General features: G+C 43.1%; 1 protein-coding gene and 1 pseudogene across 1 annotated transcript; both read right to left on the bottom strand.

Annotated features, from left to right (window-relative positions):
• Positions 1–23,892: 23,892 nt before the first annotated feature.
• On the bottom strand, positions 23,893–24,010 carry LOC134913047 (5S ribosomal RNA; annotated as a pseudogene).
• A 12,314-nt stretch (positions 24,011–36,324) lies between these two features.
• Positions 36,325–143,583, bottom strand: FAM83B (family with sequence similarity 83 member B). The gene is made up of 5 exons (XM_063919653.1): positions 143,528–143,583; positions 95,973–96,448; positions 50,026–50,190; positions 41,469–41,593; positions 36,325–38,880 (listed from the first exon to the last, which is right to left on the bottom strand). Exons 2-5 carry the CDS (start codon positions 96,426–96,428, stop codon positions 36,390–36,392), a joined length of 3,237 nt encoding a protein of 1,078 aa, XP_063775723.1. The 5' UTR covers positions 96,429–96,448; positions 143,528–143,583; the 3' UTR covers positions 36,325–36,389.
• Positions 143,584–144,179: the final 596 nt, after the last annotated feature.

Below are 144,179 nucleotides of genomic sequence, written 5' to 3'. Positions count from 1 at the left end.
TTTTTTTTTTGTCTCTAATACTGTACATCCAATGGAAGGATGCAAACAAGTTTCACATAAATCAGAGTAGATCTGCAGGAGCGATTCTTTACGCTAAATGCCACTACCCAGCGGCAATGAGTAGAAATGAGTGTATTCTGAGTGAGCAAAACAGTACTGTAGATTTTAAGCATTTGTGTATTGCACAGGACCTGATTTCCCTCCCTGTCCACTGCATGATCTGTGCAGGCTCCCAGGGGGGAAGGGCGATGGGGGTAGGGGGAGACGATGGGAAATACCGTGGCTTTGAAATGCAATTATATGAGTGTCCGAGTCCCCTAAGGCATAAACCAACACCAATGGGTAGGGGGCATAGCACTGTTTGCTGTACTTTTACACATGAAATTGGGAATCCTCTACGGGCGTCGTGGGCTAGCGATGAAGGCTCCCACCTCCCACGCTGGGGGTCCAGGGTTCGACACCGGATGTTTTTTTTTATATTGTAATAATATACTGTATTGTGTTATTTTCATTGTAAGACAGTCAATGGAAGGGTGCACACAAGTTACATATAAATCAGAGTACATCTGCAGGAGCGATTCTTTACGCTAAATGCAACTACACAGCGGCAATGAGTTGAGCAAAACAGTACTGTAGATTTTCAGCGTTTGTGTATTGCACAGGACCTGATTTCCCTCCCTGTCCACTGCATGATCTGTGCAGGCTCCCAGGAGGGAAGGGCGATGGGAGTAGGGGGAGACGATGGGAAATACCGTGGCTTTGAAATGCAATTATATGAGCGTCCGAGTCCCCTACGGCATAAACCATCACCAATGGGAAGGAAGTGCCAGCCTTTTTTTTTTTTGTTTATGTGTTCCCGTGACATTCACTTTAATATTTTTTTTTTGTCTCTAATACTGTACATCCAATGGAAGGATGCAAACAAGTTTCACATAAATCAGAGTAGATCTGCAGGAGCGATTCTTTACGCTAAATGCCACTACCCAGCGGCAATGAGTAGAAATGAGTGTATTCTGAGTGAGCAAAACAGTACTGTAGATTTTCAGCATTTGTGTATTGCACAGGACCTGATTCCCCTCCCTGTCCACTGCATGATCTGTGCAGGCTCCCAGGGGGGAAGGGCGATGGGGGTAGGGGGAGACGATGGGAAATACCGTGGCTTTGAAATGCAATTATATGAGCGTCCGAGTCCCCTAAGGCATAAACCAACACCAATGGGGAGGGAGCATAGCACTGTTTGCTGTACTTTCACACATGAAATTGGGAATCCTCATCGGGCGTCGTGGGCTAGCGATGAAGGCTCCCACCTCCCACGCTGGGGGTCCAGGGTTCGACACCGGATGTTTTTTTTTATATTGTAATAATATACTGTATTATGTTATTTTCATTGTAAGACAGTCAATGGAAGGGTGCACACAAGTTACATATAAATCAGAGTACATCTGCAGGAGCGATTCTTTACGCTAAATGCAACTACACAGCGGCAATGAGTTGAGCAAAACAGTACTGTAGATTTTCAGCGTTTGTGTATTGCACAGGACCTGATTTCCCTCCCTGTCCACTGCATGATCTGTGCAGACTCCCAGGGGGGAAGGGCGATGGGAGTAGGGGGAAACGATGGGAAATACCGTGGCTTTGAAATGCAATTATATGAGCGTCCGAGTCCCCTACGGCATAAACCATCACCAATGGGAAGGAAGTGCCAGCCTTTTTTTTTTGTTTATGTGTTCCCGTGACATTCACTTTAATATTTTTTTTTGTCTCTAATACTGTACATCCAATGGAAGGATGCAAACAAGTTTCACATAAATCAGAGTAGATCTGCAGGAGCGATTCTTTACGCTAAATGCCACTACCCAGCGGCAATGAGTAGAAATGAGTGTATTCTGAGTGAGCAAAACAGTACTGTAGATTTTCAGCATTTGTGTATTGCACAGGACCTGATTTCCCTCCCTGTCCACTGCATGATCTGTGCAGGCTCCCAGGGGGGAAGGGCGATGGGGGTAGGGGGAGACGATGGGAAATACCGTGGCTTTGAAATGCAATTATATGAGCGTCCGAGTCCCCTAAGGCATAAACCAACACCAATGGGGAGGGGGCATAGCACTGTTTGCTGTACTTTCACACATGAAATTGGGAATCCTCATCGGGCGTCGTGGGCTAGCGATGAAGGCTCCCACCTCCCACGCTGGGGGTCCAGGGTTCGACACCGGATGTTTTTTTTTATATTGTAATAATATACTGTATTATGTTATTTTCATTGTAAGACAGTCAATGGAAGGGTGCACACAAGTTACATATAAATCAGAGTACATCTGCAGGAGCGATTCTTTACGCTAAATGCAACTACACAGCGGCAATGAGTTGAGCAAAACAGTACTGTAGATTTTCAGCGTTTGTGTATTGCACAGGACCTGATTTCCCTCCCTGTCCACTGCATGATCTGTGCAGACTCCCAGGGGGGAAGGGCGATGGGAGTAGGGGGAAACGATGGGAAATACCGTGGCTTTGAAATGCAATTATATGAGCGTCCGAGTCCCCTACGGCATAAACCATCACCAATGGGAAGGAAGTGCCAGCCTTTTTTTTTTGTTTATGTGTTCCCGTGACATTCACTTTAATATTTTTTTTTGTCTCTAATACTGTACATCCAATGGAAGGATGCAAACAAGTTTCACATAAATCAGAGTAGATCTGCAGGAGCGATTCTTTACGCTAAATGCCACTACCCAGCGGCAATGAGTAGAAATGAGTGTATTCTGAGTGAGCAAAACAGTACTGTAGATTTTCAGCATTTGTGTATTGCACAGGACCTGATTTCCCTCCCTGTCCACTGCATGATCTGTGCAGGCTCCCAGGGGGGAAGGGCGATGGGGGTAGGGGGAGACGATGGGAAATACCGTGGCTTTGAAATGCAATTATATGAGCGTCCGAGTCCCCTAAGGCATAAACCAACACCAATGGGGAGGGGGCATAGCACTGTTTGCTGTACTTTCACACATGAAATTGGGAATCCTCATCGGGCGTCGTGGGCTAGCGATGAAGGCTCCCACCTCCCACGCTGGGGGTCCAGGGTTAGACACCGGATGTTTTTTTTTATATTGTAATAATATACTGTATTATGTTATTTTCATTGTAAGACAGTCAATGGAAGGGTGCACACAAGTTACATATAAATCAGAGTACATCTGCAGGAGCAATTCTTTACGCTAAATGCAACTACACAGCGGCAATGAGTTGAGCAAAACAGTACTGTAGATTTTCAGCGTTTGTGTATTGCACAGGACCTGATTTCCCTCCCTGTCCACTGCATGATCTGTGCAGGCTCCCAGGAGGGAAGGGCGATGGGAGTAGGGGGAGACGATGGGAAATACCGTGGCTTTGAAATGCAATTATATGAGCGTCCGAGTCCCCTACGGCATAAACCATCACCAATGGGAAGGAAGTGCCAGCCTTTTTTTTTTGTTTATGTGTTCCCGTGACATTCACTTTAATATTTTTTTTTTGTCTCTAATACTGTACATCCAATGGAAGGATGCACACAAGTTTCACATAAATCAGAGTAGATCTGCAGGAGCGATTCTTTACGCTAAATGCCACTACCCAGCGGCAATGAGTAGAAATGAGTGTATTCTGAGTGAGCAAAACAGTACTGTAGATTTTCAGCGTTTGTGTATTGCACAGGACCTGATTTCCCTCCCTGTCCACTGCATGATCTGTGCAGGCTCCCAGGGGGGAAGGGCGATGGGGGTAGGGGGAGATGATGGGAAATACCGTGGCTTTGAAATGCAATTACATGAGCGTCCGAGTCCCCTAAGGCATAAACCAACACCAATGGGGAGGGGGCAGGGCACTGTTTGCTGTACTTTCACACATGAAATTGGGAATCCTCATCGGGCATCATGGGCTAGCGATGAAGGCTCCCACCTCCCACGCTGGGGTCCAGGGTTCGAGACCGGATGTTTTTTTTTTTATATTGTAATAATATACTGTATTATGTTATTTTCATTGTAAGACAGTCAATGGAAGGGTGCACACAAGTTACATATAAATCAGAGTACATCTGCAGGAGCGATTCTTTACGCTAAATGCAACTACACAGCGGCAATGAGTTGAGCAAAACAGTACTGTAGATTTTCAGCGTTTGTGTATTGCACAGGACCTGATTTCCCTCCCTGTCCACTGCATGATCTGTGCAGGCTCCCAGGGGGGAAGGGCGATGGGGGTAGGGGGAGACGATGGGAAATACCGTGGCTTTGAAATGCAATTATATGAGCGTCCGAGTCCCCTACGGCATAAACCATCACCAATGGGAAGGAAGTGCCAGCCTTTTTTTTTTGTTTATGTGTTCCCGTGACATTCACTTTAATATTTTTTTTTTGTCTCTAATACTGTACATCCAATGGAAGGATGCAAACAAGTTTCACATAAATCAGAGTAGATCTGCAGGAGCGATTCTTTACGCTAAATGCCACTACCCAGCGGCAATGAGTAGAAATGAGTGTATTCTGAGTGAGCAAAACAGTACTGTAGATTTTCAGCATTTGTGTATTGCACAGGACCTGATTCCCCTCCCTGTCCACTGCATGATCTGTGCAGGCTCCCAGGGGGGAAGGGCGATGGGGGTAGGGGGAGACGATGGGAAATACCGTGGCTTTGAAATGCAATTATATGAGCGTCCGAGTCCCCTAAGGCATAAACCAACACCAATGGGGAGGGGGCATAGCACTGTTTGCTGTACTTTCACACATGAAATTGGGAATCCTCATCGGGCGTCGTGGGCTAGCGATGAAGGCTCCCACCTCCCACGCTGGGGGTCCAGGGTTCGACACCGGATGTTTTTTTTTATATTGTAATAATATACTGTATTATGTTATTTTCATTGTAAGACAGTCAATGGAAGGGTGCACACAAGTTACATATAAATCAGAGTACATCTGCAGGAGCGATTCTTTACGCTAAATGCAACTACACAGCGGCAATGAGTTGAGCAAAACAGTACTGTAGATTTTCAGCGTTTGTGTATTGCACAGGACCTGATTTCCCTCCCTGTCCACTGCATGATCTGTGCAGACTCCCAGGGGGGAAGGGCGATGGGAGTAGGGGGAAACGATGGGAAATACCGTGGCTTTGAAATGCAATTATATGAGCGTCCGAGTCCCCTACGGCATAAACCATCACCAATGGGAAGGAAGTGCCAGCCTTTTTTTTTTGTTTATGTGTTCCCGTGACATTCACTTTAATATTTTTTTTTGTCTCTAATACTGTACATCCAATGGAAGGATGCAAACAAGTTTCACATAAATCAGAGTAGATCTGCAGGAGCGATTCTTTACGCTAAATGCCACTACCCAGCGGCAATGAGTAGAAATTAGTGTATTCTGAGTGAGCAAAACAGTACTGTAGATTTTCAGCATTTGTGTATTGCACAGGACCTGATTTCCCTCCCTGTCCACTGCATGATCTGTGCAGGCTCCCAGGGGGGAAGGGCGATGGGGGTAGGGGGAGACGATGGGAAAGACTGTGCTTTACAAATGCGAGCGTCCGTGTCCCCTAAGGCATAAACCAACACCAATGGGGAGGGGGCAGGGCGCTGTTTGCTGTACTTTCACACATGAAATTGGGAATCCTCATTGGGCGTCGCTGAATGCGTGGAACACACGACGTCTGAGACGCACGACGTCTGAGACGCACGACGTCTTAGACGCACAACGTCTGAGACGTACAGTGCGCATAAGGACGGAGTCATGGCTGATGCAAGAGACCGTCCTTATGCGCTCGGTGAGCTGCGTCTCCTCGTGCGCTGGCGGGACAGAAGTCTCGCCAGCAACGAGGAGAAAGTGCGGGCCTACAGGAGGGCCAGCAGGGATATCCTCCGCAAATATAACCTAGAAGATCCGTGAGGTCGCTGCAGAGGAGGTGGAGCGACCTCGTCCGCCGGACTCCAAGGCGCCTGCAGGCCATAAGGGATTGTAAGTACAGTACATCACTGTAGATTACTGTACTTTAAGTTATTGTAGTTACAGGCACAGTACATTATAGCAGGTGGCTGCTGTAGCAGCAGGTATCTGGTCTATACAGCACTGTATCTGTGGTAAACAATGGTTAAACAAGGCCCAAACATTAACCAGGGTCAAAAGGTCAATTTCTATTTTTTTTACACTTTTTAAATTTTTCTTACATTTACTATCCATATCAAAAGTGACACCATCTAGGTCGACACCATGTCGACCTATATCTGGAAAAAGATTGACATGAGTTTTACAAAAACAATTATTATTTTTTTAACTTGTGTGTATATATAGTTCTTTACAATCCATGTGGTCTACGATTGTGCAGTGTGTCATGCAGTGTACAGTATATGCAGTGTATTGCAAAGTGGGTAGCGGGCGGTGACTGAGACGCTTTTTTATTCACATTCAAACAAAAGGAATTCTTCCCGCTGAAAGCATGCTCTGTGATTGGTGTAGGGATGAATGCGCCTATATTGGCACCAATCACAGAGCATACTTTCAACGGGAAGAATTCCTTTTGTTTGAATGTGAATAAAAAAGCGTCTCAGTCACCGCCCGCTACCCACTTTGCAAAGCTGTTTCCTCGTAATCAGACTTGCTGTGTGGATCGTCTCCGACCTTTGAGAAATCTCCTGATAATTTGCTCTCTGTTTCTGCAGTGAAAACTTCTGCTAGCCTCACGTGTTCCAGCTCATTGACACAGTTTCTTCATACAGTATTTGATCGGTAATTCTTTCATTTACTGTTAACAATTATATATATAAGCTTACATGAATATCCTTACTGTAATGTCCCTGTGCATTGCCCCTTGGCCTGTAAAACGTATATTCACTCCATATCCGAGCGCTGCCACGTGCTGGGGGTTCACGGTCGGCGGCCATTTTGTCAGGTTGCTAAGCGATCGAGCTCGGTGTAACGTAATGTGCATAGACCTCGCTTATCCCGGTGTATTTTAACTAGGGGATTGTGACGCTCCTTCAGCATTGCCCCCTGGCCTGTACAATTTATGCCATCTCTCACTCCATATCCGAGCGCTGCCACGTGCTGGGGGTTCACGGTCGGTGGCCATTTTGTCAGGTTGCTAAGCGGTCGAGCTCGGTGTAACGTAATGTGCATAGACCTCGCTTATCCCGGTGTACTTTAACTAGGGGATTGTGACGCTCCTTCAGCATTGCCCCCTGGCCTGTACAATTTATGCCATCTCTCACTCCATATCCGAGCGCTGCCACGTGCTGGGGGTTCACGGTCGGCGGCCATTTTGTCAGGTTGCTAAGCGATCGAGCTCGGTGTAACGTAATGTGCATAGACCTCGCTTATCCCGGTGTATTTTAACTAGGGGGTTGTGACGCTCCTTCAGCATTGCCCCTTGGCCTGTAAAATATATGCCATCTCTCACTCCATAGCCGAGCGCTGCCACGTGCTGGGGGTTCACGGTCGGCGGACATTTTTTATATGCATAGAACTCGCTTATCACCATAGGCCCCTGTGTTTTTTAACTACCATATTGAGATGCACATTTCTAGGCCTACAGTATTTAATATACAGTAAGCAGCATTGTTGTTAGGCAATAATTGAATTTACATGCAGTACTGACATGTACTGTATGTAATGCTTGTACATCATGTCAGTCGCCCCTTATGCTGTACACTACTGTAAGTCTCACAGGGCCCATGCACTTCCAAGGAGGGTTGTTTACTGTATCTGTTTTATACAGGAAACTAATTGCAGTCCATAACACTGTTGTGGTATTTTCAGTACTGTACAGTATACAGTACTAAACTTTGAACATCAGGTACTATATAGTAAACATGTACAGTATTAACTTTTATCATAACACTCTTATAAATTTTCAGATGTGTAAAGACTACAGTATTCACAAATGTTTTTTCTCCAGACAGGAATTACAGTTGGACAACATGCCAGTAACTATCAACAAAACGATGAGCAAGATAATCGCCAACATGAAAAAAGAAAATAAAACCATCAAAGAGATCCATGCATAGCTCAAGGAAAGTGGCATTACAGTCACTTTAGAAACGGTGCGCTATCATGCTTTCGAGAGAACAACGCCCAGATTTGTATTTCCTACAAAATGCACATGGTACGTACTGTACACTACTGTAATGTTTAAATGACTTGCTGTATACAATAGACAATTAAAAAAAAAAAAAACGTAATCTAACTGTGATTGTGCTGTTCATTAATTCATATTTTTCATACTGTATTGTACTGTAGGAGAGTGCAACAAATTGTGGAGGAACTAACTCTTGAGGATGATGAGCGTACTGCTTTGCAAATAAAACGAATTCTCCATTCCAAGTATGACCTGGACATATCGGCCACCAGCGTCAGAAGGATGCAACGGAAAATGGGATGGACCTTTGGCGCAACAAGGTAAACTGAAAGCAGTATAAACCATACAGTAGATGCACACTTATTCACTGTTAATAATCCCTTGATAAGTGATATAACAATGCCATAAATCATTATACAGAGTGTGTACTTTATACTATATACAGTATGTGTGTGTGTGTATGTATGTATATATATATATATATATATCCCAAAAGAGATACCTACTGTATAGGCACTCAGAGACAGCGATGAAGCATTGCCGGCTTATTGTGATGATTACATACTGTATACTGTGTTTGTGTGTGTGTGTGTGTGTATGTATGTATATATATATATATATATATATTACTCTGTGTATACTGTAATGTATGTACAGTTTAATGTATACAGTAGGTATATAATACAGTATACTGCACATACAGTCTACTGTATATACAGTAATCTGTAAATCAGTAATTTCATTACTGTATCTGATTTCATTATTTTTGGCTCTTCACAGGATATCTCCCATGATAAGAGATGTGAATAAAGAAAAGAGAGTGGAACAGGCACGGCGATGGATTGAGAGTGGCGAAACATGTCATGATGTCATTTTCACAGATGAATCGTCTGTTGCCCTTGAGCGGTTCTCCAGAATGTCATTCCGGAAACGTAACCATATCTCATTAAAACCACGCCCAAAGCATCCATTGAAAGTCCATGTATGGGGAGGCATAACACGATTAGGAGCTGGTCCCCTATTATTTTTCGAAGGTACAGTACTATACTTTATTCTGTGCTTGTGTTCTGTAAAAATACATGCTGTACTGTAGAGTACATGTAACTGCACAATAAAATGAGTTGCTTATTAATGAACAACATTTTTTTATTTCTGTAGGGATCATGGATAAGAAATTTTTCCAAGAAACAATAGTAGAGGGATGTATGGTGCCATTTGTGAATAAATATTACCCAACTCACCATAGGATATTCCAAGACAATGATCCTAAACACTCCGCCTCTGCCAAATTTATGGAAGAGAAAGGTATGAATTGGGAACGCACACCACCAGAGTGAGTATTCTTTCAACAGTGTACAAGTAAAATTTTGGGTAGCACTCTAGTACTGTAAATATATTTTTTGGTTTAATAAACAGTACAATACCGTATGTTTAATTTTCTCTATTTAATGTCATTAATTGACTAACTTTTTTTCTATACTCTTTTTATTTTATTTTTTTATAGATCACCAGACATGAATCCAATTGAATTAGTGTGGGCTCAATTGAAGAGGTACATTAGGAGTGTTGCGAAGCCAACAACAAAACAGCAGCTGTTGGATGGGATAAAGAAATTTTGGCTAGAAGTACTCACACCTGAGCATTGTAATAATTATATAAATCACCTGTATAAAGTATTACCTGTTATAGTCGAAAGAAATGGTCAAGCCATAAATATGTAGTTCTGTACTGTATTTTCTGTTTAAAATTTTTAATTGGTGCATTATTAAAAATGTTTATAAAATTCCTTTTGTCTGATTATTGCATAAACTAATGTTGAATATTATACAGTAGTAATGTTATTGATGTGTATGAACAGTTATTTTCTGTTTTATAAGTCCTGAATAAGAGTACTGTACATTTTGATCAGTACAGTACATGCAATCGGATGTTGTAATAAATACTTTTTTTTACATTAATATTGATTTTTTTTCCAATAAATATTACCTTATACAGTATGGGTCGGTACAGTACATGGGGGTAACTGTACAGTATGATGTGCCGTTATGGGGGAGAAATACTGTATCCACTAAATGTACAGTAAAATGTTTTTTTTTTTTTTTTTATTACAAAAACACAAATGCATCCCAGATGGAAATCTGCTATACACAGCAGACCGCTTATGGTGACAGAACTTACCTACTGTATCCCCACCCATAGTCGTGGTATATTTTAGATTGCCTAATGAGACACTCCTGCAGCATTGCCAATGATTCATGTAAAACCTGTGTGCAAACAGTATCTCTATTGAATGCAAAGTACAGTATTACCAGAGCCGTCCCTAACCAACATGATGCCCTAGGCTACATTTTGGCTGATGCCCTCTTGCACAGATGCTAGTTCCACCTCTAACCTTGCACCCCTTTCCCAGCACCATCACCCATTTTGGCGCTCCTACCCCCTATAATTTAAATACTGTAGGAACAATGTGCACATTTAGTGCCAGCCCAAAACAGTGCAAGTTCTTGCTGGGAAGGGGCATGGTAACACAATAATACCCCCAGATGAAATGACACAACACAGTACTGCAACTTTATTCACATTATATCATGCAGTAGTGTCTCTTATTCTTGTTACATCATATGATAGTACCACATTACTCCTAACAGTATTGCCCCTTATTCACATTACACCCCACCACATTGATCTTTATTTACATTAGACCACAGATTCTCAAACACAGTCCTCAGGACCCCACACAGTGCATGTTTTGCAGGTCTCACAGAATCACAAGTGAAATAATTTGCTCCACCTAATGTATGGACCTTTTAAAATGTGTCAGTGAGTAATTAATACAGTACACCTGTGAACTTGCTGGTTTACCTGCAAAACATGCACTGTGTGGGGTCCTGAGGACCGAGTTTGAGAACCACTGCATTAGACCATGCAGTAGTGCCCTTTCCTTATGTTACGCCAGAAAATATTGTAGCACACCTTATACACATAATGCTGCATATTAGTAATGCATTTCATATTTACATTTTCAGATTTCATTTCATAGAGCCGCAGTCACACACAGAATATAGGCATGTACTGTAGCATCTCATTTTATTCAGCAGAAGCTGATTATTCCTGTTTGGCTAGTTTGCCGCCTCTGTATATTACGATAGATAAAAATAATAGTGTCAGTGAAAAAAACACCTCATGACAGATACTGTACACAAGCTTATGTCACATGGTATATGCAATTGCGGTCGAATTCCGGCTGTGGGGGTTCAAGGGCGACGGCCATTTTGACAGTGTGCTATGCGATCAAGTCCGGTGTACCATAATGATAGAACTCGCTTATCCCTATCGCTTTGGCGAGGGGATTGTGACGCTTCTTCAGCATTGCCCCGTAGCCTTCAAGACTACTGCTATCTCTCACTCCACTACTATCTCTCACTCCATCTCTGAGCGCTGGCTGCCACGTAGTGGGGATTCAGGGGCGACGGCCATTTTGACAGTGTGCTATGCGATCAAGTCCGGTGTACCATAATGATAGACCTCGCTTATCCCTATCGCTTTGGCGAGGGGATTGTGACGCTTCATCAGCATTGCCCCGTAGCCTTCAAGACTACTGCTATCTCTCACTCCACTACTATCTCTCACTCCATCTCCGAGCGCTGGCTGCCACGTAGTGGGGGTTCAGGGGCGACGGCCATTTTGACAGTGTGCTACTGTATGCGATCAAGTCCAGTGTACCGTAATGTGCATAGACCTCACTTATTCCTATCGCCCCTATGTATTTTAGCAAGGGGATTGTGACGCACCTTCAGCACTGCCCCGTTGTCCGCAAAATCTATGTCATCACTTGCTCCATAGCTGAGAGCCTCCATGGAGTCACAGGCAGTAGCCATTTCAATTGAGTCTGCCCTGCTACAGAATTGTATGTGTACCGTATGGTGCATAGAACCTTAACAGTACATCTGCTGCAGCTTTGCCCTGGTTTATGTGATTTAAAAAAAAAATAAAGTGTCTGGAAAAAACTAACATGCGTTCGTACTGTACTTTAGGAATCGAACACGGGACTCTGAGTATACTGTAGGAAGCGGAACACTTCACCACTTCACCGCAGACAGATGAATAAATCCATTAGTTTTGATTAAGACAAATGGCTACGGGATTAGGATGCTAACATACTGTACAATATTCCTAATATCATTAGGCAATAATGAACTTCTAACACGTCCATTTGCGTCAGTGTACACTACTGGTTTTAGGTTGCTTTGGCTGCGGGATGCAGCGTAACGAGACGCACTAGTAAAGTAGTCCTTACTATACAGTACTGTACGTATTTCAGTATTATATTTTACGGGAGCCCACACGCATGCGCAGTGGTGATTGTAAAAAGCGACATCTGGTTGATGATCGCAGGTATTACACGTACAGGTAACGCCAAACGTCAAATGTCTGTCTCCGTGCGATTAGATAGCCTCTCTGTGACTAGGCGCGCCTCGCTACGCCCCAGTACGCTGCGTATGCTCGAACGGGACAAACGCCTCAGCCACTCAAGATAAAGGTGGCTACATCTGTATGTGTTAACATGCAATACTACACATATGGTATATACTAGGTGACTTATCACGCCCCACGGGCGCTCTTCACACCGTTGCAAGGGGCTATGCCCCCTTTACCCCTGCACGCCTTTCTGCGGACCACACCCGCAGATTGGGTCCAGATGGGTTGTGGGTGGGGGAGGGGCGGGGATGCCGTGGGTGATGGAGGAGTAGGTGTGGGGCTGTTTCAAATGGGGGAAGGGTTCTGGAGGTGCTGCGGGTGGGGTAGGGGCAGGTGCGGGGGTGCCGCGGGTGGTGTAGGGGGTCCTGACGCCATTTTATGCCCCACACACAATAATGCCCCTTACAAATGATGCCACATAGTAAGGCTTCTAATTACTTTTAAATTACCTGCCTGTTGTCAGGGATCTCATGCTCGTTGCCAGAGGTCTCCAGCATGCTGGCAGGGGTTCCATGCAAAATGTCAGGGATCTCCTGTGCATTGCCAGGGGTTTAATGTCTGTTGCCAGGGTTTTCATGCACGTTGCCAGGGGTTTCATGCACATTGGCAGGGGTTTAATATCTGTTTCCAGGGGTTTCATGCGCATTGCCAGCAATTTTATGTCCATTGCCAGGTGTTGCATGCACATTGCCAGGCTTTTAATGTCCGTTGCCAGGGGTTTAATGTCCGTTGCCAGGGGTTTCATGCGTGTTCACATATGGGAGTGGGGGATACTGCACTAAACCACTGATACTAGGCCTATCAGCCTAAAAAGGCCAAAATATACTAAATATTAAGGATAAATCCCAATAGATTTGTGTATTGGCGGTGCACCCTGAGTCAGTATTGAACCAATCAATTAAACACCAGAGAGCAAAAGAAGACTCTTGTGTGGGTGCACTCTGTAGTATTGAAATGTTAAAACATATAAATTTAATGATATATTAAAAAATAACAGTTGTAGTATCCAATGAAAACATACAATTAACAAACAATTAAATGAACAATTAACAATTAATAAAATCCGTCAACAAACTGGTCTCTTATTGATTGCTAATGCTAATAATACCCTTTATTGGGGGACCAGATGTGTTGCCCGCAAACTTTACCAGTCGGAAGGCCTACCGTGCGAGTAGTGTAAGTATGTGGAGATAATACCCTGTGAACATAGGTAAAGAAAATATATATACACTGCTCAAAAAAATAAAGGGAACACTAAAATAACACATCCTAGATCTGAATAAATGAAATATTCTTATTAAATACTTTGTTATTTACATAGCTGAATGTGCTGACAACAAAATCACACAAAAATTATCAATGGAAATCAAATTTATTAACCCATGGAGGTCTGGATTTGGAGTCATACTCAAAATTAAAGTGGAAAAACACACTACAGGCTGATCCAACTTTGATGTAATGTCCTTAAAACAAGTCAAAATGAGGCTCAGTAGTGTGTGTGGCCTCCACGTGCCTGTATGACCTCCCTACAACGCCTGGGCATGCTCCTGATGAGGTGGCGGATGGTCTCCTGAGGGATCTCCTCCAAGACCTGGACTAAAGCATCCGCCAACTCCTGGACAGTCTGTGGTGCAACGTGGCGTTGGTGGATGGAGCGAGACATGATGTCCCAGATGTGCTCAATTGGATTCAGGTCTTGGGAACGGGCGGGCCAGTCCATAGCATCAATGCCTTCGTCTTGCAGGAACTGCTAATACACTCCAGCCACATGAGGTCTAGCATTGTCTTGCATTAGGAGGAACCCAGGGCCAACCGCACCAGCATATGGTCTCACAAGGGGTCTGAGGATCTCATCTTGGTACCTAATGGCAGTCAGGCTACCTCTGATGAGCACATGGAGGGCTTTGCGGCCCCCCAAAGAAATGCCACCCCACACCATTACTGACCCACTGCCAAACCGGTCATGCTGGAGGATGTTGCAGGCAGCAGAACGTTCTCCTTGGTGTCTCCAGACTCTGTCACGTCTGTCACATGTGCTCAATGAGAACCTGCTTTCATCTGTGAAGAGCACAGGGCGCCAGTGGCAAATTTGCCAATCTTGGTGTACTCTGGCAAATGCTAAACGTCCTGCACGGTGTTGGGCTGTAAGCACATCCCCCACCTGTGGACGTCGGGCCCTCATACCACCCTCATGGAGTCTGTTTTGGTCATTTGAGTAGACACATGCACATTTGCGGCTTGCTGGAGGTCATTTTGCAGGGCTCTGGCAGTGCTCCTCCTGTTCCTCCTTGCACAAAGGCAGAGGTAGCGGTCCTGCTGCTGGGTTGTTGGCCTCCTCCACATCTCCTGATGTACTGGCCTGTCTCCTGGTAGTGCCTCCATGCTCTGGACACTACGCTGACAGACACAGCAAACCTTCTTGCCACAGCTCGCATTGATGTGCCATCCTGGATGAGCTGCACTACCTGAGCCACTTGTCTGGGTTGTAGACTCTGTCTCATGCTACCACTAGAGTGAAAGCACCGGCAGCTTTCAAAAGTGACCAAAACATCAGCCAGAAAGCATATGAGCAGAGAAGTGGTCTGTGGTCACCACCTGCAGAACAACTCCTTTTTTGGGGGTGTCTTGCTAATTGCCTATAATTTCCAGCTGTTGTCTATTCCATTTGCACAACAGCATGTGGAATTGATTGTCAATCAGTGTTGCTTCCTAAGTGGACAGTTTGATTTCACAGAAGTGTGATTGACTTGGAGTTACATTGTGTTGTTTAAGTGTTCCCTTTATTTTTTTGAGCAATGGTGGTGATGTAAAGTTAAATAAGCCTGTGGACTAGGAATGGAGGTGCTTGAAAGGAAAATGACTTAAGGATAAGAGGGTGAATCTGCTGTCAGTGTTAGGCTCAGAGCATTAAATGCCTCCGGCCTCTACTACACCCGGTCTTCCTGGGGAGTCGCCTAACCCAGTACTGACAAAGCCCATACTGATTCGCTTCCAAGATCAGACGGAGTTGGGCGTTTACAGTGTGATATTATAGAAGGGGTACAAATACCCTCGTTGCTCTGGTGTCACTGATGAGAGTACACATGGAAAACAGTATAGAAGTAAATAAAAGAAAAGAAAAGAAAAATATAGAAAAGTAATAAATAAGAAAGAGGTGGATCTGCTGCCAGCGTTAGGCAGAGACATACAGGTGAATGCCCATTGCCAATGGATCGCTGGTGAGAGTCCTGAATGTGAAAAAAAGAGAGGAATTAACACGGCATTAATATCTGTCAATTCGACAATAATTCTGTGTACCTTACTTAATGTTTCAATATCTGATTCAAGGTTACTCATAAAATAATAGAGCCCTCTTGTGGTCAGAATTTATGTATTGAGGTGTATATTCCATGCGAGACATTATTTTGTGATTATAGTTAGTTCACTTATATATTTGGATTTCCCAAGTGATTATCTTCATCTACGCTTTCTTAATATATTTTTTCCTCTTTTTTTTCACATTCAGGACTCTCACCAGCGATCCATTGGCAATGGGCATTCGCTTGTATGCCTCTGCCTAACCCTGGCAGCAGATCCACCTCTTTCTTATTTATTACTTTTCTATCATTTTTCTTTTATTTACTTCTATACTGTTTTCCATGTGAACTCTCATCAGTGACACCAGAGCAACGAGGGTATTTGTACCCCTACTATCATACCACACTGTAAACGCCCGAATCGTCTGATCTTGGAAGTGAATCAGTGTGGGCTTGGTCAGTACTGGGTTGGGCGACTCCCCAGGAAGACCGGGTGTAGTAAAGGCCGGAGGCATTTAATGCTCTGAGCCTAACACTGACAGCAGATTCACCATCTTATCCTTAAGTCCTTTTTCTTTCAAGCACCTCCATTCCTAGTCCACAGTCTTATTTAACTTTACTCACCATCAAGGGTACTATATATATTTTCTTTACCTATGTTCACAGGGTATTATCTCCACATACTTACACTACTCGCACTGTAGGCCTTCCGACTGGTGAACTTTAAGGGCAACACATCTGGTCCCCCGATAAAGGGTATTATTAGCATTAGCAATCAATAAGAGACCAGTTTGTGGACGGATTTTGTTAATTGTTAATTGTTCATTTAAATGTTTGTTAATTGTATGTTTTCATTGGATACTACAACTGTTATTTTTTTAATATATCATTAAATTTATGTTTTAACATTATTATACTACAGTCGTCTTTTGACTATTTCAAGAGTGCACCCACACAAGAGTCTTCTTTTTCTCTCTGGTGTTTTATTGATTGTTTCATGCGTGTTGCCATGGGTTAAATGTCCGTTGCCAGGGGTTTAATGTCCATTGTCAGGGGTTTATTGTCCATTGCCAGGGGTTTCATGCTCGTTGCCAGGGGTTTAATGTCCATTGTCAGGGGTTTCATTTGCATTGCCTGGGGTTAAATGTCCGTTCACAGGGGTTTAATGTGCGTTGCCAGGAGTCTCCTGGGCGCAGCCACAGTAAATTATGGGAGGGTGGGTGCGGGCATAATTAATTATTCTGCTAGCCTCCACAGCACCTGCAGTGGATTGAGATGCGCTGGGGGCTGCGTAAGCGCTTCCATACATTGGAGTGTAAAAACAAAAACCTTAAACTGGCCATAGCCAAGGAGACAGGCACTAGAGGTCAAATGTGACCTCTAGCGTCTGTCTTCTCCTTGGCGGTGGCCATTTTTGGTGGTTCTTTAAATACAGCAATGTACAGAAGCGCTTCCACAGCCCCCAACGTATCTAAACCTACTGCGAGGGCTGCGGTAGCTAGCGTTACTGGGTGGCTGGTTCCGTGAGTACTCCGCGTTGCCCGTGGGTGCTCTTGTCCGGGATCACCCACGGATATATTAACCCAGATCTGTGACTCTGACTACGCCCAGCATTGTGACTCTGCCCAGTGTTATACACTGAGTCACGGAGTCACAGATCTGGGCTAATATATAGATTAGAGATGAGCGGGTTTGGTTCTCAGAGAATCGAACCCCACACCTGAACAACCCGTTCTGAGCAAGAATCCGAGTCCGGCTCGGGACTTCCCACCAGACTCTAAAACCAGAATGAGGCAAAATGTCATCATCCCGCTGTCAGATTCTCGCGGGTTTTGGATTCCATATAAACAGCCGCACGTCGCCGCTATTTTCACTCCAGACTTGGAGAGGGAGGGAGACATACCTGTGGGTGGTGGCGTTGGGTGGGGTCAGTGTGTACACTGTAGGGGTGCTGTTCCTGTCACTGTGGTGTACCTGTGCTGTTAGGGGTGCTGTCCTGGCTGTCACTGGTGTTTCATGTGCTGTTAGGTGTGCTGCAGCTGTACATGGGTGTTGCTGTCCTGGCTGTCACTGTGTTGTACAGGGGGAAGGGGCACTGTCCTCCTGTATGCTGTGAAAATATAGGGGTGCTGGCTGTAAAAAATCTGGGGTGCAGTGAAAATAAATGTACACTGGCGCTGACTTGTATGCTGTAAATATTCTGGGGTGCAGTGGAAATAAATGTACACTGGCCCTGTATTGTATGCTGTAAAAATTCTGGGGTGCAGTAAAGATAATTGTACACTGGTCCTGTATTGTATGCTGTAAAAACTTCTGGGGTGCAGTGAAAATAAATGTACACTGGCTCTGTCTTGTAAGCTGTAAAAAGTCTGGGGTGCAGGATAAACAAATGTACACTGGTCCTATCTTGTATGCTGTAAAAAATCTAGGGTGCAGCGAAAATAAATGTACACTGGCCCTGTCTTGTATGCTGTAAAAAATCTGGGGTGCACTGAAAATAAATGTACACTGGCCCTGTCTTGTATGCTGTAAAAATTCTGGGGTGCACTGAAAATTAAAAGTTACACTGGCCTTGTCTTGTATGCTGTAAAAAATCTAGGGTGCAGTGAAAATAAATGTAAACACGGGCCCTGTCTTGTTTACTGTAAAATTCTGGGGTGCAGTGAAAATAAAACAACACTAGCCTTATCTTGTATGCTGTAAAAATCTGGGGGGCATAAAAATAAATGTACACTGGCCCTATCTTGTATGCAGCAAAAATTCTAGAGTGCAGTGAAAATAAATGTACACTTTCCCTGTCTTGTATAGTGTAAAAAATCTGGGGTGCACTGAAAATAAATGTACACTGGCCCTGTATGGCGTGCTGTAAAAATGCTGGGGTGCAGTGAAAATAAATGTACACTGGCCCTGTCTTGTATGCTGTAAAAAATCTTGGGGGCAGTGAAAATAAAAGTACAGTACACTGGCCCTGTATTGTATGCTGAAAAACATCTGGGGTGAGGTGAAAATAAATGTACACTGGCCCTGTCTTGTATGCTCTAAAAAGTCTAGGCAGCAGTGCAAATAAATGTACACTGGCCCTTTCTTGTATGCTGTAAAAAATCTGGGATGTAGTGAAAATAAATGTACACTGGCGCTGTCTTCTATGCTGTAAAAATTCTGGGGTGCAATGAAAATGAATGTACACTGGCCCTGTATTGTAAGCTGTAAAAATCCTGGGGTGCGGTAAAGATAAATGCACACTGGCTCTGTCTTGTATGGTGTAAAAATTCTGGGGTGCAGTGAAAATAAATGTACACTGGCCCTGTCTTGTGTGCTGTAAAAAATCTGGGGTGCATAAAAATAAATGTACACTGGCCCTGTCTTGTATGCTGTAAAAATTCTGGGCTTAAGAGAATATAAATGTACCCTGGCCCTGTCTTGTATGCTTAATAAATTCTGGGGTGCAGTAAAAATAAATATACACTGGTCCTGTCTTATATGCTGAAAAAAATCTGGGGTGCAGTGAAAATAAATGTACACTGGCCCTGTCTTGCGATATATATATAATATATATAGTACCCTTGATGGTGAGTAAAGTTAAATAAGACTGTGGACTAGGAATGGAGGTGCTTGAAAGAAAAAGGACTTAAGGATAAGAGGGTAAATCTGCTGTCAGTGTTAGGCTCAGAGCATTAAATGCCTCTGGCCTCTACTACACCCGGTCTTCCTGGGGAGTCGCCTAACCCAGTACTGACCAAGCCCACACTGATTCGCTTCCAAGATTAGATGGATTCGGGCATTTTCAGTGTGGTATTATTATAGTAGGGGTACAAATACCCTCGTTGCTCTGGTATCACTGATAAGCGTTCACATGGAAAACAGTATAGAAGTAAATAAAGTAAAAGAAAAATTAGAGAAAAGTAATAAATAAGAAAGAGGTGGATCTGCTGCCAGCGTTAGGCAGAGGCATACAGGTGAATGCCGATTGCCAATGGATCGCTGGTGAGAGTCCTGAATGTGAAAAAAAGAGAGGAATTAACACAGCATTAATATCTGTCAATTTGACAATAATTCTGTGTACCTTACTTAATGTTTCAATATCTGATTCAAGGTTACTCATAAAATAATAGAGCCCTCTTGTGGTCAGAATTTATGTATTGAGGTGTATATTCCATGCGAGACATTATTTTGTGAACAGAGTTAGTTCACTTATATATTTGGATTTCCCAAGTGATTATCTTCATCTACGCTTTCTTAATATATTTTTTCCTCTTTTTTTCACATTCAGGACTCTCACCAGCGATCCATTGGCAATGGGCATTCGCCTGTATGCCTCTACCTAACCCTGGCAGCAGATCCACCTCTTTCTTATTTATTACTTTTCTATCATTTTTCTTTTCTTTTATTTACTTCTATACTGTTTTCCATGTGAACTCTCATCAGTGACACCAGAGCAACGAGGGTATTTGTTCCCCTACTATCATAGCACACTGTAAACGCCCGAATCCGTCTGATCTTGGAAGCAAATCAGTGTGGGCTTGGTCAGTACTGGGTTGGACGACTCCCCAGGAAGACCGGGTGTAGTAAAGGCCGGAGGCATTTAATCCTCTGAGCCTAACACTGACAGCAGATTCACCCTCTTATCCTTAAGTCCTTTTTCTTTCAAGCACCTCCATTCCTAGTCCACAGTCTTATTTAACTTTACTCACCCTTAAGGGTACTATATATATTTTCTTTACCTATGTTCACAGAGTATTATCTCCACATACTTACACTACTCGCACTGTAGGCCTTCCGACTGGTGAACTTTAAGGGCAACACATCTGGTCCCCCGATAAAGGGTATTATTAGCATTAGCAATCAATAAGAGACCAGTTTGTGGACGGATTTTATTAATTGTTAATTGTTCATTTAATTGTTTGTTAATTGTATGTTTTCATTGGATACTACAACTGTTATTTTTTAATATATCATTAAATTTATGTTTTAACATTTCAATACTACAGTCGTCTTTTGACTATTTCAAGAGTGCACCCACACAAGAGTCTTCTTTTTCTCTCTGGTGTTTTATTGATTGTTTCATGCGTGTTGCCATGGGTTAAATGTCCGTTGCCAGGGGTTTAATGTCCATTGCCAGGAGTTTATTGTCCATTGCCAGGGGTTTCATGCTCGTTGCCAGGGGTTTAATGTCCATTGTCAGGGGTTTCATTTGCATTGCCTGGGGTTAAATGTCCGTTCACAGGGGTTTAATGTGCATTGCCAGGAGTCTCCTGGGTGCAGCCACAGTAAAGTATGGGAGGGTGGGTGCGGGCATAATGAATTATACTGCTAGCCTCCACAGCACCTGCAGTGGATTCAGATGCGCTGGGGGCTGCGTAAGTGCTTTCGTACATTGCAGTGTAAAAACAAAAACCTTAAACTGGCCGTCACCGAGGAGACAGGCACTAGAGGTCAAATGTGACCTCTAGCGTCTGTCTCCTCTTTGGCGGTGGCCATTTTTGGTGGTTCTTTAAACACAGCAATGTACAGAAGCGCTTCCACAGCCCCCAACGTATCTCAAACTACTGCGAGGGCTGCGGCAGCTAGCATTACTGGGTGGCTGGTTCCGTGAGTACTCTGCGTTCCCCGTGGGTGCTCTGGTCCGGGATCACCCATGGATATATTAGCCCAGATCTATGACTCTGACTACGCCCAGCATTGTGACTCTGCCCAGTGTTATACACTGAGTCACGGAGTCACAGATCTGGGCTAATATATAGATTAGAGATGAGCGGGTTTGGTTCTCAGAGAATCGAACCCCACACCTGAACAACCCGTTCTGAGCAAGAATCTGAGTCTGGCTCGGGACTTCCCACCAAACTCGGAAACCAGAATAAGGCAAAATGTCATCATCCCGCTGTCAGATTCTCGTGGGTTTTGGATTCCATATAAACAGCCGCACGTCGACGCTATTTTCACTCCAGACTTGGAGAGGGACTGAGTCAAACCTGTGGGTGGTGTTGGGTGGGGTCAGTGTGTACACCGTAGGGGTGCTGTTCCTGTCACTGTGGTGTACCTGTGCTGTTAGGGGTGCTGTCCTGGCTGTCACTGGTGTTTCATGTGCTGTTAGGTGTGCTGTAGCTGTACATGGGTGTTGCTGTCCTGGCTGTCACTGTGTTGTACAGGGGGAAAGGGCACTGTCCTCCTGTATGCTGTGAAAATATAGGGGTGCTGGCTGTAAAAATCTGGGGTGCAGTAAAAAAAATGTACACTGGCCCTGTCTTGTATAATGTAAAAATTCTGGAATGTAGTGAAAATAAATGTACACTGGCGCTGACTTGTATGCTGTAAAAATTCTGGGGTGCAGTGGAAATAAATGTACACTGGCCCTGTATTGTATGCTGTAAAAATTCTGGGTTGCAGTAAAGATAAATGTACACTGGTCCTGTATTGTATGCTGTAAAAACTGCTTGGGTGCCATGAAAATAAATGTACACTGGCTCTGTCTTGTAAGCTGTAAAAAGTCTGGGATGCAGGATAAACAAATGTACACTGGCCCTGTCTTGTACACTGTAAAAAATCTGGGGTGCACTGAAAATAAATGTACACTGGCGCTGACTTGTATGCTGTAAAAATTCTGGGGTGCAGTAGAAATAAATGTACACTGGCCCTGTATTGTATGCTGTAAAAATTCTGGGGTGCAGTAAAGATAATTGTACACTGGTCCTGTATTGTATGCTGTAAAAACTTCTGGGGTGCAGTGAAAATAAATGTACACTGGCTCTGTCTTGTAAGCTGTAAAAAGTCTGGGGTGCAGGATAAACAAATGTACACTGGTCCTATTTTGTATGCTGTAAAAATTCTAGGGTGCAGCAAAAATAAATGTACACTGGCCCTGTCTTGTATGCTGTAAAAATTCTGGGGTGCACTGAAAATTAAAAGTTACACTGGCCTTGTCTTGTATGCTGTAAAAAATCTGGGGTGCAGTGAAAATAAATGTACACGGGCCCTGTCTTGTTTACTGTAAAAATTCTGGGGTGCAGTGAAAATAAAACAACACTGGCCTTATCTTGTATGTTGTAAAAATCTGGGGGGCATAAAAATAAATGTACACTGGCCCTATCTTGTATGCAGCAAAAATTCTAGGGTGCAGTGAAAATAAATGTACACTTTCCCTGTCTTGTATAGTGTAAAAAATCTGGGGTGCACTGAAAATAAATGTACACTGGCCCTGTATGGCGTGCTGTAAAAATGCTGGGTAGCAGTGAAAATAAATGTACACTGGCCCTGTCTTGTATGCTGTAAAAAATCTTGGGGGCAGTGAAAATAAAAGTACAGTACACTGGCCCTGTATTGTATGCTGAAAAATATCTGGGGTGAGGTGAAAATAAATGTACACTGGCCCTGTCTTGTATGCTCTAAAAAATCTAGGCAGCAGTGCAAATAAATGTACACTGGCCCTTTCTTGTATGCTGTAAAAAATCTGGGATGTAGTGAAAATAAATGTACACTGGCGCTGTCTTCTATGCTGTAAAAATTCTGGGGTGCAATGAAAATGAATGTACACTGGCCCTGTATTGTAAGCTGTAAAAATCCTGGGGTGCGGTAAAGATAAATGCACACTGGCTCTGTCTTGTATGGTGTAAAAATTCTGGGGTACAGTGAAAATAAATGTACACTGGCCCTGTCTTGTGTGCTGTAAAAAATCTGGGGTGCATAAAAATAAATGTACACTGGCCCTGTCTTGTATGCTGTAAAAATTCTGGGCTGAAGAGAATATAAATGTACCCTGGCCCTGTCTTGTATGCTTAATAAATTCTGGGGTGCAGTAAAAATAAATATACACTGGTCCTGTCTTATATGCTGAAAAAAATCTGGGGTGCAGTGAAAATAAATGTACACTGGCCCTGTCTTGCGATATATATATAATATATATAGTACCCTTGATGGTGAGTAAAGTTAAATAAGACTGTGGACTAGGAATGGAGGTGCTTGAAAGAAAAAGGACTTAAGGATAAGAGGGTAAATCTGCTGTCAGTGTTAGGCTCAGAGCATTAAATGCCTCTGGCCTCTACTACACCCGGTCTTCCTGGGGAGTCGCCTAACCCAGTACTGACCAAGCCCACACTGATTCGCTTCCAAGATTAGATGGATTCGGGCATTTTCAGTGTGGTATTATAGTAGGGGTACAAATACCCTCGTTGCTCTGGTATCACTGATAAGCGTTCACATGGAAAACAGTATAGAAGTAAATAAAGTAAAAGAAAAATTAGAGAAAAGTAATAAATAAGAAAGAGGTGGATCTGCTGCCAGCGTTAGGCAGAGGCATACAGGTGAATGCCCATTGCCAATGGATCGCTGGTGAGAGTCCTGAATGTGAAAAAAAGAGAGGAATTAACACAGCATTAATATCTGTCAATTTGACAATAATTCTGTGTACCTTACTTAATGTTTCAATATCTGATTCAAGGTTACTCATAAAATAATAGAGCCCTCTTGTGGTCAGAATTTATGTATTGAGGTGTATATTCCATGCGAGACATTATTTTGTGAACAGAGTTAGTTCACTTATATATTTGGATTTCCCAAGTGATTATCTTCATCTACGCTTTCTTAATATATTTTTTCCTCTTTTTTTTCACATTCAGGACTCTCACCAGCGATCCATTGGCAATGGGCATTCGCCTGTATGCCTCTACCTAACCCTGGCAGCAGATCCACCTCTTTCTTATTTATTACTTTTCTATCATTTTTCTTTTCTTTTATTTACTTCTATACTGTTTTCCATGTGAACTCTCATCAGTGACACCAGAGCAACGAGGGTATTTGTTCCCCTACTATCATAGCACACTGTAAACGCCCGAATCCATCTGATCTTGGAAGCAAATCAGTGTGGGCTTGGTCAGTACTGGGTTGGGCGACTCCCAAGGAAGACCGGGTGTAGTAGAGGCCGGAGGCATTTAATGCTCTGAGCCTAACACTGACAGCAGATTCACCCTCTTATCCTTAAGTCCTTTTTCTTTCAAGCACCTCCATTCCTAGTCCACAGTCTTATTTAACTTTACTCACCATCAAGGGTACTATATATATTTTCTTTACCTATGTTCACAGAGTATTATCTCCACATACTTACACTACTCGCACTGTAGGCCTTCCGACTGGTGAACTTTAAGGGCAACACATCTGGTCCCCCGATAAAGGGTATTATTAGCATTAGCAATCAATAAGAGACCAGTTTGTGGACGGATTTTATTAATTGTTAATTGTTCATTTAATTGTTTGTTAATTGTATGTTTTCATTGGATACTACAACTGTTATTTTTTAATATATCATTAAATTTATGTTTTAACATTTCAATACTACAGTCGTCTTTTGACTATTTCAAGAGTGCACCCACACAAGAGTCTTCTTTTTCTCTCTGGTGTTTTATTGATTGTTTCATGCGTGTTGCCATGGGTTAAATGTCCATTGCCAGGGGTTTAATGTCCATTGCCAGGGGTTTATTGTCCATTGCCAGGGGTTTCATGCTCGTTGCCAGGGGTTTAATGTCCATTGTCGGGGGTTTCATTTGCATTGCCTGGGGTTAAATGTCCATTCACAGGGGTTTAATGTGCATTGCCAGGAGTCTCCTGGGTGCAGCCACAGTAAAGTATGGGAGGGTGGGTGCGGGCATAATTAATTATACTGCTAGCCTCCACAGCACCTGCAGTGGATTGAGATGCACTGGGGGCTGCGTAAGCACTTTCGTACATTGCAGTGTAAAAACAAAAACCTTAAACTGGCCATCACCGAGGAGACAGGCACTAGAAATGCGACCTCTAGCGTCTGTCTCCTCTTTGGCGGTGGCCATTTTTGGTGGTTCTTTAAACACAGCAATGTACAGAAGCGCTTCCACAGCCCCCAGCGTATCTCAAACTACTGCGAGGGCTGCGGCAGCTAGCATTACTGGGTGGCTGGTTCCGTCAGTACTCCGCGTTGCCCGTGGGTGCTCTGGTCCGAGATCACCCACGGATATATTAGCCCAGATCTGTGACTCTGACTACGCCCAGCATTGTGACTCTGCCCAGTGTTATACACTGAGTCACGGAGTCACAGATCTGGGCTAATATATAGATTAGAGATGAGCGGGTTTGGTTCTCAGAGAATCGAACCCCACACCTGAACAACCTGAACAACCCGTTCTGAGCAAGAATCCGAGTCCGGCTCGGGACTTCCCACCAGACTCGGAAACCAGAATAAGGAAAAATGTCATCATCCCGCTGTCAGATTCTCGCGGGTTTTGGATTCCATATAAACAGCCGCACGTCGCCGCTATTTTCACTCCAGACTTGGAGAGGGACTGAGTCAAACCTGTGGGTGGTGGTGTTGGGTGGGGTCAGTGTGTACACCGTAGGGGTGCTGTTCCTGTCACTGTGGTGTACCTGTGCTCTTAGGGGTGCTGTCCTGGCTGTCACTGGTGTTTCATGTGCTGTTAGGTGTGCTGTAGCTGTACATGGGTGTTGCTGTCCTGGCTGTCACTGTGTTGTACAGGGGGAAAGGGCACTGTCCTCCTGTATGCTGTGAAAATATAGAGGTGCTGGCTGTAAAAATCTGGGGTGCAGTGAAAAAAATGTACACTGGCCCTGTCTTGTATAATGTAAAAATTCTGGAATTTAGTGAAAATAAATGTACACTGGCGCTGACTTGTATGCTGTAAAAATTCTGGGGTGCAGTGGAAATAAATGTACACTGGCCCTGTATTGTATGCTGTAAAAATTCTGGGTTGCAGTAAAGATAAATGTACACTGGTCCTGTATTGTATGCTGTAAAAACTGCTGGGGTGCCATGAAAACAAATGTACACTGGCCCTGTCTTGTACACTGTAAAAAATCTGGGGCGCACTGAAAATAAATGTACACTGGCCTTGTCTTTTATGCTGTAAAAATTCTGGAGTGCACTGAAAATAAATGTACACTGGCCTTGTCTTTTATGCTGTAAAAATTCTGGAGTGCACTGAAAATAAATGTACACTGGCCTTGTCTTGTATGCTGTAAAAAATCTTGGGTGCAGTGAAAATAAATGTAGATGGGCCCTGTCTTGTATGCTGTAAAAATTCTGGGGTGCAGTGAAAATAAATCAACACTGGCCTTATCTTGTATGCTGTAAAAATCTGGGGGACATAAAAATAAATGTACACTGGCCCTATCTTGTATGCTTCAAAAATTATAGGGTGCAGAGAAAATAAATGTACACTGACCCTGTCTTGTATGGTGTAAAAAATCAGGGGTGCAGTGAAAATAAATGTACACTGGCCCTGTATGGTGTGCTGTAAAAATTCTGGGGTGCAGTGAAAATAAATGTACACTGGCCCTGTCTTGTATGCTGTAAAAAATCTTGGGTGCAGTGAAAATAAAAGTACAGTACACTGGCCCTGTCTTATATGCTGAAAAAAATCTGGGGTGCAGTGAAAATAAATGTACACTGGCCCTGTTTTGTATGCTCTAAAAAATCTGGGGAGCAGTGAAAATAAATGTACACTGGTCCTGTCTTGTATGCTGTAAAAATTATTGGGTGCAGTGAAAACAAATGTACACTAGCCTTGTCTTTTGTATGCTGTAAAAAAAATTGGGGTGCAGTTAAAACAAATGCACACTGGCCCTTTCTTGTATGCTGTAAAAAAAATGGGATGCAGTTAAAACAAATGCACACTAGCCCTTTCGTGTATGCTGTAAAAATTTTGGGGTGTAGTGAAAAGAAATGTACACTGGCCCTATCTTGTATGCTGTAAAATTCTAGGGTGCAGTGAAAACAAATGTACACTGGCCTTGTCTCGTATGCTGTAAAATTTCTGGGTTGCAGTGAAAATAAATGTACACTGGCCCTGTCTTATATGCTGAAATAAATCTGGGGTGCAGTGAAAATAAATGTACACTGGCCCTGACTTGTATGCTCTAAAAAATCTGGGGAGCAGTGAAAATAAATGTACACTGGTCCTGTCTTGTATGCTGTAAAAATTATTGGGTGCAGTGAAAACAAATGTACACTAGCCCTGTCTTTTGTATGCTGAAAAAAAGTGGGGTGCAGTTAAAACAAATGCACACTGGCCCTTTCTTGTATGCTGTAAAAAATTGGGATGCAGTTAAAACAAATGCACACTAGCCCTTTCGTGTATGCTGTAAAAATGTTGGGGTGCAGTTCAAATAAATGTACACTGGCCCTGTCTTGAATGCTGTAAGAAATCTGGGGTGCAGTGAAAACAAATGTACACTGGCCCTGTCTCGTATGCTGTAAAATTTCTGGGGTGCAGTGAAAATAAATGTACACTGGCCCTGTCTTGCATGATGTAAAAATCTGGGGTGCAGTGAAAATAAATGTACACTGCCCCTGTCTTGTATGCTGTAAAACTTCTGGGGTGCAGTGAAAATAAAAGTACTTTGGCCCTGCCTTGCATGATGTAAAAATCTGGGGTGCAGTGAAAATAAATGTACACTGGCCCTGTCTTGTATGCTGAAAAAAAATCTTGGACGCAGTGAAAATTAATGTACAATGGCCCTGTCTTGTGTGCTATAAAAATTCTGGGGTGCAGTGAAAATAAATGTACACTGGCCCTGTCTTGTGTGCTATAAAAATTCTGGGGTGCAGTGAAAATAAATGTAAACTGGCCCTTTCTTGTATGCTGTATAAAATCTTGGGTGCAGTGAAAATAAATGTACACTGGCCCTGTCTTGTATGCTCTAAAAAATCTGGGGAGCAGTGAAAATTAATGTACACTGGTCCTATCTTGTATGCTGTAAAAATTATTGGGTGCCGTTAAAACAAAATGTACACTAGCCCTGTCTTTTGTATGCTTTAACAAATTTGGGGTGCAGTTAAAACAAATGAACACTTGCCCTTTCTTGTATGCTGTAAAAATTTTGGGGTGCAGTGAAAAGAAATGTACACTGGCCCTGTCTTGTATGCTGTAAACATTCTGGGGTGCAGTGAAAATAAATGTACATTGATCCTGTCTTGTGTGCTGTAAAAATTCTGAGGTGCTTAAAAATAAATGTACACTGGCCCTGTCTTATATGCTGTAAAAATTCTGGGGTGCAGAGAATATAAATGTACACGGGCCATGTCTTGTATGCTGTAAAGAATCTGGGGTGCAATGAAAATAAATGCACACTGGCGCTGTTTTCTGTGCGTTAAAAATTATGGGGTGCAGTTCAAATAAATGTACACTGGCCCTGTCTTGCATGATGTAAAAATATGGGGTGCAGTGAAAATAAATGTACACTGGCCCTGTCTTGTATGCTGTAAAACTTCTGGGGTGCAGTGAAAATAAAAGTACTTTGGCCCTGCCTTGCATGATGTAAAAATCTGGGGTGCAGTGAAAATAAATGTACACTGGTCCTGTCTTGTATGCTGTAAAAATTATTGGGTGCAGTGAAAACAAATGTACACTAGCCCTGTCTTTTGTATGCTGTAAAAAAAGTGGGGTGCCATTAAAACAAATGCACACTGGCCCTTTCTTGTATGCTGTAAAAAAGTGGGAAGCAGTTAAAACAAATGCACACTAGCCCTTTCGTGTATGCTGTAAAAAGTTTGTGGTGCAGTTCAAATAAATGTACACTGGCCCTGTCTTGAATGCTGTAAGAAATCTGGGGTGCAGTGAAAACAAATGTACACTGGCCCTGTCTTGCATGATGTAAAAATCTGGGGTGCAGTGAAAATAAATGTACACTGGCCCTGTCTTGTATGCTGTAAAACTTCTGGGGTGCAGTGAAAATAAAAGTACTTTGGCCCTGTCTTGCATGATGTAAAAATCTGGGGTGCAGTGAACATAAATGTACACTGGCCCTGTCTTGTATGCTGAAAAAAAATCTTGGACGCAGTGAAAATTAATGTACACTGGCCCTGTCTTGTGTGCTATAAAAATTCTGGGGTGCAGTGAAAATAAATGTACACTGGCCCTGTCTTGTGTGCTATAAAAATTCTGGGGTGCAGTGAAAATAAATGTAAACTGGCCCTTTCTTGTATGCTGTATAAAATCTTGGGTGCAGTGAAAATAAATGTACACTGGCACTGTCTTGTATGCTCTAAAAAATCTGGGGAGCAGTGAAAATTAATGTACACTGGTCCTGTCTTGTATGCTGTAAAAATTATTGGGTGCAGTTAAAACAAAATTTACACTAGCCCTGTCTTTTGTATGCTTTAAAAAATTTGGGGTGCAGTTAAAACAAATGCACACTGGCCCTTTCTTGTATGCTGTAAAAATTTTGGGGTGCAGTGAAAAGAAATGTACACTGGCCCTGTCTTGTATGCTGTAAACATTCTGGGGTGCAGTGAAAATACATGTACATTGGTCCTGTCTTGTGTGCTGTAAAAATTCTGAGGTGCTTAAAAATAAATGTACACTGGCCCTGTCTTATATGCTGTAAAAATTCTGGGGTGCAGAGAATATAAATGTACACGGGCCATGTCTTGTATGCTGTAAAGAGTCTGGGGTGCAATGAAAATAAATGCACACTGGCGCTGTTTTCTATGCTGTAAAAATTATGGGGTGCAGTTCAAATAAATTTACACTGGCCCTGTCTTGAATGCTGTAAGAATTCTGGCGTGCAGTGAAAACAAATGTACACTGGCCCTGTCTCGTATGCTGTAAAATTTCTGGGGTGCAGTGAAAATAAATTTACACTGGCCCTGTCTTGCATGATGTAAAAATCTGGGGTGCAGTGAAAATAAATGTACACTGGCCCTGTCTTGTATGCTGTAAAACTTCTGGGGTGCAGTGAAAATAAAAGTACTTTGGCCCTGCCTTGCATGATGTAAAAATCTGGGGTGCAGTGAAAATAAATGTACACTGGCCCTGTCTTGTATGCTGAAAAAAAATCTTGGGTGCAGTGAAAATAAATGTACACTGGCCCTGTCTTGTGTGCTATACAAATTCTGGGGTGCAGTGAAAATAAATGTACACTGGCCCTGTCTTGTGTGCTATAAAAATTCTGGGGTGCAGTAAAAATAAATGTACACTGGCCCTGTCTTGTATGCTGTAAAAATTCTGGGGTGCAGTAAAAATAAATGTACACTGGCCCTGTCTTGTGTGCTATAAAAATTCTGGGTTGCAGTAAAAATAAATGTACACTGGCCCTGTCTTGTGTGCTATAAAAATTCTGGGTTGCAGTAAAAATAAATGTACACTGGCCCTGTCTTGTGTGCTATAAAAATTCTGGGGTGCAGTGAAAATAAATGTACAGTACCTACCTATAATTAATTCAATGGACAATAGATTTATCCAAGAAGTAGTGAAACTGAAAAATGTGGATTCTAGCTCACACTTGAGTGCTCCCACAAACCTGTCTTTTGACGGTTAACTTTCAATATGTTTATGTATCAATAGGTCGACCACTATTGATCAGCATTAACATAGTCAAACAAGCAATAGGTCAACACATTAAAATGGTCAACATGGGACAGGTCAACACATATAAAGGTCGACATGACATTTTTAAACTTTTTTGGTATTGTTTTTGCATAACATGACCAGGAAACCCAATTAGGCACCATGTCCCTTGCAAGTCTCATTTTGCTCGCCATGCAGCAGGCAAGGTGCCTCGTTCCACTACCACTGCACTCAGCACAGGTTACTATTCCCAATCGTAGTTCACGTGGATAGTAAAGTATAAAAAGTTAAAAATATTTTATTTTTAAATGGCATGTCAACGTTTTTCCTGTATCGACCTTGTAAATGCCGACCAAAAATGGTCAACATATTGACTGTTGACCAGGGGCACTTTAAGAGAGGAGGAGTCCCGGGTGCAGCCTCCTCTATTCGGCCCCCTCCTCTCTGCTAGTAGCACTGAGAGTCTGAGCACTAGAGCGCTCAGACTCTACTGCGCATGCGCAGATCTCTGGGAAAATGGTGCAGCGGGCATTTTCACAGTGATTTTTGTACTGCACATGCGCAGAACTCTGTGAAAATGGCCGCTGCGCCATTTTCACTGAGTTTTGACACCGCCGCGAATGATGGTGCGGGACTCCGGATGGGTGAGTATTTAGTAAATGGGTGCAGCATGTGCGGTGGGGGCCCCCTCTGGACTCAGGGGCCCATGTGCACCGCACACACTGCACCCATTATAGATACGCCAGTGCTGTCGACCTAATCCATGTCGACCTACCATTTGGATACCTTCAATACAACCATAGCAAGCAATTAGTGTTTATAAGTCTAGTGCAAATTAAGTAATGATACAAATTTTCATATTTGAGTAATGTGCTAAAACAATAGTCAATATGTTTAAAATGAGGCTTGGCATAGACCTATTTATAAAAGTTATGGACATGATTTGTAGTTGTACACTAATGGTGCCACAGATTTCTTACTCAGATAATGGCCCTCATTCCGAGTTGTTCGCTCGCTAGCTGCTTTTAGCAGCTGTGCAAACACTAGGCCGCCGCCATCTGGGAGTGTATCTTAGCTTAGCAGAAGTGCAAACGAAAGGATCGCAGCATTGCTACAAAAAAAGATTGTGCAGTTTCAGAGTAGCTGCAGACCTACTCCTACCTTGCGATCACTTCAGACTGTTTCGTTCCTGTTTTGACGTCACAAACACGCCCTGCGTTCGGCCAGCCACTCCCCCATTACCCCAGCCACTCCTGCATTTTTAACTGGCACGCCTGCGTTTTTACACACACTCCCCAAAAACGGCCAGTTACCACCCAGAAACACCCACTTTCTGTCAATCACTCTGCGGCCAGCAGTGCGACTGAAAAGCATCGCTAGACCTTGTGTGAAACTGCATCGGCTTTTGTGAAAGTACGTTGCGTGTGCGCACTGCGCACCATACGCATGCGCAGAAGTGCCGCTTTTTTACCTAATCGCTGCATTGCGAATTAAAGCAGCTAGCGATCAACTCGGAATGAGGGCCAATGTGTGAAAATATACTAATGTAACAGCCACTGGGATTTCTATAGCGTTACCCACAGGAGTCTTTGCAGCTGCCTTCAACTGTGTACACATTCACAGCATTGACGCAGATCCAGAAAGCATTGACTCCTTGAGTAAGTCTATAGTCACTCCAGTGGCAAACGTAGGATTCCTAGAGGGTGGTTCCAAATGCAATCCACAATCTCCCACTCTGTGGAACATGGAATACAGTATTTGTATTTAACACTATAGATGGTCTATAGTATAGGCTGTCTCAAACATTTAAATAATATAAATAAGTGGTCAGGAACAGGTTAAACAAAGTATAATAAATATAGACACAAACATAATAGCACCAGCACTGCACTTTCTAAGCTCACATTCTCCTACCTCATGGTAAGGCTCCTGTCTCTTCTTCCTGGTAGCTACTCTCTGTTCCAGTGCAGTGATTGTGGACTCAGAACCAAACACACAGCAAACTTGGCAGAAAAAGCTGCTACCACTGGGCATGTGCAGCAGCTCTGCTCTGTCCCTTAAACTGCATGATGTGGTGGCAGCTCTAGTAATCATAGATACAATTGCTATTATTGTCATAATTTGAGCCACTTGCCAAGAGGAGGGCCCGGATACCCCCTCTGCATTTGCCTATGCACTAAGTATGGCCACCATAACTGAGATACCAGAGATGTGATTCCTGCATACAAGATCGTAGTTGAAGGCTGACACATATTCTTAAGATGGTCCCGACATGCCCAAGTTTTCCTGGCACTTTCCACTTCCTTCCATATAATGGGTACTTCCAGTGGCGTAAGTTTGTCACAGTTGCCCAGAGGCAAGATAAATATTGGTGCCCCCCTATTTCCTATATTAAGATAAATATATGTATGTATGTATGTATGTATGTATGTATGTATGTGTGCGCGTGTGTATATATATATATGTGTGTGTGTGTGTGTGTGTGTGTGTGTGTGTGTGTGTGTATGGAGTGTTCTGAAAAAAATGTATATACTGTATTTATACATTTAATTGTCTTTTATTTAAAATCACACATTTCTTAGCAGTCATCCAGCATTAGAACCCATAACTTGTTACACTAACAGCAGACACTTTACTGATGGAGTTATTTACTCCTGTACAGGAAACATTAGAATTCTAACTATATGAAGTTGTGTGTAATTGTCAGAGAAGTTGCTTCATATAGTTAAAATTCTCATATTTCCTATACAGGAGCAAATAGCTTCATCAGTAAGGTGTCTGCTTCCAGTGTAATAGGATGTGGTTTCTAATCCTGGGTATGACACCTGTAAAATGTGTACCTACAGTATAATAAAAAGTATGTGATTTGTAAGGTGCAGGGACCAGTGAGGAAGTCGGCCACTGAAAAGACAGCGACAGCTATCAATTAACTTAATTCAATGGTGTCACAGAATGGGAGGAGAGGTGCCCCCCTTCAGAGCAGGAGCCCGGCGGCAGATGACTCCGTTGCCTCCCAGAGTTCTGCCTCTGGGTACTTCCTGTTAATCAGTTGCTAATGATTCCTCACTGCATACATAATCGCAAGTCAATCGCTGTGTGTGCACATTGCAGCAGTGACACATGCACCGTTTAACAACAATCGCTCAATTACAAAAACATCGGCATATCGAACAACTGTGAATCAGGCCCTATGTTTCTCTGTTCTGTATTTTATAATTGTCTCTAAGATGTTGTTCTCCAGCTTACATTACTAAAGATAATGAGACTTAAATACTGTGAATGGTGTAGACTCAAGTGTATGCAACCACGGGCATGCTGAGTCATACACATTTCAGATGCATTACCACTTGTGACTAAGTTGAAGTAACTAGCTGTAATGGGGTATTCTCATGTAGGGAAAAAGATAAAGTTGATAGAGCTAAAGTACAAATAATCAACTTCTGTCTTTTTTCAAACACAACCTGTTAAATGGCAGTTAGGCACTGATTGGTTAGTACTTTGGGGCAGATTTAACGAGTGATATTCTTGTTATAACTAATTTAAATTGTGCTCTAACCAATCATCTCCTTTCAGTTTTTAAACATAAAAGGAGCTGATTGGATGGAGCATCATAGAAGATTATTAACAAGTGAGAACAAGAATATCACTTGTTGCTAAAAAGCTGCCCCTTAATCTCTCACCAAGCTTTGATACATCTCCCCTGTAGTGTGTTGACAAAACTGCAGACTATGCAGAGGATTGTGGTTCAATAGATCTACAGTAAATAGATAAATGGTCAATATGTCTTGTCAACCCCACATGGTCGTCATGCAAAAGGTTGACAGGGTCAAAATATGGTCAACACAGAAAAGGCTGACACAAGATTTTTTTTATAGTTTTTAGAGTGTCATCTTGTATGTTTCACTGTGGGTGACCCTAGTTAGTGTACCATGTACCCTCACGGGGCTCACTTTGCGTGCCATGCTTCGGTCAAGTTACTATTCCCAGTCGTAGTCCATGTGGATAGTAAATGAAGTAAACGTTGGAGAGAAAAAAAAGTAAAAATTTGTCGATGCCATTATTATGTTGACCTTTTGAACCTGCCGATCTTTTGTACCTGCCCACCCTTAGATACAGTCGACCTTTTACCTAGTGACATTTTGACCATGTCAACAATATGGACTTAACCTATTGACTGTCTAACTAGACACTGTCTATCCAGTGTCTGGAACCCTATGCAGAGCTGGGCAGAAGCGTAAATATGAATGTTTTCAGGTGTATCATTTAGGCCAAGTATAGGCTGGTGTAAGTGTACTGATGTTAATGACTATGAAACTACAGCTAGGGGGCAGTCAGGCTGCAGACATATGCAAGCAAATATACACATTTTTATGTGCACAAAAGTGGGAGCATCAGCAGTAATGTTACGTTTAACTCAGCCTCACTATCCGGTACATAAAGGTCATCACTTTAAACATGTATTTTGATACGATAACTTGTATCCAGAGACACTAAGGGTGCATGCATTACAGCACAACTATGAACCAAAAATAATTCCAACATGCGTTTCAGGATCATTCATTTATCATGTGAGTTTCAGTTTTTTCTCAGAACAGAGAACATTATAGCACAAACACTACTACATGATTGCAAGTACAGTATGTGGTACAAGCCATTATTTTGGTTTGAAACCAATGTATCTGCTTGTTTTCAATTGATACCAACAATGCACTTAAAACATTTATAGTACTATTCCATTCTGGAGGCCTATAAAGTGATAATACTATTGTTGGTCCAAATTAGTACTATTAACTACGAAGACTATTTACTAAGTAGTTCAATACAAAATGTTTTTCATTTTAAATCCGGTTACATATATAAATTAAACTGCTGTTTTATTTTATGATATTGTTCATCTTGCTAAGCTATATTATTTACGCTAGCCTTTCATATAGCGTTTTCATGTACATTTTTTAGTACTGTATTAACTTACAGTTGGTTAAAAAAAATAAAAAGATCATTATGTCCAATCCATAGCATATTTTGTCATATCTATAGCACTTTTGTAGCAGAAATAAAGATTCAATTCAGCAATATCATTTTATTATGAAAACATATTTTATAAAAGAGATATACATTCCTATTGCACCAATTAAGTATCAAACAGTATCCTATTTACAGGTATGAGTTTTACAAGTTGTTTAGCTGAACGTTCTTTTGTTCTTTATTGTTTCTTGTGAATAAAGCTTCCAAATTTTTGCATGAATCTTCCAAATTTGTTTTCATTTGGTTGGACAGAGTTATAAACATTAGAATTGTAATTTAATGAATTGTGTGGTCTTGAATAATTGGTTGTAATACCCTTAGTTTTATTATCTAGAATCTGAGCATTGCTGTTTTGTGTGATGGAAGATGGGACTTTGTGTTCTACCTTACAAAACTGCTCAAAACGACTATATACCCTTCTGTCATTTGGCCGAGGGAGAGTGGAGCTGAAGCCCTCTTGGGGTTTTTGAAATTCTGTAATGGGTTGTACTGTATTCATATCTCTACGTAGTAACTCTTTTTGCTGCATATCTCTATGTTGTGAATGCCTTAAATGCATCTCCCTCTGCAACATGGTTGGCATGTCACTATGGTGCATTTCTCTCTGAGACAGTTCTCTGTGTATTGCATCTTTTGGATGTCTTAAAGATATTTCTCTCTGAATTGTAGGAGGTACAACTCTTCCATATTGTTTGTTTTGTGCCTGCACTTTTGAGTCTTGAAATTGGATTTGCTCTGTATTAAATCGTGGAGCAGATACATCACCCGTGTTTTCAATAAATTTATTTTCAACAAAACTTTGAGCAGGAGCTCGATTTGATTTGCTTTCATCAGATAGAGGAGTGTTGGTCCTCCCGGAGGTTACAGCAACATTCTCTTTACTTCTATTAAGACTTATTTGAGATATGGACAGTGTCTTTTCCCTTCGAGGAGAGCTATCATTTTTCGTGTCAGATATTTTGGGATTTTGTTCGTCATCATCTTCAGAAACTAAAGTGTCTGAACTGCTGCACATTCTATAGAAAGCAGGTGCTTTGTTTTTAGATAGCGTTTCTTTTTTCTCTGGAGCAAGACTGAGTAAAGATTTGAGCTTCTTTGAACCCTTTTTAAGGAAGTTGGGAGAACCTTTACTTTCTTTCTTTCCAGGGGAGTCTTTGCCATCATCTTCATCCAAAGTTTCTGTGGACAATGCTCCTTTAATAGGTTCCACTGGATCTTTGCTGACTCTTTCATTTACATTATGTAAGTTGCTTTCTAATTTCTCGGTGCTGTTACAATTTGTGGGATTTGGATTCACACGATTTTCTGGCTGTCTCTTTACTAAAGAATTATAAATATAGTTTGGTGGTATTATGTTGCTACTTTGACCTAGATTGACCTTGCGATGTTCAAAGAGTGGCAAACTACGTCTTTTTAGAATGTTGTCATTCGGTTTTCTAATACTGTCTGGTTGTGGTTGTCTGTTTGTGGAAAGAGTTGTGTACAGGTAACTTGATGGTGCTGGGTTTGTGTGGTAATTTAAACCATGAGTCATTATTTGTGAGTTGTCTGGAACCTGCAGACTATGCCGTTTCAGCACATCCTGATGATGGGATGAATGTGATGTATCATAGTTTGTGAAATTATTTACTTCTTTTGTCTCTGAAAATCTAAGATTTTGTGGTGAATTTGCCTTTGGAGTGAGACTTCCTTGAGAATCTACAATAGTGGAATTTGAGTGAGAAGAGTTTGTTGTGCAGCTACTGGCCTCTTTCTGCTCAGACAAAGCTGGCTTGTATAGAATTGAGGATCGGAGTCGTGAATGATTGTACACTTGATTCTCCATATAATTCTCACCTCCGTCATTGCCTTCTACTCTGTCCCCAATAGATTCACTTGAATCTGGGGGTATATCACAATGGTCATTCAAGTATGACTCTATTCTCCAGTTTCTTAGAAATGACTTGGTTGTGTGCTCTAACGTCGGCATTCTCTGCTGTACTGACCTTATGTGACTATCCGTTCCATGGAACGACCTCCGTACACTTGAACTTCTTTCAGAAACATTGGTTGTTAACCTCTGTGACAGACGATTAGCAAAGCTTTGTGTAGTAGATACATTATAATTACTTGAGTAACCCCCTCTGGATGATGATCCTAAAATGCCAGTATCTGGCTGTCTGGCCCAGGGCACTTGATGGTTATTAACCCTACTGTTCATAGCTCTGTTGAGAAGTAAATAAGGGGATGTCTCAGTCTTTTCCCCTGCTGCATAACTATGCCTTTTCCAGTTGTCATTCCGCTCAAACTGTTGAAAGTGATTGATTTTATTTTGAACATTGAATCCTCTATATGACACATTTCTCGTGTTGTACTTGTCTTCCTCGTTGTTTGCAAATCTGTTCTGTGATTTTAAGTAAGAGGAATCTAATGTGTGCATTTGGTCTTTTCTTCCAAACAGGCTCCTTTGACTTGAAGCAGAGAGTAAAGAAGACAGCGAATTTTGGTATGAGCCATTTTCCCATGGGATTTTTTTGTGTTTTCCAATTATGGACTCCTCTGGGCCAAATGCTGTGGGAATGCAGGAGCGAGCGTAGAGCGTCCGGAATTCTTCATCAAAGGACTCTACTAGTTTTCCAGTGATAACTTGGATCATACTTAAATTAACTTTTTCATATGACCACATGAAGCTTTAAAAAAACAAAAGAGAAAGAAAGTTAAGATATGATAAATAACTTTTATCAGATTTTTTTTCACCAAAAAAGTTTAAGCTTTGCGGTGGGAGGTGCGGGATGACAGACGATCTCAGGCTTTTTTTAAAGGAGCCATCACCTACAAGGCAAAACCATGCCTTGTAAGTGATTGCCACTTAAAAAAAAAAATCAGAAAGTGGCCTGCATCCTGCACCTTTGGCGATCTCGGACGCCATTACAGCCGCTGCTAGTGTTATAAAGTGTGTAAGAACATAGTCAGACATCCATAAAGTTCTGTCTCCTATACATTTAAACATTCTGGGCCAAATGTAATGAAGTGTGATTTTGCACAAATGTGCAAGTTTAGCGCTAAACTCGCACGTTTTGCAAACTCAAACAATGTAATGAGTAAAGTCGCACATTTCTGACCTTACTAAAAACTCGCACATGACAACTTGCATCCAGATGTTTTCCAATACAACAGATATATTTCAGGCAATGTAATGCAATGCGAGTTTGTAACTCACACACAAAACATTTCCAAAAACTCGCCAATAAATAGAGCAGCTTCTGGCTGGCGAGTTTGTCAGAAGCATGCACAGATCAGTTAGATCCGTGCATGCTTCTGTCTGTAAAAGTAAAGAAAGAGTTAAAAAAAACTATGTGTAGGTTCTCCCTAAAAGCATATCCAGCCCCGGTGCTGGTTGCTAAAATAATAGCCCGGTGCTGGTTGTTAAAATACAAGGCCAATTTTTTCCCTGTATTTGTGCAACCAGGACCGGCTCATAGAGCCCAGGGCTGGTTATGCTTTTGGGGGGCACCTGCATGTCTTTTTTTTTTAACTCTCTCTTTACTTTTACAGACAGAAGCATGCACGGACTTCACTGATCTGTGCATGCTTCTGTCAAAATTTGCACCTTGTAATGCATTACATTTGCGAGTTGCGCCACCAACTTGCATCTTTTAGAGTACGAGAAGGTGTGAGTTGGAATGTGTCTACAAACTCGCACCGCATTACATCCTGGCCTCATTTTTGTGTCTAACTGTTCAGTGAAGTATATAGGTAATGATATCATAATGTAATATTTAAAGCTTGAATCTTCTAACCAGGTAACATGTTCTAATACTGTATATTACTCTCAGAGAGCAAAACATAAAAAGAAACTAGGGATCACTGTTCCCCTGTCACACCAAGGTGAAACTGCTGTCAATGTTGTGTGCAGTATTTTGACAGCAGAATTTTGATACAGTGACAGAGAGAAATCCCTCCCCATTCTCTTTCCTGGTGTGAACACTGTACGGACCTACAGAGTACACGGGGTATATTCCTTTAAGTTTTATACAGTTTTAATGTTTAATTTTATTAGAAAGGTAAATGCCATATTGCAAACACATACAAGAAAGCTGTTCTTTGGGTGTGTTTCATGGGTGTGTAGCCAGAGTTACTTGCTATTCTGAGTCATGAATATGCAAATGGATCCATGGCTGTATTAAGACTTTTGGGGGCCCAGGGCATTCATGAGAGGGAGTGCCCCTCTAGACAGTGCCCCTCATGAGAGGGAGTCCTCCTCTAGACAGCACCCCTCCCCCCCAACTGATCATCTGACCCACCTCCACTTGTCATCCATCCAACCCCAACTCCTCCCTGGCGCAACCTGACTTGTTGCCGGCCCTGCCCCCACTAATAAACTTCACAATGCAGCAGTGTGTTCTGACTGTGAGAGCAAGAGAGAATGAGGCCCGGGACACCTCCACGCCCCCATAATCCAAAAAAGATTTACTACACTTAGTATGAGGTAGGTGCAGCAGCTGATGATAGTGTTAATGACTGCTCTCATAGATGAAGGATTGGGTTGGTGTTCCAGTGATCTGGTCTGTTTTGGCTCTTGTTGCTGGTGGATATTCATCTCTTTATATGTTTGGCAACACTCTCTGGATCGAGCCCAGAGATGTAGATTTGCCTTTCTCAGAAAATCATTCTAAAATAACCTTTTGATACTGCACTGAGGAAGAACAACATTCTAATCAGTACTGTTTGTGTTTAGAAAATAAACAAATAAATAAATAAATAAATAAATAAATAATGGTATTGATAAAAACAACCAAACAAACAAAAAAGAAACACTACTATGGGATTTGCCACCAGGAAGGTCTGTTTGGTAAACAGGCTTGAGTAGAGTTCGGGCTTTTAGTAAAAGTCAGATAATGGGTCCAGGGGTTTTGGGTGTTAGAGAAAAGGTAGGGCTCCATGCATAAGGCCCATTTTTTTGTTTTTTAGGCCTTCAGCCTGAGAGCAGGCTAAGTAGTGCCTGCACCTGTAAGAGACTGACATAAGCGGTCTCACTAACTGGAAAAACAGGCAGCGGCCCTGTCATTTACTAATTTTAAGTACTGTATATGCATCTGTGTTTGTGGTAGGGTCATTAGGTCCTACCACTCTGAGAGAGGGAATCTATAATTTTTAGTTAGCGCCCAGACAGGCTAGGATTAATTTTTAGGTTTCGTTTCTATACTACACAATAAAACTAGCCACTGTTAAATTGAATTAAAACCCTGGACAGGTGTGCAGTTTTCCTTATATTTACCTGTAAGTGCCATACATAACTTTCTCACAATCAACCAGTAGAAACTTCTGTTCCATTTTTCCGCAGAATTTAGCTCCTGATTTAGAAAAATAATCCTGGCCCTTCACTGTTCTCACTCTCATATTCTGCAGAAGGATAAACATATAGAATAAAAACACTTTTTAGATAAATTCCATGTGTAATTTTTTCATTTTAAATATTTCGAAAATTTGTTTTGCCTTTTTACAAAAGTTATGAAAGAGAATTCCGGTCACCATGAAATGGGCCTTATTTAGGTCGCATCTCTATCGCAATGCGACCTCAGTATGCCTGAGTAGTCACTAATGCACATGCGCAGGTCCCGACCTGATTGATGGGCAGAGTCGTTCGCGGGGCAGCAATACTGCATTGTGGGATGCTACGAATGAGGGCAGTTTAGCACAATTTTTGGGGCAGCTGCGTGATAAATAGATGGCGGTGGTGTGCCTGCTTTCGCAGCCAGGCTGCAAAGGCAGGGGGTCATCCACAGTTGCTGCGATCGCAATTAAATTGCAGTCACAGCCACTGGGCAGGATGGTCAGCATGCTGGGTGGCCTTGCCCTAAGCTGTGCGGCTCCCAGCATGCGATAGAAAGGATTGCAGATTCTCCTTTATAGCAGAATCTGCAGTCCAACCTGAATAGGGTCCAATGGGGCAGATGTATTAACCTGGAGAAGGCATAAGGAAGTGATAAACCAGTGATATGTGCAAGGTGATAAAGGCACCAGCCAATCAGATCCAATATGTAAATTAACAGTTAGGATCTGATTGGCTGCTGACTTTATCACCTTGCACATATCACTGGTTTATCACTTCCTTATGCCTTCTCCAGGTTAATACATCTGCCACAATATTTGTACTGAAACGTTTTCTCTAGTTGTTGCTTTGGATGCTCCAGGTTGGAAGGTCTGCCTCAGATAAAAGAAGACCACGGAGCTATACTAGTAAAACTAGATTTTTTAAGTAATTAGTGAAAAACAGTTAGATTACAACAAACACACAGTGAAACATACACAGGAGACATCACAAAAATACTGAACATGCTAATAAAAATGGAGGATAAATAGGAAACAGATTTGCAATCAATTATAAGATATACTTGATTTATAGTATGACAAACACTATTTGTTTAGAAAATATGTTTTAGCGGTTATAATAACAATTAAAATCACAACATAAGAGGAGCAAGTGTATCCAGTGGCATAAAAAAAGAACTGGTGTAATGATAAGAATTGTCTGCTAGAAAATGCTTAAGGGGTATTAATTTTGGTGCAGTAAATTACTCCGGTTAATTGATCTCCGGGGGTAATTCACTTGTTCCTGACAGCAGGCACCATCAGGGATTTTGTTTCATATGCCCAGAGGCAGGGGGAGCAAAATGCCCAATAAGTGTAGTTTTTTTATGACTGCAATGACTAAAACAAATGGATGTGGGAATGTATCACAGATCCTGTATGCTTTTGTAAGAAAAAAATGGGCCAACAAAAATGGACATTAATTGAATTGAATTACCAGTAAACAAATTGGACAAAAATCATGAAAAAGCATGTTTTTTGTGCAAAAAAATTGAGGCTAATTGAATGCCCCCTTAGTATTGATTATTATTTTTTGTATGCAATATAATTTCAAAGTAAATATTGTTTAAGATATATTACTAGGCATCCTTATTTGTATTCTCTGTTAATTTTAAGTTGTATGCCTGTATATAACAAGCCTGACATTGTTACCATATATCTTTTTATAGCATGCACTCTGATTACTTTTAAATCTGGTTTAGCTTGCTTGCACTTATATTTATTATTATAGTGTGTAGGTGTGTTCGGTATGTACTAGTGACTTCAATAAAGTGCTTCTGACAAATATTGATGGCAAAAGTCCAAACAATAGATACACGAATCGTAGCATATCCTCAACATTTGTACAAGTTTTTGACACATCAACTGATGTACTTTAGCATGAGACTATGGGGTATATTCAATTAGGGTCGAAAGCTGCCGTCTGTCGAAAAAAGATGGCAGTTTTTGACTTTTTAAGGTCGAATCGTAATTCGACCTATTCAGTCCCAGCTATTTTTTTTCGACAAGTTGGGGAATTTGACTTGTCGAATAGTACGTGATTCGGCGTTATAGCTCCTTAGAGGAGGAGACGGGGGAGAGCCACGGTCAGACAAGGGAGAGCAGCGCTACAGCACAGCGCTGCAGGAGGATGTGTGAGGTCACACTTGCTGGAGCCGGGAGGACACTGCCGTGAGGTCTGGCGGCTGTGGGACATCCTTCTGCAGCGCTGCTCTCCTCCATCTGCCCGCAGCTGTCCCCGCTGGTCGCCCCCCTCTCCTCCGCTCACAAGTCTCATCTCAATTCGACTTTTTTTAAAGTCGAATTGTGATGGGATTGAATAGGAGTTGTCGGATCCATTCCAACAAATGCATGTCGGAATGGATCTGACCCTAATTGAATATACCCCTATGCCTGCTTCTTAGAGCTTTCAGACTGGAATACTGTGCAGAAAAAATATAATCCCTCCTACGGCGCTTCACAATGTAGCAGCAGAAGACAGTACTAAATAGGTCACCAAACCTATAAATAGCATACAAAGGAAAAGGTCAAATCTCACTTTGCACTCCAAATGTCCAACAATTCAATTGATCCTCACAGTAGATTCAGGTGGTATTTCAACTGGTGATGGTCACCTGAAGAAAAAAAATACAAAAAAACATTGCCTAGTATAATACTGCGATATGGAATCAATTCCTGCCATAGGTGCATAGAAAAGATGGTTGTGCAAAAAAGTCCCGAAAAAGTCCCAGAATCCTCCTCCTTTTAAGAAGACACCCGGAAATGGTGATGGATATGAAAACCAACGTATTCTTACATGTATGCTTACTTGTAGCAAGATAATATGAAGCGCATCAAGGTTTCTTTGGGCTTCTATTTTATCTTCACTGAATATTAATAGGGATAAATGTCTCTCATTGAATATAAAGCCAAAAAAAGGAACCGCAATTAGGAACCACAGCTATCGATAGCTGTGGTTCCTAATTGTGGTTTCTTTTTTTGGCTTTATATTCAATGAGAGACATCTATCCCTATTAATATTCAGTGAAGATATAACAGAAGCCCAAAGAAACCTTGATGCGCTTCACAGTGGCGTCACAAGGCGGGTGCGGTGGGTGCAGCCCGCACCCGGGTGTGACGCCTAGAAGGGGTGACACCAATCTGTGGGCTCCTCCACAGTGACAGGAGCCAGGTGCTGCAGTGTGAAATTCTGCTACAGCACCTGACTCCTGTCATAACAGAGGAGCTGACAGCACTGCAGACAGTCTCCGGCGGTAGCCCAGTACAGCCCAGCATCTCCAGAGATGCTGGGCACGCCCCCAGATTGATAATCCACGAGGCCATGCCCCCTTTCTTTGCAACCACGCACCTTTTTTGCCACGAGTGCGCCTTCAGCGCGCTGGCATATGAAGGGTGCGCACCGGGTGTCACCACACCCGGTGACGCTTCTGGCACTTCATATTATCTTGCTGCAAGTAAGTATACATGCAAGAATACGTTGGTGTTCATATCCATCACCATTTCCGGGTGTCTTCTTAAAAGGAGGAGGATTCTGGAAGTTTGTCAGGACTTTTTTTTGCACAACCATCCTTTCTATACACCTATGGGAGGAATTGATTCCATATCGCAGTATTACACTATGCAATGTTTTTTTGTGTTTTTTTTTTCTTCATGTGATCATCACCAGTTGAAATACCACCTGAATCAACTGTGAGGATCAATTGAATTGTTGGACATTTGGAGCTCAAAGTGAGATTGTACCTTTTCCTTTGTGTGGAATACTGTGCAGTTATATACAGAAATGTATTATAAAAGGTAGCTGGGATCTTTATAAACTTAACTGATAAGTATTTCGGGCCTAGAATGATTCGTGAATGCTCCAGGTATAATTAGTTAGAAAGGACTGTGCATAAAATGTATATAAAAGTATGGAGACAGTGATAGAAAGTGTCGTATGTTACAAATGAAATATGAATAAATATAATATTGGAAGGCTTAAAAATAAGCAACATGCATTTATTTCATACATTGATAAAATATAATTAAATCCTTAAACTAGGACAATGATGTCACTAGTATTCAGGTGGATACATTTGGTATATGTGAATGTTAAAAAAGTCAATTGATTAAAAATATTATAGTCGTATGAAGTCCTGCATTCACAGTTCATGATGATTAGTATTGGTCACTCTGATGTAAAGATAACCACTCAAGGTCCAGTATTAAGTAGGATAAATGTTACCAGATTAGTGGAGAGATGGATCCATGCAGCATTAAGCAACAATTCTTGTTATTTGTACAGGACTGGTAGGAATATCCCCAGGGTAACTGATGTACTACAATAATCTGGTCCAGAACGGTGATAATAGGAGTCCAGAAGGTTATAAATAGGCTTGCCCATTTCACTGGGCAAGTGTGCCCCAGCATCAGAAGAGTGACTTTGTGACATTATTGTCCTTGCTTAAGGTTTTAATGAATCAATTTATGAAATAAATGTATGTTCTTTATTTGCAAGTCGTCAAATATTCCATTTATAAATATTTTGTACATTTGTCACTTTCTAGTGCTGATTCCTGAATGCTTTATATATGAGGATTTCAAAGCACTCCTCAAAGCAGGCAAATACTATAGACAAAGTTAATCACTTGAGCCCAATCTGACCTCTAAAACCCCTATATTGGGTGGTCAGCATATCATCACAATGGTTTGCACTGATGCCTTGTGGTGCTGGGACTTTAGCTTTCAGTCTGACAGTTTTTCAGTGTACAGTTTGTATGTTCTCCAAGTTTGTGTGAGTTTCGTCTCACATTCTACAAACAGGTTAAATCATTTCTACAAAATTGTTGTATGTTATTATAGCTCCCAATTAACCCTAGTGTTTTAGGGCACTATGATACTGAAGTTATATGATATGCTCTACTGGGGTAGGTACTGTTGTGAATGATTAGACTGCCAAAACCACCCTTTTGTGTTTTGGTTTTGGTTTTGGATCTGGATGATTCTTGAAAAAAACATAAAAACGTCTAAAATCACAGAATTTGGGGGTAATTTTGATCGTACAGTATAATTAAGCTCAATAACATTCATTTCACTCATTTCCAGTCTATTCTGAACATCTCACACCTCACAATATTGTTTTTAGCCCAAAAGATTGCACCGAGGTGGCTGTATGACTAAGCTAAGCGACACAAGTGTGCAGCACAAACACCTGGCCCATCTAGTAGTGGCACTGCAGTTGCAGACAGGATGGCACTTAGAAAAACTAGTCCCCAAACAGCACATGATGCAAACAAGAAAAAGAGGTGCACCGAGGTTGCTGTATGATTAAGCTAAGCGACACAAGTGTGCGGCACAAACACCTGGCCCATCTAGGAGTGGAACTGCAGTGTCAGACAGGAATGCAGATATAAAAAAAAGGCCCCAAACAGCACATCATGCAAAGATGTAAAAGAGGTGCAATGAGGTAGCTGTATGACTAAGCTAAGTGACACAAACAATTGGCCCATCTAGGAGTGGCACTGCAGTGTCAGACAGGAGGGCAGATATAAAAAAAGGTCCAAAACAGCAGATCATGCAAAGATGAAAAAGAGGTGCAATGAGGTAGCTGTATAACTAAGCTAAGCGACACAAACAATTGGCCCATCTAGGAGTGGCACTGCAGTGTCAGACAGGATGGCACTTTAAAAAAATAGTACCCAAACAGCACATCATGCAAAGAAGCAAAAGAAGGCAATGAGGTGGCCTCAGTAATCTGCTTTGCAACAGGGTATATATATATATATATATATATATATATATACGGCAGTATCACTGGAATTATACGGCAGGATCACTGAAATTATATGGCAGGATCACTGCAATTATACGTCAGGATCACTGGATTTATAAGCCAGTACCACTGAAATTATACAGCAGGATCACTCGAATCTGGGCTCGGGTAGTGAAGTTCGGGGGGTTCGGTTCTCCGAGATCTGAACCCGCTCATCTCTACTCTCAACTAGTGATAAGACTCATTGTGAATGATGAAACTCATTGCATATGATAAATGGTGCTCCAGCCAATCAGCTCCCAACTGTAATTTTTTCAAACACATGACAGTTAGGAGCTGAACATATGATATTTGGAGCTGATTAACTGGAGCACCATTTATCATACATAAAGAGATTATGATTCACAACAAGTTTCATCACTTGTTGATAAATGAGCCGCAAGTTTTGTTCATTGTATGTTTATCTGAAATATGGTCTGTGCACCATTATGATTGGAATCTAGCAGGGATGGAAGAGTATGAAAATTCTAAAGAGGGTGATTTATCCAGTGTCCAATGAGACAAGCTGGTTCAAATAATTTCTCACAGGCAGGTCACAGAGAGTATCGTCTGGATTATACTCATCACCACCAGTGCCATTGCCATGTGGTGTCCCACAAGATTCTATACTATCCCCCATGCTTTTTGCAGTATACATGCTCCCGCTGGGTGAAATAATCAGGCGCCATGGGCTAGTCTACCACTGCTGTGCAGGTGATACACAACTGTACTTGTCCTTTGCTCTGGCCACTGATAACCCAATAGCAACCCTAAATGGCTGTCTAGCTGAACTCCAAGAGTGGATGAATGCCAGTTGGCTGTGACTGAACCTGGATAAAACAGAGGTCCTTATGATAGGACCACAACATCAAAGGACAAGACTGCAGCATAGCCAACCAACTGGACTTACACTCAGGGATTCAGAATTACAAACCACTGATCATGTGCGGAATCTTGGCATTGTCCTGGATGGTGGCTTGACACTTAAGCATCAGTTATCAGCCACAATCAAATCCTCATTCTATCACCTGAGGAACATAGCCAGAATCAAGCACTTAATTCCCTCAGATGATCTACCAAAAGTCATCCATGCATTTGTATCATCTCGATTAGACTACTGTAATGCCCTCTACCTTGGTCTCCCAGCAAAATAATTGCATCTATTACAGCTGGTGCAAAACACAGCTGCCAGGCTGTTAACCAACCAGCCCCATTCTAGCCACATAACACCCATGCTCTACTCCCTTCACTGGCTGCCTGTAAGATGGCGAATCATCTTCAAGATTGGCTTACTGAGTTTCAAAGTACTACATGACCAGGGCCCAAGATACCTGATGCAGCTCCTGACCCCATACTGCCCCACTCGTTTACTGCGATCTGTAGATGAAGGACTTTTAGCAGTACCTAGAATCTACCGTAATTCATCTGGGGGTCGAGATTTTAGTCATGCGGCTCCGACTCTATGGAACTTACTTCCCTGCACAGTGCGAGAGGCCCCAACTATAGAATCCTTCAAATGTAGACTCAAGACTTTCCTTTTTACTCAAGCATACCCATAATTGTCCCTTTAGTGTCTCCATGCTTCTGTATTTTATGAAAAGCTGTTCTGTACTTCATTATTTTCTGTATTATATTAAGCTATGTATCTGTTAAGCGCCTTGAGTCCTATTGGAGAAAGAGCGCTATATAAATAAACTTATTATTATTATTATTCTTTACCAAGAATAACAGATCAAAGGGAGAGATGTACTAAGCCTTAGAAAGTGATAAAGAGGAGAGAGATAAAGTAAGAGCGAGTCAGTTCCTAACTATCATATTACAGGCTGTGTTTCAAAAATGACAGGAGCTGATTTGGTGGTAGTTCACCACTTTCCACTTTATCACTCTTCAAGGCTTAGTATATCTGCCCTATAGAGAAAGGAATCCAAGAGACTAGGGGTCAGGATTATAACATTTTTGTGAGCGATAATGTACCAACCAATCAGTTTTTACATGTCATTTTAAAGGCTGTGATTGAAAGATGAGCTAGGAGCTGATTAGTTGGAACAGGTACTTTATCTCTCTCCTCTTTATCTCTCTCTAAGCATTGATAAATCTCCCACTTTGACAGACCAGAAACAGAAAGCGGACAGATAATCAAATGTTATCCAGCGTTCAATGAGACAAGCTAGTCGTTAAATGCAGAAACTGCCATGTAATGGGTTAACAAGTAAAGATTAGAATAAAGATGAAGATTTGACTGATGACTGAACTCCCTAGAGGAAAACATGGACGTCATGCATAATATGTACTATACTTGTGACTATAAAGGACAATTTATCCTGGAAAGATCATATCTGTATATACAGTACCATAACTGTAACATGGAACTGTCACATTTCCTCAGATTTCTCTAATGGTGATCATACATCTGGCATCTAACTGGGCAATTCCCAGTTTTGCCAATGCCTGGGTTGGGTCATCAGCAAAATCCAACACGTTGGAAATCCTCAATTCACCAATTCAGACCCAACAATGTTAGGAATCATTGAATTGTGTATTTGTAAAATGTAGGAATTTACTGATCTGCACACAAATCACCAATCATCGGAGTTGGTTGCTCCATGGCAAGATGATCAGGTTGGCATCAGCAGAATGGGGAATGGCAGCTTAGATGTATGGCCCACGTAAAGCTTACCCTGAGCCTTTGAACTTGAAATCCCTGTTTCTCAGTCATCTTCAAGAAATGAGAGAAATTCACATCATCAAGTAGTAGGTAGACTGGAACTCCTCTTGTTGATGCCTCAACAAGTTCTTTGAAGATATCGATATCAGTAAACATATCCATGACAATGGCAATAACCTGCAATAAAAACGTATGATTTAGAAACTTTCAGGTGACAGAGTTTAACTGAGAGCTGCTGATTCACTGTTCCCACCTTCTCCCATTACTGACTATAATACAAGGAGTACAGTAATTCAATTACTTATTTCAATGAGGTTTGTTTGTAACATAAATAAAATGAATCCTGCTCCCTGTGCTTAATATGCTTAATACATGCCTTAATAAAAATTATATTTCAACAGTTTTTCTTTAAACAAACATATTTACTTGTATACGCCTTTTCTACAAAATAGATTCAAATTGGTATAAACCTATTAATTGTGCTATATTTTAATAACAGCATGACACATATAACTCAGAGCTAAATGAGTAACATTTACAAAATGAACAATATTAATTTAAATGTAAATTCAGTTCACAGCTGTCCTTCCAATTTGATTTAGAATTAGCAATACTGTAATTTCATATTTTTCAAACACTTGTATTGTGTTAATACAAACATAGCTGTAACTGTAATGGCTTCATTTTGTCTACTTTGGAAATATTTTTAATTTTTCATATAAAGTGTTAGAACAGTACTAAGCTACTCTACAAAACTGTAATTCAGTAAAGCAATTAAATTAAATTAACTGTTACACATTTGTTACTTTCTCATTATAGCGACAAGTATTTATGCTCAATTTATATAACATGTATTATATTATTTTTTACATAGCAACGCATTTCTTGCACTCTAAAAACTGATCAGTCTTTTTCACAGTGTAGTTTATAATGTCAATTTTATAATGGAAATTCCACACCAGGCCAGGTTAGGTAGAATCCAATGCATGCACCAGTCTGTTTTTGGATTGCACAAGGCAACAGGAGTGTACCACACAAACTTTGGAAGAATATATAACAGTTCAAAATTGAACCCAGATCGCAACACTGCGCCACCCAAATAAGGCTAAGCACACAACTCTACAATTGTTGGGCCATTCTTTCAATTCCCGACCCATTCATGAAATATTTTAAGAGTATGTATACACCTTCAATCATGTTTTATCGGAAGCAAACAGGTCAAATTTAAGATCAGGTTTTATGTGCAGTTTAATTTTCATCAAATTTGATGGTGCAATATCAAATAAAGGGCGGATACATTTCGCCACTTTTTGCTAGCATAACGGTGTTTACTAATGCCATATGTTTGAAAAAATCTGAAAAGACAGCTATCCTGATAAGAACTGTCCTTTATGATAGGACTTCTAGGTTTAGGACCCAGGAGTTCTTCTGCTTGTGCATCAAGAGATGCACGGGCCATGTGAGGTGCTGGGAAGGATCTGATTGGATCTCAATCAGGGGGTAAGTTGGAAAGAAGCCCTTAGGCTTCTATAGGGTAAAGCCACCATTGCCCACCATGCCCATGCTTGGTGTATATGAGAAAAGCTGTCAAACCTCCAAAAACTGAATATTCAGAGTTTTGGTCGTATGTTTAGTTTTGCTGCATTCCACCCAAAAAGTGAAGCATGATCAGCATTTCCGACCATTCTGGCCAACTGTTCTGCCAGCACTCCTCCAGCAGCAGTGCTGCCATTGTGGGCCTTCATAATTAAATCTGTGATGTGTCTTTCCCCATATTATCGTTAAAAATGTACCAACATTAGCACATGAAATAGAGCCACGTGTTTTTAAAGAAACAGGACACTCATAAGCTTTATTATGGCACTGTGGTTCTCCCATACATTTATGAGATTGTTGCTGTGCATGTACAAATAGTGTCATCAGTGTAGCCTGAAATCTGTAGAAGGTGGGCCCAATTGAGTTTGACTTGCAGGAGTGCAAAAATTGCTATTTGGCAATTTCCGCACTTCTACGCATGTGCGCACGCAGTTGCATGCTAGAGAAAGCAGTTGTAGTTTTGCAATTTTTCTCAGAACTACAACTCAAGCTGAATTGGGACCTGTGTATGGTGTCACAATCTTTTTTGCCGCCGATATTTTAGACATGTATCAGGAATCGCAAGTTAGATTGTAAAAGTGTGTGTGCATGGTGTGTAATTGGCACTTGGATCAGTGAATCAGTAAGTGGAATGGAAAGTAAAATCACATTGAAATTATGATTGTACAAGTATGTACCTAGATTAATAAAGCAACATACATATATAGTGGCAGATGCTCAATTACCTTAGTGATATAATTCAGGTGCTCAAAAGGGAGGGGTTCTCTAAGCAGGAAAAAAACACATTTTGTTTCCCCGAGCACCCTGAATAATAGCAGTAACTAGATTTAAATCCCACACAATATCTTAGAATTCAGAGATCTTGGTTATGTATATCTGCGCAAATGTATGTATAAGCCCCCAAGCCGCATTAAGGCCTCTCTGTATATAATGGGGGTCCCGAGCACTATATCTAGGTGCAGGGCATGGCACCCCAAAAATCAACATAAGCCAGAAAGCCCAGGGCAGCATACCAGTGAAATAACTATAATGTTAATAGATTAGTGTTAAGAAGCCTAAGCTATAAAGTGATAAAAAAAGATATAATGAAAATAAGAAAAAGTGTTAAAGAAATTAGTATGTGATAAGTGTTAATAAAGTGTAAGGGTATGCCACACTAAAGCCATCCAGCTCAGCCAATCCAGGGGCACCACATCCCGCACCTCCACAACCCCAGTTTGGGTCTATGATTAACAAGCAAGGAGCAACATGATAATGGTTCCTTGCTACAATATATCTAAGCTAAGAGCTACCTACCTTGGAGCAACCCCATAATGCTCCATATGGCATATCAGGACCTGCATCTCCTCCTAATTCAAAGTCCTTTCTGCCTCTCAAAATAAACTTATATAGTGGCAGATGCTCAATTAGCTTAGTGATATCATTCAGGTGCTCGAAAGGGAGGGGTTTCTCTTAGCAGGAAAAAAACACATTTTGTTTCCCCCAGCACCCTGAATAATAAAGCAACATACCTGCCCGTGATATATATAAATTAGCAAAGTTGCAATAATATTTTGTGAAATAAAGGTTTGGCGTTTCGGCAACACATTCTATGATGCATGTATCTTCAGGTGTGCTGGTGGTATGATGTATGTGCAGTTTTACAAAACCAAGACTTTGTCAAAATGTTTTAGAAATTTAGTCTCATAGGATTTCATTGTTATTTTTAATTATATTATTTTTAATTCTGTATTTTTCACATACAGAGCAAGCCTGTAACTGCAATTCTAGTACTTGTTATAAATATGGTACTGTACTGTATTAAGATCACTGGGTTCAGTATGATATCCTGGCAGATGGGATGCCGGCTGTTAGGATCCCGACAGCGGCATCCCACCAGGTATAATACCGGCAGCGAGTGCAGCAAGTCTCCTTGCAGGCTCGCTGTGCTCGCTACGCTTTGGGCCCAGTGATGAGCTTCATGGCATGGACCCACCACCCGAGTGGGCATACCGGAGATCGGTCAGTATTCTGACCACCGGCATTTTACTGGCTGTTGGGATTCTGGCATCGGGATCCCAACAGCCAGTATATTAACTACATTACAAGATCACTCAGTACAAAATGATATGCCGTTGGTCTTCTTGCTCTTTGTAACCTGTGTTGACTGTGTAAATTGTGTATCAGTTATTAATCTACTTAATCTTTACTAGAATATGAAAAAAAATATATAAATATATATTATGGGGGTTGGCACTGTGAGACCGGCAGTGGGGATACTGGAGGTCAACATACCGACCCCGGGATCCCGACCGCAGAATGTTAATGGCTGAGCAATATATCTATAGACCATTAATGAAGTCATTGGAAAATCTGAGGAGAGAGAATGCTAATGTACATAGGAAATCCTATCAGATAATAGTAAGTATTAATATTTAACTAGTCATTGTTTTCACATGAACATTTTCAATAAGTCATAGATTGCATGGTACAAAGTGCAGAAACTCCAGCACAATCCTTTAATTGCAGTACTGCATACTCTGAGCCATTTGTCATAGTCATTACTGCAAATTTATGCTAATATACTAATGCCGCAGCCAATAGGCTGCCTACTGAGATGCCCACTGGCTGCTGCTCCAACCTGCTGCTGTGCACAAAAGTTGCACCATTGGTCGCACAACATCAGACTTCTGAACAACTCTATGGTTGCTCCAAATTTCCAATGGTATATGACCGCAAGTGTCAGTGGAACTGCTTCTTTCAACGCAGTCCTTGACACTGACATGTATGTTGACACGCCCACTGACACGCCCACTGAGGTCAGTCATTGCCTCCGTCACAACCCAGGAATGCCTGTCGGAGTTGCATGAATCTCCATGCAATTTCCAATCTGCATCAGTAACCTTTGAGATGCATACCCATTGCTTCTTAGATACATGCAAAAAATTGCATCAAGAGCTTGTGTCCAGTGTTCTACATCCGTCTACTTCAGACCCTCTGTTTCCAAACTTTCCGTACTAACTAATGAAAGGAGTTTGTTCTATACATCAAATGTAAAGAACAGCAATTTGGGAAAATAACTGATTTTCTGCAATTTTTGACACAAGATTATAAGCAGCAATTATTCTCTGCACACTGGAGTCCCGGTTACGAAGAGGAATCTGTTCGGATCTCTCTGCAAATGTCCGGCTCCTTCCGTCAGAGGCCGAGCATGTGTGAGCCCACTGTTACATATGCACAGTAGCACCGCCAAAGGGTTCACTGGGACAGGTGACTTTTGGATCAGTTGTCATCAAGCTGGAGCAATGATGACTTGCTCTACACCCACCGTGAAAAGAAAACTTAATAATTGGGGGCAGTCCGTTCCCCAATAATTAGCATAATGAATTAGCCCCTGAATAATGAGAATCTCTTGTAAAATTAATGTTTGGAGAGTTTTAATATTAAAAAAACCTCTATACGAGTATATTGTAAATTGAAGTTCATACACAATCTTGTAATTTTACTACAGATGGGTCCACATTTATCTTGACCTTTAATAGGATTAACTGAGACTGGCCAGTTGGATTTAATCCCCTGCTGTATTGTTCTCTGTATTGTATTGCAGCTGAGAACAATAGATGAAGAGTTTATGCTAATAAGTCATGTTGTGCCTAGGTGCAGAAACTAGTCAAGATAACCGTGGACCCATCTGTATGTCACTTTCTACTTCCTTGTAAATAATAGACTCACTAATGTCTTCCCTCCTTCTCTCCTCCACATGCATCCATTTCCAAGTAAGGAATCAAATGAGAAAGAAACTTTGGTGAATGTATGTAACTCTGTTTGCAGAGACAGTGTACAGATCAATAGGGTCATTTTCATTGAATTATTAGTGGTTCCTTCCTGCATTGCTGGTCCAGAAGGTGTCAACCAAAACAGGTCCTCCATGCCACTGCATTTGGTCTATTGAAATAAGGCATTTTTCCATTCTTCTGACAAGAGCCACTTCATTGTCTAGAAGATTTATAGTTAAAAAATACCCCCAATTGGCTCCCAAAAAGCAGTGTAAGCAGTTGCTGTGTTGAATCTTCTTCAGTATGTTTTGAGCATAGGTCCTGATCTTACTGAAATATGCATATTTGTCTTTTATGTCAGTATAAAATGCTACTCAGATATATATCTACTTATTGTTTTCCAATGCTGCGAATTGCAGCTACAAATCAAGAGGGCAGGCAGGCCAATATGATGCAAGTTTATGAGAACAGTGTGTATTTTAGCCCCGCCCCTCTTCTAGGACCTGCAATATTCCACATTATGCCACGTTGGAGGGGGCGGGGCATCAGCAATCAGCTGCATCTCCCTTTGAGGCACTCTGTTGGCAAGTTTCCTTTACTGCTGTGTTAATTAATAAGCATTGTGAGAACAAGTGGTAGAGATGTTTAGATTAATACGTCATGTATCACAATTTTGATCACACATCTGATCATGCAATTCAATAGAATTCAATAGTAAGTAAATTTATTAGTTTATAATAACATACCTAATTACTCCCACACAAATGCCTTTTTATACACATCAACAATTACAGTGTACGTGTGTATATGTGTGTATATACTGCAAGATTCTAATTAAGGCTAGAGATTTTATTTATTTTTATTTTACTGTAGTAATGCAACATGTCCTGATTTAAAACAATATGTTATGTATGTTTGATGCTATGCTGAAAGTGATTTTGTTTTGTCCACATATTCATTTTAAGGGTATTGCTAAATCCTCAAAGATAACTGTGTACAGACAGGTCTGCTATTAGAAATTGTGGGGCCCGGGACTGACAAATTGGCAGTACACCCCCCCCCCCCAAAAAAAAAAAAAAATAATAATAATAATAATAATAAAATAATAATAATATTAATAATAATTAAAAATATATATATATATATATATATATATATATCACACCATATATATCACCATATTATGCCTAACACATCAATGCCCTGACAAAATATTATGCCCCCACAATAATGCCCTTGTCACCATAATATACAGTACGTGCTTGTTGTCATGTGTTCTGCTCGTTGTCAGTGGATTTCCACCCCCCTTCCTTCCACTGCAGCCACCAACGCTGCAGCCGCAGCAGACTGTTCTGCTGCTTCAAGTAAAAAAAAGATTGAAAAAGTCCCTCTTAAAATGGCCGCCGCCTGAGAGGCTACAGTAATTAAAGATACTTGAGACTCTTCTAGTATCTTTAATAACTGTCTCCTCTGAGGCGGCGGCCATCTTGAGAGGGACATTTTCAATAGAGCCTGTGGTTGGACAGGGACAGACAGCGGTGGCATGAGTGGCCCGGGCCCTCTCCTCTCTGTTAGAGAGGCCGGGCCCCAGACAGCTGTGCCCGGCGATACCAAGTCGCCGATGGGGGAGGGCAAAATGCTCTGTTCCTGGACTTCATTGCCAGTGGCAGTTACATAACAGTCCATTATTGAAATAGGGAAACCAAATCAACTGCCACCCCTAAACACTGTCAAACATCGCTGGGTGTGGCTCCCCTATGTGAATAATGGACTGCTCTGCTACAGCCACTGGCAAGGCAGTCCAGCCTTATGGTTCAGGAGACTTTGTGATGAGTCAGTGGTATTTGCCTTTTATATACATAGATTTCAGATATAAATAATTCAACCAACCTATTTCCAGTTAGGAGAGGATAGTGTCTCAATTATCAGAGGTCAACCTCTTCACTTGAACTAAATATTGCCGAACCTTTTAGAGAACAATAGGAGGAAAGGAGAGATTGATATTTTGACTCTTAAATGCATTAAATGAAAGCCTGATAGTCAGCAACTACTTATCTGCTGTGTAAAGTGTACCAACAGCTTGGCAGCGGCAGGCGGAGCATGTCCGGTTGTAAGACTAACCAGTTAACTTTAGGTATATCCCATTGTCCAGAAAACAAGACACAGAGACTACAGATCCCATAAAATAAAATCTTTGTGATTATACTTGAAATTCTGTAGCGAAGCAAGTATTCAATACAATCCAGCCAACACTGATCATTTAAATATCTGTACTTATCACAATATTTACACCGAGATGTGTTCAGTAATGCTATTTGTTAACATGGTGTACTTGACAAGTTTTTTATTTTGTTTTGCAATTTAGCACCATGCTAGTGTTTAAAGTTGGCTCAGGTTAAAAAATTACAATATATGTCAGTTTTGAATATTTCTGTTTTTAGAGATAATTGGTGTTTACTGAAAAAATGTACAAGAAGAAAAATAAAAACATTTAATATGTATTTTTAACTGGAAAATATTTTCTTCACGGAAAGCATACAGTACAAATATTGTTCTAAATGTGTAAATAACTCAGGTTAATCATAGGACCATGCCGATATTTACTGCTTATGCTATACCTACCTAAAAATAACTTTTTTTAACTTTTCCAAAACAAAAAAATGTAAATGTAACATTTCAATGAATTCTGTTATGTAGAGAAGAGTAAAAACATTTACAGCTTGCACATGCACATATCTGAAAATGAAATAACCTAAGACTGGCCATACACCTACTGTAAATATATATTGTCCAATCTGGCTGGTTGGAATGAAAATCTGGTAATTGATCAGAGCAAATGACAACTGGCTATTTGCTCTGAAATGACGGAAAACTGACAAAAATGGTCGCTCAGACAAAGTGGTTAAATCAAATGGATTTAACCATCTTATCTGACTGACTATTTTTGTCAGTTTTCTTGCATTTGGAGCAAATGTTCAATTGTCATTTGCTCCCATACTGTACATTACCAGATTTTCATTTCAGCTAGCCAGATTGGACAATAACTATTTAGGTATATGGCAAGCTTAACACATGCATAGTATGGCTGCCATATGGCTGAAATGTTCTAACATGTATATTAAATATGCTAGAAAAAAGTATTACCATTGTTATATTAATTTGTATAAAAAAATGACATATTACAGGTGAAACATATAGAAAACAAATACTATACTTTATGTAGGATAAAGCTTCCTATTCCACTAAAGTCTAACTCATTGAACTGAGAAAGAGAAATTGTCTGGTGCCAAGGAACAAATAATATGTAAATTATTACCAAACGCTCCACAGCTGAGCAGGTTTAGCTAGGAAATATAAATGTGATGAAACTGGCAGCCACCATCATTTTTTTAGTAAGAAATTGCAACAAAGACACTAACATCTGTAGAATATTTTTGAGAGTGTGTCAAAATGATTTAAAACACGATAAACTGCATATATAAATATATATATATATATATATATATATTTACTGTATATATATATATATATATATATATATAAATATCTATCTATCACATATTGTTGATATGATTACTCGTAGTTCCTAGTGACATCTTTGTCTGAGATACTATTTATAGTTACTGCTCTAGTAATGCAGTAGAAACTCTGGATGTTATTGCAAAATCCCAGGGGGTGAAGTGTCCCATTCAGCTACTAATGAATGAAGGAGTATTAGCTCAGTCCAGGTGTAGATCCTGTTACTTTACCTGAAATCCGAGCAAAGGGCACATTGTCTAGTTTACCACACTGGCCATATCAGACTTCAATACGTTGACCTACTAGTAGTGGTCTGATCATTTGTAGCCTCATTGGAGCTTGTAAATATTGTCATGAGATGACAGCACACACAGGCAGCTCATTTTACAACCACATTTACCATATAACGATGTCTCCTCAAACATCTAGGGGTAAATATACTAAGAATCTTAGTTTGACCTCAATTCACTGTGGAGCCCCCCTCCAAATCAATAACCAATTCCGGACCTCTCAGGCTAGGCTGGCATTGGAAAATAGGGGAAAAATTGAATGCAATTCCCCCTGTATTCCAAAAACCAACACCGGTATGCAGGGGCCTTTTAAGAGAGTAGGGGGCCCGTGTGCAGATTCCAAGTGTGCCCCCTCTTCTCAACGGTGCCATAGGCTCTGGCATTGTGCATGCACAGTTCTCTGGAAACATGGTATCCGCCATGGTCCAGAGACAAATTTCCTACTGTGCATGTGCAGCGGCCATTTTGGGTGTGATTTTTTGCGGCTTCAGCTCCCATCGCGGCACTCCAGAGAGGTAAGTATAAAACAACATGGGTGCAGTGTGTGCGGTGAGAGCCCCCCTGGAGCCAGGGGCCCATGTGCACCGCACACATTGCCCCCATGATAGAAAGGGCAATGCTGGGATAAATCATCCTGGGAGGATAACATTATAGCATTGAGACACACAGCATGGGATCCCCCTAACGTTAACTCCCAACGTTTACCAGCCCCAAACTTGTCAAGCCAGGACTTGAATCCCTCAGAAAGTTGGGACTCCTCCCCCCAAAAAAATGGAGTTCCACCCCCCCCTTGTGGGATCACCAGTCCTGCCACACTCTAAGCCAATCAGTGATTTTACACTCATGTCTATGGAATGACCATGAGTGTCCTGGTGACATTCACATTGGGACCCTGCAAAGGAAAGTTTGTCTGGATTTTTGTTATGCTCCAAGGATCTTGTGAGTATTAAAAGAGTAAAGGAGGGATTTGTCTGCTTTTTTAAAATAAATTACTAAAACATTTGGTGTGTGTTTGTGTGTTGTCTTTATTTTAATTTATATATTTTTTACAGGTGGACCACAAGCGACAGTAGGCCCTTTATGTCCAGGCTTGCTAGCACTTGTCATTCTACAAGTGCCGCCAAGCCAGGGCAGACTTGTATGCCACCTGTACATAACATTATTATTTAACTATTTAATTACCATTAACCACACACGCACTGCCTAGGGGTGCAGGGAATAGCCCTGGGCGCCTTGAGAGATGGGAGCACATTTTTGGGGGGAGGTCTTGACTTTCTTAGGGATTCCAGACGTAGTTTGAAAATGTTAAGGCTGGTTGACATTATCTCAGGAAGACATTGTGCCATGTGTCTCCCTGCTATAGCGTTACTCCCCTGGAAGATCAGCCCAGTGCTGTTGTTTGGGGTAAATACAGTAAGTTGAACCCCTTGCTTCTTTTCCTCCAATTTTTCGATGCCAGCCCAGGCTGAGAGGTCCAAGACTGATTATTGATTTGTTGGGGACCACAGACATTTTTTTGAAATTAACCTTTTCTAGTAAATACAAAACAGCCTGCACAGATTATACTGATTAGTACAGTGCTTCGGCGAAACATACCTGCCATAGCCAAGTCTATTGTCTTTTTACTATTGTGATGTGATGTATCTGCAGGTTCAATCAGGTTTACAAATCAAATGTTTAGTAAATTTAGAGCTTCTATTGCTGCTTGTTTAAAATAATCGGTTTGACCCAATGGACTATTGCTATCTATTTTTGCAAACCTTTAGTACATTTCCTATGTTCTAAATTGACAGAAAAGATGGAAAATACTCAAATCGATCATTAGTAAATTAACCCCTTAGCCTCAATGTGCTATATGGCGCAAAACACCTGTCCTGACTGAACTGCTCTGAGAGGCTTAGAGGATTGTCTTTTTCTTTCAATTTTACATCTTTTTGATATTGCTGATTCAGCAAAATACTACTCAAAATCAGGGTGTTCAAACACAAAATCAACCACGCCGGGCCCTGGTACTGGCATGAGGACATGGCCTAAAAGGGGACATACTTCCGATGAATAAATTATATTAAAAAACATTAATTGCAGGTCCACAAAGCGTCCTTGCATGCTTCCCAGGGGGGTGCCATTCAAAACCAGGGTGATGGGCAACTGCTTCAGGATGCTGGTCCCACCTCCTCAGCTGGTGCAATATTCCCAGTGATATGTGGGAGAATCTTTGCTGACAATGTGTGGCGCCATCTTCCAGAAGATGTTGCTGGGAAGCTGGTGCCATCCGTGGTGGAGGGACCCACTTCCCAGATGAAGGTAAGCATACTTGGGATGAGGGATGGCCTGACAAGTCCCAGTAGACCTGGGACTTGTCAGGCCCCTACAGCATGCCCGGCCCCAGGTAATTAGTACCTGTTCCCAGGTGCCAGTGCTGACCATGTACTACAGGCCCTGGGCAGTGACTTTAACCGCACAGGAATTTTTAACACATACAGTACAAAGTTGTAGATGAAGCATAACAGAACTTGGCTGACAAAAAGCAGTGGCCAATGTATCCTGGAATTTCATACACTCATTTCTCACACAGATGTACAAATGTCGCACATCAAATTGATTAAGTCAATGCAGCAAAGCAGCGTTGTCGTTTCCAGTTTATTTGTGCATTATAAGAACCACATTTTAAGGGTAAAAGATGCTCAGCACGCTATGACATCCGGAACCTGGCGTGCCATGAGGGCTGTTTGCCAAAACTGAAGCTACAGTGTATGGTCACATATCGGTATATTATATAAATGATCTTACCAAATTTTAACAGATCATTATTGGGTATTACTGTTGCTTTGGGTCAACAAACAGTCATTTGACTGCTATAGCTTGCTATGGGCGGGATGTACTAATGTACATCGCCGCCCTGTGCCACGATGCTGATCGCATATGTACTAACATATGCGATCAGCATTGCGGAGGACAGCTCTTCCGATAAGAGCTGACCTCCGCGATGCGCAGCGGCAGCCTGACTTCCGGGATTCGGCCCGGGAGTCAGTCTGCGCATGCGCGGGGTGACGGGGGCGGCTGCAGGGCATGCTGGGAGGGATCCGATCGGATCCCTAACACAGCGCCGCGGAGAGAAGCCCATAGGCTTCTATGGACTATCGCCAGCTAAAGCTGGCGTACTCCGCCGCGGCGCTGACCTGCCGGCCGGGGGATGGTACATCAGGAAAATGCAGTAAACAGGGAGTTTACCGCATTTTCCTCTTAGTACATCCGGCTCTATATGTCAGAGTGTGTGGACAGATCTAAATATAATTTAATACAGGTTGAGTATCCCATATCCAAATATTCCGAAATACGGAATATTCCGAAATACGGACTTTTTTGAGTGAGAGTGAGATAGTGAAAACTTTGTTTTTTGATGGCTCAATGGCCTTCATTCTGAGTTGTTCGCTCGCTTGCTGCTTTTAGCAGCATTGCACATGCTAAGCCACCGCCCTCTGGGAGTGTATCTTAGCGTAGCAGAATTGCAAACGAAAGATTTGCAGAATTGCGAATAGAAATATCTTAGCAGTTTCTGAGTAGCTCCAGAATTACTCCGTCATTGCGATCAGTTCAGTCAGTTTTGTTCCTGGTTTGACGTCACAAACACACCCAGCGTTCGCCTAGAGTAGACACTCCCCCGTTTCTTCAGACACGCCCGCGTTTTTCCCAGAAACGCCAGCGTTTTTTCGCACATGCCCAGAAAACGGCAAGTTTCCGCCCAGAAACACCCACTTCCTGTCAATCACAGTACGATCACCAGAACGATGAAAAATCCTTGTTATGCCGTGAGTAAAATACCTAACTTTTGTGTAAAATAACTAAGCGCATGCGCTCTGCGAACCTTGTAAGTAAGCGGCTAATCGCAATATAGCGAAAATCGGCAACGAGCGAACAACTCGGAATGACCCCCAATGTACACAAACTATGTTTAATACACAAAGTTATTAAAAATATTGTATTAAATGACCTTCAGGCTGTGTGTATAAGGTGTATATGGAACATAAATGAATTGTGTGAATGTAGACACACTTTGTTTAATGCACAAAGTTATAAAAAATATTGGCTACAATTACCTTCAGGCTGTGTGTATAAGGTGTATATGTAACATAAATGCATTCTGTGCTTAGACTTCTGTCCCATCGCCATGATATCTCATTATGGTATGCAATTATTCCAAACTACGGAAAAATCCCATATCCAAAATACCTCTGGTCCCAAGCATTTTGGATAAGGGATACTCAACCTGTAACTATCTCTGCTGAATACTAAACAAAAACATTTCCTAAAGACGGTGATTTAGTTCATTGACATGATTAGGCCTCTCAGCCATAGGAAATGCCTTTTGCATTACCTAGACAGCATGCATTTCAACTTTATGAGTACACGTGAAAGTAGCTAGCCAAACTTCTATTTACGTGTAGCATTGCTTTACTATATTTGTTTTGGATACTGCACAGGAAATAAAACCAGATCCCTGCAAGCTCCACCCACCACTTTATTTCCTGTTGCTTTTTAAAAATAAAACTGGTTGATTTTACTAAGATAAAAATACCATATGGGACTGTATCCAAGAGGCATGTTTATTATTAATCTACTCCTAATAATAAAGATTCATTCTTGTCTACATTCACAGCAGTGAGGATCTTTATTTAGCTCAATGTATAATTTCTGAGTCACATAATTGACTTCCTGATTCGGACCCCTGCTGCACTACTGCACATACTGTACATCGACGCCTGTTGGCACATGTAGCCTGTAGGTTACAAAGGTTAATGCTATCTGAACATGACATTAGCTGGCAGGACCAAGCTCCAAATACATTTACAATCGGTTTGGTCCTTGTTCTAGTTATATAAGAACTTGAAGGGGCTTCAGCTTTCATTTCCAAAGACCGAAAGTAAAGAATAAAGAGTGATATAGTTGTTATCACCAACCTTTGAGATTCTATTCTTGTTCACTATAGAGCAAGATTCAGTTCTTCTGTAGCAACAGTTTTATTGACTCTAGAGACATCTGCTTTTGTCTTCATTCTACCCTAATCCCTAATTAAACCTTTCAGTTTTACTGCTCATTGCAAAGACAAGATAAGTATACACAAATGAAGGTGAAAATCTTTTTATTGGCTTGCTTTCATCCTCACCCATTTAATAAGTTCTTAAGATGAGTAATTGAAGCATTATTGAGACATAGCTGTGACTTAACCCCAGTTATACTACTGTCAAAAATGTAACCTGGTAAAACTGAGATATAAAATAAGGTAAATAGAGTAAGTTGACCGCAGGTATCTGTTTCGTCGCTGGCTATCTAATTAGCCCCGATGTCGGCGTCCTCGTCCCCCCATACCAACACTTATCGGGTATTATGCTTCATGTACCTCAAGTATGCGAAGCATAATTCCTGAAAAGCAGATGCTGGAGCCGGGATAACACATGGTAATGGGAACTTATCCCATCCCATGTGTTATCGTGCGATCACGGGTCCATTTTAGGTTGATGACAACGACCGCTAATTGGATTCCACGATAATGACTATTGATCATACATCGCTCTATGATGCCTTTATATCAGCCAAAAACAGACCAAAAACAGCTAATAGGATACCCCCCTAAGTGCGGTATGTAATAGGAATTTCTCTCAGACATCCTGAACAGTGCATAACTTGCTAATATTTAGCAAACATATGATCAACTGTGAGGATTCCTCTTTTCTGCTGTGCACATTGGCCCTCATTCCGAGTTGTTCGCTCGGTATTTTTCATCGCATCGCAGTGAAAATCCGCTTAGTACGCATGCGCAATGTTCGCACTGCGACTGCGCCAAGTAACTTTACTATGAAGAAAGTATTTTTACTCACGGCTTTTTCTTCGCTCCGGCGATCGTAATGTGATTGACAGGAAATGGGTGTTACTGGGCGGAAACACGGCGTTTCAGGGGCGTGTGGCTGAAAACGCTACCGTTTCCGGAAAAAACGCAGGAGTGGCCGGAGAAACGGTGGGAGTGCCTGGGCGAACGCTGGGTGTGTTTGTGACGTCAACCAGGAACGACAAGCACTGAACTGATCGCACAGGCAGAGTAAGTCTGGAGCTACTCTGAAACTGCTAAGTAGTTAGTAATCGCAATATTGCGAATACATCGGTCGCAATTTTAAGAAGCTAAGATTCACTCCCAGTAGGCGGCGGCTTAGCGTGTGTAACTCTGCTAAATTCGCCTTGCGACCGATCAACTCGGAATGAGGGCCATTCTTCTTACTAAAACTGTACAGTTGTGGCATATGAAATATATTTTTAAATAAATGGTAATAACTACTAAAGATGTCCATTCAAGATTACATACAGATAATTGTTATATTAGACTCAATGGGCGGTATTCAAATGATTTATCATGCCCAATCTCCTTTCTAAAGGGATCCCCGTTAAAGCACATATTGCGCCCACAGTAATCAGGTTTAGCTGCATAATGGGTCGGATGCCCTCGCGATCGCAGGGGCAGCGAGCTGAAATGATTATACCACACCCATCAGCAGAAACAGAACGGGTGTGGAAGGGGGTGAAAAGAATTGAATACCACCCAATCTGTCCAGGTAATCAGCCTGGGTTGTTGCATGCTTCAGTAAGAATACCCAATAAATCTCCATTTTTAAATATATTTCTGTATTTTTCTGTGCAATAGACAGTGGTTCACTATCTCATCAGGTCCCAATGCCTGCATGCACTGGTGCTGGGAGGAGTGGGGGGTACTAATTACCCGGGCCCAGGTCTGATGGAGGGACCAAGAGGTGCCCAAGTCCCCCCCCCCCTCCTCCTTACCTGGCAGCAGCACTTGCAGCTCTTCTCCTTGTCCCAGTACATGCTGCCATGTGCTGGGCTGCAGTGTGGTCAGGGAGGCACAATTTAGTAAAGTTTCTAAAATAGAGAATTGGTGATGTTGCCCATAGCAACCAATCAGATGCGGTCTATCATTTTTTAAAAGGCAATAGAGAAATGATAAACAGCATCTGATTGGTTACTATGGGCAATTCTCTGTTTTAGAAGCTTTAGTAAATTTACCCCTTAAAGTACTATTTTTTTCTGTATTTTTTTCTAAGTATGCAGGGTCATGCCTCCCATGATTAGGCCATGCCCCTGTTAAAGTACCCAGGCCCGGCCAGGGTCTCTACTGCCCTACCTGCATGACTCTTGTCACACACATTATTATTATTATTATTATTATTATTAATAGCACCCAATTACAGAGTACATAAACAAATAAGCAAACTACATGCTGCATGGTGGTAACATCACATGCACCGCCAGCATTGGTTTATAGCAAGGATGGGGAAGCTTCGGCCCTCCAGCTGTTGTTAAACTACACATCCCAGCATGCCCTGCAACAGTTTTAGCATGGCCAAATAGCAAAACTGTAGCAAAGCATGCTGGTATGTGTAGTTCAAAAACAGTTGGAGAGCCGAAGGTTCCCCATCCCTGGTTTATAGCCAAGAATGATGCTGATTATAATTCCCAGCTCTTTAGACAGGTCATGTAGTGTTTATAGTGAGCTATGAAAGCAGAATTTAAAGCATGAAAGCTGTTCTATATGTAGGGCTGGAAGCTTCTTACACAATGGTATTTTTTAATACAACATAAAGTGTAGGTGACATTTAAAACAACGCAATGTTATGCTTACATCCCCATTGTTAGAAATATATATGTTTGGATAAGAATTAGAAATGAAGTGATTATTCAGTGTTTTCTAATCAACAAATCAATACGTGAATTCCAAATTTAAAAGACTTGACAATTAGTTTCTGAAAAAATTAAGAACCCATCAAAATCTAAGGTTCCATTACATGAGCTTGAATTTCAATAACCTGTTCTAATGATACCATTGTAAAGTATTGCAGTGAAAGAGAAGCAGTGTTCTTTTGCTATTTACAGGCTGGAATAAATATATGTAGTTATTAGGTTATTTGCCAACAGCGAGGAAAGTAATCATAAGAAACTGAGAGTGAGCTGACTGTTTTTCTAAGTACAGTATGTGATATATTGTATGTACTGAAATCTGGGCTTCTGGGCTTCTTGTTTAACTGCAAGCCAGGCCATGCATGCACACCTCTGGAAAGGCTGGCCTAGTCTCCCTTCATCTCTTAGTGGGCGGGATGTACTAATGTACATCGCCGCCCTGCGCCACGATGCTGATCGCATATGTACTTACATATGCGATCAGCATTGCGGAGGACAGCTCTTCCGATAAGAGCTGTCCTCCGCGATGCACAGCGGCAGCTTGACTTCCGGGATTCGGCCCCAGGAGTCAGTCTGCGCATGCGCAGGGTGACGGGGGTGGCCGCAAGGCATGCTGGGAGGGATCCTATTGGATCCCTCACACAGCGCCGCGGAGAGAAGCCCATAGGCTTCTATGGACTGTCGCCAGCTAAAGCTGGTGAACCCCGCCGCGGCGCTGACCTGCCGGCCGGGGGATGGCACCTCAGGAAAATGCGGTAAACAGGGGATTTACCACATTTTCCGCTTAGTACATCCCGCCCAGTATCTTTGGGCAGCTGACAGTTACTCACTTGCTTAGCAATCATTTTTTTGTTAACCGCAGTGGTTTTTTTTTTAATTAAAAAAAATGTGACTTATTGCTGTCATCTTGCTCTCAATTATATACTGTACACAGTGGAACCGAGAGAGGGGGGAGAGGGTACCAAGTACCCTGACTCAGGTCTTATGGAGGGGCCCAGTGCCCCCCCCCCCACCACCTCCATCCCCTTACCTGGCACCAGCAGCTCTTTTCCTCAGTCTAGCACATACTGCTGTGTGCGTTGCTGCAGTGTGGCCATGGGGGCGCATAAAGTACAATTTTTGCCATGCTACCTGTAATTAGGCTAGACACCCTGAAAGTACCTGGACCCAGCCAGGCTCTCCACTGCCCTGACTGTACATGTAGGTGAGTGATAGTGATTATTAGCATCTGAAAATTGTTTACGACTCAGCCACTGTTAACTTTATTCTTTTTCTGTGAATTATGTTATATGCAGGGCTATTTTTCATCTAGAATGCCGTTCCAGAAGGTGTTCTGAAAAATTACATCACCTGGAATAGCGTTCTGGAACATCCTGACTGCGCTAGCAAAGTTTTGGAGGGCAGCTGCGGGCTGTGAAAAAACATATACTACAAGCACCTGCAGGCCCCACAGTGGTTTGAGATGCGTCAGTGGCTGCGGAAGTGCCTCCGTCCATAGTAGTGTAAGAAAAACCTACCAAAAATGGGCACCACCAAGGAGGAGACAGACGCTAGAGGTCACATTTGGGCATTTTAAGAGGTTTTTACACTGCTATGGATGGAAATGCTTCCGCAGCCCCCAGTGCATCTCAATCTACCGTGGGGGCTTATGGTATATGCGGTTTCACAGCCCGCACCTGCCCTCACCCAGGAAACAAGCAGGAGTCCCCTGGAAACGTGTACAAAACCCCTGGCAACGCGCACAAAACCCCTGGCAATGCGCATGAAACCCCTGGCAACATGCTGGAAACCCCCTAAAATGCACATGAAACCCCTGGCAATGCGCATGAAAACCCCCAGCAACGCACATGAAACCCCTGGCAACAAGCATAGAACCCAGAGCATGAAACCCAAGTCAGCGTGCATGAAACCCTTGGCAACGAGCATGTGACCCCTGAAACAGGCAGGTAATTTAAAAGTAATTAGAATCCTTACTCTGTGGCTTAATTTGTAAGGGGCATTATTGTGTGGGCATGAAATGGTGTCAGGGCCATTACTGTGTGTAGCATAATATGTAATGGGCATTATGGTGTGTGGCATAACGCATAATGGGTGTTACAGTGTGCAGCATAACGTGTAATAGAGATTACGGTGTGTGGCATATTTAATGGGCATTACGGTGTGTGGTGTAATGGGCATTACGTGTGTGGCATATTGTGTAATGGGAATTACAGTGTGTGGCATAATGTGTAATGGGAATTATGGTGTGGCATAATGTGTGATGGGCATTACAGTGTGTGGCATAATGCGTAATGGGCATTACGGTATGTAGCATTTTGTGTAATGGGAATTACAGTTTGTGGCATATTGTGTAATGGGCTTAATGGTGTGTGGCATAATGTGTAATGGGCATTACGGTGTGTGGCATTTTGTTTAATGGAAATTACTGTCTTGCATAATGTGTAATGGGCATTACAGTGTGTGGCATAATGTGTAAGGGGCATTATTATAAGGAGGAAAAATTACAAATAATGTAAGGGACATAAATCAGGATTTTTCCCCCCCAGTGGATGACAATGTCTGGGCGTGTGGGTTGCAAAACTAGGGTACAAGGTAGACTTTTCCTGCAAGTTCATTCCCCTTGCAGAAAAGCCACGCCCCTTACAGTGAGGCCACACCCTTTTTGTTGGTGGATTTTGTATTCTTCCATAGGTATCCCACCCACTGTAGCTCCTCCCACATTACCACATTACCCACTACTCCACCCACCACTGCCCACCCACAGGAGTTGCTGAATCTATTTTTTTTTTATTACAAAAATAGCACTGGTTATATGTATAAATAAGACATGGACCAAGGATGGGTTTGCTGCAAGTCTGCACTGATAGTCATGACAGTAACTTTCTCAAGTGGATAGTTAGGGGTGGATTGGTTTCTGACTGTATATACGGGCACCTGTCAATATAGGCAGGGCCAGCTCTACCATTAGGCAGCTTTAGGCAGCTGCATAGGGGTGCAGGGCCCTGGAAGGTGCCACTAAATTCATCTAGCAAAAAACTGAAGGATGCCTCTGTATGCGACCTCCTCCTTTTACACTGGTCTGGCTGCTGCTGTGGGTCTAATCAGTGGCAGACGCCGCTCTCAGGCTGTACCACATAGTGCCTCAGCGCTTCCTCCTTCCCGACATGTGTAACATCAAGTCATGTTAAGGCACATAGGAGGCGAATGTAACTATGACTCCCGAAGGGCGCACTCCACGGCCGCTACTCACAGCCCTGATGCACCTCCTCTAGGCATTCAGAATACCGGCACTGGAATCCCGATAGCCTGAATATTAGTATGCTAGGGAGGGTTAGGGTTAGGCTTAGTCTGTGGGGAGGGAGGGTTAGGGGAAGGGCTAATTAATTTCATTCAATTTGTCGGGATTATGGTGGTTGGGATGCCACTGTCAGTATTCTGTCCACCCCAATTAAATATCCCAACCAGAACGAATATACAGTGTATGTATGTATGTATATATATATATATATATATATATATATACATACATTTATATATAAAAAGTTAAAATGGCCTCGGTGTCCTATATGATTCCTTACATCCTGGCTAGCATGTATACATAAAGAATAGATGGCACTCAATGACTTTTACAGTTAAAGTATACTAGATGATTCATCGCACCCTATGGGCGCTCTTCACACCGTCGCAAGGGGCTTCGCCCCCTTAACCCTTGCCCTTGTAGTGTGCAATATTTTTATTATATGGAGTATAACCTCCAATCATAATTGTGTGAGTGGTTAAGTATTGCACGGACAAAGGGCGTGCAATGGTTAAGGGGTTGTAGCCCCTTGCAACAGCGTGAACAGCGCATGTAGGGCCTGATGAATCACCTAGTAGGCACTGTGGTTGGGAGAGATGCAGGTGTGGGAGAGACGCGGATGGGCGAGGGGGTCTGGGGGTTCCCCAGGAGGGGTAGGGGCAGTTGTGGGGGTGCAGTGGGTGGGGCTGGAGCGGTGGTGCCGTGGGTGGGGGTCTGGAGCCACCGAGGGTGGGGGAGGAGCGGTTGTAGGGGTGCCACGGGTGGGGGAGAGGGTTCGAAGACACCGCGGGTGGTGGAGGGGGGGGGGGGGGCTGCTGCGGATGGGGCCTAGAGGTACTGAGAGTGGGGGAGGGGCGGGTAATGCTTTTCCTCCTGGAAGCAGCTATGCTGCTGTCCTCCATTTGGCAGTGGCTCTCCCAGAGACTCGCACAGCAGATAAGTAGCTAGTCACTATTGTTAGCACTGGTGCCCCAACGCGCCGCATTACAGGGAAGAAGATGCACTCAATAAACTACAGCTCCCAGCAGGCCTTAGCACCAGAATGCTTTGGCACTGAGGGCTGCTGGGGGCTGTAGTTTATTTAGTGCGTCTACTTCCCTGTAATGCGGCACGTTGGGGCACCAGTGCTAACAATAGTGACTGCCAAGAAGAACGTACTGACTGGCTGAATCAATGTAAAAGGTGAGAGTGCTGTGCAGTGTCAGTGACACTGCACACCCACTGCACTGCACAGCACGGTCACCTTTTACATTGATTCCAGACATTGCCCTCCGCGATATAATCCACTCTATCCATTACATTAGCCATCTTGGGGCTTCCAGGCTGCCAACCCAGGTGCTGCATTGCGGAGTCAGTGCCTCTGGGGATCTGGGCGCGGCTGTGGTGGGGAGGCACTGCTGTGACATCACGCGCAGAGGAGGATCCGGGGCTCAGAGAGTATGCGGTGCAGGGAGGGCTATGAAAGCCTTCTACCGCGCTGCTATCATACACATCTATGCTGTGCCGCGGCTAGGGAGTGGGGGTTATTGGTGTCGGAGGGGGCAGGCGGACTGGCAGCAGGACATAGGACGCTACAGTAAAAGGATTTTTCCCCCCTATCTATAGTGCAGAGACTTGAGGCAGATGCAGTGGCATATCCTCCAGCTGTACCTTTTTGGCAGGTACAGTACCTTTTTTTTTATGATCTGTGCTGATTTTTGGTTCTCCAAACTTCCACTGAAAGTATAGGAAAAGGGGCGTGGTCATGTCCCTTTACCCATGACCACGCCCACTTTCCGAATTTGTAGCAATTTTTATGTGTAAATTGTTGGAGGGTATGTTGCTGCAGATGCAGTGGGCCTATTTAGGGGTGTGGACTTGGAGCTGCAGCTCCATCAGCCCCATTGTTAATCCTGCTCTGGGAACACACAGCAGCCAAAGGGCAGAGCCTCCCATTGGATGTAACCTGTGCGGGATGGCATTTCTCGCCCAATCAGCTGTGGACTGGGTGTGATAGACCTGCTGTTAACCAAATGAGAGCGTCTAGCCACGCCCAGCGTTATCCACACAGTCATAGAGTGATAGATCTGGGCTATTATATAGGAGATTGTGAGCAAAGTCACAACATTTTTTTTTACTTTGTTTACAATATATTTTAAAAGTCCTTGATCTTAACGCCGCCTTCCCGCCCCCTCCCGCCCAGTGACCGTCTCTGCCTGTCAATCATGCAGAGGAGATCACTAGCTAAAGACAGCTGGCGGCTGTCTGGCATGCGCCGACGGCACTGCGGCGCCGGCACATGCGCAGTTCAGACCCGATCACTGCTGTGCGAGAACGCACAGCAGCGATTGGGTCTGGATGACGCCCATAGGCAGATGTTTTCTTTCTTACCAAGCATGCAGCTGCAACTAATTGTGTGCCACTCTGAAACAGGCCATTTGTCTAATACACATGGGGATGAATGTCTCCAATAGGAGGGGATGCATAAACAAACTGCCTTTTCCTCTTTATTAGAATTAAACAGAAAATGTACAATAATTAAAGATAACTTAGTTAATGTCATCTAGTTAGTTATATTTCATCCTCGGTAAAATAATGATGAGAGAATAAGACATGTCTCAGTGTAGGTTAAGAATTCAGGGGAAATGCATTAGGTGATCCCAGGTGATTGCTGCGTTTTCCTCTCTGGATTGCATTCTGCCAAATTATTAAGCTCAAAACTGTAAAAATAAAAACCACTGAAAAACCACGCTTTAGACTAGAAGACGCCATCCCAGTTACCCCGATTAATAGTATGGAAGTCACCAGCTTTGCTAAGTGGCTGGTTTAAGACTTGCTGCAAATCCACTGCACAAACACAGCAATCCTGCCAAGTGTAGGAAAAGAATGGAGCAGAAGTCACAAACAATCTTTAATCTAGTTCATTCTAATTGTAAGCAAACGTTCTACTCTATGGCTCCCATTCTTGTAAATTACCCCAAATCCCACAGTTCAGTTGGTTTGGTAAAAGCCTTATGCCATAAGTTATGGGGACATTTATTAGCTGATGTTTTGCCAATTTTGGTACGACTGAGGCATTTTCCCAGCGGGATTGCTTCTTGCTGATTTACCAAGCCCAAAACAGCATACAAAACTCAGAGAAATCACACTTTGGAACAGAATTTGCTGCCCCGATATTACTCCATTCAAATATAAAAAGCAACTGAGTTGCCTCTGAGAGGCATTTGAGCAAAGTGCTACATAGAGGGCCTGATTCACTACCATTTGCAAATGTGAGATTGCACGCAGTGAGCGATTATTGGAAGACTGCACATGTGCTGTGAATGCATTGCACGTGCGCGAAAAGGTAAAATGCGATTGCACAACATATGCAGCCTAATTGTAAAGAAAACGCATTTAAATGATGAAGTGACCAACTGTGGGTCTCTGGGGAGTGGTTGGGAAAGAGCAGACGTGTCATGGCCATTTTCGAGTAGCGTATCTGACGTCATCTGCGAAGGCTGTGTTCAAAAACATGGCGCCTATTGCGCCTGCCTTCTCATTGATTTGAGTATGCTGGGGTCAGTCGCATGTCGATGGTGCTAATCTTTTGCGTATACATTGCAATTCTGCTAATGCATACACAGATTTGTGAGTGCATCGGTGGGCGTCTTTTATCCTTTCTGGGCAGCTCTTCACATGGGATTTTTAGCAATAGCAGATTTGTGAAAATCGCTATTTCAGCCTTAGTAGTGATCTATAGTGAATTAGGCCCAGAGCGTGGGTTATATTTTATTTTGTTGTTGTTGCAAAAAGTTGCAAAAAAAATAATACATTTGCGTTCCCTTCAGATCTGCACACTGCATGCCCCTCCTGCCCTGGCTAGTAAAACCTACTGTACTGCTGCATATTGAAAAATAGTGAGTAACGCTTGGGTCTTGGTCCGCCCAGTTTTTGCCTTACCAGCCTAGGCTGACAAGCTAAGTGCTGGTTCTAATTTGAAGGAGGACTCCAAACACTTTTTTTTCTGTTCATTTTGTAACTTTTGCAACAGCAGGCATGGAGCAGTGCAGCTTTTTCAAAGATTTTTGTAGCAATATTGGTGGGGGGGATTGTGGTGGGATCGGGCTTTATAAACTGATGAACATTGATGGCAGTTTACAAAACAGCATCAGATCTGATGCTTAGAAAATACTGTGTTTGGGTATCCCACACCGCCAGTGATTCTCATCAATTTTAAAATTCTGGCCAACCCACAACTTAGTAAATGTATCCACTAATGTGTTTCAATGCTTACTTAAAGACTCTGGCTGGGGTGCGTACTTATAGACTCTGGTTGGGGTGCAGTGACAGTTTTCTCTTACATTCTTACATAGAGGTACTGACAAGCCAGAATCTCAGGAGCAGAACTACCTGAGACAATGGGGGAGGTCACCCTAAGAGGGTGCCCTCACCTACTCCTTTAGCTCTAGTGCTGATTTATGTGCCCTAGGGTCAGATTAGTCAAGTAGTACAGGGGGGCATGTGTCTCGATCCCGCTGCTGCGTAACCCCCCCCCCCCCTTACCCAGGTGTAAAAAAGCAGCGCTGCAAGGGAGTCCTATTTAATATGCAGTAGGACAGACACAGGTTGACAGTTTGAAGGATTCTCCCCTCACACAGATGGCTGTAGGACTTGCTATCTTTGCTGTGTCTCTGCTGAAGACCCTGATCAGCATCATCATCAACAGGTATTGCATGTGCGTGTGTGCGTGTGTGTGTGTATGTGTGTGTGTGTGTGTGTGTGTGTGTGTGTGTGCTGTGTACATGCTCCTTTTGTATTGGTAGTTAATGCAGGAGGGAGAAAGGAGTGTGTCTCAGTGGTGTTGGTAGTGAATAAGGGTTCACTACGATATGCCGGCGGTCGGGCTCCCGGCGACCAGCATACCGGCGCTGGGAGCCCGACCACCGGCTTACTGACAGTGTGGCGAGCGCAAATGGGCCCCTTGTGGGCTCGCTGCGCTCGCCACGCTATGGGCACGGTGGCACGCTACGCGCGCCACACTATTTTATTCTCTCTCCAGGGGGGTCGTGGACCCCCACGAGGGAGAATAAGTGTCGGTATGCCGGCTGTCGGGATCCCGGTGCCGGTATACTGTGCGCCGGGATCCCGTCAGTCGGCATACTGAAGAACACCCGTGAATTATGTGGGTGATTGTGTGTCTGGGTGCTGCGGGGATATTGGTAGTGAATGTCAGGGGAAATGTTAATGAATGCTGCTGTTTTGTTGGTATTGAATGCATTGAGGAGTATTGGGGATATCTAACTGGGCGCAAGGTTTTGACTGCAAAAAAAATTGTGTACCTCCTGCTCAATTTTAGATCACCACGGGTATTCGCACTTCTGAAACCAGCGGTATTCAAAAAAAAAAAAAAAACACATGGGATTTTCTGCTTTAAAACCTGTGGTGCGAGAAAGATAAAAAATCTGGTATTTACCAGTCCGGTGGGCTACGTTGCTCCCGGTCATCTCTCCACCATCTTTCCACTGGGGAGATGACTGCTGGTAGGCGAGGTGGCTGCTGGGAGATGTAGTTCTCCCTGCTGCTTTCTCTAGACACACATGTGGGGGTAATGGGGGTCTCACACACACAGCGGGAGTCACACACCTAGCAGGAGTCTCACACACTCTCACACATATGGTACTTGAAGTAGTTGTACCACTGCTGCAGAAGACCTGATCCCGACAATCTGGAGGATGAAGACATGGGGGATAATTCTAAATTGATCGCAGCAGGATTTTTGTTAGCAGTTGGGCAAAACCATGTGCACTGCAGGGGAGGCAGATATAACATATGCAGAGAGAGTTAGATTTGGGTGTGGTGTGTTCAATTTGCAATCTAAATTGCAGTGTAAAAATAAAGCAGCCAGTATTTACCCTGCACAGAAATAAAATAACCCACCCAAATCTAACTCTCTCTGCACATGTTATATCTGCCTCCCCTGCAGTGCACATGGGTTTGCCCAATTGCTAAAAAAAATCCTGCTGCGATCAACTTGGAATTACCCCCATCGCTTCGAAAGGTGAGTAAGTAGGGACTGATTAAGCTAATGGGAAACTTCCAAATGCTTAGTCATTGGAGGCAGGAAGTGACGCAGGTGTTCTAATGCAAGTCCAGATTATTTTTCTTATAAACAAAGATTTTATGAAAAAACAAGACTTGCTCTGGAGGTGCAGAAAAAAGACAAAGTGATTTCTATAGAAATGACTGCGGCTCATTTTCTCTTCTTCCTCCTTCTCTCATTTTCTCTCCCTGAGTTTTCAAAACTCTGTGTACATTGATCTGCCTATATGTGTCTGGTTGCTGCTGGTGCAGGTATTAAATGAATTGGGAAGTTTGTGTCTGGGTACTAGTGGGGTGGAGTTAGAGAATGTGTGGGGGGGGTGCTGTGTCTAGAATGCTGCTAGTAGATTGGGGATTTGGTAGTGTATGTGCGCAGGGTGAGGCACCAATAACTATTTCGTCTCAGAGCACTGGTCTAAACCTATGCTCCTGTGGACTCTTGTGGTCTCTCTATTCTAGTGGAAACTAGCTATGTTTGCATAGGACTGATTGAGCATTGGCGGGTGAAGAGCACATTGCCATCTTGTTTTCGGATATGGGTCATTGGGTCGACTCAACTTAGGTCGACAGTCATTGGGTCGACCATGGAAGGTCGTCATGCATTAGGTCGACAGGGTCACTAGGTCAACATGGTCACTGGGTCGACATGTACTAGATCGACAGGTCAAAAGGTCGACATGGGTTTTTGGACTTTTTTGGTGTCCATTTCTTCATAAAGTGACGGGGTGCCCCAATTAGTGCACCGTCTCCCCTCACATGGCTCGCTTCACTCGCCATGCTTCGGGCAATGTGCCTCGCTCCGCTACCGCTGTGCTCGGCACAGGTTACCGTTCCCAATTGTAGTCCTCGTGGATCGCCAAGTATGAAAAAGTCCAAAAAATTGGAAAAATTTTAAAAACTCATGTCGACCTTTTGAACATGTCGACCTAATGCATGTCGACCTTTAGTGGTCGACCTTATGACTGTCGACCTAAGCTGTGTCGACCTAATGACCGTATCCCCTTGTTTTCTTATTACGCAGGTGAGCATCTGTTATTTGTTCTGACTACACATGCTGCTGATAAATTAAAGATAGTTTAGACCCAATCATAGCAATTTGATTAACAAAGGCAAGTACACAGGTGCTGAGTACTTTTCATTTATCTGACAGAAGTAGGGAAATTATTTCATAGGATGTAGGTAGCGGTGCGGGAGGAAGGAAGAGTGTAGGTAGCGGTGCAGGACTCAGGAGGGAGGGTGTAGGTCGCGGCAGGCAGGGAGGGTTGGTAGCAGCGCGGAAGGGAGGAAGGCTGTATAGTGAGCACTGACTGTACGGAGGGAGAGAGGGTGGGTGTAAGTAATAGTACTTACTATTAGATGGGCGGCAACCATTAACACACTGAACGCGGCGGCATTTCAAATGAAGCGCCGGCCGCCAGCCAACCAGAGCTGGTGGACCGGCAGCCAATCAGGGAAGCGGCCGCAGCAGTCGCTCCTGATTGGCTGGAGCTTCCCTGATTGGCTGCCGGTCCGCCAGCTCTGATTGGCTGGCGGCCGGCGCTACAATTGAAATGCCGCCGCGTTCAACTTGTTCATGGCTGCCGCCCGCCTAATTTTAGTAAGTACTATTACTTACACAACCACCCTCCCGCCGCCGCGCATGCGCAGTATAATCCTGTGAATCCCGGGATTGGATGCTCCAATCCTGGGATTCAAATCCCGGCATTTTTGGGCCCAAATCCCGGGATCCTGCCGATCCCGATCCCGGGATTGGCCTCCCTACCCTTAAAATGTGTAATATTCACAGTTTTTCTTGTGTTTGCATAAATAAATGTAGCTGTACCTCTGTTATACCTCTGTTATACTGCTTTTGGGGAGTACAATGGATTCACTTCAAATGTATTGTTGAGGTAAAGGAAGGATCAGCAATTGAAATTGACTGTTTGTGCTCCTGCAGGAAATTCTTGTGCCCTCACTGAAATTGTGGACCAACAAGTGCAGCACGGGTGGGTCAGCGGTGCCATTGTTCATGCTCACAGTCATTTTACTTTGGCTTTAAGTCATTATATCTTCTGCCAGACAATCCTGACTGTGGCCAGATGGAAGGAAGATAAGCAATGTGATTGGTATGAGTTTTAGGCACAATAAAACATGGATAATAAATCATTAAGATTGCAACAGTCTTGCTCTGATATTTTTCTAAAGACCGCATCATCTGATTTTTACTGTATGCAGTTTCGCTAAGTTTCAGTATTGATATCTGTAAGATAAGCTTGTTTTAAACATTTTTAGATAATGTTTTATTGCCTATAGCAAGAGGCTACAAAACAACCATCTAAAACTATAAAACTTATAAAATGTAAACATATATTTATCAGAATTGAGCGGAACCGCCTCGAACTTATAGAATCTGTATCTACCCTAGACTCGTCTTGGGTGTTCCCGCCAGACTCGGATTCCAGATCGAGACCAGATGTCATCCTCCCAGTGTCAGATTCTCGTGATTTTTTTTAAATTCCATATAAGGGAGTCGCAGCTGGGACTCTGCACTATTTCATTCCAGTCATGCTGCTGTATGCTGCGCTGTGCTCTGCAGTGTTTTTCCAAGTGTCTGTGTGCAGAATACAAGTGCTGTCACTGTGTCCATAAGGGGCTGTGCTGCTGTCACTGTGCCCTTCTAAGTGGATGTGCTGTCACTGTGTCTATCTAATACCCCTTTCACATCGCACAAATAACCCGGTATCGACACGGCATATTGCCGTGTCGACACGGGTCAGTGTGCGATGTGAAAGCACTTTCTGAGAATTAGCGGGTCGCCTGACCCGGTAATTCAACCCGGTATAAAAGAAGGATTATACCCGGGTTGAATACCGGGTCAGGTGCAGTGTGAATGGGAGCCGTGTCGATACGACACGGTTCCCATTCACAGCATAGGGAGAGGCGGCGCAGGAGATGAGCTCATCTCCCAGCGCCGCCTCCACCCCCGCCCCTGCTGCTGCTGCGCCCCCCCGCTGCTATGGCAACCGACCCGGTATATTGCCGGGTCGGAAAGCCAGCAGAAGGGAGCAAATGCCGGATCCCACCCGGTAAGCACACGTTTCTTTTACCGGGTGGGATCCGGCATTAGCGATGTGAAAGCGGTATTAGGGGCTGTGTTGTCACTGTGTCCAGCTAAGTGGCTGTGCTGTGCTCCAGGAGTGAATTTAGGGGTGAGATGCCCCTAGGCACAACAGTACCGGCTGTACCCGCCTGCCTAATTTTATCATATTTGATTAATTATAAGTCCCCATTTGATGGTAGCTAATTTAATAGTATAATAATATTATTAATAATAATAATAATAATAATAATAAAAATTTAAAAACACTAACTATGACATTTTTAAATTTTTAGTTATGTATACATATTTACTAAGCGGGACAGCTTACAGGGGCAGTATGTACATTTCCTACCTGTTTACACTCCATTCAAGATGGTACAGTACAGTGGAAATATATTACAGTCACTGGTACTTTTTGGGCTGACGTTACCAACACAAGCATCCAAGTGCCGCCCCCAAACAAATGCCTTCCCTAGGCATGTGCCTCACGTGCCTAATGGAAAATTTGCTACTGGGTGTGTCCATCTACAAGTTGTGTCCAGTCCCCTTAGTCCCCACAGCGGTGCTGGACTGACTCCGCAGGCCCCACTCACTGGCCCCCGCCCATATTTGGCAGAAAAAAGTTAAAAAAAGAAAAGAAAAATTGTTGCATTTGTTTGTACTGTTCTGCGCAGTGCACCCCAGTACGCTGTACCATAGTGCAACTTTGTTCAAATACAATTCCATTTTGCACCACTTTTTTTTCTGCCACTGCTGTATGGCAATGTTTCTTAAATTTGCTATAAACTGCCATGTGATTGTCCCACTGCTTGTTGCTTAGTAACCAACCAGATCGCTGCATCCTTGGCTAAAAGCGAATGAAAACAATGTTGTGAGCTGTGAGGTGGTCAAAATTGACTGGGAATGAGTGAAAATGAATGTTATTGAGGTTATTAATACTCCAGGAACAAAAAAGGTCAAAATTACATGATTTGACTTTTTTGGTCAATTTTTAAAAAAAATCCCACACCAAAACAAGTCAAGACCAAAATCGAAAACCAAAACTGGATGACAAATTAAAACCAAAACCAGCAAAAATTGTTTGGTGCACATCTCTAATATTTATCGTTCAACTGTAACTCTGTGTATTAGAGTTTTACTTGCAGTGATACAAAGGCATCAATCTTCTATCTTACAGAGATAATGATTTTCACATATCATTGCTATACCAAGACTTTGGTTTCAATCTAAATTCAGTCAGGCATATCTACTTTCACAATATTTTTAAGATTACATTTTGACATTTTTTGAAAAGCAGTTTGTTTTATTAAGCATATTTGTGCATTACAAACAAAGATACCAATTTCTCACATTTGAATTTTTTTTAACAGGTAAACTGTAAGTACAAAGAGTACAGAAACTATGTATTGATTTTCACATTCATAAAACAAGAATTTTCAGTTGTTATTTCTACTGACTCGATCAAATGAGGCTTCATATTTTGTAAAATAATTCATACTGTAGATTATTGGAGCTATTCTCTCCATCACAGAAAAGTCTACTTATTATCCTTTTTCAAAACAAAAACTGTGTATGCCATTGTGAAAGATATATTAGCCATATAATCGTGACGGTGTGTTATATACAGTATAACAAGAGTATTAAACATCTTACGACAAGAGGGCACTGTATGTATTGCTGAATATACAACGCATGTGCAGAAGGTAAATAGCTCGTGCACAGAAGATGACAAAGGGGGAGATGTACTAATAAGTGAAAAGAGTGTAGAAGTGAGCCAATGGAGAAGTTGCCCATGGCAACCAATCAGCTGCTCTGTATAATGTTATAGTATGCAAATTATAAATGTTACTTCAATGCTGATTGGTTGCCATGGGCAACTTCTACACTGGCTCACTTCTCCACTCTTTTCACTGCTTAGAACATGTCCCCCAAAGTCTTTGACACAGGGGCCAGTGTGCCCCACACATCCTGCCACCATTATATATACTACCCTGGCCATAACGCACATATACATTAATAACTACTTAATGAAGGGTATCCGGGCAGATTGGCCTCAGTAACCATGTCAACATTAAGAATGTTGACACAGTTTGACATGTTGACAGGCACCACATTGAGATCCTTAGAATGTCGACATGTTCAAAATTTCACCATGTGAAATGCTGATAGGCTTAGGAGCTGGAGGGTTAGGGCTAGGCTGCAGGGGAAGGTGAAGATTAGGCTGCTGGGAGGGTTAATGTTAGGTACTATGTGGAGGGTTAGGGATTAAAGTTAGGGATAGGGGATAAATACTTGAACCACCTCCCATCACAGGTCTGTGTCAGACGTGCTGCACATATCACTTCCGGGACCTGGAAGACGGCGCTGGAGACACAGCTGCTGCAGGGAACAGGATAGTGACCCCTGGGCCACTTATGTAATGACTGGATGCAAATAATGGCCACTCGGAAGAAACAATGCATTCCAAGCACATCTTTGGAATGCAAGGTGGAACAGTGATTTTCTACTGGACATTAATCATAATGGTTTCTAACACAAAAGTGCATGTGACATCAAGACGAGAGCAAGACTCTGCTTTCAGTCGTGCAGGGCTGGTAGGCTGCAGTTTCTAAAATCACATAACTTTATCATTTCACTCATATTTTAGATTTCTTTGTTTGCTTTCCCGCATAATATTTCTAAAAACAATTACACTGTTGAGAAATTTCTAATTACTAATTAAGATGTTCGAATGAATAATGATTTTTTTAGACTTTAATTTGCTTGTGCAGTTAATGATTCACCTATGCGTTTACACATTGTAGAAAGATGACACTTATTACATTAGCATTTTTCTCATTTACTCAGTGTTTAGTCACCAGACCTGTTAGCCAAGTAACTGGCAGATTTTTATTCTAATAATTGTAGGGTATTTTTATTACTGAATTAAGTCAAGAATATAGATTCAAACTTATCCAAAATTATTTTATATAAAAAAAATAAGAATATTTAAAAAATATTGGTTCTTCAAACATCGGAACATTGCAACCATTACCATCAGACCATCAGAACACCATGACCATCGCAAATTTGATTTCCTCAGCAGCTGCTCATCTGAGCAGCCACTAGGTACACACTGGGTGGATGAGGGGGGTTAACTTACATTTCCTGAGTGGCTGCTCCTCTCTGCAGCTGCCAGGTGGAAGTCCTGCAATTCTGACCGATCAACAATAAGTGGCAGCACGGCAGACACTAGGGGAGAGTGAATGGATGCAGAGGGGCCAGGAGATCCCTATATGATTTGCAACTGCTAGAAGATTATCTTCCGTCAGCTGCCCACTCTGCATTTTATTGATTGCGACCAGGCCATGTAACGCACAGCCTAGTGTGGTTAAACATAGGCTCGAGAGTATGGATTGCCTTGTGTGTGATTTGTTTACTGCAATAGTAATATATCATATTTTAGTTTTAGAGTTAACATAAGATAATTTTTCAGTTGTCCACTGTAAATAATGACATCCTTATTAAGGTGTTTATTTGCTCATCTATTTAGTCTCTGGACCCTTATGGCAATCATACATTTTTAAAATAGTTTGTCCATTTTTGGGCAAGCTGCCTTAGTTTAGTCTGTCCCTTGGTATTGACTATGGGTGCATACGAGTGTACCAACCCTTACCTGAAGTCTGAGTCTACAATTGCTCACTAGCTGACTTTGCCGGACAACTAAATACATCAAGAGCTGCATCAGTATACTAAAGTTTGTGCTTTTTAAGATTCAGCACCCCATTTTCATCAACACATTGCCAAATTGGCTGTAACATATTAATCCTCTACTGTCTTTCTAGTTTCATATCATATACTATGAGAACTAATAATGATAACCTATCCTTTTCCTACATTCTTCCCCTTTCATGCTAGGTATTGGTACCTACAGAGAGAGTAAACGGAACACCACTCTCTAGGGATATACTATATTAGCAATATATTGAGTACTAAGCTTTTGGTCAGAATACATTTTAGAGCAAAAATGTTATATATTGAAGCTGTTTATAAACTGAAAAAATATGAAGGCCTTGCACTTATTTATGTACTGGAGAATGGACTAGTTTTTGTTGGTTGGCTGCATAGACACTTTGCACAGCATTTTGCAGACTTTTGGTCTGTAAAAGTTACAGTATGCACAAATTTAAACATGTCATCCCAATGTACAGGATATAGTAAATATCGACGCCTACATCACGCCCACTCAAAAACCAGACAGTTGGCATGTCCACTCACGGGTGTCCACAACACCCATAGAGTGGGAATAGAACCTATGGCAAGTGCAGCTAGCCCACAAGGTGCTTCCTTGTGCCCCCCCAGTGGCATTTTAATCCCCAGGATCCCGGCATCTTTATGGTGACCAGCGGGATACCAAGCGCCGGTCCCCATACCGAACCCAAATGTACTGCCTAGTAATTCATTTTGACCTTTCCTTTAATTTAAGCTTTTCATTTAATCTCATGTGTTATAGTTTGATTTAACCTCACTTATGTCATGTGTAACTCATAATAAGGGAATATTGTGGTTACCATTTTGTCAAATATATAAAGGAGTCACTGCCATGGAACACTCTGATTGCACATGAGGAAGCATTTTACCAGTACTTGTACCTTTGATTTGTTTCCCATGGCAATAGTTAAATCATACTTATCGCTGAAATCATGGACATATTTATAAATACTTAGCTTTTATAGAAAAGTGGTGGTGATGCACATAGCAGCCAATCAGATTCTGTCTTTCATGCAATAGAGAAACAATAGCTAGTATCTGATTGGTTGTTATAGACAACACCACCAGTTTTAATTTTTAAAAGCTTTAGTAAATCTTTCCTCAGGTCTTCACCATTCCAAGAACTCACTATTTATAGAATCTATGGAATTTAATCATACCTTAGTCTACTTTTAAACTCGTATTACCTTCATTTTCTATAGAGCAAAGTTTCAGCAATTCAGGCCTCAGAGGCAACCCGTTCCTTGGTGTAGAACTTCTATCAGTAACTGGAAATCTTACATTGAGAATGTTTGATGTTTTGATATCAGAGTTGAACAGACGGAAACATTTCTGTTTTAGCAGTTTACATTGCAGACATAGAAGTGCTTACTTTTATTCTGTAAACTGCAGAAATAGAAATGTTTCCTTCTATTCAACTCTGATATCAAAACATCAAACATTCCCGATGAAAGTTTTCCAGTGCCACAGCTATGTATTTCATGCCTGTTACATCAGAACTGAAACATTTAAACACTGGTCGCTAGATATGATACAGTTATATAAACCAAACCCTACCAAATAAATCTTCCCTCAGCCTGTCTCTTTCCCTCCCTACCCATTACCCACAAGCATTATTATTACCTTATTTATGCTTTTATAGATTATTGTTTACATTCTTAGTTTGATTCTATGTAAGAAAAAACTCAAATATAGGGTTAAATGCATGTCTAATACTCAGTAAAGAATCTTACATTTTGTTGTAATTGTATTTTATCCTTATATGGAAATAAAAGCAAACTAGAATAAAATTAAATAGAATACTTTCCTTCTTATACAGCTAGGATTTAATTTTGCATGTTCTGTTAATCATTTGAATTTAGACTAATAGTAAACATCAATGGAGGTAGACAATGAGGGTAATTCCAAGTTGATCGCAGCAGGAAATTTTTTAGCAGTTGGGCAAAACCATGTGCACTGCAGGGGAGGCAGATATAACATGTGCAGTGAGAGTTAGATTTGGGTGTGGTGTGTTCAATCTGCAATCTAAATTGCAGTGTAAAAATAAAGCAGCCAGTATTTACTCTGCACAGAAATAAAATAACCCACCCAAATCTAACTCTTTCTGCACATGTTATATCTGCCTCCCCTGCAGTGCACATGGTTTTGCCCAATTGCTATCAAAAATCCTGCTGCGATCAACTTGGAATTACCCCCAAAGGGTGTTTAACGGCTGCTACTGTACATTCTGTGTTATTAGTATATAGTTTCATGAGTGAATAACTGCCATACATGATATGACAGGCTCTTCTTACAGTATATTTTGGAAATGTTTGGGTTAATGCAGCCAGTGAAGGCAGCACAAAATTACTTCCTACTTTGATTTACAGCAGTAGTTGTCAAACTCACTCAGGACCCCAAACAGGTTGCATTTTCCAGGTCACCTGGCCGGTGCACAGGTGTACTCATTACTCACTGACACATTTTAAAAGCTCCAAAGGTGGAGCTAATTATTTCACTTGTGATTCTGTGAAGAGACCTGGAAAACATGAACTGTTTTGGGTCCTCAGAAATGGGTTTGAGAACCACTGATTTAGGGGGTATCCTATTATACACTGTAATTTGCTGCACAAAAAAAATGGGCTTTTGTAATGATAAAAGCCAGATGGTCATTACCGGGCTATCCAATTATAGCCCATTTTTTCCATTCAACAAATTACCATATATCGCAAGAAAACACAGAGTTTCCGAGAAAATCCGGGGACCTATGAGTTTTCAAGGCAGCTATCACAGAAAAAATGGTTATTTATTGGGGATTTGGTTTTGCCTGCTTGGGTCAGATTATACCAAATCCATGATAAGTGCCGACATCAGGGCAAATAGGCTAGTCCTGGGCGAGTCAACTAGCTAGAGTAAATGACCATAGCTAATTGGATATGCCAGGGGCATTTTAACAGCTGAGGGAGCCCATGTGCGCCTCCGGTGGGATCCCTCCTCTGCAAGGCGCAGTAGTCTCCAGCATTGTGCCGGAGTCTACTGCACATGCACAGGTCTTCGGAAACATAGCACACGTTATGTTCCGGAGACCAGTTTGACTATTGCGCATGCGTGGTGGCCATTTGTGACTGCAGCTCCCGACGCTGGACTCCCGAAAGGTAACTATTAAAATATCGGTGCGGTGGACCCAGGTGCACGTGTGCACCACACACATTGCACCCATTCCAGAAACACCAAAAAATACCGCCCTTTGAGTGTTCACTACACAATGTGGGGTATCCACAGTGTAAGCCTAATGTTGCATATAAATGCAAAGAAGTAACAAAAAATTTAATTGGATGTGCTGCAATCCTTGGACAAAGTCACAATATAGTTATATTTGTAATAAATAATGTGCATCTACAATGTTTGTACATCTTAAATGAGCCCCATTGTTATTTATAGGATTGTCACTTGATGGGTGTAATGGATGTAATAGTTTTATATTGCACTTTTACCTATTGCTCACAAAGTTAATTACAAAAGAAAAACAATTACTAATAAAAATAGGATTTTAGTACCTACCGGTAAATCCTTTTCTCTTAGTCCGTAGACGATGCTGGGGACTCCAAAAGGACCATGGGGTATAGACGGATCCGCAGGAGCTTGGGCACACTATAAAGACTTAAACTGGGTGTGAACTGGCTCCTCCCTCTATGCCCCTCCTCCAGACATCAGTTAGAAAACTGTGCCCAGGAGAGATGGACAATTTCGAGGAAAGAATTTATTGTTATAAACACGGTGAGTGTCATACCAGCTCACACCGCAAACACACCGTAGAACGTGGCATTCAGTAGAATACCAGCCAATGGCATGAACAAAACACAGCCACATGCTGAGAGAATATGTAACACAACCCGTGTGTCCACAGAAGCAAAAAAAGACCCTGCATGCCATGTCATGAACAACGGTAGCAACCGCCAGACAGAGAAAACACACCACCAGGGTGTAACCAAAAGCAATAACTGCAGACACCGTACACACTGGGACGGGCGCCCAGCATCCTCTACGGACTAAGAGAAAAGGATTTACCAGTAGGTACTAAAATCCTATTTTCTCATACGTCCTAGAGGATGCTGGGGACTCCAAAAGGACCATGGGGTTTATACCAAAGCTCCAAAACGGGCGGGAGAGTGCGGACGACACTGCAGCACCGAACGAGCAAACATAAGGTCCACAAAAATCAGGGTATCAAACTTGTAGAGCATAGCAAAAGCGTTTGATCCCGACCAAGAATCCGCTGCCCAAGAAAAGCCCATCTTCCCAAAAGAAGGAACCTCCACCGACTTCGGTGACGGCAAATCAGCCGTAGAACGAACATGCCAAACCGCATCACAGATTCAGCATGTAACAGACTGCATAACGCAGTCTCCCAAACCAAGCTGGGAACATACCAGACAAACAGGGCCTCTGTTTCTCCAAACTGAGCCAAATTGATGACCTACATACTCAAATCCCTGGCTAGTTCGAGGGAATTTGAACCAGCTACTGTAATGCCTAAGTAACCACCGGCATCAAAATAGACCGATTTCTGCGAAACCCAGAAACCACTCTTGGTAGAACTACCAACCGAGTACTCAATTCCTCTCTATCCACCTGAAAGATCAAACAAGGCTCTTGTGAGACCAAACCACCACTTCCGACACCAGCCTTGCGGACGTCGAAGTCAATAGCCTGACCACTTTCCAAGAGAGAAATTTCGTAAAGAAACTTATTAGGCTTGCCTCCACATCGGCTTGTAAAGCATGGATAAGCACGACCTAGCTGAAAGTCCTCCATAGGAGCCTTCCTGGATACACACCGAGACACATAATTACTCCAACAACGGTGGTAACGCTGTGCTCTTAGTTCTTTCCTAGCCTGAAGAATTGAAGAAACGACTTCACTGGGAACTCCCGTTCGGCTTAGGATATGGCATTCATCCGCCCCGCCATCAGACGCAGCCGCGGTAAGTCCTGACACACGCCCTGATCTTGTTGTAACATTACCTCACGTAAAGGAAGAGGGCAGTAATTTTCTATGAGTAAACCATGAAAAACTGGATAGCCAACCCTCGCTGGCTAGACTGGATTTAAGAGGATCATTGGAACCTTCGATCATCTTACGCTTACCACTGTCAGAAAAGTGAAAGCGGATAGGCCACATAGACCGACTAAAAACACCCACGGTGTCACGAGGATGTCCACTGCTATATCTTGAGTATTCCATGACCTTGAATAATCTCCTCGAGGCCTCTCATTGAGGCGAGACACCAACATGTCCAATTGCGACACTCCTCAAAGACTTGTCACGTCTGGGAAAGCTTCTCGACGATGAAAGATTTTTTCCCGGCTGGATATCGTGTCAGCAGAGGAAATCTATTTCTCCGTCATTTACCTCCGGAACGAAGACTGCTAATATAGCGTTTACCAGACTTCCCACTCAACTGCAAACTGTGCATCTTCTGCCATTGCCGCTTTGCTCCTTGTTCTGCCCTAGCGGCTTACTTACGCCATTGCTGACAAGTCGTCTGGCAGAATTAACACGGGCAGAACACGAAGAATACATTCGTCTAAAATAGCTCTTAATTCAAGAAAGCTTACAGCAGACAAGTTTCCCAACTTGACCTCATCCTCTGGAAATACTTCCCTTGCAAAGGACTGCTCCCCAGCTTCGGAGATGTGTATGCACGGACACCAGGATCTAAACCTGGATCCCTAACCTTCATTCCTCTAGAAGGAAAGAACCAAGCAGACACCACAGGAGCGATGTCCTGGCCGTTTTGATTATATTCCGGTGCATGCGCAGGTGAGACCCGGACCACATTTCCAACTGGTCCCATGAAAACCACTCTGGTATTAGACCTGCTCACCGAAAAAGGCCTCTTAGGCCGCACCCATCTGTCTTATTAACGGAACCTATTGATGAGGTGTCACCTCAAAGCCGATCCAACTCTGGATCCTCAGACCTCTTTCCACAGGAAAAACACCGAACCTTAACCGGTCAGTATCTACTCTGAAACCCACTTCTGACATCTGCGTCGTTGGGAACAACAGCCAATCCCTGCGCCGAAGAACAGTCAGAGATAAACAATGATATGCACCTTTATACAGGGACAACCAGACAATGTCCTGAACGTGACGCACCCCTGTATGGCGTCGCGTACTACCTTCCCTTCCATAGGGGATAAGCAAGATCTATTAGAAAAAGCAGTAAGGGGAAACAACCGTAACTCAGAATGTTCCCCTTTGGCTTCTATAAATAACTCACAGGTCCTAGTCTATTCCTGGACTAACTGAAAATTAGTAGACAAGTTGTCACCGGAGTGGTCACCAGCCAGATAGACTCAGCGACAAGTGGTGTATGTAGTGGAAACAGAAAACTACGTCCACTTCTGCGAACCTAACAAAGCTGCAGAACACTTACCTTTTCACCTTCCACTGTCTACACAGAAAAGGAAAAAAGAACGGTATCGAACCGGTTAAAAGGACTGCATCCCACAAAAGAATGCGTCACCAACCGTTGTGAAGGAGGCTAACTCACGAATTCAGACTTACCAGCGGAAACCGCCGAGATTGACTGAACAGAGGCCACACCAAACAGCTGTATACCTCCCACCAGCAACTCCCGGAGACCTCCTCCGCATTTTTCCAGTCACACCACCTGCTGTCACGTGGCAGCCTGCTGTAATGTTATAAGGAAAAATAAACATAGGCAAGCCTACCCACTCTGGGTAGGATAATTCTATCGGATGCCTACCCGACTACAACACTCCCTCAAGTGCATACAGTGCCAATAAGGGGTGGTAGTCATGTGACCACCGGTCGGCTGACCGACAGTCACATGACCTCCTCCGTGAGCCCGACGGCTCACTATCCCGATGGTCGGCATGCCGACCAACAGGGACTATTTCCACTCGTGGGTGTCCACGACACCCATAGAGTGGGAATAGAACCCGTGGCGACCGCAGGTCGCCACCGAGCTTGCAGCGTGGCGAGCGCAGCGAGCCCGCAAGGGGCTTGCTGCACTCGCCCCTCCCCGCCGGGATCCCGGCGTCGGTATGCTGCCGGGATCCCGGCGTCGGTAAGGTGACCGGCGGTCAGGAGACCGCCGGTCACCCGTACTACACCCCCAATAAGTATAGAATTAAAATTTCACTTAGCTGCCTGTGTATGATCCTTTGCGACCGGGCTCTGCGTAAACCAGGAGTTGACTGTCATAATTTTCTCTCCACGTTGTGAAGAGAATAATATTTGGACTCCCTGAGAGGAACGAAACCAACTCGTCACGGCCAATCTAGAGCTTAACAACAGAGCGATCAGCACATGAGTAGAATACCATTATTTTAGCATTCATGGATGTACATAATGTAATACACAATAAAACACCCATATCCTAACCATGCATATATAAAGTTATATCTACATATATATATATATAGATATAACCTATACGCAAGTGGATTGTCCAGACCCGTCAGGTCCCTAGTGACAGTGATGTGTTGTGAATGTGTATGACCATGTACTGACGTGCCCCCGATGTGGATCTACCAGGAACGTTACGGCCGACAGAAACTGAGTAAATGTCGACAGCACGGAATAGTAAGCGGGCAAAAATAATAATAATCTTGGAACCCCAAGGGGTCTGAGGGAAGCATACATATACAATTGTAATAACACTCCCCCCACATATACCTCTAAATATATATAAATATATATACAAATACAGGTACAAGGCAATAACAGCCTGTTAATTCTTTTACCCAGGAAATACCGTTGATGCCGACAGGGCATCGACAGTCAACCGTGTCTCCCCTAGCGTGTTTACTTGTTTTTAAGCACACAAAAGCAACCTCCTAATACTTAGTTGTTTGAATCAAGTACCGCCAAGCGTCGGCGAAACCGACAGTTATGCCCACAGGAGCTTTTGACAAAGCCCTCACACCTGTCGACACATGTCGACTAACCAATAGTGGGTAAATAAACAGGGAAACAGTGAATTTATGTAACACAACAAGGATTAAGCGTCCATTATTTAACATAATGCTATATTACACCCATATAGCATTACAAAACACTGTGTCCCCCTCCTTCTTACCATACAGTAAATCTTGGCGGGGACCTGAGGAAAATGGCGCCGACTCCTGTGTAAGGGCTAAGCTCCGCCCCCTCACGGCACGCTTAAGCCCGCCCAAACATATATCTTAAATTGAGCTGGGGACTTATATACAGGGATTAATCCCCTGCATATACCCCTATATATCCAAAACGCCGCCCATGCGCCCCCCCCCACCCCCGCGCCCCGCACCCACGGAAACCGTTGGTGTGTGGGAGCGATGGAGCGCAGCGCGCACGCTGCGGTGCCCTGGCGGGGTGAAGACACCCAGAGTACGGGTATGTTCCCCCGCCCAGGAAGATTCAAGAAATGCTGCCCAGGACGCTCCCCCCCAGCGCCCTGCACCCATGGAGCCGGTGGCGGTGGAGTGATGGCGCACAGTGCGCTATAACATGCTGGCGGGGTCCGGGACACGGAGCCCCGGCACCGCCAGCTTAACTCTGCAAGTTGTAATATGCTGCCCAGGGCGCTACCCCCCCAGCGCCCTGCACCCATGAGAGCCGGCGGCGGGGAAGAAATGGTGCCTAGTGCACTACACATACTGGCGGGTGTCCGGGACATGGAGCCCCGACACCGCCAGAGTCACACAGAGACCTTTAAAACGTCTGCCCAGGGCGCTCCCCCCCCAGCGCCCTGCACCCGTGGAAGTCGGCAGCGGGGGAGTAATGGCGCGCGGCGCGCAGTATATGCTGGCCGGGGTATGAGACACGGTGCTCAGGCACCCAAATGCTTTTCTGCCAGCCACAAAAAGAAATCAGCAACCTGCTGCCCTGGGCGCTCCCCCCCCCCCCCCCCCCAGCGCCCTGCTCCCTATGAGTGCGTTGGTGTGTGGGAGCATGGAGCGCAGCACGACCGCTGTACCTCCGTTACTGAAGTCTTCTGCCGTCACTGAAGTCTTCTGTTCTTCACATACTCACCCGGCTTCTTTCTTCTGGCTTCTGTGAGGGGGGTGACGGCGTGGCTCCGGGAACAAGCAGCTAGGCGCACCAAGTGATCGAACCCTCTGGAGCTAATGGTGTCCAGTAGCCGAGAAGCAGAGCCCTTGAACTAAGAAGAAGTAGGTCCTGCTTCTCTCCCCTCAGTCCCACGATGCAGGGAGCCTGTAGCCAGCAGGTCTCCCTGAAAATAAAAAACCTAACATAAAGTCTTTTAGAGAAACTCAGTAGAGCTCCCCTAGTGTGTGACCCATCACTCCTGGGCACAAAGTCTAACTGAGGTCTCGAGGAGGGGCATAGAGGGAGGAGCCAGTTCACACCCAGTTTAAGTCTTTATAGTGTGCCCAAGCTCCTGCGGATCCGTCTATACCCCGTGGTCCTTTTGGAGTCCCCAGCATCCTCTAGGACGTATGAGAAATATAAGTTTCTTAGAGGGTGTGAGTGCTATTGGTTTATAGATGTAACAAGTGCAAACATAATCTGCTACTTTGTTGGCAGACATCACCAGATACATATGTGATACTATGGGATAAAATGTAAACTGCACAAGCCTGCTGTAACATGCCTGCTTTATCTTCATCTTGTAAAGGTCTCCTAAATAGGGAAAAAGATCATCTCATTGTTTTTGTCCCTTTTTTTTTTCAATCTCATTCATTATTTAGGCAAGTTTGGTATAAGACATTACAATCTTTAGATAAATTACATTATTTAGGTTACAGTTTTAGATATTACTGTGCAAACAGTTGTTCCTGTCAGCCTGATAATTGCTTTATGACTCTTCGTGTAATGTATGATGTTACAGTATTCATTACAGTATCATAAAGATAAGTGACTTTTCTCTCGATATACTGTAAACAACATTTTTTACAAATCTACTTGTTTCATTATGTCTGTTTTAACTTTGTCCTTAAGTGCTCCCAGTTTTACCCTAAGCTCACCATACACAATAACTCTGTCCTTTGTTGCTCCCAGTTTTACCCCAAGCTCACCATATATCAGAACTTGTCCTTAAGTGCTCCCAGTTTTACCCCAAGCACACCATGCACAATACCTTTGTCCTTTATTGATTGTAGTTTTGCCCCAAGGACACTATACACAAACGGCAGGATGTAATAACGTCCAAGATCGCCAGAGGTACAGTATGTCAGCCGATCCCGGAATCTTTTTCAAAGGGGCAATCACTTACAAGGAAAATTCATGCCCTGTAAGTGATTGCCCCTTTAAAAAAAATGCCAGAGATCAACCGGCATCCCGCATCACCGGCAATCTACGAATTTATTACATCCCACCAAATAAGTTTGTCCTTAAGTGATCCCAGTTTTACCCCAAACACACCATACACAATAACTTTGTCCTTAAGTGATCCCAGTTTTACCACAAGAACACCATACACAATAACTTTGTCCTTAAGTGATCCCAGTATTACACAAAGCTCACCACACACAAGAACAAAATGAGTGTTCTAGATCAAATTTATTTGTAGACTAAACCAACTTTAAGGGGTACATTTACTAAACAGTGATAAGAGTGGAGAAGTGAGCCAGTGGAGAAATTTCCCCATCAACCAATCATCAGCTCTGTATCATTTTATAGTATGCAAATTATAGATGTTACTTCAGTGCTGATTGGTTGATGTGGAAATTTCTCCACTGGCTCACTTCTCCACTCTTATCACTGCTTAGTAAATGTACATCTAAATCCTAATTTAAACATTTGTGAAGCAAGAGCAGATCTCCAAAATTTTACCATCAAACTTTGCATCTTGCATTACTGTACAGTACCTCAAAACTCTTCTAAACTGTAAGCTGTAATAACTAGAGGTTCTGTACCATTATTATTTGTAGATTACACCCTGTCTTCTGAGATTTCACAATGGGCTTGATTCTGAATTGCAAGCAGCTCGATATTCAATCACATTCAGAATGTGAATGTTTTACCAACAGAGGCCTATATTTATCAAGCCTTGGAGAGTGATAAATAGCCCAGTGATTAAGTACCAGCCAACAAGCTCCTCACTGTAATTTTTCAAACACAGCCTGTGACATGGAAGTTAGGAGCTGATTGGTTGGTACTTTATCACAATGCTATTTATCACTCTCTATGGCTTGATAAATGGGGGCCATTATATGCTAATTCAACTATAAGTATAGCTTCATGCATACTTATAATGCCAGCCCACTATTTCTATTGGCAGATGCAGACATCATACCTAGTATCAGGACTTATAGTCATGTAAACAGCTGATCTGTCCTGTAATCAGTCCTGTTAACTTTTTATTTTCTTCAGTGATCAGCCTATTATTTAGACACACAATGCTGATTACATATCGCTGACTTTGAGCTCTGTCTGAGCAGATCAGGAGTAGGGGAACTAGGAGGGAGCCTGTATAATGCAATCTGAATATGGCATTATTACCACAGGGCTCCCTTTGTTTTTTGTTTTTTTATCATATAATTTTAGAAAGTTTCACATTATTTTAGTAAAAATAATATTGATAAATATGCCCCATGGTGCGAAACAGGAAAGATCCGTACAATTCAAAATTGCCTGGAAATACACAAAGATGTGTATGTTCACTAAGGCACATGCGCATTTTTCTAAAATTAGGACTTAGACCCTGGTCAGCCATCTTGGCTCTGCAGAGACTACGCAATTGTCATATGAGGATTATACTATAGAGTACAAAACGCAATAATACCAGGCAGTCACTTCATATACGGGAGCTATGACTTAAGTCATGTCACCGCATCTACAGTATTCTTGGAGGATTCACCTAAAAAAGAACTGTTGGTTTGTATATTGCCTCTCAAGGACTCCCCTGCTACAGGTGTAATCAATCACAGGTCTCCTACAGAAATTCCTCTTATTATATGAAGGCCTGCAGGTTTATCACTAATGCACAGGTTCTCAAACTCGGTCCTCAGGACCCCACACAGTGCATGTTTTGCAGGTAACCCAGCAGGTGCACAGGTGTATTAATTACTCACTAACACATATTAAAAGGTCCACAGATGGAGCTAATTATTTCAATTGTGATTCTGTGAGGAGACCTGCAAAACATGCACCATGTGGGGTCCTGAGGACCGAGTTTGAGAACCTCTGCACTAATGTATCCCTGTTTCACGTGTGCAAGCTGTATTAACTATTATATCTGAATCCATTACTCAGTATGTTTAGACTTACATGTAGTGCAGCCTCTTTTTCGTTTTTCTTCCTGAGGTTTGCTACATGCTGCTACATGCGGAGCGTCCTTTCTAATATAGTCTTGTACAACTATACTTACAAAAAAAGAATATATCTATCTTTATCCTGTTCTCGGCCCTATAGAGTTTTTCGGTCCAGTTTGGTATTACAAAATTATTTATTGTACTGTAAATAGAAATAGTTTAATGTACTGGATTGATAGACCGTCCACTTATATGATATAATCATTCAAATGTGCAAATTATACATAACTGTCAAAAGAAGTAATCAATATAATGTCCCTTGTAAGTGTGTAGTGTATTAACTGACGAATCTGTTAGACCTGTACACTTAGCTTGGCTAGCCTCACTGGTTTCTAGAGAATAAATAGGCTGCTTCTCATGTACCAGCAACCTCCACTGTATGTATATAGGTGACCAATGCACTTTTGGTACCCACAATGAATTAGATAGGAAATACTCAGTAGTCAGAAAGAATGGGAATGTTGCCTACTTTATACAACTTCTTATATTTGCAGCAACATCACATATACATTTTAACTCCAACTTAACGTATGTATTTTATTCTAGAATGGCCATAGAAATGTATCATTTTGGTACATACTGTAAGTACATTTAATCTTACCTTTCTTGCTTCTTTGATCATCTTCCTGACCATTTCTTTAATCGTGAGTGGATGTCCTCTTGGAGGATGAAAATACAGATTTATGTCAGTAGCGCCTATATGTCCTGGTGCCACATAGGGCCACCCTAGGTCAAGATTGGGTGCCTCCACATCAGATTCTATTGGCCAATAAGTCCCAGATGATGAATTATCGTCTGTTATTTCACCCTGTGTATTGTCCACATTTTCTACTGGCTTTTGGATGTGATTTGTAATATAGTTGATTTCATCTGCTGCAAGAAATTCTGTAACTCTTTCTTTAGCAAGAAATTCCTGATATGAAGTAATGCCTCCATCTATTAGCGCATCAATGGCGACCCGGTACCATTCTTTGTAGTGAGGTTCTATATAATTTTCAGATTTCACTTCATCATGCAAAGATGAAAGCAATGACAGCGTCTCCACCATTGCAGACATTTTGAGAAATCCAATTAAACCTAAGAAAAACATAGAAATAGGTACAATTAGATTGTGAACATTTTAAAATAGTGACACAAAAAGTTAATGCAGTGACTTTGTTATTTTATTAATCAGTATAATATGCACTGCAGCTGCCTCTCATCCACATCATCTCAGGAATGCAAGCAAGCTCGTTGTGTCCTATTTGTAAGTGCGTGGCTGTAGGAACAAAAGCTAGACTGGATGTTTGTTTAGTATATCCTTTAGTATATTTGTTTTACTATTACGTTGAGTTGTGTTCAGTAATTATACATGTGTATTTGTAATCACTTCCAATATGAAATGTGATCCCAAAGTGTTTCCCTATTACTTGGCAGACAGGAAACTTCAGGTCACGATTACTTGAACTTGGCTACTTCAGCAAATTCTCAACAGTAATGAGACAATGGGCTAGCATATGGTTAATAGGAAAAGGCGGACACATGGGTAATACCTTTTTATGCTCACAAAGGAAGTGAGTGGGAGTTATATAGGCATTCCTGCTGTTGATCACACCCAGTATTTTATCAAACTGTTATCATATACAGTAAATCAACGATAGCAGCTGCAGTATGTACTACACCAAAATAAGGTATTGATTGGCCCAGATGGTCAGCGCTGGTGCAACAGTTGCTATGGTTTTGTAACATAGGATAACAACATTATCTGAAGACTTGTTAGCTATGTAATAACTATATTATGTGCACAGGTAATATACTGTATTTCATTTGCAGACACACTGATAAAAATTAAAAGCATACAATAGGTATTATGAAGCTGTAGGCTAGGGTGAGGCCCTCTAAATAACATAATGTCAGGAACCTGTTAGACATGCTTTAAAAGGAATATCATTATTAAATAAACTGACAGGGCCAGAGATGGGTTTTCCCAAGACACAGTGGGGGGGCATTTAGTTTTAGTTAGATGTCACTGAGGTGCCAACATTCTGCCCATTTTACTGGCACCTCATGTCTTCCAACATCACAGAGTTTTCCATGCAATCCCAGATGTGCACAGCAAAATCTGTGATATTGGTGTTCTGTTATTATTGTGTTTGTGCTCCGGACAACGCCCATCTTCATACTTGTTACAGGAAAAGGCCAATCGGCAAAAATATACACTAATAAATAAAAAATTAACTGTTAAATATAGAATTAACGTAACGCCATCTCCTTGCCACTCTCTATTAACAAATTACATTTAAAAATTAATTTAGGGCCTTATTCAGCTTCAGTTGTAGTTTTGCTAAAATAGTGGTGATGCATTAGTGAGATGCGATCGCATCTCACTGTGTGCGCATGTACAGTATGGCTCCTGCGCGTGTGCACTGGGCATAAATTCTTCAGTATGTTATCTCATCGCTGATGTGATCCATACTGAGAATAAGGCCCTTAATTAGCATGTAGTTTATTAAACTATTGTCAGAAAAACAAATGCCAAATTAGTGTAATATAAAGTTAGGTTTGATTTGCAATGCATATGGTATTTTTTTTTTAAATTAGATTGTAACTCTTATGACTAGTACCTCCCCACCCTTTTCCTCATATTATCACCTTTTCATTAACTGTGTATTTCTTCTCTACTGTTCCTTATACAGAAATAATGTATGCTTGTTTTCAGCCACAGTCTGACACTGTAGAGTCAGACTGTGCGTTGCCGCCATTTTCACTCTGGCATTGGAGAGTGTAGGGAGAGAACGTGTCTCTGTTCTCTGAGTGTCCGTGTCTTGGGCTGTATTTGTCCAGTCACAATGGTTGTGTCCTCTTGCTGCCATATGTCCAGTGCAGCTGTATAAGTCCGGTCCAGTGGCGCTGTGTTGTGCTGCATCAGTTCAGTGGTGGTGTCTTGTGCTGCATCAGCCCAGTGGTAGGGTCCAGTGCATCAGCCATCAGTCATTCCAGTGACCAGGCAGTCACAGTGGTATACTCTGCTGCCATATGTCCAGTGCTGCCGTATAATAATAAATTATAATAACAAGTCCCTTACAGTGTTGCTGTGTTGTCCTGCATCAGACTAGTGGTAGTGTCCTGTGCATCAGCCATCAGTCATTCCAGTGACCAGGCAGTCATAGTGGTATACTCTGCAGTCATATGTCCACTGCTACCATATAATAATAAATTATAATAACAACAAGTCCCTTACAGTGTTGCTGTGTTGTCCTGCATCAGACCAGTGGTAGTGTCCTGTGCATCAGTCAGTCCAGTGACAATTCACAGTGGTGGTGTCCTATGCTGCCATGTGTCCAGTGCTGCTGTGTAAATCCAGTCCATTGCAGTGGTGCTGTGTTGTCCTGCATCAGTCCAGTGGTGCTGCCATATAAGTTCAGTGGTGATGTCCTGTGCTGTATATTATTTACTCCAAATAAAGGGGTTATTAATATTTAATCCAAATAATTTTTACAGGGTTTGCCCTGTGAGGTGTAGGGGTACACTCTCCTGTGCCGCATATTGTGTTATATAACTCCAGAAAAATAATGGAGAACAAAAATTTGGAGGATAAAATAGGGAAAGATCAAGAACCACTTCCTACTAGTGCTGTAGCTGCTGCCACTAGTCATGACGATAAAATGCCATCAACGTCATCTGCCAAGGCCGATGCCCAATGTGATAATAGAGGGCATGTAAAATCCAAAAAGCCAAAGTTCAGTAAAAAGACCCAAAAAAGAAATTTAAATGGTCTGAGGAGAAACGTAAACTTGCCAATATGCCATTTACGACACTGAGTAGCAAGGAACGGCTAAGGCCCTGGCCTATGTTCATGACTGGTGGTTCAGCTTCAAATGACGATGGAAGCCCTTAACCTACATTTTACCATTTAATTCCAGTGATTTTGCAGTATAATTCCAGTGATTTTGCAGTATAATTCCAGTGATTTTTGCCATTTAATTCCAGTGATTTGAACGTATAATTCCAGTGGGAATTGTTTCTGTCGCTTGGATTAGTCATACAGCTACCTCATTGCACCTCTTTGACATCTTTGCATGAGGTGCTGTTTGGGGCCTAGTTTTTGAAAAGTGCCATTCTGTCTGATACTGCAGTCCCACTCCTAGATGGGCCAATTGTTTGGGTTGATTGACTTAGTCATACAGCTACCTCATTGCACCTATTCTACATCTTTGCATGAGGTGCTGTTTGGGGCCTAGTTTTTGAAAAGTGCCATCCTGTTTGACACTGCAGTGCCACTCCTAGATGGACCAGGTGTTTGTGTCACACACCTGTGTCGCTTGGCTTGTCATACAGCAGCCTCGGTGCACCTCTTTTTCTTCTTTGCATCATGTGCTGTTTGGGGCCTTTTTTTATATTTGCCCTCATGTCTGACACTGCAGTGCCACTCCTACATGGGCCAGGTGTTTGTGCCGCACACTTGTGTCGTTTAGCTTAGTCATACAGCCACCTCGGTGCAACCTTTTGGCCTAAAAACAATATTGTGAGGTGTGAGGTGTTCAGAACAGACTGGAAATGAGTGGAAATGAATGTTATTGAGGTTAATAATACCGTAGGATCAAAATTACCCCCAAATTCTGTGATTTTAGCCATTTTTTGTTTTTTTTCAAAAATCATCCAGATCCAAAACCAAAACCAAAACTCAAAAGGGTGGTTTTGGCAAAACCAAGCCAAAACCAAAACATGAAAATGGAATTAGAACCAAAACCAAAACACAAAACATGAAAAGTGCCAGCCGCACATCTCTAGCTTGATATGTGTGTGGTTTAGAAGAGCAACTAAAATGGTGCATAGTCTATACCACAAAACATACCAGAAAAGACTAAACAATGTTAATATGTATAGTTTGAAACAGAGATAGGAAAGGGAGGACATGATATAAACTTTCAAATCTATCAAGGGTTATAATAAAGTACAGGAAGGAGACATTCTTCAAAAGGAAGAGAAGTACTAGAACACAAAGACATGCACTGAAACTGGAGGGAATTAGGTTCAGGGAAAATTTGAAGAAAATTACTTTTCAGATAACAATAATGGTAACAAGAAGCTTATAAAGGGGGCAGACTAGATGGGACAAGTGGTTCTTATCTGCCGTCAAACTCTCTGTTTCTATGCATATCCTCAATGGTTAATTGCCATTGGTGAAAAACCATCCCCCATCCGCCATCAATAGCAGAACCATTGTCATCACTTTTATAAGCATTAGCTGTAAATACCAACATGACCCAGATAATTTTTACATCTGTATTAGTAAATGTTATAAAGTGACAGTCTTTCTCAGATCTAAATAGAGTGTATTTTAGAAAAGGTTAAACTCATGCATTATGGAGGTGAATTAGAATTTGAATTAATGACGAATGTTGACAAGTTCAAAAAGATAACTTCCCCCGCCCCTAATCTCGCTCTGATGCAGCATCATACGCTCTCAGACACTGCGCTTTCAAAGCATCATTTTAATAACCATGGCACTTACAATACTAACTCATAAATGATCAAAGTAGCTTAGAAATGCTAATGACAAATGGTTCGTTTAAATATCCTGTGTTTCAAAGCAAGTAAGATAACATTGCAGCTACAGTATCATGATTAGAGATGAGCGGGTTCGGTTTCTTTGAATCCGAACCCGCACGAACTTCACTTTTTTTTTCACGGGTCCGAGCGACTCGGATCTTCCCGCCTTGCTCGGTTAACCCGAGCGCGCCCGAACGTCATCATGACGCTGTCGGATTCTCGCGAGACTCGGATTCTATATAAGGAGCCGCGCGTCGCCGCCATTTTCACACGTGCATTGAGATTGATAGGGAGAGGACGTGGCTGGCGTCCTCTCCATTTAGATTAGATTTAGAAGAGAGAGAGAGAGAGAGATTGCTGTGATACTGTAGATTAGAAGAGAGTGCAGACAGAGTTTAGTGACTGACGACCACAGTGACCAGTGACCACCAGAGACAGTGCAGTTGTTTGTTTTATTTAATATATCCGTTCTCTGCCTGAAAAAAACGATACACAGTCACACAGTGACTCAGTCTGTGTGCACTGCTCAGCCCAGTGTGCTGCACATCAATGTATTGTATATAAAGCTTATAATTGTGGGGGAGACTGGGGAGCACTGCAGGTTGTTATAGCAGGAGCCAGGAGTACATGATAAATAATATTATATTAAAATTAAACAGTGCACACTTTTGCTGCAGGAGTGCCACTGCCAGTGTGACTAGTGGTGACCAGTGCCTGACCACCAGTATATTAGTAGTATTGTATACTATCTCTTTATCAACCAGTCTATATTAGCAGCAGACACAGTACAGTGCGGTAGTTCACGGCTGTGGCTACCTCTGTGTCGGCACTCGGCAGGCAGTCCGTCCATCCATAATTGTATTATAATATATACCACCTAACCGTGGTTTTTTTTTCATTCTTTATACCGTCGTCATACTAGTTGTTACGAGTATACTACTATCTCTTTATCAACCAGTGTACAGTGCGGTAGTTCACGGCTGTGGCTACCTCTGTGTCGGCACTCGGCAGGCAGTCCGTCCAACCATGATTGTATTATATACCACCTAACCGTTGTTTTTTTTTCATTCTTTATACCGTCGTCATACTAGTTGTTACGAGTATACTACTATCTCTTTATCAACCAGTGTACAGTGCGGTAGTTCACGGCTGTGGCTACCTCTGTGTCGGCACTCGGCAGGCAGTCCGTCCATCCATAATTGTATTATAATATATACCACCTAACCGTGGTTTTTTTTTCATTCTTTATACCGTCGTCATACTAGTTGTTACGAGTATACTACTATCTCTTTATCAACCAGTGTACAGTGCGGTAGTTCACGGCTGTGGCTACCTCTGTGTCGGCACTCGGCAGGCAGTCCGTCCAACCATAATTGTATTATAATATATACCACCTAACCGTGGTTTTTTTTTCATTCTTTATACCGTCGTCATACTAGTTGTTACGAGTATACTACTATCTCTTTATCAACCAGTGTACAGTGCGGTAGTTCACGGCTGTGGCTACCTCTGTGTCGGCACTCGGCAGGCAGTCCGTCCAACCATAATTGTATTATATACCACCTAACCGTGGTTTTTTTTTCATTCTTTATACCGTCGTCATACTAGTTGTTACGAGTATACTACTATCTCTTTATCAACCAGTGTACAGTGCGGTAGTTCACGGCTGTGGCTACCTCTGTGTCGGCACTCGGCAGGTAGTCCGTCCAACCATAATTGTATTATAATATATACCACCTAACCGTGGTTTTTTTTTCATTCTTTATACCGTCGTCATACTAGTTGTTACGAGTATACTACTATCTCTTTATCAACCAGTGTACAGTGCGGTAGTTCACGGCTGTGGCTACCTCTGTGTCGGCACTCGGCAGGCAGTCCGTCCATCCATAATTGTATTATAATATATACCACCTAACCGTGGTTTTTTTTTCATTCTTTATACCGTCGTCATACTAGTTGTTACGAGTATACTACTATCTCTTTATCAACCAGTGTACAGTGCGGTAGTTCACGGCTGTGGCTACCTCTGTGTCGGCACTCGGCAGGCAGTCCGTCCAACCATAATTGTATTATAATATATACCACCTAACCGTGGTTTTTTTTTCATTCTTTATACCGTCGTCATACTAGTTGTTACGAGTATACTACTATCTCTTTATCAACCAGTGTACAGTGCGGTAGTTCACGGCTGTGGCTACCTCTGTGTCGGCACTCGGCAGGCAGTCCGTCCAACCATAATTGTTTTATAATATATACCACCTAACCGTGGTTTTTTTTTCATTCTTTATACCGTCGTCATACTAGTTGTTACGAGTATACTACTATCTCTTTATCAACCAGTGTACAGTGCGGTAGTTCACGGCTGTGGCTACCTCTGTGTCGGCACTCGGCAGGCAGTCCGTCCATCCATAATTGTATTATATACCACCTAACCGTGGTTTTTTTATACCACCTAACCGTGGCAGTCCGTCCATAATTGTATACTAGTATCCAATCCATCCATCTCCATTGTTTACCTGAGGTGCCTTTTAGTTCTGCCTATAAAATATGGAGAACAAAAAAGTTGAGGTTCCAAAATTAGGGAAAGATCAAGATCCACTTCCACCTCGTGCTGAAGCTGCTGCCACTAGTCATGGCCGAGACGATGAAATGCCAGCAACGTCGTCTGCCAAGGCCGATGCCCAATGTCATAGTACAGAGCATGTCAAATCCAAAACACCAAATATCAGGAAAAAAAGGACTCCAAAACCTAAAATAAAATTGTCGGAGGAGAAGCGTAAACTTGCCAATATGCCATTTACCACACGGAGTGGCAAGGAACGGCTGAGGCCCTGGCCTATGTTCATGGCTAGTGGTTCAGCTTCACATGAGGATGGAAGCACTCAGCCTCTCGCTAGAAAACTGAAAAGACTCAAGCTGGCAAAAGCACCGCAAAGAACTGTGCGTTCTTTGAAATCCCAAATCCACAAGGAGAGTCCAATTGTGTCGTTTGCGATGCCTGACCTTCCCAACACTGGACGTGAAGAGCATGCGCCTTCCACTATTTGCATGCCCCCTGCAAGTGCTGGAAGGAGCACCCGCAGTCCAGTTCCTGATAGTCAGATTGAAGATGTCAGTGTTGAAGTACACCAGGATGAGGAGGATATGGGTGTTGCTGGCGCTGGGGAGGAAATTGACCAGGAGGATTCTGATGGTGAGGTGGTTTGTTTAAGTCAGGCACCCGGGGAGACACCTGTTGTCCGTGGGAGGAATATGGCCGTTGACATGCCTGGTGAAAATACCAAAAAAAATCAGCTCTTCGGTGTGGAGGTATTTCACCAGAAATGCGGACAACAGGTGTCAAGCCGTGTGTTCCCTTTGTCAAGCTGTAATAAGTAGGGGTAAGGACGTTAACCACCTTGGAACATCCTCCCTTATACGTCACCTGCAGCGCATTCATAATAAGTCAGTGACAAGTTCAAAAACTTTGGGTGACAGCGGAAGCAGTCCACTGACCAGTAAATCCCTTCCTCTTGTAACCAAGCTCACGCAAACCACCCCACCAACTCCCTCAGTGTCAATTTCCTCCTTCCCCAGGAATGCCAATAGTCCTGCAGGCCATGTCACTGGCAAGTCTGACGAGTCCTCTCCTGCCTGGGATTCCTCCGATGCATCCTTGCGTGTAACGCCTACTGCTGCTGGCGCTGCTGTTGTTGCCGCTGGGAGTCGATAGTCATCCCAGAGGGGAAGTCGTAAGCCCACTTGTACTACTTCCAGTAAGCAATTGACTGTTCAACAGTCCTTTGCGAGGAAGATGAAATATCACAGCAGTCATCCTACTGCAAAGCGGATAACTGAGTCCTTGACAACTATGTTGGTGTTAGACGTGCGTCCGGTATCCGCCGTTAGTTCACAGGGAACTAGACAATTTATTGAGGCAGTGTGCCCCCGTTACCAAATACCATCTAGGTTCCACTTCTCTAGGCAGGCGATACCGAGAATGTACACGGACGTCAGAAAAAGACTCACCAGTGTCCTAAAAAATGCAGTTGTACCCAATGTCCACTTAACCACGGACATGTGGACAAGTGGAGCAGGGCAGGGTCATGACTATATGACTGTGACAGCCCACTGGGTAGATGTATGGACTCCCGCCGCAAGAACAGCAGCGGCGGCACCAGTAGCAGCATCTCGCAAACGCCAACTCTTTCCTAGGCAGGCTACGCTTTGTATCACCGCTTTCCAGAATACGCACACAGCTGAAAACCTCTTACGGCAACTGAGGAAGATCATCGCGGAATGGCTTACCCCAATTGGACTCTCCTGTGGATTTGTGGCATCGGACAACGCCAGCAATATTGTGTGTGCATTAAATATGGGCAAATTCCAGCACGTCCCATGTTTTGCACATACCTTGAATTTGGTGGTGCAGAATTTTTTAAAAAACGACAGGGGCGTGCAAGAGATGCTGTCGGTGGCCAGAAAAATTGCGGGACACTTTCGGCGTACAGGCACCACGTACAGAAGACTGGAGCACCACCAAAAACTACTGAACCTGCCCTGCCATCATCTGAAGCAAGAAGTGGTAACGAGGTGGAATTCAACCCTCTATATGCTTCAGAGGTTGGAGGAGCAGCAAAAGGCCATTCAAGCCTATACAATTGAGCACGATATAGGAGATGGAATGCACCTGTCTCAAGTGCAGTGGAGAATGATTTCAACGTTGTGCAAGGTTCTGATGCCCTTTGAACTTGCCACACGTGAAGTCAGTTCAGACACTGCCAGCCTGAGTCAGGTCATTCCCCTCATCAGGCTTTTGCAGAAGAAGCTGGAGGCATTGAAGAAGGAGCTAACACGGAGCGATTCCGCTAGGCATGTGGGACTTGTGGATGCAGCCCTTAATTCGCTTAACAAGGATTCACGGGTGGTCAATCTTTGGAAATCAGAGCACTACATTTTGGCCACCGTGCTCGATCCTAGATTTAAAGCCTACCTTGGATCTCTCTTTCCGGCAGACACAGGTCTGCTGGGGTTGAAAGACCTGCTGGTGACAAAATTGTCAAGTCAAGCGGAACGCGACCTGTCAACATCTCCTCCTTCACATTCTCCCGCAACTGGGGGTGCGAGGAAAAGGCTCAGAATTCCGAGCCCACCCGCTGGCGGTGATGCAGGGCAGTCTGGAGCGACTGCTGATGCTGACATCTGGTCCGGACTGAAGGACCTGACAACGATTACGGACATGTCGTCTACTGTCACTGCATATGATTCTCTCAACATTGATAGAATGGTGGAGGATTATATGAGTGACCGCATCCAAGTAGGCACGTCACACAGTCCGTACTTATACTGGCAGGAAAAAGAGGCAATTTGGAGGCCCTTGCACAAACTGGCTTTATTCTACCTAAGTTGCCCTCCCACAAGTGTGTACTCCGAAAGAGTGTTTAGTGCCGCCGCTCACCTTGTCAGCAATCGGCGTACGAGGTTACATCCAGAAAATGTGGAGAAGATGATGTTCATTAAAATGAATTATAATCAATTCCTCCGCGGAGACATTGACCAGCAGCAATTGCCTCCACAAAGTACACAGGGAGCTGAGATGGTGGATTCCAGTGGGGACGAATTGATAATCTGTGAGGAGGGGGATGTACACGGTGATATATCGGAGGGTGAAGATGAGGTGGACATCTTGCCTCTGTAGAGCCAGTTTGTGCAAGGAGAGATTAATTGCTTCTTTTTTGGGGGGGGTCCAAACCAACCCGTCATATCAGTCACAGTCGTGTGGCAGACCCTGTCACTGAAATGATGGGTTGGTTAAAGTGTGCATGTCCTGTTTTGTTTATACAACATAAGGGTGGGTGGGAGGGCCCAAGGATAATTCCATCTTGCACCTCTTTTTTCTTTTCTTTTTCTTTGCATCATGTGCTGATTGGGGAGGGTTTTTTGGAAGGGACATCCTGCGTGACACTGCAGTGCCACTCCTAGATGGGCCCGGTGTTTGTGTCGGCCACTAGGGTCGCTAATCTTACTCACACAGCTACCTCATTGCGCCTCTTTTTTTCTTTGCGTCATGTGCTGTTTGGGGAGGGTTTTTTGGAAGGGACATCCTGCGTGACACTGCAGTGCCACTCCTAGATGTGCCCGGTGTTTGTGTCGGCCACTAGGGTCGCTAATCTTACTCACACAGCTACCTCATTGCACCTCTTTTTTTCTTTGCGTCATGTGCTGTTTGGGGAGGGTTTTTTGGAAGGGACATCCTGCGTGACACTGCAGTGCCACTCCTAGATGTGCCCGGTGTTTGTGTCGGCCACTAGGGTCGCTAATCTTACTCACACAGTCAGCTACCTCATTGCGCCTCTTTTTTTCTTTGCGTCATGTGCTGTTTGGGGAGGGTTTTTTGGAAGGGCCATCCTGCGTGACACTGCAGTGCCACTCCTAGATGGGCCCGGTGTTTGTGTCGGCCACTAGGGTCGCTAATCTTACTCACACAGTCAGCTACCTCACTGCGCCTCTTTTTTTCTTTGCGTCATGTGCTGTTTGGGGAGGGTTTTTTGGAAGGGACATCCTGCGTGACACTGCAGTGCCACTCCTAGATGGGCCCGGTGTTTGTGTCGGCCACTAGGGTCGCTTATCTTACTCACACAGCGACCTCGGTGCAAATTTTAGGACTAAAAATAATATTGTGAGGTGTGAGGTATTCAGAATAGACTGAAAATGAGTGTAAATTATGGTTTTTGAGGTTAATAATACTTTGGGATCAAAATGACCCCCAAATTCTATGATTTAAGCTGTTTTTTAGTGTTTTTGGAAAAAAACACCCGAATCCAAAACACACCCGAATCCGACAAAAATAATTCGGTGAGGTTTTGCCAAAACGCGTTCGAACCCAAAACACGGCCGCGGAACCGAACCCAAAACCAAAACACAAAACCCGTAAAATTTCAGGCGCTCATCTCTAATCATGATATTTCAGTTTTGTGCTGTAACTTAGTCACAGTTATGCCCATATACAGTAAATCTCAAATAAACATGTTTAAAGTCACTGTATTTAAACTTTAATGTTTGAGACAAACATAATACCTACAGTATGAAAGTAGATTCTCCATTTATCTCACATCTGAATTTATTGTCTGCATGTCTGAAAAGTCAAGGCTTTCTATGTATGCATTCATGTGCCCAGACTGTTGTTAAGAATTGACAAGGGTGAATCATGTACCATACACGTCAGTGAACCATGGCTTGTTATGTTTTGGAATAATATTGTTTTAGAGATGAATATTGATGCCTCACTAAAAGGTACATATTTTTCAATTCCATGCTTGACTTCATAAAAATCATAGAGGAAGGTCACATTCATTTTCATGAGACACAGCATCATTTCTAAAGTAGATCTGTTCAATGTGGATGGGAAGGCCATGTATTAACTGTCTACTACAGAATCTTGCATAAAATAACTCCTTTCTCGCAAGTATCAAATCAAGTGCATGCAGCGTATTACAATTGGATATGTTATTCAAGCCACATAATCTGTTTATTCAGGAATTTTGGAGACAAAAATATTTCAAGATATATTGAATGAACTGTATCAGTGACACAAGAAAGAAAAGTACTGCTTCCTTTGTACCCTTACCCCATTATTACATTTACATTTTCTTGATTTGCAAGGCTCACCGGGCTGTGCTTATTCTAAGGATATTTTTGGAGTTTGCAACTTTACACTCTTATTACTCAACCATTGTTTACAGAATGTGTACTCAGAGTATATATTTTCCCCTTTTCAAGAAAATCACTTTGTTGGATGCAACCTCATAAATCCTTGTTCAATGGGGGTCATTCCGAGTTGTTCACTCGTTGTTTTTTTTTTGCAACGGAGCGATTAGTCGCTACTGCGCATGCGCAATGTCTGCAGTGCGACTGCGCCAAGTAAATTTGCTATGCAGTTAGGAATTTTACTCACGGCATTACAAGGTTTTTTCTTCGTTCTGGTGTTCGTAATGTGATTGACAGGAAGTGGGTGTTTCTGGGCGGAAACAGGCCGTTTTATGGGTGTGTGCGAAAAAACGCTACCGTTTCTGGGAAAAACGCGGGAGTGGCTGAAGAAACGGAGGAGTGTCTGGGCGAACGCTGGGTGTGTTTGTGACGTCAAACCAGGAACGACAAGCACTGAACTGATCGCAGATGCCGAGTAAGTCTGGAGCTACTCAGAAACTGCTAAGAGGTGTGTGGTCGCAATTTTGAGAATCTTTCGTTCGCAATTTTGATAAGCTAGGATTCACTCCCAGTAGGCGGCGGCTTAGCGTGTGCAAAGCTGCTAAAAGCAGCTTGCGAGCGAACAACTCGGAATGAGGGCCAATATACTATAGGGAAAGCACAATGTAGGAAAAGCACAATGAAGAGAAAACACAATGTAGGGAAAGCACAATGTAGAAAAGCACAATGTAGGGAAAGCACAATGTAGGAAAAGTAGGGAAAGCACAATGTAGGAACACACAATGTAGGAAAAGCACAATAAAGGGAAAGCACAATGTAGGGAAAACACAATGTAGGAACACACAATGTAGGAAAAGCACAATGTAGGGAAAGCACAATGTAGGAAAAGCACAATGTAGGGAAAGCACAATGTAGGGAAACCATAATGTAGGGAAAGCACAATGTAGGGAAAGCACAATGTAGGGAAAACATAATGTAGGGAAAGCACAATGTAGGGACAACACAATGTAGGGAAAGCACAATGTTTGAAAGCACAATGTAGGAAAAGCACAATGTAGGGAAAGCACAATGTAGGGAAGACATAATGTAGGGAAAGCACAATGTAGGGAAAACACAATGTAGGAACACACAATGTAGGAAAAGCACAATGTAGGGAAAGCACAATGTAGGAAAAGCACAATGTAGGGAAAGCACAATGTAGGGAAAACATAATGTAGGGAAAGCACAATGTAGGAAAAACACAATGTAGGGAAAGCACAATGGGCCTGAATCAGAGGTGGACGCAGTACCGATGTTTGCACAACTGAGTGTTCTTTTCTTCTGCACATGTGTGAAAAGTCTATAAAACTCTCATTGTGCACAAGTGAACCAAAGTGGGTGATAGTGTACGCATTTATGACATCACTATTACTTGAAATCCATGGGTTACTCAGGGTGGAGACTGAGAGGTGACCTAAGGACTTTGCAAAAAGAGGATGTGTCATGGGAGTGTTATGGGAGTGGCATTGGTGTGTTATGGGAGTGGCATGGGTATGTTATGGGAGTGGCATGGGTGTGTTATGGGAGTGGCATGGGCATGTTTTTGCATGTGGCCGCAACTTGTCTCAGAGCACAGGAGCAACAGTGGCCATATCTTAAGAACGTTACAAGGGAGTCTCTGCACCAGGCAAGGGCTGCTTATTGTTTGTCAACACAGTTATTGGATCTACTAGTGCACTTGAGCATTGCCAAAGGGTGTGCGAAGTCCGTCGCACACTAGTACAGAAGGGGAATGCTTAAATTCCTATTTTCATATCCATGAGAAATTGCAGCCGCACATGATCTGCCTGCACCTTTATGTCAGGCCCAATGTCACAAAACAGAAAATATTATGTTTTGGTTCAGATAGCACTGTATAGCTACGTTCTTCTAGCTTTTTTTTTGTCTGTGATGAGCATGATATGAAAACTGCGAGCTTAAAAAGTAATTCTTCACCCTTTATTTATACTAGGGTGAAGTATCACATTGTTATAATCTACATTACTTAAATATCACATTCTAAATAAACACTTAGAGGTAAATTTACTAAGAATCAGATTTGGTCGAGTTAGCATTCTCATGCAGGTTTAGCCGGTTTCTGAAACTCAAAAATTTACTAAAGCCAAACATGGGTATAAACACTTGATCCAATAGTAATAAATAACCAAACATGCAAACAAAAATCAACAGACCATCGAACCAACTCCCCAGTACTTTCCACAGACAAGAATACAACACACGTATTTACTAAGTATCGTGTTTCAAAACACGGAGCAAACTCAGACTGAAATAAGAGATTTAAAGAGACCTGCTGTGAGCAGCATGTTGCATGTTCTGTGTGTTACTGTGTAAATAAATTGTTAAAAAATAGAAAGAAAAAAAGAGTAGGGTCCTCCAAAAATAGCTTCACGGGTCTCCTGGCAAAACACTAACATCGAACAAGCCAGGGATGCCTTGGGAAATAGGTACCCCACCAACAAATGAGTCCTCACTACCCAGTATACCCCAGACCTGGGCTATCTCCCGCACTACTGGGCGGTGGGAGTAAAGTTAATTTTCTAAAAATAAAATTCAATATTGTCTACTACAGTGGAACCATAGGTCCCAGCAAGGCTGCCCACATGCCGACATTTGGAGAATCACAAATGCCAGCATGTCTGGGCAGTAAAGAACCAACTGGCACCTGCAACCCAACTGTAGAGGAAATATGAAAAAATTAAGAGACACACACATCATAAAGTTTAACCCTTTAATACACACTCACAATACATGCTCACCTCCTCCATGGTGTTGATCAGTCCCCTTGTCCAGTAAGCATCCACTGTCTTGGCAAAATAAAAAAAATGCTTACCTGATCCAACGAGCATGAAAGCACTGTATATACTGTACATACTGTATATACAGACTTCCCCTATATTGAAGTTTCCGATGTAGTTTCCTGCACCTACATGCTGATTGGCTAAAAGTGACTCCTCTCTCAGCCAATCAGTGGTTGCAAGATAGTAGCCAAGTTGCCAACGAATAACACCCATTTCATGGATGGAGAGATCCTGCCACACATGTGGCCTGATTTTCATGTAATGTCAGTGTCAGACGCAGTTGAGCGATATTTTCACAGTCACAGTTGCAATTAAGATGCGCCGGCTCTGAATATATTCTAAATGTAATGGGCATTTTTTGGGTGGGGACTGGGAGTTGCGAAGGAGGTAGTTAAGTGAATGCTGGTAGATGGCCCGTCTTTTATTGGCATGTTATTGGAGGCATGTCGCTGAAGTGGTTGCAAACTCAGGCACTTCATCACTCATATAGGAGGCCATACTCTGACAGACACTCTCCACCTAGCATGGGGCTGGTGTAAGTTTCAACAGTGCGACTGATGGCTGCATCTAAAGATGCACCAAGCAGTATTTCAGTGTCTAAAGAAGGCTCAAGTAGGTATCTCAGTCCTTGCATATGAAGATGCATGGATGTACTACAGGGAAATACTTGTAGTTGTCTTAGTGTAAAGTCATAGAAGCAATACTGGCAAAAGACGCACATGACTCAGAATCAGTCCCATGGAGTGGACCGTCTTCTCTTGTTTCCGCCATGAAGCTATAGTATGTATGCATGTACAGCTGTAGCCATGCTTATCTTACTGCGATGTGGCATGTTCCATCACGGCATACTGCATGGCATTCCAGGCTGCGACTATTTGCAGCCTGGCACACCATGCAACAAGCCGTGTTGCAGCATGCTGCATCACAGCAAAAATTAGCATGGCTACATCTGTATACTTTACAATTAAAATGTTTGAAAAATAGCTGGAGGGCAATTGTTTTAAAGGAAAATAGTAGTTAAGCTGAGATAACATTGGCACAAACAGTGAGATTTCCTCTTCAGTGTACATTTTCGGTGTACAGTGCCACTGTTCTAGAGGAAAAACAGGTTTGCTACCTACTTCCTTTCTTTCTAGGATGTGATTAGATTTAGCGCTACATCCAATATACTTCTAAAGCCTAAAGGAAGAAAAATTAAACATTTTATTAAAGTTTTAAAGTTATGTGTACACTATGTGTAATTGTAATGACCAGATATTCTGCATTGTTTCACCCCAATTCTTTCTGAATATCCTGAATTACAGTGTCTTCTGGTCCTGATTCTGCTGCTTGGAAATTAATCTGCATTTTATAAATCTCTTTTCCTGTTTGTCGTTTTTCCTTGAAAAATAAATTCTTGTTTTTTTTTTTACATGTGTCTGAAACTAGCACAATATGTATCTACTGTAGCACGGGATGCAGTCAATTTACTGACAATCAAAATATGCCAATGGACAAAATCCCGACAGTAATTGACCGAAGGTCAAAATCCTGACAAGGTCAAAATCCCGACATGGACAAAATACCGACATTTAAAATACCGACAAGGTCAAAATACTGACATTTAAAATGTCGACAGTTCAAAAAGCTGACACGAGTTTTTCATGATTTTTTCATTGAAACCGACTTGTTCATACTTTACCATCCCAGTGGACCTGGAGGGGGAATTAAATGCGAGGCACCGTGCTTGAAGCATGGCGAGTGCAGCGAGCCATGCAAGGGGATGCGGTACACTTATATGGTGTCCATGTCGACCTATGTCGACATACACACACACAAAAATGAAGAACTTGTGTCAGCTTTTTGACCTGTCGACATTTTAAATGTCGGTATTTTGACCATGTCGGTATTTTAAATGTCTGTATTTTGTCCATGTCAAGATTTTGACATTGTTGGGATTTTGACCATCTGTCAGTTGCTGTCAGGATTTTGACCATCGGGATTTTGATTGGAGGTATTTCATACTGATCCCTGTAGCACAGAGCACCCTCAGTCCGCTCAGCTCTACCATCTTGCCCTAAAACCCATGCACTTTTATGAAAAAACTAGGAAGGTACAAGTTATTCACAAAGAGGATTTTGTTCTGTTCCTCCGCAGACTGCTGCATCATAAAGCCTTAATAGTCTAGAAGTTACTGTATCTCCAATAATAAATAATTTTAATATATAGTGTTATGTAATATACTTTCTGCTTATCATTGGAGTTCCTTTGTTCAAAATGAATGTGTTTTTATACATATGGAACAATACATTTTAGCACACTTATATTTCACACTTATCTGTCTTATGGGGGTATAAATTTAAAGGTTACTCGTTTCTGATTTATTTTTGAGGGATAACTGACAGCACTTTTTGGTTACAATTGCACCTTCAGAACTGAACACACATTCAAACAAAGTACACTAGAATTTGGGAAAGACAGAATTTCAGTACAAAATGTTAATAATTCTCATCACTGGCCAAGCTTCTGCCAATATTCTAGAAGATGATAGTCAAGGAGAAAGTCTAAAGGTCATGTTTTCACCAGTCTTTAAATTTCAGAATTTGGTGGCACTTATTTTGCTAAATCTTTTGTATCATCCCTTTCAAAACAGGGTGGAAAGGGTGGGGGAAGGGCTGTTATTATACTAGATTGTTTTCTTCACTGGAAGTAGTGTGAGTGACTCAACTGAATGAGTGCCTTACACAGACAGCCGCTTTACACAGGTAAAGAAAAGTATAAGAAGCAATATTTCTGCTGGCGATTAAACTGTACCTCCTATAGAATATATAAGTACTTTATAATAAATAGATGATACTACTACTACTACTACTACTATTACAACAACTAAGAAATAATGAAAATAATAATAAACATCATCATCATCATAAAAATGCTTCTAAATACCTATATTTTTAAAATACCTGTGCAAGCAGAGAATAATATACAAGTAAAGGAGTGGTGCTATATAAGGGATCCTGCTCCTGTGCAGTTGCCTCGAAAATTCTAAGTAGTAACATTTCTGAATGGTGATATGTTTTAAAACACATGGGGCCTAATTCAGAGTTGATCGCAGCAGCAAATTTGTTAGCAGTTGGGCAAAACCATAGGGCTAATTCAGACCTGATCGCTGCTGTGCATGTTCGCACAGCAGCGATCAGGTCTGAGAGTGTGCCGGTGCAAGCCAGATATCCGACGGTTGTCTTAGCCCTGCGATTGCCTCTGCCTGGTTGACAGGTATTTGCGGTCGCTGGGCGGGAGGGGGGCGTTTGGCCACCATTTAGAGGGTGCAGTCCGGGCAACGCAGGTGTGACCGGACCGTTGGGGGGGGCGGGCCATGGCAGCTACGTGACATCACACGCAGCTGCTGCGACCTGAGCAGTAACAAGTAGCTCCCTGCTAGCGCGCAGCAGCTGCGCTGGTGGGGAGCTACTCCAAAAGTACAAAAGCATCGCCGCTGTATGATGCTTTTGTACTTGTGCAACGGGGCAGGTCCTGACATGCGGGGCGATCTAGCCCTGTGCTGGGCGTCCCCCCGCATGTCAGGGAAGCTGATCGTAGATGTGCTAAATTTAGCACAGCTACGATCAGGTCTAAATCACCCCCTATGTGCACTGCAGGGGAGGCAGATATAACATGTGCAGAGAGAGTTAGATTTGGGTGGGGTGTGTTCAAATTGAAATTTAAATTGCAGTGTAAAAATAAAGCAGCCAGTATTTACCCTGCACAGAAACAATATAACCCACCCGAATCTAACTCTCTCTGCAAATGTTATATCTGCCCCCCCCTGCAGTGCACATAGTTTTGCCCAACTGCTAACAAATTTGTTGCTGCGATTAACTCTGAATTACCGTATATTCTTGAGTATAAGCCCACTTTTTCAGCACTTTTTTTTTGCTGAAAAAGCCCCCTCGGCTTATACTCGAGTCAGTGCAGGGTGAGCAGTGTGACAGGGAGAGCAGTGTGAAGGAGGAACACGGAGCACACAGCGCGCGCCTCTCCTGTGTCCCTCCTGCATCTCCGGCAGCAGCGGCGGGTCTATTAAAGGAAGTACCCGTTCGTGAGCTCTGATTGGCTCACAAACCGGCACTTCCTTTAATAGACCCGCTGCAGCCACGGGAGATGCAGGAGGGACGCAGGAAAGGCGCGCGCTGTGCGCTCCGTGTCCCTCCTTCAGAAGACAGCGCGGGAGCGATGGAGGGTAAATAACAGGCACTGGGGGAGCATATTTGGCACTTGGGGGGGGGCGACATATGTGGCACTGAAGGGACTTATCTGGCACTATGAGGGGGCATATCTGGCATTATGAGGGGGCATATCTGGCAGCATGAGGGCATATCTGGCACATCTGGCTCTGTGGGCATATTTGGCAGCATGAGGGCATATCTGGCACATCAGGCACTGTGGGGCATATCTGGCACATCTGGCACTGTGGGGCATATCTGGCAGCATGAGGGCATATCTGGCACATATGGCACTGTGGGGCATACCTGGCAGCATGAGGGCATATCTGGCACATCAGGCACTGTGGGGCATATCTGGCAGTATGAGGGCATATCTGGCACTGTGGGGGCATATCTGGCAGTATGAGGGCATATCTGGCACTGCGGGGCATATCTGGCAGTATGAGGGCATATCTGGCACTGTGGGGCATATATGGCAGCATGAGGGCATATCTGGCACATCTGGCACTGTGGGGCATATCTGGCAGCATGAGGGCATATCTGGCACTGTGGGGGCATATCTGGCAGTATGAGGGCATATCTGGCACTGCGGGGCATATCTGGCAGTATGAGGGCATATCTGCACTGTGGGGGAATATCTGGCAGTATGAGAGCTGCATTTCCCACCCTAGGCTTATACTCGAGTCAATAAGTTTCCCAGGTTTTTGTGGTAAAATTAGGTGCCTCGGCTTATATTCGGGTCGACTTATACTCGAGTATATACGGTACCCCCATGGTACATACTTTAATTGTTGCAATATTACTGTAGTATATTACCAGACCTAGCATTGGAAATGATGTGCTAAGAGAGAGCCCAAGGCCACACTCTCCCATATCACATCATTGCACTTTTTTTTTATTCATTTAAATGTATTTCATTATGTATAAATTGCCCACATCTACCCAATGAATGAATCAGTGCTGAAAGATTTTCATTGCTTTATTTTCTATAGATTAGATGCAGTAAGAGTTAGTGACATGAAGAGATAGAGAACAGAGAGTCATGATGCTGCAGGCCAGGGCAGAAAGAAGTATGAATAGGTTGGGTAAGAATTCCCGGCATCCCGCATATCAAAATCTCAACGGACCCCAGTAAGTGTTTTAACCCTAACCCAACCCTCCCACAGCCATGTGTGAGTTATGTTCATAAACACTTCTCACTGACAGATGCATGAACAGGTGTGATAAGTAATGAATTGGGACTACATGGATTCCTTACCTAATATAGAATGAACATACTGAACGCAATAGAAATAAAACAATTTTTGTCCAAGCTACTTGTAATTTTAATAGATTAGTAGGTTGGAAAGTGAGTTCAATTTTCATTTTACAGACACATATTTCAAGTCTGTCAAGTCAGACAGTATTGCTACATCAGACAGGGAGTTGTCCATAACAGCCACTATTAATCTTGAAAATTACACTTATTGGCAAGTGGTAACAAAGAGCAGCAACACTTCCCTTACTCATCATCCTCGAAATCACTCCATTGTCTCCTTTCAACACAGTTTTTTTTTTAATCCTAAAAAGAACAAACACTAAATTACAAAGGCATGTCTAATAGTGCCTAAGTCAATTAAAACTTCCAACTACAATCCTGGCAAATAATATCTGACATGTCTGAAGAGAACTGATGTCATTCCGAAAGTATTTCAAATAAGTTATACTTTCAGTTTTGATGCTGTCCTCTGCCCTTTATTTTTAAATCTGCCAACCTAATGCAGAACTAATGACAGTCTGCCTATGGAGAATGTCTGTGTCCTTACAGTGTGCTGTGTTGGTTTAGATAAATGACCTCTTTTCTGCCCAATTGGTAGGAAGTGGAACGGGATTGTCTGTGTGATGTTAATGAAGAAAGCTGTAACATGCTTATACGCTGGCGGCTCCAGGGCACTTGCAATTGGCTAAAGTTTATTCTATGAGCCTCTATAGATTATGTTGGGTGACATTTCTTAGTAGCATTTGGCCCTTTCACTCACAGCTGTAACAGAAGTGTGTCCCTATTTATGACATGCATTGACAACACCTACTGTTGTGTAAGAGAGGCAGGTGATTTACTTACTGTAAAATCTGCAGACCTGCGATATTTGTCAGCCTAATGCATTGCAAGGTGCACATCCTTTCATTGTTTTTTGGGAAACACACAATTTTTGTTTGCCCACAGTCATTTTGTGGCAGCGGGTACACTTTTCCCAATTTGGAGTGTGAACAACATTGGGAGATATGTAGAGATGAGCGGGTTCGGTTCCTCGGAATCCGAACCCGCCCGAACTTCATGTTTTTTTCATGGGTCCGAGCGACTCGGATCTTCCCGCCTTGCTCGGTTAACCCGAGCGCGCCCGAACGTCATCATGACGCTGTCGGATTCTCGCGAGACTCGGATTCTATATAAGGAGCCGCGCGTCGCCGCCATTTTCACACGTGCATTGAGATTGATAGGGAGAGGACGTGGCTGGCGTCCTCTCCATTTAGATTAGAAGAGAGAGAGTGAGATTGATTTGAGACAGAGACACTTGATTTACTGGAGCTTAGGAGTACTGTAGAGAGTGCAGAGTTTAGTAGTGACTGACCACAGTGACCACCAGACAGTGCAGTTTTATTTAATATATCCGTTCTCTGCCTGAAAAAAACGATACACAGTGACTCAGTCACATACCATATCTGTGTGCACTGCTCAGCCCAGTGTGCTGCATCATCTATGTATATATCTGACTGTGCTCACACAGCTTATAATTGTGGGGGAGACTGGGGAGCAGTGCCAGTTATAGGTTATAGCAGGAGCCAGGAGTACATATTATTAAAATTAAACAGTGCACACTTTTGCTGCAGGAGTGCCACTGCCAGTGTGACTGACCAGTGACCTGACCACACTGACCACCAGTATAGTTAGTAGTATACTATATTGTGATTGCCTGAAAAAGTTAAACACTCGTCGTGTGACTTGTGTGGTGTTTTTTTTTTTATTCTATAAAAAATTCATTCTGCTGACAGACAGTGTCCAGCAGGTCCGTCATTATATAATATATACCTGTCCGGCTGCAGTAGTGATATATATATATTTTTTATATCATTATTTATCATCCAGTCGCAGCAGACACAGTACGGTAGTTCACGGCTGTAGCTACCTCTGTGTCGGCACTCGGCAGTCCATCCATAATTGTATACCACCTACCCGTGGTTTTTTTTTCTTTCTTCTTTATACATACATACTACATCTCTTTATCAACCAGTCTATATTAGCAGCAGACACAGTACAGTACGGTAGTCCACGGCTGTAGCTACCTCTGTGTCGGCACTCGGCAGTCCGTCCATAATTGTATACCACCTACCCGTGGTTTTTTTTTCTTTCTTCTTTATACATACATACTACATCTCTTTATCAACCAGTCTATATTAGCAGCAGACACAGTACAGTAGTCCACGGCTGTAGCTACCTCTGTGTCGGCACTCGGCAGTCCATCCATAATTGTATACCACCTACCCGTGTTTTTTTTTTCTTTCTTCTTTATACATACATACTACATCTCTTTATCAACCAGTCTATATTAGCAGCAGACACAGTACAGTACGGTAGTCCACGGCTGTAGCTACCTCTGTGTCGGCACTCGGCAGTCCGTCCATAATTGTATACCACCTACCCGTGGTTTTTTTTTCTTTCTTCTTTATACATACATACTACATCTCTTTATCAACCAGTCTATATTAGCAGCAGACACAGTACAGTAGTCCACGGCTGTAGCTACCTCTGTGTCGGCACTCGGCAGTCCATCCATAATTGTATACCACCTACCCGTGGTTTTTTTTTTCTTTCTTCTTTATACATACTACATCTCATTATCAACCAGTCTATATTAGCAGCAGACACAGTACGGTAGTCCATGGCTGTAGCTACCTCTGTGTCGGCACTCGGCAGTCCGTCCATAATTGTATACCACCTACCCGTGGTTTTTTTTTCTTTCTTCTTTATACATACTACATCTCATTATCAACCAGTCTATATTAGCAGCAGACACAGTACGGTAGTCCACGGCTGTAGCTACCTCTGTGTCGGCACTCGGCAGTCCATCCATAATTGTATACCACCTACCCGTGGTTTTTTTTTCTTTCTTCTTTATACATACTACATCTCATTATCATCCAGTCTATATTAGCAGCAGACACAGTACAGTAGTCCACGGCTGTAGCTACCTCTGTGTCGGCACTCGGCAGTCCATCCATAATTGTATACCACCTACCCGTGGTTTTTTTTTCTTTCTTCTTTATACATACATACTACATCTCATTATCATCCAGTCTATATTAGCAGCAGACACAGTACAGTACAATAGTCCACGGCTGTAGCTACCTCTGTGTCGGCACTCGGCAGTCCATCCATAATTGTATACTAGTATCCATCCATCTCCATTGTTTACCTGAGGTGCCTTTTAGTTGTGCCTATTAAAATATGGAGAACAAAAATGTTGAGGTTCCAAAATTAGGGAAAAATCAAGATCCACTTCCACCTCGTGCTGAAGCTGCTGCCACTAGTCATGGCCGAGACGATGAAATGCCAGCAACGTCGTCTGCCAAGGCCGATGCCCAATGTCATAGTACAGAGCATGTCAAATCCAAAACACCAAATATCAGTAAAAAAAGGACTCCAAAACCTAAAATAAAATTGTCGGAGGAGAAGCGTAAACTTGCCAATATGCCATTTACCACACGGAGTGGCAAGGAACGGCTGAGGCCCTGGCCTATGTTCATGGCTAGTGGTTCAGCTTCACATGAGGATGGAAGCACTCAGCCTCTCGCTAGAAAACTGAAAAGACTCAAGCTGGCAAAAGCACCACAAAGAACTGTGCGTTCTTCGAAATCCCAAATCCACAAGGAGAGTCCAATTGTGTCGGTTGCGATGCCTGACCTTCCCAACACTGGACGTGAAGAGCATGCGCCTTCCACCATTTGCATGCCCCCTGCAAGTGCTGGAAGGAGCACCCGCAGTCCAGTTCCTGATAGTCAGATTGAAGATGTCAGTGTTGAAGTACACCAGGATGAGGAGGATATGGGTGTTGCTGGCGCTGGGGAGGAAATTGACCAGGAGGATTCTGATGGTGAGGTGGTTTGTTTAAGTCAGGCACCCGGGGAGACACCTGTTGTCCGTGGGAGGAATATGGCCGTTGACATGCCTGGTGAAAATACCAAAAAAATCAGCTCTTCGGTGTGGAAGTATTTCACCAGAAATGCGGACAACATTTGTCAAGCCGTGTGTTCCCTTTGTCAAGCTGTAATAAGTAGGGGTAAGGACGTTAACCACCTCGGAACATCCTCCCTTATACGTCACCTGCAGCGCATTCATAATAAGTCAGTGACAAGTTCAAAAACTTTGGGCGACAGCGGAAGCAGTCCACTGACCAGTAAATCCCTTCCTCTTGTAACCAAGCTCACGCAAACCACCCCACCAACTCCCTCAGTGTCAATTTCCTCCTTCCCCAGGAATGCCAATAGTCCTGCAGGCCATGTCTCTGGCAATTCTGACGAGTCCTCTCCTGCCTGGGATTCCTCCGATGCATCCTTGCGTGTAACGCCTACTGCTGCTGGCGCTGCTGTTGTTGCTGCTGGGAGTCGATGGTCATCCCAGAGGGGAAGTCGTAAGCCCACTTGTACTACTTCCAGTAAGCAATTGACTGTCCAACAGTCCTTTGCGAGGAAGATGAAATATCACAGCAGTCATCCTGCTGCAAAGCGGATAACTGAGGCCTTGACAACTATGTTGGTGTTAGACGTGCGTCCGGTATCCGCCGTTAGTTCACAGGGAACTAGACAATTTATTGAGGCAGTGTGCCCCCGTTACCAAATACCATCTAGGTTCCACTTCTGTAGGCAGGCGATACCGAGAATGTACACGGACGTCAGAAAAAGACTCACCAGTGTCCTAAAAAATGCAGTTGTACCCAATGTCCACTTAACCACGGACATGTGGACAAGTGGAGCAGGGCAGGGTCAGGACTATATGACTGTGACAGCCCACTGGGTAGATGTATGGACTCCCGCCGCAAGAACAGCAGCGGCGGCACCAGTAGCAGCATCTCGCAAACGCCAACTCTTTCCTAGGCAGGCTACGCTTTGTATCACCGCTTTCCAGAATAAGCACACAGCTAAAAACCTCTTACGGCAACTGAGGAAGATCATCACAGAATGGCTTACCCCAATTGGACTCTCCTGTGGATTTGTGGCATCGGACAACGCCAGCAATATTGTGTGTGCATTAAATATGGGCAAATTCCAGCACGTCCCATGTTTTGCACATACCTTGAATTTGGTGGTGCAGAATTTTTTAAAAAACGACAGGGGCGTGCAAGAGATGCTGTCGGTGGCCAGAAGAATTGCGGGACACTTTCGGCGTACAGGCACCACGTACAGAAGACTGGAGCACCACCAAAAACTACTGAACCTGCCCTGCCATCATCTGAAGCAAGAAGTGGTAACGAGGTGGAATTCAACCCTCTATATGCTTCAGAGGTTGGAGGAGCAGCAAAAGGCCATTCAAGCCTATACAATTGAGCACGATATAGGAGGTGGAATGCACCTGTCTCAAGTGCAGTGGAGAATGATTTCAACGTTGTGCAAGGTTCTGATGCCCTTTGAACTTGCCACACGTGAAGTCAGTTCAGACACTGCCAGCCTGAGTCAGGTCATTCCCCTCATCAGGCTTTTGCAGAAGAAGCTGGAGACATTGAAGGAGGAGCTAACACGGAGCGATTCCGCTAGGCATGTGGGACTTGTGGATGGAGCCCTTAATTCGCTTAACAAGGATTCACGGGTGGTCAATCTGTGGAAATCAGAGCACTACATTTTGGCCACCGTGCTCGATCCTAGATTTAAAACCTACCTTGGATCTCTCTTTCCGGCAGACACAGGTCTGCTGGGGTTGAAAGACCTGCTGGTGAGAAAATTGTCAAGTCAAGCGGAACGCGACCTGTCAACATCTCCTCCTTCACATTCTCCCGCAACTGGGGGTGCGAGGAAAAGGCTACGAATTCCGAGCCCACCCGCTGGCGGTGATGCAGGGCAGTCTGGAGCGACTGCTGATGCTGACATCTGGTCCGGACTGAAGGACCTGACAACGATTACGGACATGTCGTCTACTGTCACTGCATATGATTCTCTCAACATTGAAAGAATGGTGGAGGATTATATGAGTGACCGCATCCAAGTAGGCACGTCACACAGTCCGTACTTATACTGGCAGGAAAAAGAGGCAATTTGGAGGCCCTTGCACAAACTGGCTTTATTCTACCTAAGTTGCCCTCCCACAAGTGTGTACTCCGAAAGAGTGTTTAGTGCCGCCGCTCACCTTGTCAGCAATCGGCGTACGAGGTTACATCCAGAAAATGTGGAGAAGATGATGTTCATTAAAATGAATTATAATCAATTCCTCCGCGGAGACATTGACCAGCAGCAATTGCCTCCACAAAGTACACAGGGAGCTGAGATGGTGGATTCCAGTGGGGACGAATTGATAATCTGTGAGGAGGGGGATGTACACGGTGATATATCGGAGGATGATGATGAGGTGGACATCTTGCCTCTGTAGAGCCAGTTTGTGCAAGGAGAGATTAATTGCTTCTTTTTTGGGGGGGGTCCAAACCAACCCGTCATATCAGTCACAGTCGTGTGGCAGACCCTGTCACTGAAATGATGGGTTGGTTAAAGTGTGCATGTCCTGTTTATACAACATAAGGGTGGGTGGGAGGGCCCAAGGACAATTCCATCTTGCACCTCTTTTTTCTTTTATTTTTCTTTGCGTCATGTGCTGTTTGGGGAGGGTTTTTTGGAAGGGCCATCCTGCGTGACACTGCAGTGCCACTCCTAGATGGGCCCGGTGTTTGTGTCGGCCACTAGGGTCGCTTATCTTACTCACACAGTCAGCTACCTCATTGCGCCTCTTTTTTTCTTTGCGTCATGTGCTGTTTGGGGAGGGTTTTTTGGAAGGGCCATCCTGCGTGACACTGCAGTGCCACTCCTAGATGGGCCCGGTGTTTGTGTCGGCCACTAGGGTCACTTATCTTACTCACACAGTCAGCTACCTCATTGCGCCTCTTTTTTTCTTTGCGTCATGTGCTGTTTGGGGAGGGTTTTTTGGAAGGGCCATCCTGCGTGACACTGCAGTGCCACTCCTAGATGGGCCCGGTGTTTGTGTCGGCCACTAGGGTCGCTTATCTTACTCACACAGTCAGCTACCTCATTGCGCCTCTTTTTTTCTTTGCGTCATGTGCTGTTTGGGGAGGGTTTTTTGGAAGGGCCATCCTGCGTGACACTGCAGTGCCACTCCTAGATGGGCCCGGTGTTTGTGTCGGCCACTAGGGTCGCTTATCTTACTCACACAGTCAGCTACCTCATTGCGCCTCTTTTTTTCTTTGCGTCATGTGCTGTTTGGGGAGGGTTTTTTGGAAGGGACATCCTGCGTGACACTGCAGTGCCACTCCTAGATGGGCCCGGTGTTTGTGTCTGCCACTAGGGTCGCTTATCTTACTCACACAGCTACCTCATTGCGCCTCTTTTTTTCTTTGCGTCATGTGCTGTTTGGGGAGGGTTTTTTGGAAGGGACATCCTGCGTGACACTGCAGTGCCACTCCTAGATGGGCCCGGTGTTTGTGTCGGCCACTAGGGTCGCTTATCTTACTCACACAGCGACCTCGGTGCAAATTTTAGGACTAAAAATAATATTGTGAGGTGTGAGGTATTCAGAATAGACTGAAAATGAGTGTAAATTATGGTTTTTGAGGTTAATAATACTTTGGGATCAAAATGACCCCCAAATTCTATGATTTAAGCTGTTTTTTAGGGTTTTTTGAAAAAAACACCCGAATCCAAAACACACCCGAATCCGACAAAAAAAATTCGGTGAGGTTTTGCCAAAACGCGGTCGAACCCAAAACACGGCCGCGGAACCGAACCCAAAACCAAAACACAAAACCCGAAAAATTTCCGGCGCTCATCTCTAGAGATATGTAGTGATGTAGTCATTGTACAGAGCATCACTGCTTTACTGCACAGAGTGGCGGAAGCCCTAACTATGACGGTTTTCCCTCCAAAGTCTCCACTTTGTTCTGCTTTGATAGGAGCAGAGTGGGGTTCTCTTCTGATCATTTACAGTGAAACCACAGTCATGGGCCAGTATTTACTAAAAATCCGAGTTTGGTCGATTTGTGTTTTTTTTTCTAAGTCCCAACCTGGGAATTTACTAAGCACCAATCTCGGCAGTGTCTGGTCTATTCGTAATGGTTTGAATGACAACGTCCTGAAATACGAATGAATAGACCATCGGTCAAACGCGGTTGTTATTTCATAGAATACGGTCATTCACTATTCATTCGTATTTGGGTGTTAGTTTCTGAGTGCTCAAGTGCGGGTCTGTTTTTTTCTGAATCGTTAAAAAAAGCAGCAAAAAAATAGACCTGCTTTTTCCAGTCGAGTTTGGATAACCATGCACGGATCAGTGAGATCTGTGCATGGTTATCTATGGGAAAGGGTCTGTTTAGTTTAAAATCAGAAAAAAAATTGCGTGGGGTCCTCCCTCCTAATCATAACCAGCCTCGGGCTCTTTGAGCCGATCCTGGTTGAAAAAATATGGGGGAAAAAATGACAGGGGTTCCCCCATATTTAATCAACCAGCACCGGGCTCTGCGCCTGGTCCTGGTTCCAAAAATACGGGGGACAAAAAGCGTAGAGGTCCCCCGTATTTCTGAAACCAGCACCGGGCTCCACTAGCTGGGGAGATAATGCCACAGCCGGGGGACACTTTGATATAGGTCCCTGCGGCCGTGCCATTAAAACCCCAACTAGTCACCCCTGGCCGGGGTACCATGGAGGAGTGAGGACCCCTTCAATCAAGGGGTCCCCCCCTCCAGCCACCCAAGGGCCAGGGGTGAAGCCCGAGGCTGTACCCCCCATCCAAGAGCGGCGGATGGGGGGCTGATAGCCTTTTTGAAAAAATTTTAATATTGTTTTTAGTAGCAGTACTACAAGTCCCAGCAAGCATCCCCCACAAGCTGGTACTTGGAGAACCACAAGTACCAGCATGCGGTGGAAAACCGGGCCCGCTGGCACCTGTAGTACTACTACTAAAAAAATACCCCAATAAAAACAGGAGACACACACCTTGAAAGTATAAGTTTATTACATACATGCACACCTCCAAACATACATACTTACCTATGTTCACACGAGGGTCGGTCCTCTTCTCCATGTAGAATCCATGGGGTACCTGTGGGAGAAACTATACTCACATAATCCAGTGTAGATCGGTCCTCTTCTGTTCTCTGTATAATCCACGTACTTGTCAAAAAAATAAAACGCAAACCCAACCACGCACTGAAAGGGGCCCCATGTTTTCCCATGGGACCCCTTTACCCAACTGCCAGGACGCCCCCCTGACTCCTGTCTAAGAGGGTTCCTTCAGCCAATCAGGGAGCGCCACGTCTTGGCACCCTCCTGATTGGCTGTGTGCTCCTGTAGTGTCTGTCAGGCAGCACACGGCAGTGATACAATGTAGCGCCTATACGCTCCATTGTAACCAATGGTGGGAACTTTGTGGTCAGTGGTGAGGTTACTTTCGGTCAACCGCTGACAACAAAGTTCCCACCATTGGTGACAATGGAGCGCATAGGCGCTACAATGTATCACTGCCGTGTGCTGCCTGACAGACACTACAGGAGCACACAGCCAATCAGGAGGGTGCCACGACGTGGCGCTCCCTGATTGGCTGAAGGAACCCTCTTAGACAGGAGTCAGGGGGGGGTCCTGGCAGTCGGGGAAAGGGGTCCCATGTGAAAACATGGGGCCCCTTTCAGTGCGTGGTCGGGTTTGCGTTTTATTTTTTTGACAAGTACGTGGATTATACAGAGAACAGAAGAGGACCGATCTACACTGGATTATGTGAGTATAATTTTTCCCACAGGTACCCCATGGATTCTACATGGAGAAGAGGACCGACCCTCGTGTGAACATAGGTAAGTATGTATGTTTGGAGGTGTGCATGTATGTAATAAACTTATACTTTCAAGGTGTGTGTCTCCTGTTTTTATTGGGGTATTTTTTTAGTAGTAGTACTACAGGTGCCAGCGGGCCCGGTTTTCCACCGCATGCTGGTACTTGTGGTTCTCCAAGTACCAGCTTGCGGGGGAGGCTTGCTGGGACTTGTAGTACTGCTACTAAAAACAATATTCAATTTTTTTCAAAAAGGCTATCAGCCCCCCATCCGCCGCCCATGGATGGGGGGGACAGCCTCGGGCTTCACCCCTGGCCCTTGGGTGGCTGGAGGGGGGGTCCCCTTGATTGAAGGGGTCCCCACTCCTCCAGGGTTACCCCGGCCAGGGGTGACTAGTTGGGGTTTTAATGGCACGTCCGCAGGGACCGATATCAAAGTGTCCCCCGGCTGTGGCATTATCTCCCCAGCTAGTGGAGCCCGGTGCTGGTTTCAGAAATACGGGGGACCCCTACGCTTTTTGTCCCTCGTATTTTTGGAACCAGGACCAGGTGCAGAGCCCGATGCTGGTTGATTAAATATGGGGGAACCCCTGTCATTTTCCCCCCCATATTTTTTCAACCAGGATCGGCTCAAAGAGCCCGAGGCTGGTTATGATTAGGAGGGGGGACCCCACGCAATTGTTTCCAGGATTTTAAAGACTTTAAAGAACTTTTTAAGGTACACAATGAAGCCCTGCACGGATCTCACAGATCCGGACGGGTTTCCTTGTGTTTTTTCAGGCAGTGTTTTACTCATCACTCCCGTAAAACACTGCCTGATATTACGAATCACATCGATATCGGAAAAAATTATTGTGCAAAACTCGGCAGCTTAGTGAATGACCGTATCAGGATTCAAAAAGTTGTAGTAAAATGAACCCGATAACATTCGAGTTCAAACACCCTTCAAAACGGACAAAACACGAATATTAGTAAATAAACCCCATGGCTTCTATGTGCATCTGCAGAACAAACACATGCTTAGAAGAGATCCCTATAGTGCCCATGTGATGCAGCTCCAGTCTCCCATGGGTCCTGGTGAAGCAATGTTCTGCCACTGAAGGTATGTGATTGATCCCATATTGATTCTAAAATTGTACAAACTTTAAGTTATTTTTGATAATAAACTCCCTGTATACAGTTTTCAGTGCAATTGTTATTTTAGGTGCAAGATCGTACACACACTCACACTGAGTGGAATGAATGAGGGTTATGAAAGTAAATACTCTTTTCAGTATTACCAGTGTACAAATCATTCACCCCCCACCAGTAATTCATGGTTGGGCGGTCTCCCTAACCTGTTTTATAAGTGCTCTGTGAGCTGCATGTTGTTATGGTTGTTTTTGGCGATGTGCGTTATTAAAGGGAAACCTACGATACAAAATCCCTCCGACTGTGAAATGAGGCTGTTATTCGATTCTTGAATGTGCAGAAAGAGAGACCTACTGAAATTAATTGTCAATTTAAGCAAGTGTACGGTGATGTGAGGAAGTGGTGTGCAATGTTCAATAAAAGACGAACAAAAGTGCTTGACAAATATCAACCGGGAGACTCATCACTTGTCACAGTTTTGGGTGGAAGGTTCTCAATCACCCACCCTATAGTTCGAACCTTGCTCCAAGCGACTTCCCCCTTTTCACTGAGCTCAAAGAGATCCTGGGTGGAAAACATTTGCGAAGTGATAAGTTGAAACTTGTAGTCAACAATTGGTTCAATGGACTGGAGGCAGCTAAGTACAACAAGGGGATTCTAAAGCTTGTGGACAGATGTGATAAGTGCTTAAATGAAGGAGGGGATTTTGTGGAGAAATAGACTAATGTTTTTAGTGTTTATAGAAACAGAAAAATGAACAAATACATTTTTCTTTTCTTTTTATAATGCCAATATGTCTTTACTTTCTGGATTACCCACCTACTATAAAGTACTCTAGTCAGCATTGAAACTTTGATAAAGCTATAGACTATGTTATTGCAAGAAAAGCTATTAATACTGAAGCAGAATGATATACAGCGATACAGCGATATGGTTATGAGGTATGCCTATACAGGATGTAAGAAATGCTTAATTAATAGAGATGAGCGCCTGAAATTTTTCGGGTTTTGTGTTTTGGTTTTGGGTTCGGTTCCGCGGCCGTGTTTTGGGTTCGAACGCGTTTTGGCAAAACCTCACCGAATTTTTTTTGTCGGATTCGGGTGTGTTTTGGATTCGGGTGTTTTTTTCAAAAAACACTAAAAAACAGCTTAAATCATAGAATTTGGGGGTCATTTTGATCCCAAAGTATTATTAACCTCAAAAACCATAATTTACACTCATTTTCAGTCTATTCTGAATACCTCACACCTCACAATATTATTTTTAGTCCTAAAATTTGCACCGAGGTCGCTGTGTGAGTAAGATAAGCGACCCTAGTGGCCGACACAAACACCGGGCCCATCTAGGAGTGGCACTGCAGTGTCACGCAGGATGTCCCTTCCAAAAAACCCTCCCCAAACAGCACATGACGCAAAGAAAAAAAGAGGCGCAATGAGGTAGCTGTGTGAGTAAGATTAGCGACCCTAGTGGCCGACACAAACACCGGGCCCATCTAGGAGTGGCACTGCAGTGTCACGCAGGATGGCCCTTCCAAAAAACCCTCCCCAAACAGCACATGACGCAAAGAAAACAAGAGGCGCAATGAGGTAGCTGTGTGAGTAAGATTAGCGACCCTAGTGGCCGACACAAACACCGGGCCCATCTAGGAGTGGCACTGCAGTGTCACGCAGGATGTCCCTTCCAAAAAACCCTCCCCAAACAGCACATGACGCAAAGAAAAAAAGAGGCGCAATGAGGTAGCTGTGTGAGTAAGATTAGCGACCCTAGTGGCCGACACAAACACCGGGCCCATCTAGGAGTGGCACTGCAGTGTCACGCAGGATGTCCCTTCCAAAAAACCCTCCCCAAACAGCACATGACGCAAAGAAAAAAAGAGGCGCAATGAGGTAGCTGACTGTGTGAGTAAGATTAGCGACCCTAGTGGCCGACACAAACACCGGGCCCATTTAGGAGTGGCACTGCAGTGTCACGCAGGATGTCCCTTCCAAAAAACCCTCCCCAATCAGCACATGATGCAATGAAAAAGAAAAGAAAAAAGAGGTGCAAGATGGAATTGTCCTTGGGCCCTCCCACCCACCCTTATGTTGTATAAACAAAACAGGACATGCACACTTTAACCAACCCATCATTTCAGTGACAGGGTCTGCCACACGACTGTGACTGATATGACGGGTTGGTTTGGACCCCCCCCAAAAAAGAAGCAATTAATCTCTCCTTGCACAAACTGGCTCTACAGAGGCAAGATGTCCACCTCATCATCACCCTCCGATATATCACCGTGTACATCCCCCTCCTCACAGATTATCTTCACGTCCAGTGTTGGGAAGGTCAGGCATCGCAACCGACACAATTGGACTCTCCTTGTGGATTTGGGATTTCGAAGAATGCACAGTTCTTTGCTGTGCTGCTTTTGCCAGCTTGAGTCTTTTCATTTTTGTAGCGAGAGGCTGAGTGCTTCCATCCTCATGTGAAGCTGAACCACTAGCCATGAACATAGGCCAGGGCCTCAGCCGTTCCTTGCCACTCCGTGTCGTAAATGGCATATTGGCAAGTTTACGCTTCTCCTCCGACAATTTTATTTTAGGTTTTGGAGTCCTTTTTTTTCTGATATTTGGTGTTTTGGATTTGACATGCTCTGTACTATGACATTGGGCATCGGCCTTGGCAGACGACGTTGCTGGCATTTCATCGTCTCGGCCATGACTAGTGGCAGCAGCTTCAGCACGAGGTGGAAGTGGATCTTGATCTTTCCCTAATTTTGGAACCTCAACATTTTTGTTCTCCATATTTTAATAGGCACAACTAAAAGGCACCTCAGGTAAACAATGGAGATGGATACTAGTATACAATTATGGACTGCCTGCCGAGTGCAGACACAGAGGTAGCCACAGCCGTGAACTACCGTACTGTACTGTGTCTGCTGCTAATATAGACTGGTTGATAAAGAGATGTCTATGTAACTATGTATGTATAAAGAAGAAAGAAAAAAAAACCACGGTTAGGTGGTATACAATTATGGACGGACTGCCTGCCGAGTGCAGACACAGAGGTAGCCACAGCCGTGAACTACCGTACTGTACTGTGTCTGCTGCTAATAATATAGACTGGTTGATAAAGAGATGTCGTAGTAGTATGTATGTATAAAGAAGAAAGAAAAAAAAACCACGGTTAGGTGGTATACAATTATGGACGGACTGCCTGCCGAGTGCAGACACAGAGGTAGCCACAGCCGTGAACTACCGTACTGTACTGTGTCTGCTGCTAATATAGACTGGTTGATAAAGAGATGTCTATGTAACTATGTATGTATAAAGAAGAAAGAAAAAAAAACCACGGTTAGGTGGTATACAATTATGGACGGACTGCCTGCCGAGTGCAGACACAGAGGTAGCCACAGCCGTGAACTACCGTACTGTACTGTGTCTGCTGCTAATATAGACTGGTTGATAAAGAGATGTCTATGTAACTATGTATGTATAAAGAAGAAAGAAAAAAAAACCACGGTTAGGTGGTATACAATTATGGACGGACTGCCTGCCGAGTGCAGACACAGAGGTAGCCACAGCCGTGAACTACCGTACTGTACTGTGTCTGCTGCTAATATAGACTGGTTGATAAAGAGATGTCTATGTAACTATGTATGTATAAAGAAGAAAGAAAAAAAAACCACGGTTAGGTGGTATACAATTATGGACGGACTGCCTGCCGAGTGCAGACACAGAGGTAGCCACAGCCGTGAACTACCATACTGTACTGTGTCTGCTGCTAATATAGACTGGTTGATAAAGAGATGTCGTAGTAGTATGTATGTATAAAGAAGAAAAAAAAAACCACGGTTAGGTGGTATACAATTATGGACGGACTGCCTGCCGAGTGCAGACACAGAGGTAGCCACAGCCGTGAACTACCGTACTGTGTCTGCTGCGACTGGATGATAAATGATATAAAAAATATATATATATCACTACTGCAGCCGGACAGGTATATATTATATATTATATAATGACGGACCTGCTGGACACTGTCTGTCAGCAGAATGAGTTTTATTTTTATAGAATAAAAAAAAAAACAACACACAAGTGAAGTCACACGACGAGTGTTTAACTTTTTCAGGCAATCACAATATAAGTATACTACTAACTATACTGGTGGTCAGTGTGGTCAGGTCACTGGTCAGTCACACTGGCAGTGGCACTCCTGCAGCAAAAGTGTGCACTGTTTAATTTTAATATAATATTATGTACTCCTGGCTCCTGCTATAACCTATAACTGGCACTGCAGTGCTCCCCAGTCTCCCCCACAATTATAAGCTGTGTGAGCTGAGCAGTCAGACAGATATATAATATATATAGATGATGCAGCACACTGGGCTGAGCCTGAGCAGTGCACACAGATATGGTATGTGACTGAGTCACTGTGTGTATCGCTTTTTTCAGGCAGAGAACGGATATATTAAATAAACTGCACTGTCTGGTGGTCACTCACTATATAATATTATGTACTCCTGGCTCCTGCTATAACCTATAACTGGCACTGCAGTGCTCCCCAGTCTCCCCCACAATTATAAGCTGTGTGAGCTGAGCAGTCAGACAGATATATAATATATATAGATGATGCAGCACACTGGGCTGAGCCTGAGCAGTGCACACAGATATGGTATGTGACTGAGTCACTGTGTGTATCGCTTTTTTCAGGCAGAGAACGGATATATTAAATAAACTGCACTGTCTGGTGGTCACTCACTATATAATATTATGTACTCCTGGCTCCTGCTATAACCTATAACTGGCACTGCAGTGCTCCCCAGTCTCCCCCACAATTATAAGCTGTGTGAGCTGAGCAGTCAGACAGATATATAATATATATAGATGATGCAGCACACTGGGCTGAGCCTGAGCAGTGCACACAGATATGGTATGTGACTGAGTCACTGTGTGTATCGCTTTTTTCAGGCAGAGAACGGATATATTAAATAAACTGCACTGTCTGGTGGTCACTCACTAGTAAACTCTCTGCACTCTCTACACTTCTACAGTACTCCTCCTAGTCCTAAGCTCCAGTAAATCTCTCTCTCTTATAATCTAAATGGAGAGGACGCCAGCCACGTCCTCTCCCTATCAATCTCAATGCACGTGTGAAAATGGCGGCGACGCGCGGCTCCTTATATAGAATCCGAGTCTCGCGAGAATCCGACAGCGTCATGATGACGTTCGGGCGCGCTCGGGTTAACCGAGCAAGGCGGGAGGATCCGAGTCTGCTCGGACCCGTGAAAAAAACCATGAAGTTCGGGCGGGTTCGGATTCAGAGAAACCGAACCCGCTCATCTCTATTAATTAAGAGTAGAAAAATATCAGTGGGTTCTCTCTCAATCTACTCTGGTCTTATAGCAACATTTTGAAGGGTCTCCATTATCTCTCTACCTCCCAACAACACTCCAATGTACTAAGTTTTGGAGAGAGATAAAGTAGACAGATATAAAGTACCGGACAGTCAGCTCCTAACTGCCATGTTACAGGCTGTTTGAAAAATTACAGTTAGTATCTGGTTGGTTGCAGGGGCGTTTCTATAGAGGAGGGGACCCATGTGCACCTCTGGGTGGGTCCCCTCCTCTGTACAGCACTGTAGACTCCGACATTGTGCCAGAGTCTACTGCGCATGCGCAGGTCTCCAGAAACATGGCTCCTGCCATGATCTGGAGACAAATTTGGCTACTGCGCTTGCTCTGCGGTCATTTTGGCGCCGATTTCCCCCACGATTGCTGCACCCGCCACTGGACTCCGGTAAGGTAAGTATTTAAATGTGTGCAGTGAGTGCGGTGTGGGCCCCCCCTGGTCCCAGGGGCCCAGGGGCTCATGTGCACCGCACACATTGCACCCATTATGGAAACGCCAATTGTTGGTTGGTACTTTATCGCTGTCCTTTTTATCTCTCTCCAGGGCTTTGTACATAGGGGAAGATATACTAAGCCAATCAGGAGCTGATTGGCTGGTACTTTATCTCCATCTACTGTATCTCTCTTCAAGGCTTAGTACATAGACCTCTAAGTCACATGACTAATGATACTTTTACATAATGTCAATACATCATCAAATTAGATGCAAGGGGCTCTACGTGAACAGAGCCATAATAACATTGCCCTTTGCAAAAGTCTTGCCCAAGATGAAACGCATCAGGTACTGTAGTTCTGTCCACTGTGATCTGGGAGTACCAGATGCTACGTATTCAGGTCCTGCCTTACCGCAAGAGGAGGAACCATCTACCTATCAATTTACCTGGCTTTCAGAATCATTGTGGGGAAGATGTACTAAGCCCTGGAGAGTGATAAAGTAGAAAGAGATAAATACCAGCAAATCACCTCCTAACTTCCATGTTACAGGCTGTGTTTGACATTAGGTGCTGGTTGGCTGGTAGTTTATATCTCTCCACCTTATTACTCTCCAAGGCTTAGTACATGTTCCCCTGTGTGAGAGATGCATTGTTATCATGTTTTTATATTGATGGTTTTCTACATATCATTTAAAAAAAGGAAGTACTCTTGGAAACACTTTTACACAATGAGATATATTTCTGTTGAGGTTATCTGTAGAACTTGTGAGTGACTTATAACATATAGTGAAAGGACAACATCAGGGGCATAACTCTCAGAGACAATGAAGATGCCTGCCTTCGGGCTCCAAGCCCTGAAGGGGCACTTGCATGTACAGCAGCACCTGTGTGGATCACAGCGGGATCCAAGCGTGAATGCTGCTCTTCCAATGGAGCTCTGTGCCGCACGCGCTGCAGCAGAGTCAAGGGGAGATGTACTAAGCAGTGAAAAGAGTGGAGAAGTGAGCCAGTGGAGAAGTTGCCCATGGCAACCAATTAGCATTAAAGTAACATTTACAATTTACATACTATAAAATTATACAGAGCATCTGATTAGTTGCCATGGGCAACTTCTCCATTGGCTCACTTCTCCACTCTTTTCACTGCTTAGTGCATCCACCCCAATTATTTATTATTTATTTATTACCAGTTGTTTATATAGTGCACACATATTCTGCAGCGCTTTACAAAGAATATTTGGCCATTCACATCAGTCCCTGCCGCAGTGGAGCATACAATCTATGGGGGTAATTCCAAGTTGATCGCAGCAGGATTTTTTATAGCAATTGGGCAAAACCATGTGCACTGCAGGGGAGGCAGATATAACATGTGCAGAGAGAGTTAGATTTGGGTGGGGTGTGTTCAATCTGCAATCTAAATTGCAGTGTAAAAATAAAGCAGCCAGTATTTACTCTGCACAGAAACAAAATATGCCACCCAAATCTAACTCTTACTGCACATTATATCTGCCTCCCCTGCAGTGCACATGGTTTTGCCCAATTGCCATCAAAAATCCTGCTGCGATCAACTTGGAATTACCCCCTATATTCCTTACCACATGTGCACTCACACACATTTAAGTTAGGTTTAATTTTTGTTGGAATCCAATTAACCTACCAGTGTATTTTTGGATTTGGGAGGAAACCGGCATACCCGGAGGAAACCCACGCAAGTACGGGGAGAATATACAAACTCCACACAGTTAGGGCTAAGATGGGAATCTAATCCATGACCTCAATGCTGTGAGGCAGTAATGCTAATCATTACACCGTCCGTGCTGCCCTAATTAATCAGTTCTGTCCCAGGAGCCCTGCTAACACCTGCAATAGGGGACAGGATGGCTCCATCCTGGTACCCTCAGCTTGTGCTTCAGCAAGCGAAGGTGCACCCACTGCTGCTGCTGGGCTGTGAGATGGGACTTACCAGTGAACGCTGAATCTGCATGCTGCAGACTGGCCCTTGGCAAACAGCATAGCCCTTCCAATTCACTGCGGGATCCTGTAGACTGGCTAAGAGTGTTATCTATATAATTCTGCAAGTCGTGTGTGTTTTAGAGATGAGCAGGTTCGGTTCGTTGAGATCCAAACCCCCCCGAACTTCACCTATTTTACACGGGTCCGAGGCAGCCTCGGATCTTCCCGCCGTGCTCGGTAAACCCGAACGAGGCCGAACGTCATCATCCCGCTGTCGGATTTTCGCGAGATTCGTATTCCATATAAAGAGCCGCGCGTCGCCGCCATTTTCACTCGTGCATTGGAGATTGAACGGAGAGGAAGTGGCTACGTTCTCTCCCTGAAAAGCTCCGTATCTGTGCTCAGTGTGCTGCAAATATCTGTGCTCAGTGTGCTGCAAATATCTGTGCTCAGTGTGCTACAAATATCTACGTTCTCTGCCTGAAGAGCTCCATATCTGTGCTCAGTGTTCTGCAAATATCTACGTTCTCTGCCTGAAAAGCTCCATATCTGTGCTCAGTGTGCTGCAAATATCTGTGCTCAGTTTGCTGCATTGTGGGGACCACCAGTATATAATTATAGTAGTACAGTACAGTAGGACATTGCTGTATCTTGCAGTTCTGTGTCAGACTCAGTTCTAGACAGTATCCTGATCATCATTGCTCAATATCTGCTGCATTGTTGTGTGACCAGTATATACTATATATATATATATATATATATATATATAGTAGTACAGTGCAGCATTTTTGTGACCACCAGTATAGTAGTACAGTACAGTAGTCCATTGCTGTATCTTGCAGCTCCGTGTCACTTCAAGTATCCATATCTGTGCTGCATTGTTGTGAGCAGTATATATAGTAGTACAGTGCAGCATTTTGGTGACCAACAGTATATAGTTGTACAGTATAGTAGGCCATTGCTGTATCTTGCAGCTCCGTGTCACTTCAAGTATCCATATCTGTGCTGCATTGTTGTGAGCAGTATATATAGTAGTACAGTGCAGCAGTTTGGTGACCAACAGTATATAGTTGTTGTACAGTACAGTAGGCCATTGCTATATCTTGCAGCTCCGTGTCACTGCAAGTATCCATATCTGTGTTGCATTGTTGTGAGCAGTATATATAGTAGTACAGTGCAGCATTTTGGTGACCAACAGTTTGTAGTTGTACAGTACAGTAGGCCATTGCTATTGATATAATAATATTACTGGCATATAATTCAACACATTTAAAAATGGACAACAAAAATGTGGAGGGTGAAATAGGGAAAGATCAAGATCCACTTCCACCTAGTGCTGAAGCTGCTGCCACTAGTCATGGCAGAGACGATTCAATGCCATCAACGTCGTCTGCCAAGGCCGATGCCCAATGTCCTGGTAGAGAGCATGTAAAATCCAAAAAACAAAAGTTCAGTAAAATGACCCAAAAATCTGAATTAAAAGCATCTGAGGAGAAGCGTAAACTTGCCAATATGCCATTTATGACACGGAGTGGCAAGGAAAGGCTGAGGCCCTCGCCTATGTTCATGGCTAGTGGTTCAGCTTCACATGAGGATGGAAGCACTCATCCTCCCGCTAGAAAACTGAAAAGAGTTAAGATGGCAAAAGCACAGCAAAGAACTGTGCGTTCTTCTAAATCACAAATCCTCAAGGAGAGTCTAATTGTGACAGCGGTTGCGATGCCTGACCTTCCCAACACTGGACGGGAAGAGGTGGCTCCTTCCACCAATAGCACGCCCCCTGCAAGTGCTGGAAGGAGCACCCACAGTCCAGTTCCTGATAGTCAAATTAAAGATGTCACTGTTGAAGTACACCAGGATGAGGATATGGGTGTTGCTGGCGCTGAGGAGGAAATTGACAAGGAGGATTTTGATGTAGAGGTGGTTTGTTTAAGTCAGGCACCAGGGGAAACACCTGTTGTCCGTGGGATAATTATGGCCATTGACATGCCTGGTCAAAAAAAAAAAAAAAAATCACCTCTTCAGTGTGGAATTATTTCAACAGAAATGCGGACAACAGGTGTCAAGCCGTGTGTTGCCTTTGTCAAGCTGTGATAAGTAGAGGTAAGTATGTTAACCACCTAGGAACATCATCCCTTATACGTCACCTGGAGCGCATTCATCAGAAGTCATTGACAAGTTCAAAAAGTTTGGGTGACAGCGGAAGCAGTCCACTGACAATTAAATCCCTTCTTCCTCTTGTACCCAAGCTCCTGCAAACCACACCACCAACTCCCTCAGTGTCAATATCCTCCTTAGACAGGAACGCCAATAGTCCTACAGGCCATGTCACTGGCAAGTCTGACGAGTCCTCTCCTGACTGGGATCCTCCGATGGATCCTTGAGTGGAACGCCTACTGCTGCTGGCGCTGCTGTTGTTGCTGCTGGGAGTCGATCGTCATCCCAGAGGGGAAGTCGGAAGACCACTTGTACTACTTCCAGTAAGCAATTGACTGTCCAACAGTCCTTTGCGAGGAAGATGAAATATCACAGCAGTCATCCTGTTGCAAAGCGGATAAATCAGGCCTTGGCAGCTGTGTTGGTGTTAGACGTGTGACCGGTAAGCACCGTTAATTCACAGGGACTTAGAGAATTTCTTGAGGTAGTGTGTTTCCGGTACCAAATCCCATCTAGGTTCCACTTCTATAGGCAGGCGATACCGAGAAAGTACACAGGCGTCAGAAAAAGAGTCACCAGTGTCCTAAAAAATGCAGTTGTACCCAATGTCCACTTAACCACGGACATGTGGACAAGTGGAGCAGGGCAGACTCAGGACTATATGACTGTGACAGCCCACTGGGTAGATGTATTGCCTCCCGCAGCAACAACAGTAGCAGCGGCACCAGTAGCAGCATCTCGCAAATGCCAACTCGTTTCTAGGCAGGCTACGCTTTGTATCACCGCTTTCCATAAGAGGCACACAGCTGAAAACCTCTTACCGAAACTGAGGAACATAATCGCAGATTGGCTTACCCCAATTGGACTCTCCTGGGGATTTGTGACATCGGACAATGCCACCAATATTGTGCGTGCATTACATGTGGGCAAATTCCAGCACGTCCCATGTTTTGCACATACAATTAATTTGGTGGTGCAGAATTTTTTTTAAAAATGACAGGGGCGTGCAAGAGATGCTGTCGGTGACCCAAAGGATTGCGGGCCACTTTCGGCATTCAGCCACAGCGTGCCGAAGACTGGAGCACCAGCAAACACTCCTGAACCTGCCCCTCCATCAGCTGAAGTAAGAGGTGATAACGAGGTGGAATTCAACCCTCTATATGTTTCAGAGGATGGAGGAGCAGCAAAAGGCCATTCAAGCCTACACATCTGCTTACGATATAGGCAAAGGAGGGGGAATGCACCTGACTCAAGCGCAGTGGAGAATGATTTCAACATTGTGCAAGGTTCTGCAACCCTTTGAACTTGCCACACGTGAAGTCAGTTCAGACACTGCCAGCCTGAGTCAGGTCATTCCCTCATCAGGCTTTTGCAGAAGCAGCTGGAGAGATTGAAGGAGGAGCTAAAACGGAGCGATTCCGCTAGGCATGTGGGATTTGTGGATGGAGCCCTTAATTTGCTTAACGAGGATTCACGGGTGGTCAAGCTGTTGAAATCAGAGCACTACATTTTGGCCATCGTGCTCGATCCTAGGTTTAAAGCCTATGTTGTGTCTCTCTTTCCAGCAGAGACAAGTCTGCAGAGGTTCAAAGACCTGCTGGTGAGAAAATTGTCAAGTCAAGCGGAACGTGACCCGTCAACAGCTCCTCCTTCACATTCTCCCGCAACTGGGGCTGCCAGGAAAAGGATAAGAATTCCGAGCCCACCCGCTGGCAGTGATGTAGGGCAGTCAAGAGCGAGTGCTGACATCTGGTCCGGACTGACGGACCTGCCAACGATTACTGACATGTAGTGTACTGTTACTGCATATGATTCTGTCACCATTGAAAGCATGGTGGAGGATTATATGAGTGACCGCATCCAAGTAGGCATGTCAGACAGTCCGTACGTATACTGGCAGGAAAAAGAGGCAATTTGGATGCCCTTGCACAAACTGGCTTTATTTTACCTAAGTTGCCCCCCCACAAGTGTGTACTCCGAAAGAGTGTTTAGTGCAGCCGGTCACCTTGTCAGCAATCGGCGTAGGAGGTTACTTCCAGAAAATGTGGATAAAATGATGTTCATCAAAATGAATTATAATCAATTCCTCCATGGAGACATTCACCAGCAATTGCCTTCAGAAAGTACACAGGGACCTGAGAAGGTGGATTCCAGTGGGGACGAATTAATACTCTGTGAGGAGGATGTACACAGGGAAAGGAGTGAGGAATTGGACGATGAGGAGGAGGTGGACATCTTGCCTCTGTAGAGCCAGTTTGTGCAAGGAGAGATTGATTGCTTCTTTTTTGGTGGGGGCCCAAACCAACCAGTCATTTCAGCCATAGTCGTGTGGCAGACCCTGTGGCTGAAATGATGGGTTTGTTAAAGTGTGCATGTCCTGTTTATACAACATAAGGGTGGGTGGGAGCTCCCAAGGACAATTCCATCTTGCACCTCTTTTTTTTTTTTATCTTTGCATCATGTGATGTTTGGGTCAATTTTGCCATCCTGTCTGACACTGCAGTGCCACTCCTAGATGTGCCAGGTGTTTGTGCCGGCCACTTGGGTCGCTTAGCTTAGTCATCCAGCGACCTCGGTGCAAATTTTAGGACTAAAAATAATATTGTGAGGTGTGAGGTTTTCAGAATAGACTGGAAATGAGTGGAAATTATGGTTATTGAGGTTAATAATACTATAGGATCTAAATTACCCCCAAATTCTATGATTTAAGCTGTTTTTGAGGGGGTTTTGAAAAAAAAAAACACCCAAATCGAAAACACACACGAATCCGACAAAAATTTTTTAAGGGAGGTTTTGCCAAAATGCGTCCGAATCCAAAACATGGCCGCGGAACCGAATCCAAAACCAAAACACAAAACCTGAAAACTTTCCGGTGCACATCTCTAATATATATATAGATATATATATATATAGATATATATATATAGATATAGATATACACACATACCCACATATGGTATTTGTTTCCCTGTTTTAAAGGGGAGTGGCACGGGTGACGGGGATGAATTTTTTGCCCCTGGACAATGTCCAATTGAGATAAGCATATACATTTCTATTTTCTGGTGCAGTCCTTTATACCACATTACCTAATGTTGAGCACTAAGGTGTTTGTTTGAACAAAATTACACTAGAGGCACTAGAGGCACTTTTTATTGGTCACTTTCGACAGGTGGTGTCACACATAGGTGTGTTACCCATATGTGAACTTACTTATCATTCATATTGAATTGTGTATGCATGCGCACAGTCATAAGAAACGAAAGCTGCGATCGCACCCGCAACTATATGTGCTGTGTTACAAATGACCACTGGCCGCGATTCATATGTCCATGTGTACACATCTCAGCAGAGATTACAGTGGCTACATCTGTATTTACATATGTGTACTCATACATTTAGCCTCATTACACCATGCAGTGCGAGATGTTTCACGTGAGTGAGTCGCCAGTTCCTGTGCAACTCTGCTAACGTCGGGCATCTTTTTCGCTAATAATGCATCTTAGTCATAATGCAATGATAAGACTAGGATGCAAAAGGAAACTGTGCTAATTAATATGATATATGACACTTGTATGTTGTGTGTGACTGAGTCTGTATAGATAGATATTTTTATTGTCATTGTTAAAAAGAACAACAAAATTAAAATCTGGAAATTTCACATAAAAGTTACAAATCACCAGTCAAATGGAGCAGCACAGAACATGTAGTTTAAAAAAGCTGCTCCTGCTACTTTGTAGCACTTCATGTACAGATTCAGAGACTCAGTCGCTCACAGATATTCAGTACAAGTGTCATATCAAATCAATTGCCTTGTGTATCCTAGTCATACTGCGTTGCAACTAAGATGCATTTTTGGGGAAAAAAACACGAAAAAACGACTGATAGGGACTGTTTGCAGTGAGTGCAGCAAAGATGCACAGAATTTGTATAAATATGAAGAGTTTTCATCGCTGAAACACAATACTGCTTTAGAAGTTGACATCAGCTAAGGCATGTCTTTCTAACAAGTCATTTGACAGAGCAGCAAAGCCTCACAACAATGGGAGTGTCATTGTGTTACTCATTTCATACCCCTTTCACACCGCACAATTAATTGGGTGTATTGCCGGGTCGACGCAGGTCGATGTGCTGTGTGAAAGGGTTACATCCCGAATTCCCGGGTCACCTGACCTGATATTTCAACCCGTGAATAAAGCAGGGTTATTCCTGGACTATTACTGGGTCACGTGCAGTGTGAACGAGTTGCCGAGTTAATGCAACCCGGGACCCGTTCACAGTATAGGTATAGGTGGTGTTAGAGGCACAGGCGGCGCTTGGAGATGATCTGATCCCCAGGCGCTGCCTCCACACATGTCACTGCTGACATCACCAACCTGCCCATTTGCCGGGTTGGTGCCGTCAGTCTGAAAGGAGTCTCAACCGGGTCGTACGGTCAGAGTCGGACTGGCCCACAGGGGAACAGGGGAAACCACCAGTAGGCCCAACTGCCTGTAGGCCCTCCTCCTCCTCTAGGAATCAGGTTCCAGTCTCTATCCTAGTGCACATGAATTATGCAAATGTTACATTATACTTCATAAGAACATGGTTTATTATATATTTACCAAGGGACACAGAACATGTACTCTGTAATGGTTAGCCAAACCTCTGTGGTGGCTGGCCACACCCTTAAGCATGGGCCCCTACAACAGCATCCCCCCGGTGGGCCCTTCATTCCCCAGTCAAGACACTGCGTACGGTTAAAGCGATGTGAAAGCGGTAATAGGCCTGTAATCAGTACTCACATTTGGAAATGACTTTAAAAAAAGCTCAAATGGAGTTAAAATGTATCAAAGTTGTTTTTACATGTCGAACATATATATGTGACTTTGTTTTCGAAGGTAATCTCCACATAAATATGTAAAATTCACACTGCTTTTGTATATGGCAGAAAAATACATTTTTAATCATGCGTTGTTTGAAATGCTTATATGATCTCTTACGTCTGGAATATACTGTACAGCAGTGACAAGTCACTACACAGGTCCTAAAGCTCACCTCTCTCTACCCATAACTACTGTATATACAGTAATGGGATGACATGAGTTGTTTTCGTGAGTTTAACACTGAACGGTATACAAAAAGGAAGTTAAAAAAGACAAAGAAATACAGAATATTCCAAATGTGTTCAATTCACTGTTCCAACTTACTACAATTTTACAACTACTGTACAAACGAAAATGTTCTTGTCCTGATAAAATGTTTACAGTAGATACAGTACTGGTACAGTATAGAGGATTTAAATATTTATTATTATTAATATGCTTACAGTACATTGTGCATCTGTTCTTCTGTCCCCTCTCCCTCCCTACAATGTTGTACAGTATTAGAATGAAACCTATAAGTTATAGAAACTAAAAAATACTTATACGTTTGAAAGATACACTGTAACAATAAACTGTATTTTGTATATTCCTCCCTGTCCACATAGATAAACATTTCTGTGACAATCGCCAGGATGAGTCTTTATAAAACTGGACTCCCAGAAGACCTATCCATACAGTGTCTTTTATTCTATTATTATTATTATTATTATTATTATTATTATCTGTTAGTAGTAGTAGTAGTAAGGGTAATATAGTCCTGTCAAAAGATCTGCCTTATAGTCCAGTCATGAATTACACTAGTAGTGATTTCCTTTAGCTACTTGGTGTTTATCACCACCTTTCATGGGTTAAAACAACTGACAAAACATAAGCTTTTCACAGTTTGCTGCTTGTAAATGAATATATTCGTTTTTGAACTAATCTTGGATGAAAGAAAGCCACAGATGTACACTGTGTTACTTACCATGAAATGGGAACAGGGAGAAGCTTGCGTGATTCAAATCAGTCCAATGTGTCAGAGCTCTGGTGGAGATATGAGAGAAATGTGTTTGGGTTTGGCTAGCCCTCATGCATAGAGCCCTTGGCAGACAGGTGTGTTAACCTGTTGTAACATGCAAATAACTTGTTATATGACACCGCCTCAAATGCAGTACATAACCTGTTTAAACTAAAAGCCCTTCCCTTTTGCAGAAAGGTATAATACAAAGGCCAGGCAATCCTGAAGGTTTCATTAAGCACAGTACGCTCACTGATGTAATAATGGGGGCGGGAATTGTTATAATGACAGTTCCAGCCTGTGCTTTTTACCAACACTAACATATGACTAGTATGTTAGTCAAAGGACTCTGAAATAGTTTCTCATACAGTATATTCTTAGCCCCTTTAATTGTGTGAGTAAAATGACACAGAAAAGTAATGTTTGTACTCTTACAGGAACATTTATATTGTAACACGGTATGAAAAAATACTTCTTTTATTTTGTTGTTTGTCAGCGCTTGTATATACTGGGAGAGGGGGGGTGATCAATGCAGTGTGAGCAAACCTAACCCTACCTTCCCCGAAGCCTGACTCTAACCTCCCCTGCGGTGCCTAACCCTTACCCTCCGTCCCCGCAG

The sequence above is a fragment of the Pseudophryne corroboree genome, chromosome 4 (assembly GCF_028390025.1).
Source record: "Pseudophryne corroboree isolate aPseCor3 chromosome 4, aPseCor3.hap2, whole genome shotgun sequence".
NCBI classification, from domain to species: Eukaryota; Metazoa; Chordata; class Amphibia; order Anura; family Myobatrachidae; genus Pseudophryne; species Pseudophryne corroboree.
Note: the sequence above shows the minus strand (reverse complement) of the source record. Positions and strands in the feature narration are given on the sequence as shown.

What these genes read in the sequence shown, in the direction of transcription:
- FAM83B (XM_063919653.1), bottom strand. Translation starts at nt 96,428, where the DNA reads ATGTCTGCAATGGTGGAGACGCTGTCATTGCTTTCATCTTTGCATGAT. An exon ending in TGATCAAAGAAGCAAGAAAG is followed by an intron (nt 50,191 to 95,972) that starts GTAAGATTAAAT and finishes TTTTTATTGCAG; the next exon opens with GTTATTGCCATTGTCATGGA. An exon ending in TTCAAGTTCAAAGGCTCAGG is followed by an intron (nt 41,594 to 50,025) that starts GTAAGCTTTACG and finishes ATCCTTCTGCAG; the next exon opens with AATATGAGAGTGAGAACAGT.